The sequence below is a fragment of the Mytilus californianus genome, unplaced genomic scaffold (genome assembly GCF_021869535.1).
Source record: "Mytilus californianus isolate M0D057914Y unplaced genomic scaffold, xbMytCali1.0.p SCAF_2, whole genome shotgun sequence".
Lineage (NCBI taxonomy): Eukaryota > Metazoa > Mollusca > Bivalvia > Mytilida > Mytilidae > Mytilus > Mytilus californianus.
This window is the reverse complement of record NW_026262668.1, coordinates 108429885-108542585: the sequence shown is the minus strand read 5'-3', so window position 1 is coordinate 108542585 and position 112701 is coordinate 108429885. Positions and strand designations below refer to the sequence as shown.

The following is a 112701-nucleotide window of genomic DNA, read 5'->3' as shown; positions in this document are numbered from 1 at the left end:
ACCGAACTGAAAATGTTATTTTGTGCGACAAAGTCACAGAGAGTTCATATTTTGTAGGTTTAACATGTGCGTTTGAATGGATCTCTGTAATTATCTCGTACTTATGACGTCCACCTATCCCAACATTTAACATTTTAGGCGGGTTTAACCAAGAAATATACACCGAACGCATCAACATTTTACTTTTTTCTTTGATTCTATCTAACCAGATTATTTTATATAAAGTTAAAAACGGACTCAATAACTCTTAATCATAAGTTAGTAATAATATCATATACCTTTTGAAAGCATATCGTATGTACTATCTTTTTGACAATGTCAAATATCCATCCGGTGCAATTTCTGACAAATCAAAGTAAAAGGTTAATGAATAGACAATTCAATTTGTAAAATAACATATCCTGCTTTTTCTAAATACACAATTCCTCTAATTAAACGTTTTTCAAAATATCAATGACGCATTTTTACACAAAAATGTTTTTTTTAGGAATTGCAGTAAAGTGGTCTAAATTAACTGCGGACCAAAATATTTCTTTATGGATTAATTGTTAATCACTTAGAATTATTCAAACGATATACTTCAAATACTACTTTTCGTTCTCTCTTTACTCCATTTACAAACATTGGCAATTCTCTTTGAGTAAGATTTAATAAATAGTTTTGTCAATCACAATATACATTGATTGCAGTTTAAAACCACGATAAACATTTGCATACGCTAAAATTTATTACTTTGGGATACCATACGGCATATTTTGTTAATAGTGAACAAAAAGGTAAAACATGCTACACAGAGATCAGTATGCTGGAGTTTCTGATTGACAACATATTTGTTGAATTTGGAGGTAGACTTTTTCAACAAGTTGTCGGCATTCCTATGAGAACGAACTTTGTGTCTCTCCTTGCCGACCTCTCCTTATTTTCCTATGATTCGGAGTTCCTTCAGACACTTGTCAAAACAAGAAGACCAAAGAAGCTAGATCATTTAATTTCACATTCAGATATATTGATGATGTTCTTTCCATTAACAGTCCAAACGTTTCTGATTGGATTCCATTAATATATCCTCCAGAACTAGAAATTAAAGAAACAACAGACACGGCTTCGTCCGCCTCATTTGTAGACTTATACCTCGAATTGGACATAAGCGGTCATCCCAGTACCAGAATCTATGACAAAAAAGACGATTTTAATTTTGAATTTCCCCAACCTTAGTAGCAATATACCAACTTCACCTGCATATAGAATATACATTTCCCAACTCATTCGGTATTCAAGAGCTTGCAGGTGCTAGTCATACTTTATAAAACGTCACCAGTGTCTGAGCAGAAAGATGATGAATTAGGGTTATGTCAAAGAACGTCTCGTCCTTTTTCTAAAAGTTCATCGGAAGATATCAAGACCTTGTTGATAGATATTCCGTATCTACTTCACAAATGATACATGATGGTCTTGAAGTATAGATTCAAGATGTTGAAGTTGTTTATCATCTTAATTTACGTGTTATAGTGTTCTTTTATTTGTCTTTGTAAATTATTAACTTTTACTGTTTAGTCCATTTTTGGTAATATCCTTTTAGCGTGGCTCGGTACTTATACATTCCGCCATTGTGTTATTGTGCTCTGGTCATTTTTTGTATTCTTGTCTTTCAATTTTGCTTTTGTGCTTTGTCTATATGCCATTTTTTTTCTTGGTTGACATTTTTATAGTGAATAAGATTATAACACAATGTTAACTGCTGTACCCCTATTTTTGACATTTTTACCTATTATGTCTGTTTGTTTTGTTCACACATTGTTGTCAATATAATGGAATTTTATGCGACTGTCCTACATGTGAGAGGTTTAGCTAGCTATAAAACCAGGTTTAAGGAAATGCCTGCATCAAGTCAGGAATATGACAGTTGTTTTCCATTCGTTTGATGTGTTTGAGCTTTTGATTTTGCCATCTGATAAGGGACTTTCCGATTTGAATTTTCATTGGAGTTCGGTATTTTTTGTTATTTTACTTTTTGCTTGACTTTAAATTGAAAGAAATGTTTGGCAATATCATTATTTTACTGAAAATTCCATTATTGACCACTTGATGTACGTTTGATAAGGAATTGTTGTATCCTTTTCAAAGTTCGTGTTTTATATATATATTTGTTTGCATCATACAAGAACTATTTTGTGTCTTGTAAAACTAATGACTTTTGACTTTGTTGAATCGGAATTACGTCATAGGATATCTGACGACCGGGCAAAACAGAAAGCTTTCGAACGGTAAATGATATAACTGCGCTGGATGCATAACGGCTCCTTACTTAACGTCTTTTGAACAATTCACTACTAAATACGAACATTGTACGTAGAAACTATATATTTTCATTGATGGTGGATTGGTGGATAAGCGCGACTATCACTAAGGTAGCTTTTTTTTGAAAATCTATTTTTATTAAATGGAGATTTTTCTTTTTATATAAGTCTTTAATGTGTGGTTTATTTCAAATCCATTTGATGAATACCTTTGTAGACCTAACTCATAGGCCTTATGAACAAGTGTTATGTAGAAAACATTCTTGCAAGAAAAATAAAATAAGATACGAGTCGATGAGGAATTTAGAATTTTGTTGTTTGTCTTAATGACCATGAAAAGTGGCAAACCAGCATTGCCATATACATGTATATGTATTTGGAGTTATTATAGGTTCAACAAAGTACATAGTAGTTTTCTTGGGCCTGTTTAACGTAGCTGTTCTAAAACCTATCCTAAGACATATCTTGGGATCTACATAACGTTAATATTGGAACCGACTTATGCCATATCTGAACATCCACATCGAAACTATCTTAGAAGTATCTTAGCTTGGATATCATAACCATTGTCACAAAATCAGTGAATAAATTTTGAAGATTGTAAACAAAAAGTGACTTCTATGGTGAATCACTTGTGTTTTCACGGACACGCGAATGGACAGTCTTAAAAAAACCCTTTAAATGGCCCTTTTTATGATTCTTGATATTGGGTGCTATTTAAGGAAAAGGCGAATTGCTATTCACGAAAAGACACAAAACTATAGATATGGAAGGTTTTCTGAGAACAATATTTAATTTTCTTTCAATGGAAGGCTTTAAACACCTTATAGGCATTTTCAAATTTAAAAAGTAATAAACGACCACAGGCATTATGTACACATTTGGTCTATATCTGTTTCAATAACATAAAGTTTAGCAATGTCAGATTTTTCTGGTTCCGCCTTACATCCTATCCACAATTTTACATATGACTCCAATGATAAACTCCATGGATACTTTATCCCAAGTTTTACAGTATTAATATGGCATATAATATCACCATCATGGTCAAGGATGTGCAAAGTATGATTGCCACAGTCTGATATAATAACACGACCCAAGCTATCACAGACAACATCTCTTGGATCGAAGATCGGTTTTTGATCCACAGATGAGGTCCCATTGTATGTGAACCTCAAACTTCCAGACTGATCTAGTATTACCAGACGGCCAGTAAACGCGCCAGACTTGTCAACAACGCATACATCTGAGTTTGTGTTTTCACAGAGTTTGTACGGATACGTAAAAAGTCTTTTTGTTCCTGCAAATTGATATTCAGATTTTATATTCTTATCTGATGAATATCGAACTACTTTTCTTTGACTGTCGACTTTGAAACTATAACGATGTCCCTCAACCATGGACACCAAAATGTCCTTGTTTCCATTGATGTGAATTCCAGTTGGGTATAGAGGAGACACATCCAGAAAAGTTTGCGATGAACCATCAATGGTTGACACTGTTTGAATTATAGGGTCATCTGGACAAGTGACGAGAATGCTGTCAGCTGCTAAATGTGCCATGTCATCTGCAGTAACATTCAATTCGCTTACCTTCTGTAAATCATCGTTATGATGAACAAGCATTATAGTTTCACCACTAGAGCTTCCAGTCCAAGAATATCCACCACTAAGCTGACACACAGAGGAAATAAACCGAAAATCCGTATCCAAGACACCAGCTACTGATGTTTCCACCTTAACACCATTAGTGGTTTCGCTAACAGTATCTCCACCATTCGTATTTAATGAAAATGAAACGACACCTAGACAGATGTCTGCGTCAAGGTCACTCTTCTCAAAAGATGGCGATTCAATTGCAGGGACTCCTTTTGAGACATCTATCTTATCCAGTTTCTCTTTTGTTGAGTTGGCGGATCGAATAACTCCAATTCTTTCACAAGAAGAAAGAGATTTGTAAATAATCTGCTGACAGTCTTTAAATTCCGTTTTAATTAGATTCAGATCCATTTCTGTTTTATTAAGTATTTTTTCAGAAGTATTGAAATGATCGTCTAAGTCATTCAAGAGACAGTCTCTTCTCTTTTCTAACACTTTCTTTTGTACTTCGGTTAGTTGAATAATTCTCTCTTTCAAAAATTCAATTTCGGATTTCTTATGTCTTTTTTTAAACTTGGTTCGTTTAATGTGTAATGAAATTTCTTTTAGTGAATCGTTTTCTATTCCTGCAAGTCTCATTTCTAGTTCTTCTACCTTAACGTTATAAACAGAGTCTATCTGTTGAAACAAATGTCCAGAATGGGTAACGGCAATGCATTCCGAACAAACTAAATTTTCACAGTTTTTGCAATACATAATAACATCGCTTTTTTCATGATCCGTACATTTAATGAACTTAGTAAATGGCAGAACATCTCGATTACCATAGATTTGGATAATTATATGTGACTTCGTAGCTTTTCCTTTCGAGTGAACTTTCCGACAATTTTCACATAGAAATTCTTGACATTCAAGACATCGAGAATGTACACTGACACTTGTTTCGCATAGACTGCATACTGGCGGACTTTCTATCAAAGATGAAATGCACCTGTTCGACTTTGCCATCGTTCAATTTTTAATGAATGATTGTGAAAAGTGAAAACAGGGAAGATATTTTTGAAAATATATATGAAGGGTGTTGATTTCCTGTGGTAAGTAATAAGTTCATGTTAAAACATACAGAGTAATACTTCCTTATTCCTTTTAAATTATTGGATCACCAAAGTGATTATGACAATACTGATACGTCACATTGATATTTTGTAAATTTGAGTTTGTATTTGAAGAATTTCCCATATGGATTTTCCTTTGTATTCTTTAATGCAAATTCATCACACTTTGATTGATAACGTTTTAATTTGTCAGTTTTTATGGACCTCCCCCTTTTTAACTTTGAGTTCTGTAAACTTTTTGTATATTTTGTAAAGAAAGGGCAACGAGGCAGCTTCTCTAAAATTACTTTGTCGTTTATTGACTGTGCAAGGTGTTTTCGCAAAAGAAATATGAATAAATAATTGGCCCAAATTCCCATACTCCTTGGAGTGTGTGTGTGGTTTTTTTTTTTTATTGTTAAATGTGGTAACAATGGCAATTTTACAAATGGTACAAAAAAATTCTAGTTCTTTCCTGTTACCAAAGTGAATCAATTTTAAAAAGTTTCTAATGGGAATAAGGAATAAGTTTAAGATACTATTTGTGGTTTAGTATATCCTGCAATAGTTTATCAAATGCAAATTATTTATTTTAGCATTTGCAATACAAAAGGTTAAGAAATATACTAAAATATAGTCCGATATGTCGGTAACATGAAAGAATCTTGAGTAACAGGACAAGTAACAGGACAGAGTTGGTAACAGGAAGGAATTGGTTTTTTTTTAAAAACAATTGCTTTATTTCATAGTTTAAGAAAAATACATCATTTCAGATTGGTCACAATTGGAAGATAACAGCAACAATTTCATTTATCTTTTGAAACTGTATGTGCAAGATGAAAAATCTGCCCAGTTAATGAAAAATTCTAAAATAAATTCCTTTCTGTTACCATCTACTATACTAGAATTGCACAATTACCTCTGCTGTTATCAAAAGTAAAAAAAAACCTGTCTTTTCATTCAATATACTGTATATTATGTTGAGATTTATTTAATATGCTGATCATAACTTATATTAAATGAAATGTTTGACATATAGTAGATTAACTTTGTGATTCATCAGTGAAATTGTCTTTAACATCCTTCCTGTTACTGATTATGGTTATGCTGTTACTTTTTATCAGGTAACATGACAGAATGTAACAGAAAGGAATTACACGGTACTTTTTGTCCTTTTATTCGAATTGTGTAGAAGTTTACCTCCATCTACATATCAATTTAATAAGATACTATAAAAACACATTTACTGTTATAGTGCTGACCATGAAATATTCTCAGAAGGTACACAAAAAGGCTGTAACAGGAGAGAACAACAAAATTATTTTTCTCTAAATTCTGATCTTTTGGGAGTTCGGATTTTTCAAACTGGCTGCCATTCACCTGTACATATGGAGTCATACATTCAGGAAATGATGCTCTTCTCATTGCATTACAAGAAATAAAATCTTGGTCTTTCAAACGTTTCCACCGGTGAAAAAACCCAGTGGTAACAGGAGGGAAATTACCCCTTGGGACAAAATTTAAAAGACCCTTAAAAATGCAAAATTTCATCACATGCTTTAGTTATAACAAAATCAGACCATTAAGGGACAAGTTTTCTATAGAATCTATCATATTTGTGAAAATCGGAAGCCTGTTTACTTAATTTAGATATTCTTTAAATGATTTAGTTGTCAGAAAATAACACCGGACAACATGATTTTTTGGGGGGTTGAACATTTAAATTATAATATTTTATTAGAAGAAATATAAGAAAGAGTGTTTAATTGACAATAGTTGGTGCATAATATACTCTAGTTAATACTGAAACTTAAAATTTTCCAAAAAGATGCCTGAATAAAAATATAATTGCTGGTGAAAGATGGAACATGGAAATTATACTTTTTCAGATATTGTCTCAAATACATACCAAAGAGCGAGAATAGAAACATACCATCATAAAGGTAAGACATTCAATTATACAAATACATACCAAAGGGCGAGAATAGAAACACATCATCAGGTCACCGTACGGTTATCACGAATGGACATTTATATGATGCTATTTTTAAAACGAAAACATTTCAAAACGTTGAACATAACAACTCATCAGACAAAAGACAGCATTTTCAATCGATACATATGCATTAAGAAATCTTAAGATTTCAGTGTTGACAAATTACCAACAATAGAAGTGCAATCTGTTGTTTTTATGTGTTGCATTTTACTAGAAACATTCGAAAAGTTAACTATAATCAAAGGATCATTATAACAGATTTTGTCATGTTCCTGGCAGCAAGACGTGATGTTGGAAGCAGTTACAGGAGTTACCTACTCTCTCATCAATTAAATAAATGATTATTTCTCCTTTAGGTTAACTTTCAATTCAAAATATAATAGGAATTTGTAAAATGGTACATACAACAGTAGAAATGTGTGACTTCCATTTCCATTTTACAAGCAAAATTTATCCAGGTATGCGTAGAAATTTAAATCGTATCGAAATATCTTTAATTCAATAATTAAAATTCAACTGAATAGACGTTAACAGTGTAAATTGAAATATAAATAAACAATTTTTACATTTGTGAATGTTCACGAATATCGTGAACGAAAAGTAATATCATTGAACATTTTCACTCTCTGGGCACGTACTTCTACATCTTATTTTATATTCAGAGCGTCTGTGTATGAACCTTTATATCTGATATCATTTTCAGAGCGTCTTTGCGGGTACTGCTATCATATCTTATTTTATATTTTTGGAGCGTCTGTGCACGAAATTCTATATTTTATTTTATAATCGGAGCGTCTGTGGACGCACCGCTATATCTGATATTATATTCGGAGCGTCTTTGCAGGTACTTTTATTAATTCATATTCGGAGCGTATGTGCACGTACTTCTATATCTTATTTCATATTCGAAGCATTTGTGCATGTGATTCTGTATCTTATTTTATATTCCGAGCGTCTGTGCACGTAGTTCTTTATCTAATTTTATAATCGGAGCGTCTGTGGACGTATTTATCTGTCACATTTTGTATTCGGATCATCTGTACACGTATTTCTTTATCACATTTTATGTTCGGGGCGTCCAGAATTTGGCGATAAATAGGGATGTCATTTGGTTACCAATTCAGTCTTGCGTCCTTTCAAAAAACAAAACACGTGATAATTTCTTACAATTTTCTAGTAAAATGTGCCTTTCCTTTCATTGAAAGAATAAGGGTCCACGTAAAGTAGACGAGAACATAGATACTTGATTTGAATCTAAATAATTGTATTGATCCTTCTTACAGCTAACATCAAAATTTACATCCTCAAGTATTGTCACTATATCATATCTGCAATGCAAAAATATAAATGAATAAGTACATGAAATTAATTTTATGAAACACATTTTTAAGGATTTTTTTTTTCAAATTTGCGTGTCCCTTTGTCAAAATAAAAGATGGTTATTTAGTGTAGGTAAGGAACTTTTTGTAAATAAGCTACTTCCGGGCGCGGGATTTTCTAGCTGTGTTGAAAACCCATTGGTGGCCTTGTGCTGATTTTTGCTCTTTGGTATGGTTGTTGTCTCTTTGACACATTCCCTGTTTCCATTCTCAATTTTACTTGTAAAAAAAAACTTAAATGAGGAGACAGGGCATAACATATGTGCCAGAGACTTCTTTTTACTAAAGGAGGAGTTAACATAGTTGTGTGAGTATAAGTTTCGAAGAACTTGTATTCATATGAGATATTCTCTAACGAATAATCCATTTACTGTTAAATACACACACACAAAGCTTGCCCCAACCCCAAATAAACAATTATTAAGAATTGAATGCTTCTTTTTATAATTTAATTGGGGTGAAAAAGAGTTGACCGAAGGACATTTTGTATGAAGCGCTTCATATTAAAAATGTGCCAACGATCAACGCTTTAACAACCCTATAAAATTATAATAAGAAGCATTCAATTCTTAAAATAACATTTTGATGCTACAACCATGAAATTAACAGCTATATCAAGCTTTTCGTGGTTTTTTTTTCAATCGTTATTCAACATTGTCACGGAAAGCACGTGCAGTCATAGCTGACGTATTTTATATAGAAATAAATTATAACACTTCTCCATGAGGTAACGTGACACCACTTACTGTTTAGAGTTTTCTTTAAGGTTTTCGTATAATGCATTGAGATACCAAGAGCCTGTCTGTTCATGTCTGTAACTCAAGTATCCAGGCAATGTCGAGTAGCCAACCAGAAAATCCACGTCGTTTATCAGAAATCTTGATTTCTCCAATTCTCCTGGTTTTGGTTTGGCATCTGTAGGTACAATACTTTCAGATGTAAAATTCTGATCTGGAAAAACAAACGTAAAATATGGATTTCCATGAAATGACATTTTGTGACCTATGAACCCACTCGAAGTAAGAATTGTATATACTTGTCAGAATATATCTCAATTAATCTGAATGTATGTATATAATTTTAATTCTTGCAAGTTATAATTATCTTTAGTTTATTTTAACATGTATCTGTGTCTCTCTCTTTTTTTTATGAAATTGAGTTAAGGGAAACATTGTATATATTCTTTTATTGAGCTTGAGAAACATTGTTTATAATTTTGAAAACATTGTATATGATTTTGTTATCTTTGCACCTTGACTGTTGCATGTTTTTCGGACTAATTATTAGTAATGATACATTATACGTAAATATTACTTTATAGCCATTTCAATTCAACACATCATGCAACAGTCAAATGAATGTGTTCTATAGACAATAACTGTTAATTGTCTTTAAACATCAGCTGTATTTGTACTCGGCTCGACACAGGAGTAATAGCTCGCTGAAACTTGCATTACACCTGTTTCTTAGCCTCGTACAATACAGCTGATATTTAAAGACATTAAACAGTTATTGTCTTTATCCTGCAATTAATTTTGTACATTGCTTTTGCTTTGAAAGACAGAAAAACTCACATTTATTGCATATTATTTAAAATATATTAGTTTTGTTTATTTTACCTTTGAGGCCCGCGTAGTAATATTTAAAAAAAATCACACAATCACTGACGACCGATACGCCGAAAAGAATCTCGTCCGAGTCGCATGGTTAACAATAATACATCGCTGAAAGTTAATAATTATTTATCATAACATAACAACTAATTTCAACAGTAAAAAGACTGAATAACAAAACATTGTCCGATTTAAGACAAAAGTGTATGATTTGTCCTACGCTTCAGAATTTCGAACTGACCGTGACATTCACTGATTATTGACATTGTTGCATGGTTGATTTTGCGTGTAGCGCATGTACACATTCAAGTTTTGAACTTGAAGATTGGCGCCGTAGAAAATTGTGTTAATCCTGCTGTTTACGAAGACAAAATATTTTCATTTTTATTTCATATTGCTCTAAAGAAATGCTTGAAAACAAACAGAGCGTAATTCAATCTATAGTTCACATAAGGTCAAGCAATACGTCATTGGAATGCGACTGCAATACACATTCTAAGGTCACGAAAGTTCATACAACACTCGTCAACAGCGATACACAAAAGTAGTCAGACAGTGGGCGGAGCTTTAAAGCGATATCTGTATAGTATACAAATACAGGCTAGCGATATCTGTTGGGATGTTACTGTATGATAAGACACCCAAATTGCAGGATAAATTCCAATGTTTGTAAAATGTTCAGTTAATGTCTTACAACTTACCGTCTTCCTCTGCCTGACACGACTGCATGAAAAATAGTTTTGGTTTTCCTGTTAAACTTGGACACTTTTCACTTCGAAACCGACGTATTTGCTTGTTAAGTATCACCCGCAGACCGTCACACCCGTATACTTGATTGACATTACCATGACTGGATATAATACAAATAAAACTGTCAAATTTCCTGTGGTCAGTTTCAGTCATTAATTTCATTTCCCACTCCATTTCCCAATGTTTGAGATTATCTCTTCTTGTAACTAAGTACCCCCATTTCTATTAACAATTTCTCCATTTTATCTGCAATGTATACACATACATAAATAGAAAAACAAAGGATATGGGGTATCCATTCATTAGTCTAGTTCTACTTTTAAGGAAATCATGTGTTCTAAAGCTATATAAAATTGTATTATATCTCATGCAAAAGATTCCAACTTTTCACCCACATTTTTAAAAACACAACTAATGCTACTCTCTTGTTCGTTGTAAAGTTACGATTTGGTCAATGTTATATTTCTGGGTAGATGACCACCCGGTCAGTAAAATACCATGCCATGGCACTCAGCGCCATGCCTTATGTGTTATATTATATCTAATCTGTAAACGAATTCTAACAAAGCAGATAGAATAGTTGTAATTTTTAGGTTATTCCGAAATATATTTGTAAATAGATTTGTGTACCAATGTTTTATTCAAATGACAAAAACACTTCAAAAACTTACAAGATGGCGCAACTCCTACATATATTCAACATGAAATGATCAATACTAGATTCTTAAATTCATTTGCGAAATAAAATACTGAATAACTTGAAAAAGACATTGTAGAGATGAGCCAAGAAACCATAATATTTCGCCTTTACGGGAAACTTCGTTCAAATTTGAAAGAAACATTATACGGGTAAACTCTTCATTCAACTTAAATTTACACTAAAGGTTTATACAACAGGTTGTTAAATTTTGCCTTTTCCGGTGACTGCATGACTGAAAATGGCTGATTCTTGTGTGCGGAACCCCTTCTACTGTCCTAAAACATTAAAAATTCGTGAGAAATCAACGAATATGATGGAACATTCTAAAAGTCTGCTGAATTCCTGCCAAAGATGGAATTGCTCACTCACTCTGATTTTGTCGAAACATTGTTTTTATACCTAATAAAACATAGGGAAACACGCTTCTAGTTTTCCAGTACAAGCAAATGTAGAAATTTATACTTAGTTTAACTATGTGTAAAACATATAAAAATATGTTTGCACCGATCTCTATCCGGTAACAACCTCTTCATACATGTTATTAAACATTTGATTTAAAATCTTAACATAAGCTGAATTGTGACCCAGGGTAAATATCACTCCTGATTGTTTTTGGCCCGAAACTCCTTAGTTTTTTACTTTGTTTTTACGCTAGTCATGACGACTCCTGATGCTTTATTCACATTCCCGAAATCATCTCGTGATTACCATTATACCTGCATCAATTTCTGCTCCTGGTCTATCCTTGAAATCATAGCTCCATGGATCTCCGGGAACTTGATAAAACTCATAGTTTGTCAAAATAAGGGCATGACCTAAAATATTTTGCAACAAATGATACAACAATTTTAAAAGTGCAATGGATACAAACAATTTAAACACTTTGAAATCGTACAGTTGCTTTCTTTTTGTCCTTGATTTGTATTGTATTCTAAAGCTTGGTTATTGAAAATTTTACTTTTAGTAGGCTTGAAAAATAAGAATTTTCTTTATGTTGGGTTTAGAGCGAATAACAGGTGTAACTATGTACGACAAAGTTACATAAAAGCATTACGAGGTAACCACAAATACAAGAACCGTTTAGTATTACTGAATTTTTCTCTACTGATTTATTTATGTTAGTCTCGACATGTGTAATTCTATCTTGAAAAAGAACGGTATTTGATAAACATAATTAAACAAGCAGATGTTAAATACAGACAACTTTTACCTCTGGATTTTGAATCCATTCGATACTGAAATCCCTCGTTGTAATCCTGAAATTGTCTTACAAATAGTTCTATCTCCGTTCTAGAGTAGTTTCCAGTTTCCAGATTTTGTACTTTTTGCAGCAACTGTGATAAAAATTCTACCAGTGCACTGTAATTCCGATCACCTCTCATTACCTCTATTTCGTCTAACAGTACCTGGAGTTCAGGTAGAGCTATTGTTGTTACTCCTGCAGGGTATTCAATTATCTGAGGACGTACCGGATTATTCCGTCTTTCAAGCTGTTTCTTTTTCTTTTTATCCTTGTCTATAACAATGCAAGATTGAAACTAAATGTGTTAGTTGGCCTTTTGAATCCGAAAATAAAAAAATTATCCTAAATACATCGAAAACATCCTCCACAATTTAACCAGACTTTGGCCTATAAGATATCAGCATTTATATTATTTCATATGGTCTTACATATTGCTTTATGGTTCCTGTAAATTATACAATGCCAAAAACTGTCAAAAAAGCATAATAATGAGATCTTTTCATTATTATTTAGTTGGCAATACAAAAAAAAAAAGAAACTTGCTTTTAGATGTCTCATGCAAATATGTACCGGAGGGTAGCTTATTTCTTTTTGGATAAGGCCTTGAGTCATATCTAGTTTAACAAAAAATATATGTAAAATTGAAATTTTAGGTCAATATATCAATGTCAAAATGTTTATGACGCCGTAGTGAAATCACAACTGACATTTTTGTCCAGTCTGAGATTATATCATCCAATTCATTATCAATAGAACGAACATAATAATGATAAGGTTTGAACAGAATTACTACATGTATTTGTTTTATTACCAAGTGCTAGATGATGGCTCTTATCATACTACCTCCTACTTTGATTGGGACTACAAATTTACAACTCAGTGCAAAAATCTATATCAATACGTTAATGTATGGAAATATTTAAATTGCAGATATTTTACTGTAAAATTTAAGCTAAACAATACAACAGATAATAGCGATAAACTGGCATTCCTTTCATATATGGTTATTTCCGAGTATTTCATTGTTGTCTCGTGTGCATCAAACCCACATTCTTTCTTTTCCAAGCTACACCATTTCCTCTCCTATGAGTCCATGGGCCATCTTCTCTTCAATTGATATTCATTTTAAAAAAGATTATAAATGGCATACATTACCTCCCGGTCCTCTCGTCATTTTTCCGGTGTTTTGAGGTTTCCCCGTATTCCCAGCAATTTGACTGGACCTTCCTGTATTACTAGTAGTTTTGTCAGGTTTCTCCGATATCCCTGCATTTTGACTTGACTTTTTTGTATTTTTAGCAGGTTTTCCCGCATCAACAGCATTTTGATTAGACCTTCCGATGTTTCCATAATTTTGAATAGATTTTCCGGAATTTGCAGGTTTCAGCGGATTCATTCCTTTTTTTATATCATTTTGTTGTTTACCAGAATTTTGTCCAATTTCCATGGATTTTTTCACCATATCTGCCGGGTTTCCTTTGATTTGCCCATTCGGTTGCGATTTATTTGCCCTATTGGCTGGTTTCGGCGTATCGGTTTGCGTTTTCTGTAAATTAGTTGCTTGATTTCCCTGTTTCTGCTGTCTAAGTTGAACTTTTTGTGAATTATTTTGCTGGTTTCCAGTTTTTTCAGCATTTTGAGTTACGTTTGGGAAAGAATGTGACTGCTTTGCCAGAATCTGCGAATTTTGTTGCACCCTGTTTTGTTGATTGACTGATTTCTGTGTATTTGGTTGTGATGTCATCTTATTGCTTACCAGATTTCCAGCCTTATCCTGGGTTTGCTGACCTTTATTTACAGTGTTTTGCAGTTTGAAAGATTGAAGACTTTTTTGGTTGGACGTTTGAGAATTGTTTGGGAGATTGCGTTGGTATTTTGGGGCGTCATCTGATTTCTGTCTGACTTGAACAGATTTTTGCAGGTTGAAAGGGTGCATACCATTTGTTTGTCCTTGTGTTTGAATCGACTCTGTTTTTGTAGTAGATCTTTGTGCTGTCTGATTTTTTGAAACTTGTCCATCCGGTTGTGGTCTATTTAAGCTTTTCTGTTGAGATTTTTTGTCAAGATCCTGGCGTCCTTTTACGTTATTCAGCTGTGCAACCGGCATTGATTTTACGAGGTTATTTGTTGTTGTATCCATTTGTTTGTTCTTAGGTGGAACTATCTGAGACTTCGACAAATTATTTTTTATTTTTGATGTCTGTCCAGGCGGAACGACATTTTGAAGTCCTTGTATACTCTTCAGCTGGCCAGTCGGCATAGATTTTGAAATATTATTAGTTGCTTTTCCGTCCCTTCCGTCCCTTTTAGAGGAAATTACTTGAAACTTTGACATAGTGTTTGGCATTGTCGACGTCTGTCCATTATTTTGTCTTTGTCCAGGTTTCTGTTTTTCATCACCTGTTCCATGGTTGCTATTTTGCATACTTCCATATTTCCCAAGTTTCTGAACAGATTTTGAAGGGTCATTTTTATTTATTCTTTGTTGTGATTTCGATAAGTGAGGTTCATTTTTACTTGGCGTAGGCTTTATCTGATAAATAAAAATTAATGATAAAACACACAAGCAACTTTGCATGCATTTTAATATTTGTTACAAGATTGAACTGGACACCAAACAATCAGTTGAAACTTTTATATTCGTGCACATCTTTTCAAGGTAACTCAACTACAATATTGGTTTGAAAAATATATTCTTATATTGGGTCCTATTACGGAATGATTTCTGAATCTATTTTTATTCTAATGACCTTATGAATAGCAAATATTCAAAATAGTTTTGTATAATATATAAATAAATGATCTTTAAGCCGACATAAACATAGTATGTCTTAATTTCAAAATACGATTTGTTTTTATATTTTCTTTCAAATATGGTCATTTACCAACCTTTCTAAATGTTTCTTATCTATCGGACATTTACAATAATGCTTTATTAGCTAAAAATCTTTTTACAAATTACTATTTTAATACAGCCAGCCCACCCTTTATTCCTGTATTAGACTTGTGGTATTTAAATAATTTGCAAATATGAATCGATCTTAGGACCAAGTTTTTCATCCGAGAGGAACCGAATTAGATTATTTTTGTAGAAAGTCTTCCCATTCATCATTCTTTTAAAGTCTTGATTAAATTGGATATTTGGTTATAGAGAATAAGAATTAAATGTAAAAAGGTTTAAGGATGATGCACGATTAGTAAAAACACTAGCTCAAATGGCCCTAAAGACCGGGTGTTCTAAAATGAGATTGCAAATTCCCCATGCATTGAAATTGTATAGTTTGTTTCGCCTGTTAATGAACTTATGGGTTTGTGCTCTTTGGATTTTTATGTATTTTGTCTCCCAAACTTTTGGTCTCCAGCGAACTTGAAAAATTTGTTTTAACCAGAAATACTTATTGATCGTTCTCACTAATATCGATATCCTCCGAGTTTATTACTATTTAATGAACTCTGACGATATATATTATGAGTCCGCCCCCCCCCCCCCCCCCCCCCCCCAAATGTATGCTACAATTGAATAATTATATATTATAATTTTGGAGATAAACATTTTGATATTGCTAAAATCTAAGCTAAAATCATAAGGTAGCAAGGCGATAAATGATTGCAGTTAAGGCTGGTGTGTTTGTTGTTGCCTAGTTTTCCATGAAATGTTTTACATGTGTACGTCCACCCCATATTTTCACAATAACCCGGCTTAAGATATTTATCTACAAATCGTCAATTTCTCGACCACTCCAATGAATCATTGACACTCATTAATAAATCCCATAAAATTCTTACCATTGCCGTCGTTTTTTGTATATTAAACTTTGATGCCATTTCTTCATTCTATATTATTCTAGCGACCTGAAAATAGAGTAACCTACATTTGTATATATATACTGTGTCTATACACTGTGCACCTAACGACACGACGAAGAACAACTGAAATCGGCACTACACAAATTTAATGGTCACCATTAGATTTCACGTGATCTTGTTATAATTCCCTTTGTTTAGATATTCAAAATGTATTTACGAGTTTTATGTTTGCCATACAGTTTGATATTTACTTTTGCTTTATGTTTAAAATTGTCGCCTTGACAGCCAACAACAGAAATTGTAGGTACAATGTAGTATAAAGCAGAAAATCTTTTACTTATTCCCATGAAACCAATCATTACTGTAGAAATTTACTTATTCCCATGCAACCAATATTCATTACTGTAGAAATTTGTACTTATTCCCATGCAACCGTTAATCATTACTGTAGAAATTTGTACTTATTCCCATGCAGCCTATCATTACTGTAGAAATTTGTACTTTTTCCCATGCAACCAATCATTACTGTAGAAATTTGTACTTATTCCCATGTAACCAATCATTACTGAAGAAATTTGTACTTATTCCCATGCAACCAATCATTACTGTAGAAATTTGTACTTATTCCCATGCAACCAATCATTACTGTAGAAATTTGTAGCTGCCTGTAACTTGAATCATAGCCTTAGAAATAGGATAAATCAAACATCAGAGTTTTATCTAAGTAGTGTTATCTAAGTAGTGTTAAATAAATAAATATTGACCAAACATTGCATGAAGTTTAAATGTCTTTGTTTTTTTCCATTTCGAAAGAAAGTCCGCTTATTCAACAACGATGGAAAATCTTGTAGAATACACGTACAGAGTGGGTTAAATGTTAATGAGACAGCAACCCAGTGACATAATAATTAAAAGACATATAGAGGTCATCATACAGCCTTCAACAAGGACCGTACCTTGAAAAGTATTCTTAATGGTCAGAGTTTCGAAAAGTAGTGAACATTCATTTTACGATGCAGAAAATTACTTTCTCTGAACTATTAGAGAAGTGGCGGAAAAGAAAAAAAGATATTCATGACACAAATTCCTACACACACTTGACAAAACAATGCCAAAGGAAAAGCGCTTGGCGGCTCTCAACGCTGGTTTGTGCTGTATGTTTCGCTAGATGTCGATCACGCTGCATCTGTGCTTAATAAAAATGTCACGAATAGACTTTTATCATCATTCAAGTATAAATATCTTTGTCTGTTTGTGCGTGGTATTGTCTGTGTTTGAATTGCCTCTTTTGATAGTTTCTTATTTACAAACATATCATATCTTGAACTTAAAGGTTTTTTTTTTGGAAACTTGATTATGATTCGTCCCTTTTCCAGGAACTGCTAGGCATAGACTGTTAACTTTTCAGTGCCTTTCCAAGATTAGAATATAAACTTAATATTTCTTAAACTTTTGCACTTAAATTTTGTAAAAATGAGTAGGTGCGATGAAGCTGCAATATGTTCCTTATTTTAAGTTTACATTTCAAATTTGGATTTAATTACCAATATCACAATGTATCACAAAGAAAACAATGACTAGATAGGAAATATGCCTTCAATTTCAATTTACGTATCATTTTATGACGTCAAAATTAGGATAAATTATAATTTTCAACACCATTCAATGAAAACAAACCATTTTAATACTTGGATGTATGACCGGAAATCATATAGCGCATTCGTCGACCAAAAGATAGCGTGAATATTAAATTTTTCGAACCTTGCGCTCTATGTTTCCTAAGTTGAAATCAAGAAAGATGTGTCAACTTTCGTCAAGAACAAACTGTAAAAATGAGTTGGAAAGGGCTCGGCTCATGAATCGGCACGAAGCTTACTTTCAGTAAATGTGATAATTCTTTGATACGGTATTGTTAATCATTGGTTGCTTGTACTTTTGTTTTTTTTTTTTTTTATCTATCATCCTGTTATGTAAGAGTTATTTAATGTTCATTTATTTGTTTTATTTTCACTTATACAAAAGTTTAACCCCGCCATGTGTTCCCATGCCTATCAGGAAATTCGTCAGTGTTTGTATTGTTATATCTTGTTATATATGTTTATTTGGGGGATGTTTTTGTCTTTCAGGAAATTCGGTGTTGATTTCATATTTTTTTTTATAGTCTCTATTAAGTTTAATTGTTTAGATCAGGGACGATTTAGAGACAATGTTTATATACACGTGTCGATAGTTGAAACTCAGTTGTTGACCTCTAGATGTATTTTTTTTTGTGTCATTTGTTGCTATCTCTTTGACTTTTACCCCATAATCTCCTTATCCATGGTTAAATCAAAAATTATAACTATAAGATATAAAAATGACAATTTTTTGGAACATGTTTCTTTTTTAACATATTTTTCAGTCAGAATTTGGAAATAAACTAATAGCAGTGTCTCGATTAAACAGATAGTTGTATCCGGTGTTACATATGTTACGGCTTTTAGTATACCGCAGTATTTGTTTATCAAATTCTAATTTAATGTGTAAGAAGTTGAATATTTTGCTTTTCAATGCTTTTCTATTCTTTTTTGATTCGCGAAGTATGTTTTAATTATTGTTTATGAATAAGGAAGAAATAAACTTACATGAAATTATTTAGTATCCATTAATATCTAACAATCCATGTGCGTAAAACCAAACACATATTTCAATTATCAAATTTATCATTTAACTTTTTTAAAATCGATTAGGCATGAAAACTATTTCAGAGATATGCTATTTACTTTTATTTTTGACTAATTACCGTGAATGCAAACAAATACAAATTTTCCATGTGTGAAAAAAAACCTTTATCTGATCTTAAAATCTGTTTATATTACACTAATACTTCGACTGTCTTTTATTGTTAACTTTCAGACTTATATTATAAAAAAGTAAATGTTTTACTAGCTATAAAACCAGGTTTAATCCACCATTTTCTACATAAAGAAATGCCTGTACCAAGTCAGGAATATAACAGTTGTTTTCCATACGATAGATGTGTTTGAGCTTTTGATTTTGCCATTTTATAAAGGACTTTCCGTTTTGATTTTCTCTTGCAGTTCGGTATTTTTGTTATTTTACTTTTTTTAATAGAAATTTGAATAGGTATATATAGTACATATACAATGTATACATAAATTGCCCAACAATATAAATTTATAAACTATTTAGTATGAAATATTAGAATGTTAAAAATATTTACAATGCGACAAAAAATAAACGAAATATTTCGCTAGACAAACTAGCTTCATCGAGCGTGCATTAATCCAGGTGAAATCGGATTCAGATAAGAAACTTTTGAACCTAATTGTACAGTGAATTTCTGCTGTTTAACAAATAAATTCAAAATTTGAATGAAGTGCGAGATTATTTATTGTTGTAGTAAGGTAAGTTTGCAACGTCCATTGGCCAATAATACAGAGATATTAAGGACGATGCTACATAATTAATTATTCTTTCCATTGGGTAATAATTATGCACCACTAATTTCAACTTTTTTGTATTCAAATGAAGCAAAATTCATACAAAACCTTCTCAAAGACAAATTGGAAAAGCGTCTATTCAAGTCCTTTAATTTCACTTTCGGATATAGTGATGATGCACAGTCCCCCAATAATCCGCATTTTAGCGAGCATTTGCATCCAAGTGAACTTTACACTAATGATACTGCTGAAACATGAAGGTCTATCTAATACCTGGATCTTTTTTTTTAATGGCACAGATGGATGTTAGGTAAGACGTGGTTTCACAATATTAGATTTATTAAAACCCTTACCGTAAGGAGGCCGTAATATTACGGCCTCTGTCCAACATACTGTTTTTTTTTGCTCCAACGGCTCTCTATACTTTTAGAGGTCAACTGTATGATATGCATTCCGAAATAGATGCATGTTCCCTCAATCTAACGCTATTATTTTCATGTTTCTTATGTTTAAGTGCAGTTTGAGCAAAAATACGAGCTTCAAAAACATAAATCGAATAAATCAGCTTTTTGTGGAGGGGAGGGCTTCCCTTCGGTTTCTGGCGCACGCAGGTACAGATACCTGAATCTTCCAAATGAGTGTAAACCCGCGGTAATATAGCTAAAGATCGTGTTTATTATTGAAGTAGATAGTGGAACGACTACTTAACAGTTTTTCCCCAAATTGCACCGATTGTAAGCTTGTTTTTGCGTAAACTCCTGAGGGTTTACGCAGTATATATTGGACGACCTCCGTAGTCTTTCGGAACACCGGAAGTCTTTTCGGAATACATCTGTTCTTTTCTATGACCACCTGCGTAATAGGGAGTTAATTTATATAAATAAATATTCATAACCGTTATACGGTTGTTAAAGAGATAAGTGTTTATCGAGACTATATATATTTTTGATATCCTCTGGGACTATTATACTAATATATTTCGTCCTAGATATCCTACATCAGTTAATAGAAGTTGATGTGTGACTGAGTTTTCTGAAGCACAAGCTGTGCTCCAATATGGGATAAGATTTTGAGTGAAAAAAGTGAATGTCAGTGAATAGATAGGGCGTTTTTATGATTTTAAAATTTAACCATTTTAGCGAAATAAAAAAAAAGAGCGCAGTCCATTTAAGCAGCTTTTAAATTCTTAACAGAAAAAAGTACGGCCATACGGTTGCCAGTAATTGCTCACCTCCACCTCATTTGAATTCTAGTGGATAGTTGTCTCTTTGGTAATCATACCGTCGCATTTGTCCATATTTTTTTTATCAATGTTATATGAAAAAAACAATGCCAGTTAATCCTGGAAATTAAGACGAAATTCAAACGGCACCTTTTGTGTTAAATCAGTGAAATAGTATAAGTGTCTGGCCAATTAAATGCAAAATTATGTCATATCAATACAGTTGATTGATGAAAACGCGTTAGACCTTAAAATTATTCTATAGATCTATATAAAACGATTCAAGAACACTGACTTCCTAATTCTTTAAAACTTATGGTCATTGCAATAAACAAAAATGTGATTTGATATATTCCTCGATGTTTGCCATCGAAAACTATTGTAAATAACTACCGGTATGTGGTTTTCGAGAAAAGATTAGCAATATTGTTTACGTACTTATTCAGTGATGATTATCTTATCAAGTCAGAGATCCGTTTGTCTTCTCTTTTGTTGTGGGGAGGGGGGGGGGGGGGGCAGTGGTGGTGAGTTTTCAAAGGGACACTGACCTGTGTCGACTACCCTCTCCAAACAATATAGTTACAAATGGAAAAATCCATTCTTGTGTTTTTGTCATGTGAAACCCCTCCCCAAATAAACCTAGTTAAAACATAATGTAGCAGGTGCTCAGCTTTGTGTCTTATAAGTCTTATAGATGAAGTTTTGGGAATCCCGTCAATTCATTTACAAGGATCGGCCGGAGTTGCGGCAATCTGTATTCATAAGTCAAGTTAGAGGGTCTAGTTGACACAGGCCAAAGGCATGCTTGGCGAAAAAATAGAACGGAATGTTATAAGCAAAATAAAAACACACATAAAAAACCCAGCTCAGTACAAATTATTTATCTTAAAATGAAAATCAATATCCTTATTCAAAGGACAGGCGGTTGCAAAAATAACATTTTTTTTTAAATTGCGTACTGGACATGAACTACATGTATACTGCATTGGCCTTTTCATTCCTGCTTCCTTCTCAGTTTCTATCACACAGCCGTTTAAAACAACAAAGCTACAGCATCTTTTTATTTGGGCTTATTTACAAAAGGACAAGATAGAAATAAAAAAGTGAGATTTGTTTGAAAAAGTATAAAGTTCCGGTTTCATACTGTTTCACTCCAAAAACTTGGTTTGAGTTTGTTGCCCGTGCATGGTATTTATAAATTGATCAAAAATATCCTGAATATGATAGCCAATGACCAAACAACAAAACAACACCAATATTAAAAAAAGAAAACATTAAATGTAATTATCTATAAGTATTTCGGCGAGGAATATGGCATGGTATTGGTTGCAAAAATTTGATATTTTTCATTTAAATGCAATATTTCTTATTTAATTGGTATATATCTTCATTTAAATGCAATATTTTTTTATTTGAATGGTATATTTTTTCATTTAAATGCAATATTTTTTATTCAGATGGTATAATTTTTCATTCAAATGGTATAATTTTTCATTCAAATGGTATAATTTTCGTTCAAATGCAATATTTTTTATTCAGATGGTATAATTTTTCATTCAAATGGTATAATTTTTCATTCAGATGGTATAATTTTTCATTCAAATGGTATATTTTTTCATTCAAATGGTATAATTTTCGTTCAAATGCAATATTTTTTATTCAGATGGTATAATTTTTCATTCAAATGGTATAATTTTTCATTCAAATGGTATAATTTTCGTTCAAATGCAATATTTTTTATTCAGATGGTATAATTTTTCATTCAAATGGTATAATTTTTCATTTAGATGGTATAATTTTTCATTCAAATGGTATAATTTTTCATTCAAATGGTATAATTTTTCATTCAAATGGTATAATTTTCGTTCAAATGCAATATTTTTTATTCAATTGGTATAAAATGTCATTTGAATGCAATATTTTTTGTTCAATTGGTATAGTAGTTTTTTATTTATATGAAATAATTGCATTATGGGAAATTCTTTGACGTCATACGGTCAAATTTGCGACAACGTTTGTGATTGGTCGGTAATTGTTTGGATCTCCCCTTTCTTTCTAAACTTGAGTGACCAAGAATTAAAAAACGCGTCAGAATATCGCCCCTCTAACTAAATTTGGCGTTCGTGCGAGTTTGTGCACTGGCTGTTAATGCCAATAATGGCCAGGACGAGCAAAAAATGCGAGTGACAAGTACTAATAATTAATTTGACACACAACTTGTTCATGGATAGAAACAGATGCCTGCGTGCATGGCAAACACACCTCCAACGAAAACCTTTTCTGAAGAAACTCTCCTACAGTCTACACATTGAAATAAAAAAAAAATACATAGCTAGCCCCCCTCCCCCTTCTAAGTCCAGATACATGTAATCATGACGTTTTTTAGTACTATATCATTTTTTACTTTTCTTGATCCTCAGAAACGTTGCAGGAAGGCACACATGAAAAAAGAATAAAAAGCATCCAGGACGTTACAATTATTTGGACTAAGCCCACTCTTTTTTACTACATGTAGAAAAAAATCACCTAATTACGACAGCAGAACCAGAAACCCACAAGTAGAGACATAAGCTGTTATACTCCGGAACTAATTCTTTAATAAAGACAATTCAGGATAAATTGGAACCAGTTACTAACCCATGTTACAACAATAGTCCTATGACATAGGACCTCACTATATGAGGCGTGAACTTCATATTTAATACTATCTATAATATATGCTCTCATGTCTTATGCTGCAAATCATTTTACATTTAGAATTCGTTGCTGAGCTTTTTTTTACTGTTCTCGTCTCCGAATCCCTTACATAGATTTTTTTCAAGCCCCCGGCACAGTAGTTCAATAATTACTATATGTCTTTGCATAAATAAGTATGCAGGGCATATTTCAAAACATATTTTATCTTCAGGACTTTTAAATGATTTACTTTTCAATATTGCATTGGGAAGGGGGGTATACAAGTTTATTTTGTGACACATTATATAATATAATTAGGTATCCAACAAATTATATGATTGTACGTTTAGCTATTATCTAGACCCGTACAAAATGTATATAATTAGGCACATTTAACAGGGGCGGACCCAAAACCTCGGTGTCTAGAGGGAGGGGGGAGTAGGTTCAAATTTAGATATTTGTATAGAGATGTATATATGCGAGTATTGGCAGTAATGGTTATGGTGTGTGTGTGAGGGTAGGGGTTTCAGATCAAAGATCGTTTCTATAATTCTATATCTTTTAGTTTTTACCATTTCACTCTATTCTTTATCCTTTGATCTCTATTATATTTGTCCTAAACATGCGTGACATATTTGCCACTGGACATAAGGCAACCAAAAGTCAATCAGCGTATTCTGTATATTTCATCATTTCTTTATTATGTTATCTATAGGTTTGGTCCCGCCCCTTATCTATTTTTTTTGCACATTAGGGACGACATCATAAGTTCAATGTAGGATTAAAAAAAACTTAATTCATATAGTTTTTTTCACTGACCCCCTTGCTTGTTCAGGAAAACACGAGTTAAGAAGTCACGTATATAATATAAAAATGAAGAGATGGAATATGATTGCTAATAAGGCAACTATCCACCGGAGTTCAAATATGAAGTGGATGTAAGCAATTATATATAAGATAAGATAAGATAAGAAAAAATTATTTTAATTCGGGTTACATGAAATACTACAAACATAAGCTCTGTAGAGCTTTTTGCCGTCATGTAGACAAATGCTTTTTGTAGACAATCGTAAGGCCTTCAACAATGACAAAAACCTGATACTGTAAAGTCGTCTATAAAAGGCCCGACATGAAAAGTGTGAACAATTCAAACGAACAAAGTAACAGCCTAATTATACATAACAAAACAATTTACAAAATATCAAATATGAGTCGAGACAGGAACCAACGACAACCACTAAACTTCAGGCTCCATCCCTGGGACAGGCAAATAAAGAATATGGCAGGGTGGATATAAAAACGAAGATGTGGTATGATTGCAAATGAGACAACTCTCCACAAGAGATCAAATGACACAGAAATCAACAGCTATAAGTCACCGTACGGCCTTCGAAAATAAGCAAAGCCTACACCGCATTGTCAGCTATAAAAGGCCCCGAAATCAAAAATGTAAAACAATTCAATCGAGAAAACTAACGGCCGAATTAATGTACAAAAAAATGAACGAAACACAAATATGTATAACAAAGCAACAAACGGCAACCACTGAATTACAGGCTCCTGACTTGGGACAAGCACATACATACAGAATGTGGCGGGGTTAAACATGTTAGCGGGATCCCAATCCTCCCCCTAATCTGGAACAGCGGTGTATCAGTACAACAACATGTTTGTGATCAACCCAACAGTACAATAAAATAACAACCTGCACAAATCAGCAAATTAACTCAAAAGATCGGTACGAGACACATAAAAAAACTAACATTAAGACAATAGACACAAAGCACCGACATAAGATCATTTGCAATTACTGGAAGTTTGCTCAAACCTAATTACAACTGGTACTGAAATAAATCTTGTTCTCCCAGACTGAGTTATCAATCAGTACACAACGCGCGGCAAAGGATTTATTAAAAAAAAAGAAAACAGTCTGAGAAACGTCTGGTTTACGTTGTATATAGATATAAGAAGATGTGGTATGAGTGCCGATGAGACAACTCTCTATCCAAGTCATAATTTGTAAATGTAAACCATTAAAGGTCAACGTACGGTCTTCAACACGGAGCCTTGGCTCAAACCGAACAGCAAGCTATAAAGGGCCCCCAAAAAATTAGTAGTGTAAAACCATTCAAACGGGAAAACCAACGGTGTCTAATCTATTTAAAAAAACCGATATACTTGCATATAAATCCATATACAATGAAACGGTTTTTGAAAAGTGGACCGAACGTTTTGACCATCGAAATTTTGCAATAGAAATACTAGTTATGATCACAAGATTTAAACAGCCAGTGCATGACTCGCACGAACGTTAGATTTAGTAAGAGGGGCGATATTCTGACGCGTTTTTTAATTCTTGGTCACTCATGTTTAGAAAGAAAGGGGAGAAATCCAAACAATTTCCGACCAATCACAAACGTTGTTGCAAATTTGACCTTATGACGTCAAAGAATTTCCCATAATGCAATTATTGCATATAAATAAAAAACTACTATACCAATTGAATAAAAAATATTGCATTCAAATGACATTTTATACCAATTGAATAAAAACTATTGCATTTGAATGAAAATTATACCATTTGAATGAAAAATTATACCATTTGAATGAAAAATTATACCATTTGAATGAAAAATTATACCATTTGAATGAAAAATTATACCATTTGAATAAAAAATATTGCATTTAAATGAAAAAATATACCATTCAAATAAAAAAATATTGCATTTAAATGAAGAAATATACCAATTACATAAGAAATATTGCATTTAAATGAAAAATATCAAATTTTTGCAACCAATACCATGCCATAGAGGAAAAAACTAAAATTTGCTTCCGCAATTTGCAGATTTAACATTGTTGTTATGATATTTAGAGTAGTTATATGTATATAAATCATTTTATATATATATATATAAACAAGTTTGATACGTTTAAAAAAAAATGGTTTAAGTTTGGGATTATCAAAAAAGTGAGCAGCTTAGAATTTTTAACTATTTTCAAACTGGTTACAAAAACAAATAATCATGATTAATTGATTAAATTTCTTCACATTTGCATTTGAACTTTAGCCTGAAAACTAACTCTTTTCTAAAAAAAACCCAGCACCTTAGAATGGAACATCCAGTGGGTGACTTAGCATGTTGTCTTTAGGGAGAGAGGAGATAAAAAAAATGATTCCTTTAACAAGAATATTTCACTCCACATTGAACAATAGTTACATTAAGTAAACAATCAATGTCAGTTTCTAGTTCTTATCAAACAAAAATAATATAAAACAATACATCTTTATTAAACAATTATCTGATATTTAATGCCAAACAAGCATTTGGGTTTACGATTGCATTTCTTTTTTTAAAGAAAGCAACGTGTTACTTCTTTTAATTGCTCTAAACACTGTTAATATAACTTAACAGAAAACGAACTGCAGTTTGTTTTAGAGTGCCTGCCCTCTTTATAATTTACCAAGATAAGAATTTTTAGAAAATTTATTTCAAAAGTTTCCAAATCTGAGAAACATTAGTAGTATACATATGTAAATGCTCTTTTGTTCCGACGTTGGAAAGTTCCGGGCGGAAAGAACTAACTAGCCGAAAAGTTCCGGAGGAACTTATTAACTAGTTACTTTGTTCTTCCTCTGGTTTAAAAGTTCCACCGGAACAAAGTGACTAGTTGAAATGTTCCAACGGAACATATCAACTAGTTGGAAAGGTCCTTTTTGCCAAATTAGTCAAAACCGGAACTAACAAACTAGCCCAAAAGTTCCAACGGAACTTATCAACCAGGCAGAAAGTTCCATTTGGAAAATTGATGCAAAGTAAAAGCGCAACATATTATATTTGAAGCTTTCAAAGGGAAACCAAGATACTGATTACAAAAGTCAAAAGGAACTTATCAACTAGCCACAAAGTTCCTCTTTGGCAAATAAGTCAAAACCGGAACTAACAAACTAGCCCAAAAGTTCCAACGGAATTATCAACCAGTCACAAAGTTCCATTTGGAGAATTGATGCAAAGAACCACATGAGGAGGGGGGTATTCTTCCCTCTCTTGAGGGTACTATGAATACTAAATTTGCATGATAATGCAATTTATTCCGTTTTATGTGAGCTATGAAATACAACTTAAATTGTGCATATTTGTCCCCAAAGAAACCCCTTTCAGTGCGTTGGGTATTCTTGTAAATTAATGATTTGCTCTTATATATACTGATACTCATTCTTCCCCCTCTTTCTACAAAAAGGACGAAATATGGTATATTCGGAACGATGTAACTAGTTGTTCTGTTCCGCCAGAACTATTCAACTAGCTACATTGTTCCGGGACTTTTCAACTAGCTACATTTTTTCCCGGAACTTTTCGACTGCACTCGGAATAAAACAACTAGTTGGAAAGTTCCATCGGAACGAAATTACTAGTTGAAAAGTTCCGCCGGAACAAAGTAACTGACGGAACATAGTGGCTGTTATATATAACAGTTCTTTAGGCCCCAACACCCCCATATGTGGGGGTTATAAAATTTTCTTTTGTGTTTTTTTTCCTAAATAGATTTGGGGGTTATAACATTCTTTTAATTTGTTCTTAAATAGGTTTGGGGGTTATACAATTCCTATGTTATTTTTCTCAAATAGGTTTGGGGGTCTACCTGTACTATTTTAAACATAGATATATCGAGGGGTGGTATATATCACCTTGTCTCAAGAATAAGTCGATCTGATGAACTTTAATTTAAGGGAATCTTACAAATCATTTTCAAGTTATATTTCTAATCAATCAGACTGACTTCAAATTACGAAGAAAAAAACAAATCATATAATTGCCTTTGTTATTTTCATAAATAGGTTTGGGACACCTGTTCTATTTTAAAAATAAACCCTTCAAAACATGTGAATTAGTGATAATGATCAAGTGTAAAATCAACAGATTAATGACAGAAAAATGAAAAAAATAGAAAAATTCACGTTCTTTGTATTTATAATGCCCTCCTTAAGTTCCGAACATTCATTGATATCATGGCTATCAATAGATTTGGATTTGTAATCGAAATGATTTGTATTAACACGTTAGTATATTGCCTCGATTAAATATATTTCAAATATGTGTGTTTGAGTGATTATAATTATCATTTGAAGATTTATTTTGATAACGATAGATCTATATGTTGTTTTTATTTATAAACATACGCAATGTATATAAAGAACTAAATACTGCTTATTTTATATATTTAATTTATAAAACAAATATAAAAAGTGAATACTGTGAAATTATAAGTCATTTTAATACATAACATAGGCCGTGTTCACATTAAGCTTAACTCAGTGTGGTGTATAATGATAATAATAAAAATAATAATAATAATAATAATAATAAATTCTTTATTTTCAGAAGGTAACACAGATAACAAAACAGTTAATCCACCCCATGGCCTTCTACATCTACATGATATATTTATACATACACAAAGATAAACAAAACAAAATGCTATTACACTACATGTGTACAAGATCACATATATAGTACAGATAGACCAATACCACTGACACGAAAAAAGTATGACTACAGTAAAGTTAAAGCATTTTAACTACAAAAAGTTCTCTTCTTGTATCTTTAAGAGATAAGATTGACTGTTTGCTTAAAAAATATTTACACTTTTACTTTCTTTCAAATTTAAAGGCAAAGAATTCCACAACAAGGTTCCAGAATACTTAAAAGTTCTTATACCATAATTAGTTCCATATCGTTGAACGAATATATTATTTTGGGTAGATGATCTTAATGCATATTTATTAACAGTTGAACAGCTTGAAAATAGTTCAGATAAATATCCAGGTGCTAGATTATTCATACACTTTTATATTATCACTGCCATAAAATATTTAATTCTATTATAAATACCATGTATAGCATTTTAAAGTGCATGGAAAGCCATGTACTATGAAAATTAGAAGGGAAAAAAATGACTTTTCATTGGACGAGAAGGGGTGAGTGTGTTCTAATGTGAAACCAGTGTTCATTACATGAAACTAATTGTAAACAGGTTTACAGTACGCAACGTTTGGTGTGAACACAGCCTTAGTCTTCAATGGCACTGGCTTGTATGGCCGATTTAACCTATTAATATATATTTATTTGAATATTGTTTATTTTGATTGCTCTGTGTTTGTTTTTAACACTTTTTCAATTTTGCAGAATTTATTGTCTTCGATTTGTATTTTTGGAGTTCAAATTAGTAGAACAATCCACTTATTCCTTTTCCGTGGTAATCTCTGGTGAGACAAAATTAAGATGTCATATATCCTCCAAAATCTTCCCGATATCGTTAATACCTCACCATATAAAAATAAGAAGTGCACTTTTTGTCATATTTACGCGGACCAAAATTACTCAAATATGCAAGTCTTACTTGATTTCCAATTTAGTACGTATAGCTTAAATGTTGTTTTTGTTTTTACTTTTTAGAATATGTCTTGACCTCCGAGATATTTACTTCCATTCGCGACATGTTATTGGCAGAGCTATGCACTGTTTATTTGCACGATGTATATAAAGAACAATACGCTGCTTATTCTATATTTTTATTGATAAAATATATATAAAAGTGAATAATGTACAATTATGAGTCATTATAAAACATGTATAGTCTTCAGTGTCATGTTGTTTGAGGTACGAATAAACGGAATTGTACGGTAACCGTATCCATTTGTAACCGTTTGAAATTCGTCTATATAGATATGTACGAACATTAGCGATACGTTTTTCCGTTATGGGTTTTATAACACGCTTGGGCAACGATGCCTTTACCTCATTTAAGGCATAAAATTGAGTTATTTCTTGCTCTCTAAAAACTGATTGAACCGGATTGCCTTGAACTCCGATCTCGTATCCGTTCTTATTCTATTATGGAACTCTTCCAGCTTTGAATATGTCTTAAAATGCACTTCCCAGGGATTCGCCTTTTTTATCTTTTAAATTACGTAGCCATAGGTACTTTGAAAACACATCAATGGTTACCAATACGTATCTTTATTCTTTCTTTTTTGTATTTTGTAAATTTAACATTATCCATGAGATCGTTTGACCACTGGTATCTATATACTGGCAACTATAATTTCCGTTCTATTCCATAGTCTTCTTTATGGTCGTTGTAAACTGTAATGCCCCAGCTTTGTAATCATTTTCGTATTCTATATTTACTAAGTTTGTATTTCCCTTCTTTTAGTACGTAATTATGAAAATTTACATAGTCCAGACAAGCTAACAGGATTTGACGGATTAAAGTAAATGTCCTTTAGATATTTCTCCCATACAGACACGTTGACAGCACAAGTGTGTATGTTGGTATGATGAAGTCTTTTGCGTACATTAATCTTCTTCCTCCTCCTCAGTTTCGTCACTATCACTTTCCTAGTCATCGTCGTCGTTATCATCATTTTCACTATTCATTTTAAAGTAATCCTCATCGAATAACTCATTAAATTGATCCCGATTTTTCCTTGGAATTCGCTGGATTGCAGTTTTGTAATTTTTATCGTCCTCAAATACATCCTGGATTTGTCGTACAATGTCAGAGTGTACATTACCTTCCTTCAGGGGTACGACTAGTTTTAACAAATCAGTATATATAACGTTTAAAAAACTGACTTTGAACAAGAGGGGTTATTTTACTATATATATATTGCATTGCTCAACGGCGTCGTCCTCATTCATATACTTGTCATATTTCTTTTCCCAATATCTTTTGTCGTACCAATAGCTGTATTTAATATGGTTTTGTATCCTTCGTTTTCGTCTCTATTGCCGTCTTCAATTTCACTACTATCATTAGAGTCACTATCATATTCATCCCATTTAGGGTTTGACTTTTAAGAAGGATTTTTCGTCATATAGGTTTTCGTCGTCTCTTTTCCTCTTCAAAGATTCGTTTTCAGGACAACATTGCTTGATATGTCTTTGTAGATCGTGCATGCTGTCAAGCACTACTCCGCAATCGTCACAAGATGGCATATTTTTTTTTACATCTGCTTACTATGATCGTCCACGTAGGAATACGGTATGGCTAAATGCTGGTCTATTTTAATAACATTTGAAGCAGGAATGACGTAATTGCTTTTTGGGGTTTGTTGCTGTAATACGTTAGAAAGAAGTCGATTCGATTCTGATATAGTTGGATTTAATCCAGAAGAAGATATCCAAATGGTTTACTAGTTGATTCTTCAAATTTTTCTAAAAAGTATTGTTTCTTTTCCCGGATACATTTGTCTGCTTAACGTCATTATCAGTGTTTATCTACAGGGTTGTTAAATAAAACCAAGTAATGACAATTACTTCTCTGTGTAGGTTCTTTACTGAAGTAAAGATTTTGATTCAATACTACAACTGATAGATTTCTATGGTGGCTTCCTTCTGTAAACAAGTCAGTGATTCTAGGATCTTTAGCTGATGTCGATATCAAATCGTCCGAAACTATTATATGTCTTACACTTGGATCAATACAGCTATCTTTCTCTAAATCAACTGGTATCCCTTGTATACATTCAACATGTGGTTTAACAGTCCTTTGTATTTCGTCGTAGAGTGTCTGCCAACGTCTGTATAGCCATATTATTCTCTGTACAGTGGGCTAAATAAATCGTGAATTCTGAAGGAGTTGTTTCACGAATATGTTTTTCCACAAGATGTATGTCCACTCACTGGTGTCATGCCAAAAAATGACTTACATGTCCCCGTCTTTCCACCAACAATACGGTAAGGTCGACGTTTAATGGTCGCACATTTTCCTTAAATTCTGAAACTGATATAAATTGAAAAACTAACAGTATTATCTATTTACTTACATGATATGCACACATATGAAACAAACATTTAGCTTAATTGGGTAAACAGCTAGGAAATTACGAGGGTCAATTTCAAGTTTGTATTGCTACTTTATACTTTGATTGTAACAATGGAATACTTACCCATAAATCAAAACGTTTTTAACCTATTTTAGCTGTTTTATTTATAAAGGATGTTAATTTGGAACCATATCTGACAAATGTGTATATTTATAAAAAAAAAAACTAACCTTTTTTTTCTTAGTTTGCTCAAGTAAACAACAAACTAGGATGCGGTATTCAGTACTTAGGTGAAACCGGACGCTATTTATCTAAACGCACGCAAGAACACCTTTGTCGTTTTAGAAGACCCCATAAATTTAAAAGTATCATTTGTCAACACCTTTAGAAGTAGTAAATAAGCAGCCTGGGGAATCGCATCCAAAATTTGTACGATCACGGAAAATAATTGAATTAAATTGGATTAAAAAATTACAGACAGTCTATGTGTCTTTTTGTTTTTGGGATGCACAAGTACCTGTCCACGTCCATGCACTTTGTGTTTTTGTTAGATGTATTTCTTTGTGTTTTTGTTAGATGTATTTCTATTTGTATCCAACTGATGAGTTAAGCCTTTTTCAACTGATTTTTATAGTTTGTTCTTATATTGTACTGTTACACCACTGTCCCAGGTTAGGGGGGGGGGGGTTGAGCGCTCACAAACATGTTTAATCTCCCGCCACATTCTTTATGTGCCTGTCCCAAGTCAGGAGCCAGTAGTTCAGTGGTTGTTGTTGGTTCATGTCTGTCATATTTATTTTTCGTAAACTGTTTTATTATAAATTAGGTCGTTAGTTTTCTCAATTGAATTGTTTCATATTTTTCATGTCGGGGCCTTTTATAGCCGACCACGCGGTATGGGTTTTTCTCATTGCTGAAGGCCGTACGGTTTCCTATAATTGCTTACATCCACTTCATTTGAATTTTGGTGGATAGTTGTCTCATTGGCAATCATACCACATCTCCTTATTTTTATATCCTCTCTGTCTTAATGATGATATCATGGGAATTGGTAATATATCAAGAACCGATTCTGTTAACATTTTTGGATATAGTTTCTAAAACTGTTCGTAAAATCGCAATCAGAGAAAATTTCAAAAAACTTTAAGAACCATTTCAAATAGTAATATGGAACGATATTTTTAAGAGAAAAGTAGTGTATGCATCAAAATATAAAAAAAAAAATCATGTTTGTTTACATTTTCATTTCTTTGAAATTTCGATGAACAATCTGCCTTTTGTAGTTTTGTAAAAACCTGTGTAGTTTATAATTTGATTTTTCTCGGATAGTCATACTGATCATAATGTTGAACCATTTTGACAGACAGTACTTAGCCACCGTTACTTATTCTTTCACGATCATTTTTCTCGATATACCGAATGACAGCCGTGTTAGATGCCAGAGATAATACGGTAAACATAGGCAAGTTTATAAAACTGACGTTGCTCAAGACCACCTGAACATATTGGGGGTTTCACTATTCTATCAATCCATAAGGGAAAACTTGATGACCGAGCAAAGAATAATAGCGTGTACATACATTGAAAAACACATAATGTCCGGTTTGTAAGCATGTCGTTCAGCATGATTAAGCTCAGAAACGATTTCCTTTTAGATTTGTCACTGTTATATAAAGATAATTTATCTCCGCATAGCTGATTTTTACACATCACTTGATATTTGTTATACTTCACCTTATATGTATTCTTTGTCAATTTTCATCAAGTCACCTTACCTGTCAGTCATTCATTCTTTTGATTTTATTACAGATTTGAATAGTCAACTGATATGTTTTATACACTATTGTGAATTATTGACAACAGATATGGATATTTTACAATTATTGGATTGTTCCAAACGTGTTTTAGTCATTGGTGACGTCATATTGGATAGATATATCAACGGGAGATGTGACCGTGTAGCTCCTGATATCGCTGTTCCAGTTTTAACCACATTAAACAAGGATTATGAACTAGGTGGAGCTGGAAATGTCGTTTGCAATTTGATAGAGATGTGTTTTTCTGTTGAGTTTGTCACAATTATCGGTGAGAAAGATGAAGCTATAATCAATTTACTAAAGGATAAAGGCATACGTGAAGACGGTATTTTAAGATGTCCAAATTACCGTGTTAAGGTTGTCTCAAGATACTTTGCCAATCGACATCAATTTTTGCGAGTAGACAAGCATGTTGATAGTAAAGTAAAAGACCTAACTGAAAACAGACTTCGAGACCTCATAAAGAACAAGATGACTACTGTAAAGTACGATGCTATTGTTTTGTCTGATTACAGAAAGGGAGTTTTTTCTGAAAAGACAACAAAAGAGATAATTTCTGGAGCAAGTGTTCTAGGAATTCCCACCATTGTTGATCCGAAAAGAGGAAACTATCAACGATTTCAAGGGGCAACCTATATAAAACCAAACAAAGAAGATGTAAGTTACTTTATGGACAATTGTGTTGTTACAGAGAGCAACATACCCATGATATGTAAATTATTTTGCGAACGTTTCAATATAGAATATTGTATCTTAACACTAGCCGAAGATGGAATAGCCTTCTACAAGAAAGATGAGAGCGATGGCCTCATCTTTGGTGTTCTCCCTACAATAAAAAATGTGGATGTAGTTGATGTATGCGGTGCTGGGGATACATGTCTAGCTGCTATCGTATTCGGAGTATGTCATCAATGGCCATTAGACAAGACATGTAACTTTGCAAACATTTGTGCAGCTAACGTTATAGAAAAATATGGGACAATACCTGTTAGGATGCTAGATATAATTCATAGAGTAGTGTACAGCCAAAAGGAACTTGTTAACATAAGGCGTCTTATTCCAAAAGAATCAACCATTGTCTTAACTACAGGGTGTTTTGATTTATTACATGAAGGTCATATAGAATCTCTTCGACAAGCAAAAGACCTTGGTGGTCTTTTATTTGTGGCCTTAAATTCGGATATATCCGTGAAGAAAAACAAGGGAGACAAAAGACCAATCATACCTGAAAAAGATCGCTTAACTATGATTATGGCTACAAAGTATGTAGATTTTGTTGTCATGTTTGATGAGGAAGTTCCGTTTTGGATTGTAGACACCCTAGACCCAGATATTTTTGTGAAGGGTCCTGATCGTACAGAGGCCGATCTACGAAAGCGTTTTCCAGACATTAAACAACTACACATTACAGACAGTAAAGGTATATCAACTTCCGGTATTATAGAGAAAATAAGAAAATTATGACCATTTGTTAACCACTTTCCGCAAAGGTGTCATGCAAAGGTGTATGCGTGTAACTGTTGAAGAGCTATATGACAAAAAAGCACCTAAAAATAATAGCTAAATCCATCTAAGGTCAACTTTGCCTGAGGGAGTTGAGACCTTAGTTTCTTGATAATTTATAAATTAATAAACGGAAATTTTAGAAATGTATGTTATCAATCATGACAGTATGTTATCAATCATGACAGTATGTTATAACTCATGTCAGTACAGTTGAACATGTGACTCCGTATATGTAATGACCACTGAGGTGATGGGAACTAATAGTCCACCAGCAGCGGTATCGACCCAGTATTGTTAAATATAACTAATTTGATTTGTTCAGGGAGAGTCACATGTTCAACTGTATTTTAGAGGTAGACCGAAAACGGCAAATAGAAAAGTGATATAGGACAGTTATATTTTTAAAATATAAACTCAATACTTTGTGATGCAATCATTACAACCAATCAAATGAATGTTTGCCCTATTTCCAGCGTATTAATTATAATAACATAACAATTGAAGTCTTTGTTTGAGGTCAATAAGAGTATATATCGACCAAAGGAAGAATATCAACCTCGGACTTTGTCCTCTGTCTATATACTTCTTTCATGTCGATTTATCCTCGAATCGACCACATTCAAAGGCCCTATTATAAACTGTATAATATATCTTTTTGAGTTTTTGGAGTTCTGGAATTTGTGTTTTGTTAGCTTGCTACTCAGGAGTTTCTGATTTTCTTGAGACAAACTCTTATCAGTCAGTGTTATCTTCAGCGTGATCTTAAATGATTTATAAAGGTCGCTATCAATAACTAGTCGATTCTTATCAGAAGTCTGTGTCAGAGAGAAACCGTAAATATATTTCCCTGATATTTTACATTCTTTCAATTTTAACTCTCATCATCTGCCTTTATCGTTGGGTATAAAAAATGTATTATAACAGCCTTTCAAATAGTTGATTCTATATTTAGAGAAGTACATGAACGCAAAATCTCAAACAGTTAACATTTGAATGGAATGGAACTTGGTAGTCTACCTTTATTCCAGGCAACGTACTATGTTTTAGGGATACATTTTCGATATCTAACTTACTAATTTTCTCCATTTTGTGGTGTCTGGATAGTAGTTTCAATGAAGTTTGCATGTTCGATGGTCTTCACCACTAAAATGTCAATATTTAAAAATTCTCCATGATTTTATGTAGTACCTTTTATATATTAACATAATTTTTTAATTCATCTAAAAACTAAGGTTGCAAACCCCAGAATGAAAGACCACTATTAATGTGTTATACCTTATTTCGCTATGTTGCTCATTATGTATTATGAATAGCTGTCCATCCTGTATGCTCTGAGTTTTCCGGATGAAAGTAAAACAGAATTTATAATTGTAGAAAGTAACTACATGATTAATGGATTCATGTGTTGTTTTCGCTGCGTTGAGTTGAAAACTACAGTAAAAATTGAAGTATTACGACATTTGGCAAAATCACCTGATAGAGTTTGTTGCTGTGAATTCTTATATACTTAGCAGATAAGTCGTGGTTTCCAATGAGAGAATATAAAATGTATTAATACTTTCCATTGTTTCTTGTAGTAAATGTCCTTTAAAACTACGAAAGTAGAAAGGAGACATTTGTTATTATTGCCAGAAAAAAATATTACACATGTCATTATAGGAAATTGATGTTATTTATAAATTCCATATGAGATTTGGATTATATTTAAATGATTTAATAATCGTACGGTTTATCCTAGTATATTTGTCCTTAAATCTGAATCATGAAAACTTATTTTCGTTTTAACTCGATACTTTCTAAAACTACAAATTGCAAACACCGAAGAAATTATCATGATTCTGCGCAATAACCTTTCAACGACACTATGTGAATACTAACGACAAAGGTCAAAGTAAAGGCGGACTGGAACGTTATTCCAAAAATTAAATGTATTTTGAAAAGATCATTTATCCTTTCAAGCATCCTCAAATCATTAAAATAAGTGTTGAAATGTGTATTCAAAGACAACTTAAATTTTTTTGTTCACATAAACCACACACAGAGATACCACATAAAACAGCCTCAATGAACAAATCAAAATGTAGGCGTTTGGGAAGTTTTAAATGATGAAAGATTATATTTGTTTAACGAATTACACGACTGTAATTAAAGAATTGCCATAGTCAAGAAGGGATTTAACTGTCGAAAATGGAATTTTACTGGACTCTTTTAACTGTCTCCACACTGACATATTTAATCATAAAACTACACAACAAATTACAGTTGTATATTGAGTTCACTTAAGAAAAAGAGAATACATTGATCAGTGTTATGTTACTTTTAAAAAAAGTATGATACAAATAGCAGTTACAGCAGTTTACCCAACTTATTGGTAACTATGTCTATAAAAAAAAACAAGAAATGGTAATGAAATAATCTTCTAATACTCTTGTATTGGTTTTATATGGTGTTTTGAAAGGGGTCACAGCTAGATAAAACAAGGTCGGCTTGACACTTTAACGTACATCTTGAATTCAACAGTAAAGTCGCTTGAGAACTAAACAATACGTCAAAATAGCATATTCAGAACGAGAGCATGATAATATGATTTGTAAAAGACCGACACGCTGAGCCGGATATGAACATGCTAAAGCACACGGCCACAGTCCACAGAAAGACATGTCAGCGGTCCCGGCCACATTATTCTGAATCCGAGCCGAACAGTCTTTGATCTTCCTCCTAAATGCCGTGCGCTTAGCTTAGAAGCAGCAAATATACCAACTTTATGTCTTTGTTTTGGCCCGTATGAAGAGCCATTCGGATCATAATGCAGTTGTTGACACGTTCTCTAAAGAAACGTGTTGCAGTTGGTTCGCGTGTCCTAGAGCAATGCGTTGTTGGTGGTTCGCGTACCCTAGAGCAATGCGTTGTTGTTGGTTCGTGTACCCTACCACAACACGTACCAGTTAGTTCGCGTAGCCTAGAGTAACACAGAACAGGTCCTTCGCGTTACTTAGAGCAGCGCTTTGTTGGTGGTTCACGTACCCTACATCAACACGTATACCAGTTAGTTCGCGTAGCCTATAGTAACGTAGAACAGTTCCTTCGCGTTACTTAGAGCAACGCGTTGTTGGTTTTTCGCGTACCCTAGAGCAACGCGTTGTTGGTGGTTCGCGTACCCTAGAGCAATGCGTTGCTGTTGGTTCGTGTACCCTACACCAACACGCACGAGTTAGTTCGCGTAGCCTAGAGTAACGCAGAACAGTTCCTTCGCGTTACTTAGAGCAACACGTTGCACCTATTGCACGTTTGATTTGTTAACTAACTGTTACGCGTTGCTCTAGGGTACGCGAACAAAATGAAACGCGTTTCTCCGGCGAACGTTTAAAAAGTTGCATTGTGACCAGAATGGCCCTTCATAGACCAGGCGGCGGTTTGAACCCACGAGACCACCGATGACAGAATAACCATGAGCAAATATTAAGTTTTCGTTATCTGTATTGCATGGTTTTGTCTGTTTTTCAAACTTTTGTATAAATTTCATCAGGTGATTCATTAAAACACCCCAATTTGAACGTGATGCGTCATGATGATGGACACGACGGCATCTTCGACGAAGAGCATTATTGAAAATATCAATCGTATTAACCGAGCTTCAAAGGGGGCTTGATAAAATAGCCGAACCCTTAATTTTGTGATGACAGCCATAAGATACAGTTCCCAGTTGTGGGATCCAGAAGTCATCATTTTGGCTACTGTAACGACGGTTAGTTCCGTTTGATTTTTTTGTGTCAGTAGGATTAATGGTGAATTTAGTTTTCACTATCTAAATGTAAGAGATAAATTAGAACTGGTAACATGTGTCCTGGTGGACACATATTACTAGTATAAAAAGTCCATGGTTACAGAATTTACTAGTATTTTTAGTCCTAGGTCAGTAATTTATGTAACCTGACTAATTTTCGTAGGAATTCAGGTCCTTCTCATCAGGTTAACACGTCCATGTCCCTTATTTCACTTGAAAGAGATCATTTGCATGTAAACAATGCGATTTTCAATTGCTATGTTTTAATATTGTATAACAGTTGTGCACTAATCTTTTAATAAAATTTATGTCCCAGACAAACTTTCCTAGGAATTTCCATGTCATTAATATTCCTATTACGTCCTTTATTTTACTAGGCAAATTTGTAAGGAAAGAAATCATGCAAACAATGGAATTTTTCATTGTTATGTTTTAATAATTGGTTAAACAGTTGTGCATTAATCTTTTAATAAAACTTACGTACCCAGACTAATTTTCCTAGGAATTTATGTCCATGTTATTATTATTCCTAGGCAAAAACGACCATTTCCTTGATTATCCTGAAAATAAGTGCCAGACATATTTTACTAGTTATTGACTTATTTTCCTAGGAAAATTTATCCTGGGACTTACATTCCTAGGAAAATTTATCCTGGGACTTACATTCCTAGGAAAATTATGGTCATGGACTTGATTACCTAGTAAAAATGGTCCAGGGGACAAATTTTACTGCCGGACCGGATTTACTGTTACATACACACGATCGTGTTTGAAAGTAATAGTTTGTTGTGTGAATAATGACATGAATAAGAGAGAAAAATGTTACTGGATACAAACATACATACATCTATAATACTAAAATAGCGAGGTCCAATTTGTTAGCCGTCATGACGTAAACACGACTAATCAAAGAATTCAACTTTATATATAACTAATATAGGACAATGGTGTTGATTCCAGGTCCTTTTGTTTTCCACATAATTAATAATGCCAATAATTAACAAGTTCCGGGTCGAATCCGATACCGATACCAATAGTATATGTCTCATGTATGTATGTTCTGTATCTTCCTCCTGTAATAAGAGCACTACCATGGGTCATGGTGTAAAGGAGGACATTTAATACACTGTATAGGTTCAGATTTAGTATGAGCTTTTGCCTACCCAGTTTCACAGCCTTGATGTGACGGGTCTTACTACCAGAATGTTAACCTTCCTCAAAACAATATGTTCAATGCAATAAAACCAATTATATACAAAATGAGGGACAAGGTCCCCCGGGTGCCGCACAAATGCCATGGCAACGAACAGAAAACCGGTAAGGACATACTTAGATTCCTGAAACAAATCTGACAAAGCTATTTCAAAGATGTTGAAGAATTCTCTCTGCAAATATGTCCACGTCCGCTCTCAATGGCATGAACCAAGCATTCGCGGTTGTAGTAAGAAAACCAGGATGGGTATAAACAGAAAGATTTTGAAAACAGAGAAAACTGTGCACCTTACAATCAACATGACTTTATCAGATGGCAAATACGAATACTAAAAAATCAGGCTAAAAAGGGGCTACAATTCAGTCACTTACCCGCGATGTCGCAGGTGTGTTCTAGTAGTTACTATTTTTCAAAGATGTTTACCAGATTGAACATATTGTTAAAGCTCACTGCTTGTTTCATATAAAAAAAGGAGATGTTGTATGATTGCAATGAGACAACTATCCACCAAATACCAAAAAGGAACAAGAGCTAAACAATACAGGTTATCGCACGATTCTCATCAATGAACAAACCCGTAATAGTAAGAAATACTAGGCCCCAGGATACTAAAATAGCTCCTCTTTGTAAATATGTTTGTACATGTATGCACTGTATTAATCATTCTGTCCTTTTGTCATGTGTCCGTTTGTTCGTAAATGACAATATACACGGAAGTTTTTAAACAGAAATCTTCCAATTACCTGATGTTCAGTCATTTGTTATTAATTTGTAACAATACTAGTATCCGATATAGCCTTATTTTCCAGTGGAACCTAAATTGTCATCCCTTCATCCTAAACGACTCCTTATATGCAGGATCTACCTTTTGTAATTATTGTCGCTGTCGTTCTGAACATGCATGCAATATTTGTAGCTGGGCGTAAAGCAAACAACAATCAGGCAATCCCACTACCATAAATATCTTAATGCCCCAGTTTCTAGATGAGTACACTTAATTCGGAAGACAATTGCAAATGAATAGAGTGTATGATGATGATTGCGTTGAGTCTGAAAATAGGTAAGTAAGGCTTTTAGTCGTTTTTATTATAACTGGGCAATAATTTGAGTTTTTGACAAATAAACTGGTATATAGCTTTTTTCATAATATCATTATAATAATTTTTATTCATTGATGTTTCTTCCTTAGTGTTCGTTATGAAATTCGCTTTCTGCTGATGGAATTGCGAACAAGTTTAATATACCTTGGCCTGAATTGACGTTAATTCTTGTTTAGTTGCATTGTTTGTACTTTTTTTTATACCTGGAGCTTGATGAATGGCGTTTTGTGATCTCAATGCACTTGTCACAATATATCATATTTACATTTGAAGCAAGGAATGTTCATAAAACAGCTGGCCAGAGAAACAATAGTGAACGCATGCATTTAGTCTAAAGTTTATTGGAAGTCTAAATTCCAGAAGTTATCGGAGTTATTCCAAGCTAGGTTCAAACTTGGACATTTATTTTAGAGATTAAGATCAACATGTGTTAAAAAATTAATTTTGATTGTTTTTATTTACGTTTTCAAAATTCCAGTTCACTGAAAAAATAAATGACCTCTGAGACAATCAACAAACATTGTTACGGATCCTAAATCATTAGGTCTAAGTTCTGACTTCTTTTCTGCCAATTCTCTATTCATGTCCTCAAGAATTGCAACCAAATCGCACCTACAATATATGATATAATTCAACAACAAGGATATACATATAACAATTTTACACAACATCTGGTTTTATTCACACAAACATATACACACAAACCTCAAATTTTTAAATTTCTTATTTATCAGCCATTCATTGTCAAACAAAGTTCTCTCTGCTTGTATACCAATGATAAGCAATAGAGACTTAACACCATAAAAACTTCTTTACATTCGCCAGTCATTAAAACACCAGGCAGTTTACCAAAAAAAAAAGGCCATACCAACAATATAAAAGTAAATACGAGAAATTCACAAAAATATCCAATACTGAGCAGTCATTATTCCTCATTCAAAATATTACGATTCCCCTTTATATAACATAAACACATGTTTAGAATATCTTGTGCATCTAAGTTAAACTTTATTTCATAGATATTTTTTGTTGATATTTTCTGAAATATGTGTATTAATGACCACGTAAGGCCGAGTTATCCACCAGCGATCGTAATCAGTTTTGTGATAGTTATACAATATTAATAACTTCCATCGCTCACCTTTCCTAACTTCTTTTGACTACATATCTCCGTCGCCTTCGTGTTTTCCTACCTTTTTCCTTAACCCTTTGTGTTTAGAGTATCACGGTACTCTAAACACAAAGCTTCCTTTGATGGTGATAAGTTTACATTTTCCAGTAGTACATACAATTTGAAATGTCTTAAACGCAAAACATTACAGAACAGTTTGCGCGACCTGACAATAAGAAATCTCTAGACAGCAAGAGGGTTTGACATCATAGAAGATCAGAAGCCAAGTATTTCCATTTTTTTTGTCTGGGAAACATTACTTTCGGTTGGCATTTGGGTAAGGATCACGCCTTTCCATTATAAAAAATCAATCTTAAAATTACAGGATAATTTGATAACTCCTGATTTTATAATTTATATTTTATAAGTTGCATTTCTTTTAGTATTTCGTAAACTTTATGATATTTTTTCTGAACGTATCGGACTTAAGCAACGTTTGAACAGACATCTTTCAAGTTTAACTTTGGTCAGATTACTCATAATGGACTTAACTGTTTCTAATCCTTTCCACACACCGCTATACGAACTCTGAACATTTTATAAACGTTCCAATTCGTTGAACATTACGTGTTAGTTACTAGGTTAGTTATCATTAACTTACGCTTTGTATTTATCACTGAGATGTTTATATAGTGAGTAGAGGTAATATGATCCAGTCTTTTCCCCGTCTTTTGGGTTGTATGCTAGATGGCCCGGCAGTGTCGAAAAACCATACAGAAAGTCCGTCTCATTTATAAGGGGCTGCAATGTTTTTTGCATCTTATCTGAAATATCAACAGATTAGTCATATTGTATTGTAAGTAAGGGAAATACCCCTATGCACTTAGAGGTGTGGTAAACAAATAGATTTAAAGACTGGATGTTAAACGTGATATCAAAATGTCGGAAAAAAACTTAAAAGACAAAAACTAGCGCACTATTAATACATAAAAATTTGCATATGGAAACGGGAGTCAGTTCATTGAGAACCGTCAATAGTCACCAGGTGTGACATAAAGTACGTATAGCCTTCTATGTATTAGACACTAATCGTAGGTATGGTCCAGTGATCTAAGCCGGTAACGAGCCATATTTCAGATGAGAACCAGGAATAAATAAAGAAAATATGTGGAGGACTCTTATGTAATGGTTTATTCAGCTTGTGATGGCGACTATAAAACTATGATTTTTATCCGACATAGGTAGTTCTGTCAAACCCTTGCAGTTGACGCTAGCTTTTCATTAGCGAATTGATTGAATGTAAACACTTTCACGTAGAGTGTTAGGAATATTATTGCACATAACAGAAAAAGTCACTTTTTTGGAAACGGAAATATTGTTTGTAATACGTTTTTCTTTTTCTTCTTAACTTCATTTTCTATCAAATTCAAACAGACTTAGTTGTATAATTGAGAGGCCATTTGGATTGAAAGAATGATTGATTGATTGATTGTTGGTTGCTTAACGTCCAGTGGCAAATATTTCATGCATATTCAGGACGATTGAAAGAATGAAGGTAATCTGTTATCATTATTAGTTATTTTAAGAGACAATTTATCATCCACATAGCGGAAGCTGAAATTTAAGTCTTTTCCACAGTTTTGTATTCATTTGCTTCATAGGAATACACAAATAAAGAAAGAATTGACGCACAATACGTGAAAATATGTTGAAGGACCCCTAGTAGGCTAACAAATTATCAATTAATCAAAGTACTGAAGTACTGAACATCGGATGACCGCAAGTTCTGGTGGATGGTCACAAGCACTTGTCTCAGAAAAAAAAATCACATCTCTATACCTGAAAGTTAGGTTAAGGAACATAGATATATTTTTTTCGGAGACAAGTTCCTGTGTGGATGATGAATAAATGACAAGGAATTGAACCTCACCGTTATAACTATTATATTGTAGTGATATTATCATTTGTTATCAGTATACTCTGGTTTGTTGTTATATATTATATTAATATTTGTATAACAGTTATATATAATTTTCATCCATTTGTATATCATTCTATTCTACTATTCTAATGATAGTGCAGTGCAAGTGCATTGTGGACACTCATCTGTAATAATTCGATTTTCTAATAGATTGGATTTGAGAAGGCATTCATATTTTCCCGCGTTTGTTACAAAACGTTCTTGAGATATTCTTCCGCATGCGTTAACAAAAATTTTCGGTATTCTTGATTTGTTATTGATATATATATTTCTCACGATAAAACATTTTCATATCATTTATCTATGTTCTTAAAAATTATTTTCATGAATATTTATTGATGAAATTAATATAATATAACAAGCGATAAGGAATGTTACTTTGCACTCGATAATATCCGCGTAATTATACGAAATACGTTCGGTTATAAATCAGTCAAAAACGCAAGTCACGTGGGTAGAAATGTCTGCGGCAACATACTGACTACGGAATGCCCTCACGGTCATCCGCTGTTAAAAAAAAGTACAATATACTCAAATATCTTTACTGTAGAGGTTATCAATATGCTGCACACAGTAAACAATTATTATCACACAAAAACGTAAATAGCGTAGTGAAGTACCTTCCGTTTCTATGTTGCACGCCTGAAACAAAAATATTTTCGGTTTTCCTTGAAGGTCTGGACACGTATCCACACTGAATCTTTTTAACTGGGGACCTAACATGAGATCATATCCGTCACTGCCGTAAACTTTGTTGGCTGTCCCGTGACTTGAAATAATACAAACAAAACAGTCGAATTTCTTCTGATCAGCTTCTGCCATAGCTTTCATTTCACGCTCAATCTCCCATTTCTTCAGATTATCCTTTCTAATTACTTTATAACCAATCGTTGACATAAGTCCCTCTAGTCGCTCTGAAATACAAATAATGTTTTGTGTACTGCCTATCTGAAGGGGTTATCATTTTTATATGATTTCGTTTTGATCATTAGTTAGTGATATAATTATGGCCGGGGGTTCAGATGTTAAAATTTAGTGGACAGTTCTCTGGTAACCAGTTCAGATTTTTAGATAGTATATTTCTTAAATAAGCATAATTTGGAATTTATAAACAGATGTATTAAGAATCTTCACGCACCATAACGACAAGACGGATCTAAAATAATATTAACTCTATAAAGATAATAATTCAACAAGATTTCTACGCCGTAGCGAAAGTATAAATTAGAAATATGTCACAATGTGTCAGTACGGTACAATAGTCAAAATGTGGTAAAAGTCTTATAACACCCATAGAAATCGTCAAATCAAATTAACGGTATCAATATGGTCAACAAAACATGATGGCAAACAAACCTACCTAGTGAGCTTCTGTCAAATGGCGTCTGAGATGTTGCGTTCACAAAAAGTAAATATAGTCAAATTCCCATAACTCCCGTAAAATGGTCAAATAAAAATAACGGCATAATAAGGTCAACTACACATGACCCTGCAAGTTATGAACCTTTCTGCTTAACGGTCTCAGAAAATTTGCGTTCAAAGTCCCTAACTCCCGTAGAAATGGTCAATTGTCATGACGGTATAATATAGGCAACAAACAAGATTGCAAACAATCTCACCAAGTATGAGAGCTCTTTGTCATAAGGTATCAGAGGAGTTGCGTTCACAAGGTGTAATTGTAACAATGCTAAAAAATAGTCAAAGTCTCCATATCTTCCATAAAAATGTTCGGATCAAAATGACGATATATATTGGTCATTTACGCACGAAAGGTCTGAGAGGAGTTGCCTTTAAAAGTGTGTCATTGTTACAATATTAAAAAAAAAGTGACAGTCCCATTGCAGACGTGAAAAACGGCAAATCAAAATGGTGGTATAATTTTGTACTATTATGAGAGCTTTCTGTCAAATGGTCTCACTGAGAGGTGTTGCCTTCACAAGGTGTTATTGTCACAATACTCCAAAAATTATCAAAGTCTCATAAATTAAGGAAAAATTGGAAAATCAAACTGACGCTACAACGGGGTCAAGAGAATATGACGACAAATAATCCTACATAGTATGAAAGTTTTTTTCAAAACGGTCTTAGATAAAATTGAGAAAGGAAACTGGCAATGTGTCAAAGAGACAACAACCCGACCAAAGAGCAGAAAACAGCCGTACTAGTTCAGCGAAAATGGACGTTACACTAAACTCCAAAACATATAAATGAGCCAAAATAAAAAAAAAAACATACAAGACTAACATAAGAGTATTGATGTGTTTCAGACGGACGGACGGAGACCATTAACATATCCCAAAAAATGAAGATGAGCAAAATGATGTTGTGTTTACGATTTTCAACTTAACAATGTTTTAGGTTCTTGGGCTTTTGAAGTATTTTTTTTTTAATTTTGCATATAAAATCATTTAGATAGTTCTACAGTCGTATAGATGAAAGTAAGAAAGATTCATGGATCAATGAGAGTCTACGAAAAGGTAATATTATATCATTCCCATTACGTAAGGGTAAACAGCTGTACTTTGGATTGTTGGTGGAATTACATTATTATTATTATATATTATTATACATTATATACATAATTATGTTGAATTTTATAAAATAATTGTAACTTCCTCCTTTCTCTTCGTTCAGCTAGAGTTTCCCAACCAATTTCATTATAAATAATTCTACCTCTAGTAAAAATAAGAAGACCTGTTACAATTCTGGCAACCTCAAGCTGCAATTGCTCTAATTTGTTACAATAACCGACACCCATACTTTCCCAAAATTTACATTCAAGTAAAATATCGGTTTAACAAAAGTCAAGTACAGCCTTTCTAAGTTCTTTCTATACTTTAATTTATAAGTACATTCAAATGTTTCGATACATTTTTAAGATATCTTGGACAATGATATACTCGTCGGCTTAACACGTAATGTTAAAAGAAATATGTTTGATAGTGATCATCAAACGATTTCAATGTATGCAATTACTATAAGTAGTTTACTTGTTTAATTGTACTCCATGAGAAGCGTACATACTTACTGGCATCGCCTTCCACACCTGGTCTGTTAGGCATTTTTTTACTGATTGGGCATCCCGGAACTTGATAAAATTCACTATTCGTTATCAATAAACAGTAACCTAAAATAAACTAAATTTATGAAATTTATTTTTCTATTGGAACCTTCGTAATTTAGCACTTTTTTACAAACACTATTGGAACCATCATTTTCAGATATTTTTTTAAACTAAAACCATTAAAACCGTTATCATTAGGCAGTGTTTTGAATAATACATTAGGACGCATAATATCAGGCAGTGTTTTGACAAATATCATTGAAACTGTCATTATCAGGCACTGTGTTGACAAATATTAATGGAACCATCATTACCGGGCAGTGTTTTGACAATTATCATAGTACTAGCATTATCAGTCAGTTTTTGACAAATGCCCTTAAAACTATCATTATCAGGCAGAGTTTTGACAAATACAATTGGAACTATCATTTTCAGGCAGTGTTTGACAAATACCATAGGAAACATCATTATCAGGCAGTATTTTAACGTATACCATTGGAACTAAAATTATCAGGCAGTGTTTTGACAAATACCATAGGAACCATTATTATCAGGCAGTGTTTTGATACATGATGCCATAGGCACCATTAATGTCAGACATTGTTTTGACAAATACTAAAAATATAAGAACCTTCATTTTCAGGCAGTGTTTTGACACATGTCATTGTAACCATCGTTACATGTCACTGCTTGACAAACACTATTGGAAATATCATTTTCTGGCAGTGTTTGGACAATTTTTTTTTAGATACCTCATTAATTTGCACTGTTTTGACATATATCGTTGGAACCATCTTTATCAGGCAGAAATTTGAAAAATGCCAAGGAAACCAACATTTTGACAAATATCATTTGTAACCATCATTATCTGTTAATGTTTTCACACATATCGTTGAAACCATCATTATATGTTACATATACCATCAGTACCAATGTTATACCAGTATTGCACTGTTTTGGCAAAATATATTTTTTACAAGTACAATTTAACCGTCGTTATCGGACATTTTTTAACAAATATCATAAGAGCCATTATTATGGGGCACTGCTTTGGCATATATCATTTGAACCATCATTTTCAAGCACTGTTTTGACAAAAACCATTAGAACCAGCATTGTAAAGCTTCATTTTGACACATATTGCCGTCGTCATTAACATGCACTGTTTTGACAGATAAATTCTATAAAGTATTAATTTAGTTACTCCATTGTTTATACTAGTCGACTGTATTTGTTTTAATACCTCTTATACACGACTTCAATATATATATATTTTATAGACAAAATAACACCTTTATTTTCAACGAAAAATTAGTAGAATATATTTCAGAAAATATATCTATAATAATTAATCATCACACTAGAGTAATTTGAACTTTCGTATAAATCGTGTTTGATTAATCTTGTCAATGATTTCATACATAAAACAAATGTTCTCATTGTGTTAGGGAGCAACCATTTAACTTCAAGGGGGGGGGGGGGGGGTTATGGTTTTGTCTGAGTCAGAAAATTTTCAAAACTTAACACTATAAGGTATGAGGAAAATCTGGATTCAGAATTTTTTTTTTGTCATCTGCTTGACCACAATATTTTTTTTCATCAAATTGGGGATCAGAATATTTTTTTAGGAAAAAAACATAACCCCCCTTGAAGTTAAATGGTCGTTCCCTTATACTAGCATTTTATACCATACAAGTTACGATGATACAAAGATCATATTAACGTCAGAATAACTGAAATATTTATAGTTGAAAATTTACTGGATGCAGATAAAGAATTTCAGAAGGGATGATGAAGTGTGTTTATCTACATACTATTCTTCAGTAGAAGTTGCAAGTATAAACGTACTCAAAGTTTTTTATCTTGGTTTTGAGTATTTCAGTGTAGTACTTACATCAACAACTTTCTTTTTGTGTCATATATAGCCGCGCTTTATATCTGTTTTGTAGCATATATTCTTAAATCCGCTAGTATGATCCTAATACTGACTTACCCACTGGTTTTACAGTAAGTCTGTATTGAAATCCATCGGTATAGTCTTGGTATTGTCTAACTGTCATGTCAATCTCTATTCTGGAGAATTGTCCATCTTCCAACGTATTCAACTTCCGGAACAAATCTGACAAAAAACCCAGTGTGGCGGAATATTTCTGGTCGGTTTTCAACTGTTCTATCAGACTTAATACAGCACGAGCATCTTTAAGTGGTAGCACTGTTGTTCCTAAATGGAGTTCTACGACCTGTGCAGCTTTTGTATCCTTTTTCTTGTTTTTACCTGGATATATGAGTTATTCGATTGGACAAAAAAGGTGTCATAAAAATTATAATTATTTTCAACTACTAGTATGAGAAGAAAAGTAATATGTAAAACCAAGGATTTGTATAGTAAGACGATACAAATCCTTGGTAAAACTAACAACAAATGTTTACAACGAACGTTATTTTTGGTGATCGTAATTAAAGATGTTCCTTCGTCCTTTTATAAAAATTTGGAAGTCTGATAAAAATCACTAGTTTCTTATTTGAAGAAACGCATGGATATAATTTAGAAATGAATTTAAAGGTTAACAACAATACGTTCATTTATAGGATAAGAAATATACTTAAAGTACTTTGACAACGTTTTGTGTTCGTACCGAAAAATTTATAATTTCACGGGCGTTTCTAAGAATGAAATTATAAATTTTTCTACATTCAAGGTCGTGCGCTCCACGGATAGTCAAATAGTAGACACTTATATCATAACCACATCTCAGTTTAAGGCCTTTTCTAAACATTCAGTAGTCTCTACTATGTCTTGGGTACATAAAATACGCAAAAAATGCCCCGGTCAAATATCGTTTCATCTATGCTTCTACATAGTATTCTATAACTAATCGTTCCGTCCTTTTAACTAGTTCCCTGGCTAATATCAAAGGAACTTATTTTTATTACTTTAATGAAGCATATGCATACAATGGAATTTTTTTTTTTGAGTGTGAAGAAATACGTGCTTTTAATGGTTCCTTTTCGGTAGACAGTTTTGTCTTTTCGATCATTTAAACTACACTCCCACACAATCTTATCAAATAGAAGCTTTCTTATTTATTCAAATGGACCTTTGATTGCAAATGTATTCGCTGCAACTCATATTCAGCCTTTTATTATAAAATAGAAAAGATAAATATGGTAGATATATTTACTTGAACTGTGATAAAATGATAACAGCTATTAGTATTCTCCTTGACAATATTAATGTATGTTTCGGCAATATATTTTATCGATAGGTTGTAGGTATTCCTATGAGCACTAGTTGTGCCCCTTTAATAGCAGACTTGTACATGTGTTGTCATGGATCACAGTGTATTGTGAAACTCTACGAAGATCCGTTTAATAGAAAATTTAATAACACTTAACTTTTTCTTGGTTATATCTTGCTTTTAACAATCAAGAATTTTCTAAACTGCGGAAATTTACTCCAGGGGAACTTACTTAAAAAAAATCTAACATGAACAGCAATGATTGTAAGTTTCTTGATTTGGATATTTAAGTTTTACACGGGAAACTCTATACTCTATGACTATTATTTTGGCATAAAACAAACACGTTGGAGGTGTAATAATTGATTATTTAGTCTGGTAAAACATGGTTTATCTATTAGTTAAAATTTGGGCATTGAACTAGCTTTCAGTAACAGCGAGTATTCTTAGATCGGTACTTTGTGTTTTTATGTCTTTTTGTTAGGCGTTTTTGTATTTACTGCCAATATAACGAGTCGTGTTTTTTCCAACTGAATTTAAAAATTTGTACATATGTTGTGTTGCTATTCCACTGCCCAAGGTCAGGGGAGGGCTGAAAGCTTACAACTATGTTTAACACGGCCTACTAACTATGCGGTGTTGTTTTTGTTCATTGTTGAAGGCCGTACGGTGACCTGTAGTTGTTCACATAATTGTCCTTTGATTTTTTTGTGGATAGTTGTGTCAATGGCAATAATACATGATCTCCTTATTTTCATAGTTTAATTTTCAGCATTCAATATAAATGTTTAAGATTTTTTATTTGTCAACATAACATTTAAAAAAAAAACCCTGTTTTTTGCTTAATTTTTAAATTTGAAAAAGAGAGATCACACCAAACAAACAAGTGAACAACAAACATCCAAATGAAAGATGAGAACTATAAATGATCGAATATTTTTCGCTTATAACTTATTATACATATAAACAAAATTGAAGCTGTTTTATACGACAATCATTTGCAGACTTCAGATTGATGAGAATAGCAGACAATGTTTTTTTAAATAGGAAAACATGAAGCACCCATTATGCAACACCACAAGTGATCCACAAATATTTAACAATACATGTATAATAAAATAACAACATTGCACAAGAACAAATATAACATCAAAATACATGTATAAAATAAAAATAAAAAACTTGTTTTTTTTGTTGATGTTAAGATATACCTTAATTTATATAGGCTTAACTATCATTTCCAAATCTTCTTATGGAAAGATCATTGCTTCATACTGAATCATATAGCAGGCACAGAAACATTGTTGTCTGAGGTCGTTCTTGATCAACATTGTTAATTTTTCAAATTTTGTTTCTTCCGAAGCCTTACTTTTCCCAAAGAAATACTAAATATTTTCAAACTTCATAGTCATGATGATTTGAAAATTTTCTATAAATAATCCTCTTTTCGTACTTTTCCTGTCGAATACAGGACGGTCATGATGAAACATAGTTTTAATTTAACTTTTTGCGAAATCTCATTTCAGCTTGTGTTGTGAAACTAATGAGTATACACGACCGATTCGAACCAAACTTGTCAGAATATATCGAAGATCATTCATGACAGTAACTCATTTTATTTTGATTATGTAAAACATTTCCCTATGTATTGCCACCAGAGTCGATTCTTTATTCGGAATGGTCAATTTTCAAATTTCTTCACAGAGGATACTATAAGACCAAAGCATATAAGGCTTCATAGAGTTGATGACTGGAAGACACTCTACAAAGACTTTTTTTTTTTCTTAAATCACATTTCATGTTTTTGTGAAACTACATTGGTAGTCCGGAATAAATAAATAATTGATTTTGAAGAAAAGAATATTTGGGTGAACGTCAATGAGACAGCACATCAATGACACAAAACACATCTAGAGGTCAATATACGATAATAAACACTAGACAAGCGTCTGTAAAATAACACAAATTCTAAATCACACGAGACTAGAAATGTGGGTATCATATATGTCAGCAATGTGCCATACAACTTAAATTAACATACATATACAGTTTTATAAGAAATCTCAGAAACTTATTCTTGCAAGTGTTAAAGGATGAGGTCTTTTATAAGCATTCCTCTTTCATTCAAAAATTGGGCTGAAAACCGGGCGCTTTACGCATAGCCAGAAAAAAATAATTAATTCTGAATTATTCTAAATTAAATGGAAATTTTTCTTAAGAATCCTATAAAACTAAAAGGCCGGTTTAATAATTACCGAGAATCTAAATGTTTTATTATGGTTTAGACAGTGGCCATTATATCAAAGTAAACGGTACAGGCTTTTAAAAGATTCTAGTTACTTTAAGTGGTTGCATGCAGTAAAAGGATAGCAACACTATCGACAGTCGAGACATTTGGTTATGGAGAACGAGCATTCCAATTTCTTACGGATTTAAGGGAATTCTTCGCATCCCCTTATCATAAACTTATCAATTCGGCTAATTCGAAAACATCTTAATTTTTTGTCCTTTAGTAAGAATTCTTTGCATCTTTTTAAGCATAAACGAGCGTAACACGATTCTTACTTAACACGTTTTAATGTAAGTCTGTCTTCCCACCCCTAAGCTACTCTTTGAACGAAAATGGCGCTTGTTTTATAATGGAGGTAAAACGGGGGAAAACTTTTCTTTTCTAAATGAAATTTTTCTTTTCTTCAAAACAAACAAATAGTTCAAATTAAACGATTACAGATATTCAAATATCCCCTAATTTGAAATCGGGGGGGGGGGGGGGGGGGGGGGTAAATGAGATAACCATAAGTCATATATGCTCGCTCTGTCGATGTTTCTTGATAATTTGTTGTTTCTTGATAATTTGTCCATGCATCTGTCACAAAATCAAGAGGATTTCAGTGGTCATGGAATAAACGTCTTGTGATAACATTAAAGGTACCAATTTTTCTGCACCAGATGCGGATTTGGACAATAAATGTCTCTTCAGTGATGATTCATTGAGGCCAAAATATTTGAAAATCCAAAGCTTATTAAAAATATGAAGAGCTTATAAACCAAAAATGACAAAAGAGTATAGCCAAAGTCGGGCAAGGAATCAGAGCTTTGTGTGAGGGAGATATATTCCTTAATTTAGAATAATTTCCAAAAGTTTGTAACAGTAAATTTTAAAAACACAAAATCCGTATGTTCATGCCAGTAAAGCGATCTTGCTTTCTTCACCTGTTAATTATTCATCATATTTAAAACAAGCGCCATTTTCATTCAAAGAGTAGTTTAGGGGTGAGTAGAACCACACTTACATTAAAACGAGTTAAGTAAGAATCGTGTTACGCTCGTAAATGCTTAAGTTGATGCAAAGAGTTCTTACTAAAAGACAAGAAAATTAAGATCTTTTTGAGTTACCCGAATTGATAAGTTTATGATAAGGGAAGGCAAAGAATTCCCTTAAATCCGTAAGAAATTCGAAAGTCTTAAGGGCTGTCAATCATTCTAAGATTAATATAAGATTGCTTTTTGTTAGACTCTTAGTCACTAAGACAGTCTTATTAATAACTTTAAAGGTGATCTTAAGTGTTAAGAGAGCTTCTTGTTACCGGCCCCAGGGGCCAGTATCATGAAATCCTATCTTAAGCTTCATTAAAGAGGAAACTTACGAACGCTTTACGAGAAAGTTACGATGGTGCTAAGAGCGCATCTCCAATCCCCTCGTGGGATACTCTCAACAATTTACCGGCTATCTTAGTATACACTTACGACTGCGAGTTAAGATAGTACTCTTATCGACTTTTCCGAAGTGACCGTCTTTGATTTTTTAGGAGAATATTAGAATTCACGGCAAAAGTCATCTGTGCGTTTAATAGAACGCTCGAAAAACATACTTTTATATTCAATACTTGTTTCTATTGTTTGTTCTTATGTTGAACTGTTACATCACTGTCACATGTTAGGGGAGGGTTGGCGCCTACAAACATGTTTAACCCCGTCACATTCTATATTATCCTATATGTGCCTGTCCAAAGCTCGGTCCAAAGTCTGTTATTGAGTGGTTGTCGTTTTTTGCTCCTATGGTTGTCGTTGGTACATGTCTCATATATGATTTTTCGTAAATTGTTTTGTTATGAATTAGGCCGTTAGTTCTCTCAATTGAATAGTTTCATATTGTTCATGTCTGGGCCTTGTATAGCCAATTAAACGGTATGGGTTTTTCTCAATGAAGGCCGTACGCTTGCCTATAATTGTTTACATCCACTCCAATGGATTTGTTCGATCTCTAAAGATCCTTCTGGATATCCTATTTTGTTCTCTTGAACGCACATGCAAGAACATTGCAAGCGCAATTTTATCAACTAAGAGAGAGATAGGGGTGCCCCTGACCACTCTTAGAAATTTCTGTTAAGTTTTCAGTGAAAAAAGATTGCTGATACACTTAAAATGTGCTAAGAGTAATCAAAGACGATCTTAAGTTGGTTATCGACGTTTGAGATACCCAGTCGTTAAGATTAAAACTAAGAGAGTGTTCCGAGAGGGATAAAGAGTACTCTTAGGGTTAAGAGTGCAACATGAATTTTAAGGGCTGTCAATCATTCTAAGATTACTTCAAGATACACTCTTAGTAGATAAGATGATCTTAAGATGATCTTAAGCAGTAAGATTGCTTCATGATACTGGCCCCAGGTCCGTATATAACGTATTGACTGAGTGAAAGTCCTTAGTTTATATATTACATACTTAAATAGTGTATTACGGAAATGGACGTCAATGTTCTTTCTGTGTATTTTACATTGTATTTTGCGAGATATTTAATATTGATCGTCAATATATATTTAAATAGAAACATAGCGTCCATACACTTGAAAATAGAAACAAGGCTGCAGGTACATGGAATACCCTTTGAATTACGTGATCATAATAACCATTGAAAAAAGAAGAATGCTACACCATATGTAATATATAATTATATAAACCCTGTTCCCGTCTGTTTATTAAGGTATACCATCAACAACAAACAAGTTTCTTGTCATTAACCATACCGAATAGAATGGAATCATATACTCCCACTAGAAACTCTGATGGAAAGAAAGCACAAAAGTTACTCAGATATAATAAATATAGAGTCTATTACTTCATTCTATAATTTACAGTGGTGAACTCGGTAATCGAGAGAGTAGCTTTATTGCAAATGACAAAACACATCCATCTTTAAGCAGAATGTAATGGTTCGTGATTTTATGAGTTTATTGCTATGTTTGATAAAGATTGAAAACGATAGATTCGAAGAACATTCTGAAGTACATCATTTTAATGCTTTATACAAAGTAAAATACAATAATGCTTTTCTTTACCACCTAGCAAAACATGACAGTTATACGCTTTTTTGCGCCTTGCAGCAGAAATAAGAAACTGAGATATGTGCTAAATATGTGATATTGATAAAAAGCTTAACTAAAGTGCTTAACTTCAATATAATTATGTTCTAAAAAATCAATGTCGGTATATGTATCTATATATATGAGTGGGAACTCCGGCAAAAATTACACAGTATTAATAGCAAGAACGAAACTGTTGACATAAGAACAAAAATGTTAAAAAAAAAATTGTGTGGTATAAAAATAAACTTTCTATGAAAAGACAATTGAGTTTGTCCGAAAAAATGGTTAGAGAAGATAATGTGAATATATATTAACACTTAAAGGCGTTGCTGGCTACTCGTTATATCATGATCACAGCCTATAACAATCTCAGCCTATGACAAACTCTGATCATAACAGACTCGGACTATAATCATAAGGTATTTAGACCTTTCTGTGGAAAGACATTTTGATGTTGTTGTAATTATCATTAGGTTATTCCACTTTTCCGTGGAAAGACCTAAAAGTATTTGTTCAAGCTGTTTAATATGTTTTTTTTTTCTTCCACCATTTTTTGTTCTTGCGGTTTGTTTTGTTTAGCAAGCTGTCGATGAGATATTTAAATTTGCTGGGAATACTACACTAGCATTAATTTAGTCCTAGGTACATTCATTCGAACAGTTGATTTATAAATATATTATATTTCAAATTAGGCACACATAATTGGCGAAAACGTTCTTTAATTTGTCATAAAATCATAAACCTGCAATTTCCACTTCATAAGATGTTTGTTGATAAATAAATTTCTGTTTAATAGTTAGAAAAGAATGATAGGGTCAGAGACCTCGTTTTTGATATATAAACCAATCTGTTACAGTTTGGTAGTTGGTAGTGAAAAACGTCAAAAATCGACGTTTTGCAGCTAACATTGTACAACACGATGACGTTACGGTTACTTCGACGTTCTGTGGTATTTTTTCACCTGGAATACCTCTTTGACTGATGCAAATCGTTAAAACGGAAATTCAAGTTCAGCCAAACCTGCCATCATAAGATCATTAATTTTAGATCCGTATGTAGTGCATTTCATATTGATTGAAAATGTATTAAAAGACCTCCTGTCCTATGAGACCACTTTTTTTCCTCTCCCTTTTATAAGTGGTCTCTGAAAACAGCATATCATTTTTTTTTAGAAAAATCTATGCATTGGTAATTGGAGATTTGATGATTTTAAGACAAATTTAAGAACGTTTTTCGTCGATTTTATAAGCTTTCTTTACAAAGGTACATCTATTTTGAATGAACTTCCATAATATTTCAGAATATTAAACAGATAAAAGAGATAAATGCATTTCCAGTTACAGTTATAGTTCAACTTGCCAAAGTTGTATGCAAAATTTGTGAAACAGCCAGTTTACCGTACATTGACCTTAAATGTGTATATAAAGTAGTTGTTTAAACTATATAGGATTTTTTGGGTTAAACATTTATCGAAAAGAAAATATATAACCAACAGAGAAAACAAGAACAAAGAAATAAAGGCTGGCTTTTGTATACTTCGTATCTATATATAAATAATGATAATCCGAGTCCCTAATGGTCAGAATTTGGGTCATAGATCGAGCTTATTGTATATCTTTTTTTGTAATTTAATTTACATTAATAAATAAAACAATCGAATACGCAATTCCTGCATATGATACGGGTATCTGTATTTTTGGTACACTCGATTTTAAAAGTAAAACAAAAAACAAACAAAAAACACATATACAAATATGAAAATCACTGATACCTTAACTTGAAAATTAAATTTGATGTCGATTGTCCCAGATCAAGCTTTAGTTAACTTCCAAACTTTAAATGGACAATACTATGAACTAGTGTTCGTTTCAAATTTTCAAATTAAATAAACAAAACCGGCTCGAAAAGTAAAAAGGGGACAGTATACGACGTTTTCGAAGAAATAAATGAAAGAAAATCACGAGAAAACAACTGGATTGTCTTTTGGATTCCAGAAATGGATGAAGAGAGCAAAGAAGCAAAAAAATCTTGCATATGATAAAGAGAATTTGTAAAATAGAATACATACCTATCTGGTTGGCAGATGGGTTGGTTATTTTTTTCCGTCTCTGGTCCGACTTTACATTGGTATCCTACATATGTAACTACTGAATTATCATTTATAAAAAAAAACCAATCAAGTATATGTTTATTATGCTTTATCATAATTAATTTTGACATCCCATAGCTGACGACAAGAAGTCATCTCAGTTTAACGTGCTGAAATGCGGAACTAAAAAGAAAAGTAAATTGCTAAGATGAAAAGTAAATGATAAAATGTATATGTTTCCTTATTATAAAACAATTTCCAGCTTCATATAAAAATAAGGAGATGTGGTATGATTGCCAATGAGACTACTATTCACCAAAGTTCAAATGAAGTGTATGTAAGCAATTATAGGCAACCGTACAACCTTCAACAATGAGAAAAACCCATGCCATATAGTCGGCTGTAAAAGGCCCCAACATGAAAAATATGAAACAATTCAATTGAGAAAGCTAACGGCCTAATTTATAACAAAACAATTTACGAAAAAAACAAATATGCCGGACGTGAACCAACGACAACCACTTAACTACAGGCTCCTGGCTTGGGACAGGCACACAAAGAATGTGGCGGTGTTAGAAATGTTTGTGAGCGCACAACCCCTCCCCCCCCCCCCCCCCCCCCCAACCAACCTGGGACAGTGGTGTTACAACACAACATAAGAACAAACTATATAAATCAGTTGAAAAGGGCTTAACTCATCAGATCGATACTAAGCAGAAAAAGCATCTAACAAAAACACAGACTAGACGTTGAAGGGTATTTATACTGCCTTAAGTGACATAACATTAGTTTGAAATTCATAGGCTATATTTCTACAAAGCAAATATATCAGCAGCTTAAGTAAATGATAATTTTACACATAACCAATGCTACTCCTAAGAAAGAGTAAGTCGTATTCAGTTTAAAATTTATATTCATTTAAAGCGTAATTCCATGAAAAAATCTCATTGATATTTTACATTATATTACCGTAATCTATTATCATTAATTTGCCATATCTCTACTTCAGAGAAATTCGTAATTGTCATTATCACTGAAACGAAGCATAATCAGGATACAAATTTGCGTAGTCTTATTCTAACCAGAACTGCTACTTAAATGGCAGTTGATAACAATTCCCCTATAATACACTTGCATTGTCTTGGTATATCGGTACTTTGTAATGTAATCATGCTTGTCTCTGTTGTCTCTGTAAAGTCTTATATGCAGGTTTGATATACCCGGTACTATATTTTATAGCTACCACTCACCCTCCGGGTTCGTAGTTTCTTTTTAACGAACCAACTTTTATCCATTGTAAAATTGAGAATGGAAATGGGGAATGTGTCAAAGAGACAACAACCCGACCATAGAGTAGACAACATTGTATCTAGACATTATATGAAATGACTGTAAGAAGGCAGATTTTTGTCGGTCATTCACAAACTGCTTCGTTTGTATTTATGATCGATTGTTTCTGCCAGTTTCAGGTCTGACAAAAATTCAGAAAATTTTTAAGTGTACCAAATATGAGCCATGACGATGTGAGGAAAAACAAACAATACATTTTGAATAACTTACAAATAGAAAAGCATTGCTTATTAGTTAACTTCTTTAATTTAGTACAGCCAGGAACATTCAAACAATTGATCATTTAAATTATAGATTTCATTTCTGTTTTATTTGTTCTAACTGTCTCATTTATCATATAAAACCTCCATAGTATAATAAGTCAGAAATATGAAAGACTTACCGCTTTGGTAGAATCATTTTTCTGTTGCGACGGTTTCATCTTGTTTTTCGAAAGTTTAATCCAAGTCTGTGTGCATTAACTTGCTTAATGAAAAATGCATTAGTCGCCAAAGAATATAATTAACAAACGAGTTTATCGTTGTCATGTTAAGTTTGAAATATTTGCTTTTGTCTATTTAGCTTATACATAATTAACTTAAGAGTTAATTGATAAGTAATATTCCCGTGGACTACACAGACTGATTTTATTTGTAAAACTTAATATTGTATGAAATCTTCAAGGCGGGACGTTGATTATATTGGTCCCAAGTGTGCAACTGTAAGCGTTTTAAAAATACCCTTTGACATTAAAATTTAGATTTTTCAATACAAAAATTGAACATATTATTAAATGTGTACTACTTGTAGAAATGCAATGTCAGCGTATTACGGACATAGCAAAGTTATCATAGTTAAATAAAAATGTAATTATAAACATGATATATTTCTTACATTATTTTTATAGTGGGGGATATCAGAGTACTCCAAACTTGTTCTTCTCTCGCATGTTATAAAACTTATTCAAATTTTTCTTAGTTTAGATTGATTATTTAAAGATTTCAACTTGCTTTTTACGTGTACGTGTAAGACAAAAAGGGGGTTTGAGGAACGTCAATGAGATAATAACCCAACACGATAATCAAATAAAAAGGCATCTAGAGACCTTTTTAAATACTTTTTTTTGTTCAATGTGACACGCTTCGATAACTTGGGATAAAATAAATTTCTGTTATTACTTAAGTTTATCTGATACGATCTTGTTTTAATGATTCGAAGTTATTAATTTTTTAACAGATACTCCTTTCGCCACAAGTAATTTCTATATTTGTAAATAATTTATAAGCCAAAAACAAATTAAAAGCAAAACCATGTCGTTCATCCATCTTTTTTTAATCAATATATTAGTCGCGGAAGACTAGGTGACATGACAATGATAACATCAAAATATTGTTTGTAAGAAGGAGAAAGGTCAGCTATTCGAGAATATTGAGTACAGAAATTTTATATTCGGTTGATGCTTGTTTATCAGAAGTGTGTTACATAAAAGCTTTATTAAAGATACTAAGTAGAATGAATCAAATTTGTCAACAGATTTTTAATCGTTCTAAAACGTATTTATAGTTTTTATGATGCCAGTAGTGGTATTATCTGAAAACATTATAATAAAACACTAAGAATTAAAATAATATTGATTAATATACTGCTTCTTTCCAAGAACAAGTAAACATAGGATAACCAACAAATATATTTTGAAAATAAAAGAAAAGGTTTTAATGTATCTGTCTCATTTGGACAAACAATAAAAGTTTACAAAATTATATTAATTTGAGGTAACATTATTGAATAGTATGTCAAAGGTCTTTAAAACTTGAAAATCACTAAAATAATTGAAAGATTCACTGAAATCTTTAAAGTCAAAAGAAAACAGACGAATAGAAAAATTCAATCTACAAAAAAATACACAGAAAACTATAGATTGAGCAACAAAAACCCGCTAGAGACCCGAGGTGGATTCAGGTGCTCCTTAAGAGGGTTGGCTGTTAGAGATATTGATTTTAAATCTCGAATGATCTCTCTGCAAGAAGATACTGAACCTACTTAGTCAAAAAAGGAAAATCAGGCATCAGCAGTCCAAATAAACAGTTCAAGCAATGAATCAAAATTAACACGATATGTGCACATAGGAAACAAAAATATGTATACGAACAGAAAATATAAAATTCCTCGGACACTTCTAATTCTCATAAAAAAAAGAGTGCTTCAGAAGGGTCATATATTTTTTTTTCGCTCCAAGACAATTATAGCATATTGATCATTGGTTAATATCAGTAATGAGCTAACTATAATTCAATAAGTGTCGAAATCGGTAATGAAAGATACACAATACTAGTATATGGACATTTTCACATTCATCGGATACAAATAGGCCAAATTGTGATGGTGACCGGAAAACTTTACAGTAATAACTTTGGTTTAGGCTAAATAAAACTCGGACTGTAACATTGACCGTTCGTTTTTTAAAGACGACTTTTAATGTATGAAAAAGAGGTCACTTTCGATAAAGTAAAACACTATTTCCCCATCAGTATAATTTTTTGCTTTAGTCTATCTATTTGTTTTTTTTAATCAATCAGTAGTAATGTTACAGTGCCATAACAGTAACATATAAAACTAATAAATAATCAGACTAAATAATCACCGGTCCAGTAATTTTATTCCAAAGGAAGAAACTGTCCAATCACGAGACACCTCTTACGAACAGGACATTCTTTTGAAAATAACACCTTTCAAATAATAGAGGCTAACCATAATTTGGACACACAAGGTAGAAAACAGAGGGGTAGGGCATGATTTCGAATGTACCAGCTAAATTCTTTTAACTTGATAGATTCGATAAAATAGACGAAAACCGTTTCATCATAAACCAAAGGAATTAATCTTGAACATCATACAATTTACATATGATGATGGGAGTTTTTAACGACCTTGACTGGCTATACAGCCCTCGCACGGTCGGTAATTTACATAGCTAAATATTGCGTGAATCTGTAAATTGTAACAACTATTTTTTATTACACTCATTGTTGACGTTACATTCTCAAGTTTTTATATAATTCAATTTAGTAACTGAATCAGATTATTTTCAAGCTGATCCACGCCAAGACAGATTGAATGTTGATTCTTGATTTTTAGACCCTATATTTATATACATGTATCAATCAAATTCGAAATATTAACTTGAAGACTGATATTTATTAAGAAAAAGTCCTTGCCTAACCCTTTTAAATTGTTTGAAATGTATCAAAGATAAGATGATTGGTAAAAAACATACAAATTACAAGCATATTTGTCAGTAAATCTATCAGAAAATCAACCATAAAAACCCTGCCTCTAGTGCCATTAGTGGCTCAAGATCTGCTTACCGTTCTGGAGCACCTGAGATCACCAGTTTTTATTGGGGTTCGTGTTGCTCAGTTTTTAGTTTTCTATGCAGTGTTTTGTGGACGTGTTTGCCTTTTCGTCGTCTGTCGTTTTGCCATGGCATTGTCAGTTTCTCTTCGACTTATGAGTTTTTAATGTCCCTTATATATCATATCTTCCGCCTCTTGTTTTCCTAGAAATTTTTGCTTCGTACCCATTTTATTCAAAATGTTCCTAGTATGCTGTCTGATTTTAATAATTATTGTTTGTAAGTTTATTAGCATACAGCAACAAATAGGTCATGAATGATAATGATCTATTTAACTATATATTATTTCACAGAATCTCAAAACAATATTAACCTGTAGGAGATTGCTAATTAATATTATGGTCAATCGTAAAAAAATATTGAGTAAAGTCAGTAATCAACCTTAAAACAGGTCACTTGCGACGTTACCTTTCTTTAGTATGTTTAGTCTTCTTTGTAATATATTTAGTTCCCCACTATTATATTAATTGAAGCAACAGAGGACCGTTAATCATGTTTGGTAGTAAATACAATCATTCATAATCATGTGTGGCATTAAAGCAAACGTGTAATTAAATTGTATTTTGACAATCTTTTGTACATAGATATTATTGGAAAAATATTGGTCCTCGTAGACATGACACAAAAGTTGATACAGCATTAACATCGCCAGCTCTGTACTTAGCTTTCTTAGCAGTGAGTTCACGGTTAACATCTTCCAAAATAGTAACAAGATCATACCTAAAATAAATCAGTCAGATTTTGAATTACCACTTATACAATGGTATATTACAGAAAACAGAATTAGTTAAGAATATGTTTGGCTATCTTAGATTTCTAACAAATGTCACATTTCTCTTGTGTATGAATAAGCGGATGTGGTATGAGGTATAATGAGGTAAATAATATGTGTCTTAGTACTCAGTTAAATAGTTGTGTTTCAATACGTTTAATTATCCTATAAAGTCAACGTAAAAGATCAAATCTGATATTTCTTTTTCAGAAAATTTATCTAATAATTGTAATACAATTGACAGTTACAGCTATCATGATGACAACACTTCTACTTACGCCTCGCCTTTGTCTTTGAGATTTTTGTAGAGTGAGTTGAGGTAAAATGATGAGGATTGTTCGGAACGGTAACTAACAGATCCAGGTAGAGAAGAGTATCCCACCAGAAAATCAACGTCGTTAATCAAAAACTTGGGTTTCTCGTCGGAAATATTCTTTTTCCCTTTATTTGTTCCTTCCATTGCCAGAGCTGCTGTGTCTGCAACTACAAGTACTATGAGGGCATATTTTGATTAAATGTTACCTTTCGTAGACACTGTTATTTTTTTATTCAAGTACAAATTATTTTTGCAGAAGGAATTTCGATTTGTTGAAATATATAATTACCATAACTGTTTAGCCAACAGCACTTAAAGTTAAATTTCTCCATGTGGATCGGGAATTATGAACAGACTTGAAAGAGATATAGCTTAATAATAAAGTATGTTGATAATATTACCGTATAAATGCAATAATATTTAACTATTTACAGGATAGACTTGATATAAAACCTACCATCTTCTTCGCCAACAGGACAGGCCTGAAAGAAACACAGTTTTGGTTTGCCTTTCAGGTCTTTGCACGCTTCTGTTTTAAACAACTTTAACTGCTGACTCATCATAACTTGTTGCCCGTCACTACCATATAATTTCCCTAAATTTCCATGGCTGGACAAAATAAGTAGAAAACAGTCAAAGGCTTTATGATCAGCACGAGCGATGGTCTTTATTTCATGTTCCATTTCCCATTTTTTCAGGTTATCTTTCCTTACTACACGGAATCCTAGTCCAGTTAAAACTGTTTCCAAGTTTTCTGAGAATACAGTATGAACAACAATTAAAATTTTACGGTGTCAGAAAGCAAATTTTAGAACAAGATTATGTAAATGTATAAAATTAGGGATTACAATTTTGTAAGTTTAGTCCCATTACCTTATCTATAATGACATGAAAATAAAACCTATTATACTTGTTAAAATGCACTTTACGACTTTCTGAAGTACTTTTCATTAGTCAACTTGGAACTGAGAAGTGTAAACTTGGAAAAAAAAAAATCATGTACTTAAAAATGTCAACTTGATACTAAAAAATGTCAAATTAAAACTAAAAAATGTTAACTTAGAACTAAAAAATGTCAACTTAGAACTAAAAAATGTCAACTTGGAACTGAGAAATGTCAACTTGGAACTGAGAAATGTCAACTTGGAACGAAGAAATATCATGTACTGAGAAATGTCAACATGGAACTTTGAAACGTTATCTACTCAGAAATGTCAGCTTAGCGGGCCTGGCAATGGCATGTCAACTTGGAACTGAGAAATGTCGAGCACTGAAAAATGTTAACTAGGCACTGAAAATGTCAAGTACTGATGAGGAATGTCATGTACCGAGAAATGTCAATTCGGAATTGAGAAATGTCGAAGTCCTGAGAAATTACAACTTGGAGGTGAGAAATTTCAATTTGGAACTGCGAAGTATTTTGACTACAAAATGTCACTACTGGTCTGTTTAAATTTATATATATTTATACAAAACTATTTTTGTATAATTATATATCGAAATAAATGGCACCAGAGCAATACAACCCAAGTTAGACAAAAATAAAGTGGACATATTTTATGTATAATATGAACTACTTTTCCATTTGTAACTCCCATTTATAGATTCAACAATTTTTAGCCTTAAAAAAAATTGGGGATAGTGTTTATACTTTTTTGTTATCATCGTAGCTTATTTTCTTCCCAGTTCTTCCACTTAGATTCATATTTAACAGAAAACTTTGAACTGACTATAATGACAGATTGTATAAAAATAAGAAGATGTGGTATGATTTCCAATGAAACAACTCTCCACCAAAAACCAAATGACATAGAAGTTAACAACTATAGGTAACCGTACGGCCTTCAACAATGAGCAAAACCCATACCACATAGACAGCTATAAAAGGACTCGAAATGACAAATGTAAAACAATTCAAACGACAAAACTAACGGCCTGATTTATGTACAAAACAATGAACGAAAAACAAATATGATATACAGCAACATACGACAACCACTGAATTACAGGCTCCTGACTTGGGACAGGCACATACAGAATTTGGCGGGGTTAAACATGTTTACGAGCGCCCAACCCTCCCCCTCCCCTAACCTGGAACGCGGGTTAAACATGTTTGCGGACGCCCACCCCCCCCCCCCCCTTTTCCCCTAACCTGGAACAGTGGTTTGTTTTCGACCATACAAATTGAACATAAGAATAGTCTCCCTTTTTAATAATGATTATGTTCACTTTTAATTTCAGACCCTATAGTCCTGTCAAAAGTTAGAATTTAAATATGTTATCATATTAAAAATGCGATGAAAACATATTTTATTATTGTTCCTAACTGTAAGGCACAAGAACTTGTCTCTGTACAAACATATACCTTATACCTTTAGTTAAGTTTTACAGAGACAAGTGCATGTGCTTTAAAGCTGCACTTTACATACAGAAATCTAACAGGTATACGGAAAGGTTTTTATAATTCTGTATTTATCGTCAACCTTGATTTCAAAGAAATTTGGTAGTAAGTTCACAGAAAGTAATATATCTTTAAGGAAGACATGGGTTTTATTTCTTTATACTACTGCTTAATACCATAGAAACAAAAATACTTCATAAATATATATTACAAATTATACAACAAAATTATACAACATAAAAGAGGAACTATTTTGAGATCAATATGGATTTACCAGACGTAATTTGCATTCGTTATAAGTTACTCAAAGTAGTAGAACATGCCTGAATATGCAGACGACAAAAAAATATATAAAATAAGTACATGTAGATGTGGTATGATTGCCAACGAGACAATTATCCAACGGAGTCCAAATGACGTAGATTATAACAGTTTTTGGTGGGGTTCGTGTTGCTCTGGCTTTGGTTTTCTATGTTGTGTTTTGTGTACTGTTGCTTGTCTGTTTTCTTTTTTAGCCATGGCGTTGTCAGTTTATTTTCGAGTTATGAGTTGGTATCCTTCGGCTTTCTCTTTAACTTATAGAAAACATATCGAAACAAATGGAAAAAGAACATGGACCGAAAATTGTACCCGATGCATCACTTTATATCTAACAACTTTACTGATGAAAATCCTTTCTTTAAAAGAGTAAACAGTTATAAATTGTCAATTTTTTTTGTTATTTTTTTACTTTTTGCGAGGTAAAGATTTCTAGAATTCCAGGTAAAGACTTTCGTTACATAACAAATATCTTATAGAATCTTCGACTTGTCGTTTTTTGCTTGCCACCTTGTGATAATCTAATCCCTTTTGAAAAGATTTAGCATAGTAAAAAGATCATCACTGCTGTATTGAATGTGAAACGGTATATTGGAGTGACTATTTGCAGAAAAATCCAACACCTATATTCAGACTTTTAACTAAATAAAACTTTACCTGCATCAGTGTCTGCTCCTGGTCTTTTCGGTAGTTCTCTACTTAAAGGGTCTCCGGGAATCTGGTAAAATGTTCCATTACTAATAATTAATGCATAACCTGTCCAAACAGGCAAAACAAATTTAGGCATACATATAAAATGTCAGTATATGTAATCATATTAAAGTAAATTGATTTGATTATTTTAGATTTGTTTTTATCTAATACTAATACATATTGCCACAAGTGAACAAAAAGGGTGCATTGAAAACTCTGTATTATTGACTGCAAGACCATTTAATCAATATTTAATAAAGAAAAATAAACACCTCTTGGTTTAGCATCCATCTTGTATTTAAATCCTTCACTGTAATCCTGGAACTGCCTCACTGTCATGTCCACTTCTAATCTAGTAGACTGACCCTTCTCTAATGGTTGCAACTTCCGGAAAAGCTCGGTAAGAAAACCTGATGTGTTTACAAACCTATCGTCTGTTTTTAACTTTTTGTACTGGTCCAAAACAAGCTGGGCGTCTTCCAGAGGCAATTCGGTAGTTCCTAGCTTAAGTTCTATACTTTCAGTTTTGCCCGATTTGCCTTTCGTTATCTTCTGTGGTGCTTCATCTGTAATGTTTATTTTAACAATTTTACTTGACTCAAATCTAGAAGTTGACAATAAGGATCGGATGAGAACAAAACACTACGACAACTGAGATGATTTCAGCTTACCAATTATGAAATTTCCAGGCCATTTCTATTTGAAGCAACATTCCTGCTAGAGATAATACGATATTCCAGAGCTTTCGTTTCCTATCATGATTTCCTTGATAGAGGATTGCTGCTAACAGGGAAGCTATTAAACCAATGGTTCCAAGTGGTGAAGTTGAAATCATACCACCAATAAATTTACGGACGCCATCACGAGTTGGTTGATCGTTATTGAATATCTGTTTCACAGATGACGACGAATATGTTCCAATTGCCGTTACCACAACGTCCATTAGATCTTTTCATCGAATGTAAGATCACCAAAAGAAATGTATCGCTAATTTGTACTGACATTAGCAACACGAAGGACAAAAGTATGTAGCGACATCATTACAACAAACGTAAAAATAATCCAATCAGAAAACATGATCAGATAGGAGTTATTTTTTTAATTATTTCTGCTTTTAACCAAATTAAAGCGAAGTGTCTTTTGAAAATTACTTTAATATATTAAGATTTAAGTTTTGCGACCTGTATTTAAATGGTCAATTTTTCTGTATTCTTTTCTATTTGAAAAGTTGGAAACTTCTTCTGTTGTCCTCAAGTATAAACATCTGTGATATTTAAGTAATTAATTAACATTGATATTAAGTTAACAATATAATCAAAAAACATAATGGTAGAATACATTCCTTACAACATTTCTGTTATTTCTTTTTTAGAGAAAACACAGAGATGTATACTTCGAAATATAAAAAACCTGACCCAGAAGAACAGCCAACCTTCGCAAACTTTGTAAATCCATCTGGTATTCAGAAATATCAATTAAATGGCCCAAAGCAAAACAAAGCTATATATTCACTTTTCGGGTACATTGCTAGAAGTGATTTACTCCCATTATCAACAGTTGAAAGTCAAAAGTTTAAGAACTTTATAGAAAATCCTAACCCTAAATTTCAAATTCTAAGCCGGAAACATCTCTCATCTAAATTAATACAGACTAAGGCCAAGGTTGTATGTCAAAAATTGTATGATAACCTTCAGGAAGGTGATCACAATTGTTTGACTGCTGTCATTTGGTCTAATAGGGCAACGAAAGGATTTTTATAATACATTTTTAATAGTTACAAAGATTGCAGCATGAAATGCTGTATATATGTTTCTTTTGATAATACAATTTATAAAATGTAATGTGTAATATAATGCATTACTTTGGTAAAGTAATTGTAATTTAATGCATTACTTTCCAAAATACTTGTAATTGTAATTGTAATATAATGCTCGTTTTGTCCAAGTAATTATAATGAAAAGCATTACATTGCAATGTAATTCGCCCCATGCCTGCTTGCCATGCCGAAACTACAATCTTTACCTTCCCGTGGACCACCATTTAAACCTTGAATAATATATTTCTTGTCTTTTTTAAGTTTTCCGTCCTCTTTTACTTGACCTTTATTTGTCTTGTTTGTTGCGGCCATACTGCTACCCTTTTAAATAGAAAAAAATCAATAAAATAAAAAAAATGATAAGTTTGGAACTTTTAAAATCGTGATCACGCAGTATACACATTTATTTGGTAAATAATTATCGATATTTTCTCCCAAAAACTTTCTTTTGCTTTACATTCTTCTTTCGATTAATAATAATAATAGTAATTATTAGTACTAACATTTATTATTATTATTATTATTATTATTATTAATGACAACAACAATCATAATTTATTAAAGTTTATTTCTAATATTTTTGTTTTTCTTTTCTTTTGGTTTGAAGCATACTGTGTAATTAAAGTATTGTACAAATAAAAATTGAAATCTTATTATCTTAGTTAATGCGGGGACTATTATACTATTTTATGTCCCACATTAATGTAATGAGGTTATGTTATAGGACGACGAAACATGTCATAAATTTGTGCAACTGAGATACATACAATTTAATACATGGCCTTTTCCATATCGGCCCGGGTATCATTCCGAGACGTTAACCTAGGGCTGATATGGGTCGAAGGATGATATCCGGGCCGATATGGAAAATGACATGTATTAATCTTTTTATCATAAATGTTCGAATGCACCCAGGCTGATAACCCCATATCAGCCCGACCACATGACGTCACATAGGGTGTGAATGTATGTTCAGTAGTATATAATGGCTAGTTTACTTCCGCTCGTAACACATATTCAAAAACTATCATATTAATGTTAGGTATATGATAAATCATTATAAATAATTTTCATGTAAAGATAAGGATATGTGATACGATTACAAATGAAACAACTATCCACCAGATACCTAAGGATGCGAATTAAGCAAATACATCTTCAGTGGAAATCCTTAATGCAGTTACTGCTGTGTAAACGTGTTAACTGGGTGCTCGGTATTTACGGCAGGTAAAGTAGGATAAAATCCTGTGGTTTATATTGATTGCTATATAGTCTCCGTAGGTGCTCTTTGAAGCTCTCCAGGGATGAAGCTTAGATCGCGCCAGGCAGACTGTTCCAATCGGTGATGGTTAGTGGTATATAACTGTTCTTGTAGGCATCTGTGAAGGTTTCCTAAGGATGAGAATTAAGCAACTACATCTTCAGTGGAAATCCTTAATGCAGTCACTGCTGTGTAAACGTGTTAACTGGGTGTTCGGTATTTACGGCAGGTAAAATAGGATAAAATCTGGTGGTTTATATTGATTGCTATAGTCTCCGTAGGTGCTCTTTGAAGTTCTCCAGGGATGTAGCTTAGATCGCGTCAGGCAGACTGTTCCAATCGGTGATGGTCAGTGGTATATAACTGTTCTTGTAGGCATCTGTTAAGGTACTCATCTTGATAAATTTCTCTGGATGGTATTGTCTTGTTGATGTGGATGGTCTTCTCAAATGTGATGGTATGTTTACTACCGTTTCATCATGTGTTGCTTTTTAGAACATGGTTTTCCACCTTGACCCTAGAGTCTGCCATCCAAGGGTTTGCATGTCCCTGGTTGTCGGCTTTATTTTGAGATTGCAAATTTAGCAGCTCGTCTATAGCTCACCGACTGGCCGTCAACAATGAGCAAAAATCAATCCATATAATATGCTATTAAAACCCTGCTACGCACTCAAAAAACCCACACATACACAAAGAGTAGTTTTGTATGAATATTTACCTTTTTCATGAAAGATTTGTGTCATTCTTGCAAAACTAAATAAGTATATACACGTGACTTGCATAAGCATAAATAAGCATGAGCAGTTGAGATCAATGGTCCGATCGACGAGTTTCCTTTGATTAGTTCAATTTTAAAAAACATATATAATTAGACTAATCCTAATCTGTTATAATTTGATTATAACAAAATGGATATTTTCTAAATGTCTTTTTGTTTTTGTTTTATTATTACTGGTCCGTTTCTTCGTTTAAGTTTAATCATCTCGAATAGGAGATTTAAGAATAAAAAAAAATACATGCATGCACAATTTAGATACATAAAGATGTATACAAACGAATGTGTCTCAATAAAAACAGGAATGTTGAAAATCCATCCTAGACATGACCGAAACAACACATAAAGGACAATTAGTTTGCAGATCACACGAGGTAAACAGCGAGCTGATACTAAAACTTAATGGCAATCCAGACCTAGAAATATGAAGTGATCATATACAAAGTTAAAATTAGCAACAATATTTCAAGTTTGAAGGCACATGTCCTTCTGTTTGAATATCTTAATTGAATATATAACATTTTTCGAACATAGGTCTGCTAAAAATACCCCCCCCCTTAAAAAAAAAAAAATAAAACCAAAAAACCAAAAAAGCCCTTCCTTACAGAGTTCTTCTATAACATTATAGTACTTTGTATATTCGGAATGTGTACTATATTTCTATATTTAACTGTTACAAAAGAAAAAAATACAATATTTGACATTTTTATACGAGTCTTTCAAACTAATTGTTCCACTGTTGAACACTCTATTGACAACAGATTGTGTTACAATACAAACTTTTAACATATCAAGATAACAGGAAACTTTAAATTAAGTAAGTAATTGTTAAAATCATTTACATGTTTTTTTTTTGTCTTCGATAAACATTTTCTACATAATTTATTAAAAATTTTAAACTTCTTGTCGAGAATTACTTTAGTAACCCTTATAACTGTTATATTACATTTCTATATCTAATGTTTAAAGTAACTGCACTTTTATTAATTTTCAGTATGTAAAAGTATAAACAGGGATGTCATCAATAGGGGATAAATGGAAGGAAATGGTAAGGCCTGTTATCTAACAAATGTATTAAATTAATAAGCACTGTGCAAAACGTGTTTGCTGACCGAGGTTTAAACTTGCTAAAAATTCCATCCTTTGTACTAAAGACGTTTTTGTTAAAATCCTATATTACATATTTTTAATTGAAACTTTAAGCATTCTACATGCAGGATTCTTCAGAAAGGTGCTTCCAAAGAGGACTGATTAGGATATACGCACGGGAAAATGTCCTACGTACAGTCATTAATATTGACTCTTAGATGTCACAGTAGTCATTCCATGTTTTGATCCCAAAACAAAACAATCAAATTAATACGATAAATAGTAAATAATTTTTTCTTAAATAGAATTCTTAAAAACCAGCCGCTCGACACAATATAACCTTTTAGGGTCTTGGAGTGTGCTCAATCAAAAAAGGTTTATATCGTAACTCGTTGGCGATATTTTTTACAATTTCTTAATTTTAAAAACCTCATACTGTAGACGTCAAATGCAGAAAACGTCCACAAAATTTGTTACTGCTTACTGGCTCTTATCTAGTGTTCGTCTGCAGTATTTAAAATTGAATGTACAAATCTACCATCTATATACTGAAATGTACTGTTGAGGCAATCATAACTTGGAATAGCACTGTGTTGTAGAGCATTTTGGATAACCCAGTGCCACATTACAGAAATGTTCACGTAGTGAAGAAGAAAACTCGTCGAAATATTGGACCAGGTAATATTTATTATATATTATGTATTGTGCTTCATCATTCGCTCGAATCTTTAAAAAAGTATACCATACTATTTACTTCATATTTGTCAAGTTTTGTGACGTGGTTTTCGATTGAGGCTAAAGTAATCAAATGATATATAAAAAAGTATAGAACGCTATTTTTCCAGATCGAAAGCATTAATATCAGGTTTTTTTCCCTGATATTTGTCTTTTAAAATTGAATATAACTATCATTCTATTTGATGCTTTTATTCATGAATTTTAATCGCCAACATTTTATGTATGATATATTTTTCAAATTGTAACAATGGCGAAAATTGTTCTATTAAAAGAAACGACTTCTTCTGTCGTATTATTTGAATACATTTAAAATCTAAACTGAATCTGTAACATACCAATAATTGCTTGTGTTCGTGACAATTTCTAGATTTAAAGAGTGCCCTCAGACAGAAAAGAGCCGGAGTTTTTATATACCATTGACCTTGGTAACATCAAACTGCTTGTCCACATGTCTACTCTTATTCAGTCTATATTCCTGGTACGACCCTAACCAGTAATTTGTTGAATACAACTTATCTGATCTTACTACTTAGTGGGAAAAGAAAATACCTATTTCACTACAGACATTCTGCCCCCCCCCCCCCCATAAACTTTATTTAGCCCTTCCGCCCATTTAGAAATGATAGATCAACCAATGGGTTTTATAAAGATATGAAAGTTATAACTGCATTGCAGAAACCAAACACACCTCCAAGTTTTCAAGTAAGGTTATTTGACAGATCTTGTTTCATTCCATAAGATATGTGAGATTGCTTGACGTTATAATATGTATTTAAGTTACATTAGTTATTGCTACATCATTTTTTGTAGGATTTAAGTCTGCTCCAGCGTATGGAAAGAAATGGGTTCATCACAAGAAAATATCAGACAACGAATCTTTAAGTAAGTATAAAGACTTTGACAAAACAAGCTTTGAACTAGCTTTCAGGAGCCTGTTGTTCTGTGGTTGTCGTTTGTTGGTGTGGTTCATAAGTGTTTCTCGTTTCTTATATAGATTAGACCGTTGGTTTTCCTGTTTGAATTGTTTCAAAATAGTCTTTTGGGGGCCATAATATAATTTGCTGTTCGGTGTGAGCCAAAGCTCCGTGTTGAAGGCCGTACTTTGACCTATAACTGTTTACTTTTTACACATTGTGACTTGGATGGATAGTTGTCTTATTGGCACTCATACAACATCTTCTTATTTATATTCAGTAAGTGCGAGAACTTTTAGATCGGCACTTTGTGTCTTTTGTCTTTATTTCAGTTGTTTTTTGTTTTTGTATTTCGTGCCAATCTGATGAGTCAAGCCATTCCCAGATTTTTACAGTTTGTTCATATGCTGTTCTGTTACACAACTGTTCCAGATTAGGGGACCTACAGTTGCTTTAGTCCACTTCATTTGGACTCTGTTTGGACGTCGTCAAACTTATATGAATATAAGTATTAGATAATGATTTTAAATCTTGTTGATATTTTATTCTCTAATATATACACTATATGAACAAAGCCTCGTACAAATATTTTCTATATTTTCTACACTTTAAAAATATTGTATATCAAATCTTTTGAATCTAGAGTATTTACCAGTCATTTTGTGGCAAATTGTACAGCAATCGCCTTTTTCTTCCTTTTGTTAATTTTCCGTTTCTTCATGGCGAAGATTCGATTTGATTAATTTTTATTGCACCTTGGTTTCTCCTTAGTCCGTTTGTCTCTTCTTGTGGAGTGTACATTTCTTAGTTGGTTCGATATGCCGGTGTTTGCACTTAGGTCTCAATTAGACAATAGACGTAATATTTGTATTATTGAAAACGTTTACAATAAACACACCAAAAACGATTTTTGCAGTTAATCATTTTGCTCCATAAAACATTCATGAAAGTACCAAATAACAATAAGAAGATGCAGATAGAATGATCGACCACGATACAGCTATCGACTAGATACCAATTACGTAGATGTAAGCATTTATAGGTCACCTTATGACCTTCAACAATGAGCAAAACTACATACCCATGGTTATCAGGCATGATTTTATATCTACACTGTACAGATGGAATGTTTTAAATTAGCTTTCAGAGTTTGTCGTCTGTTAATGATTTCAATCCTTTTAGGAATTGGTATTGACATCAGATTTTTAGGGGCCGGTTTATTTGACAAATAAATTTAGAAGTTGTCTAAGACTTATATCGATTAGTTTCATTAACGTACACACACAAGTACTATTTTATTCAAATAATTATAGTTCAGAAATATTGTGGGATAATTCTATTCTTATCGTGTTCAGTTATTAACAACATGATGTATTATAGTACATGATCTATTTCAGTATCATCTGCCTCCGGGTTTCTGTCATATCGATCTTGGACCAAAACAAGTCATGCTTCTTCTTTGACAGGGAAACTAAGTGAGTTGTTCTAGATTGTAAATAAGAGGCCCTGAATGATTTAAAGACCAAGTTAACAAATATTAGTAACCGCAAGTATATGTACTATTAAATCATGTTTAAATAGGTAAACTGCTTAATAGATACATATTTCTGGTATGTTATTTTAATGTTTTAAACAGTATGTAAAAAAATAAATAAAAGTAATTACATTCATACAAGTTGTGGATCTGCTTTGATAGACTGTCTGTAGACTCGAGAGAAAAAAAAAATTCCAACGTCATCTTATAGCTACTGCATGTAAGATTGACGCAAAATCCTCTAATCGCTTTTCTCGTGTACGCTCAAAATAAAACCTTGAACAAAACGTTTTACAAATATTAAAACATTCAGAGCATAAAAATCCAAAATTAAAATCTAAATCTGACAATCGAAGAGGATGCTTATCTGTATATTCAATATAATCAGACACACCTGGCAGTGAAAATAGTAGGAATCGCATCTAATGTAAACAAGTAAAAGTTATAAAGTTACATTATAAAAAACTGAGGAAAAAAATAAAATAAACAGGCGCATTAAAAGCTAAGCAGGGAGTTAAACATGGTTTAAATATATTATAAATGCTAATTAGATCTTGACTTAATTGTCAGTTTGAAGATTAAAACAAATCAAAACTAAGTCTGCAACACCAGCAGGCAAAGTTAACCGTAGACGGTAGTGGATGAACTGTTTTGGATGATTGATTGGTTAAGATGGCCACAAAAGCTTTATATATGATAATTCCTAAATCGTTGATCTGGGGCATACTTTTCTCCCATCTTGAGCAATTAAATTGGTATAGCCCCTATAATCTGGACAATTGCCGGTAAGAAATGTAGGGGTCAAATGCACATTGACAAATTAATGAGATCATTTATATTTTTCATTTCTTATATAAGACTTTTAACACGAGTCGAAACTTTTCTACGTTGTAAAAAAAAATTGCATTTTTTCCTGAATTATGAACGCAAAAGGTCGCGAAACAGTGAAAAGACGTCTCTAGGTGTCTTTGGGTATTCTGGGTGAAATACAAATCATTAAATAGGAGATTAAAATCACATTGTTATGGTTCTATGAGACATTATTACTGTATCAGCAGAAGAACTTGTATTATATATGTTGAAGACAGGTAGCTACAATGTATGACCTTTTCAATTTTATGTATTTCAGGAATATTTAACCCAGAGAACGTTGTTGTCCGTCTTATCTCTCCTACGTCAATTAGGGTGTCATGGCGGCCTCCAGAAAATTATGGAAGTGAAATCTCGCGATATGTTATCGATGTTATGACTGAGGATGGAGAAAAAATAGGACAGCACATAACTGAAGTCGACAACCCAGTGAAAAACCATTACACATATGAAATAGAAAATCTGCCTTCTGAGGCGAAATTGAGTGTTAACATAAAAGCTAAAAGAAAGGGATACTATAGTGATTCTGTACAGAGAGAAGTATCAACTTATGAAGAAAGTAGGTTTAAAAATAAAGTCATCCAAGAATGCTTACCATATAAATGAAACCATTACAAATAAGTAATTGAAAATCTACCTTCTCGGGCGACGATTTATGTTACAATGAAAGCTGTAAGGAAGACTGAAAATACAACTTTCAATATGTAAAAAAAATGTATAATCATTGTCATTAAGATTTTATCGAGAACTTGACAATAATTCAAACAATTGAACATTTATGGTCGATTTTTTCACAAATAATTAATTTCAGATATAGCAGACCGTAATCATATGAGAAGAAAAATAGAGACATCAGATGGCGAGCGCGGAATTATATCCCCCATGCCATATCACATGGGAGACAAAACTAGAGGTAAAGAATTACTATGAGTTTTTCATATCTTCATTGTACTTATATTTTATGCAGTATTGTTTTATGTACCTGTAATCTAAAAAACGAATTATTTAGGTTGTAACTTTTATATCAATGTAGCAGTTTTACTATAGCGAAAACTTTATATAGTGAATAATTTCAAACCGTGCTACGTTATTGGAATTAAGTATTAAGATGGAGTACAGGATCTGACTATAAATCAATTTAAGGGTATGTGCTCCGTAACCAATTCTTTGTTTGTTCTTTTTCTAAAAAATCCAATAATTTTTGCGTGTTAGTTAGAGCTCCAGTTTGGTATGCTTCTTAAATGCTTTAGCAACAAGCTTTCTTTAAAATGAAAATAAAACTTTATACAATTGAAACAAGGATGTATTAATACAGCTATATAACCGTAACGGACATGAAAAGAAAGACCAAATCCATTAAAGGTCAACTTTGCGTGAAGGAACTAGAACCTTAGTTTCTTAAAATAATTTTAAATGTATCAACATTGAATTTAAGAAAGGTATTAAAAGAAAAAAAAATGTCAGAACCGAAGCACATTTTATGATACTATCGGGATTACCAATCGGTGGTATGGACCCAGTTTTAGAAAATGAAAATTTGGAAATTTGGTAGGTCCGAAGGGATTTCTAGATTTACCTCGTCAGGAACGCTTAAACCCCCAAAATTTGAAAGCAAATGATATATGAAAACTTTAATATTTGAGAAGCTATATGACCTAAAAAGAATAGACAAAATCCATCTTAGTTCAATGCATACTTAGTTTCTGTATAATTTCTAAATCTGTCAACGGAGAATTCAAGAAAGCAGATGATGCATGTAATAAATCATATCAGTACCGACTTCTGAGCTGTAAATTAACTAGGTCAAGATGCGCAATACATTTCATGTAGGCGACAAGGTAGGCGACAATGTTAGCCTTTTCTACCATTCCTCTGTCCATATCGTTTTCACAGATGTGGTTAAATTTTCCGGAGGTACAAAGTGCGATTAAATTTTTCACAAATTGGGAAACCCCGAAAGGCTCCATGTGATCACAGTTCAGTTATTGAAAAGTCCTTATTTTCACAAAGTTAAATTCTCTGGAAATTCAGTTCTTTATGTAATAGTTATACACTGAGGGATAGGTGTGTCTGGATAAGAAACCCCGACTGCCGGAGGCCGGAGGGGTTTTTCTATCCAGACACGCCGTATCCCGAAGTGTATACCTAACTTACACCCGATACTAAATTTGTTTACATTGAATATCAAATGAAAAAGAATGGATAGCATTTTGATTGACAATATCAAACCATAACTAATAAGAAAAGGCATATTTTTTAGATGAAACCCCACTAGTAACCTTACTTTGACGATCTTCATTCAAACTTTGACAAGTGAGTAGATTTTACAAATGTCAAAGTTGCCGTTGCAACCCCCATTTTTAAAAATGGCTGGATCCGCCCCTGGGCAAAAGTTTTTTGCATGTATGTTCTTTAAGACATTGCCATATGGGATCAAATTTTAGCTTCGAGCAAAGGAGTAATTAAATGATTTTTTTTTTAATTCAAAATAGATGCTAAATATTTTTTTCGCTATTGGAATTTCCTGAAATATGTTTTTTTTTAATTTTTTAATATGTCTTGAAACAACTTGTAGTGAAACTATTAGTAATCTCTTCTGTTTATGCTATTAAAACACAATTTCTACTGTTATGAATAACAATGGAATGTGTTTCGGGGTGTAGAAGCAGGGGTTTCCAGAAACCCCGCTCGTCACACCCTGTGGACAAAATCCATTGTTATTTGTAACAATAGATGTATTCAATTTACACTTGTTTCAGAAATAGAAACTATGAGGTACAACAATAGAACTAGGGTGTAAAAGTATAACTCCAATGTAAGTTCCAAGTGGACGAAGTATTCTGTAAATTCTGTAATATTATTTACACTAGAATAAAGGATATGGAATATTTGTTCCAACAGGAACATATATTATGTCTTTGTTAATAACAAAGTTACCAGGGGAACTTCTGTTATGCAGAACAAATATACGTTGACACAATATCATTACATACAGATTTTTTTTAAATTTGTTTTTATATATATAGTTCCTCAATTTGAGGCGCATTAGGGATATTGACCTAACTGTACATGAATATAAATTATATAAAGCTCCTACGAGGTATTGTAAGTTCACAAACAAAATCACATGTTCAACATAAACATTTATTTGTAGAGTAATAAATATGTGCTGCCTTTTTTTCAAATACATATTTTGATATAACGGGTTTAATAAATGAAAGTTTCTTCTTTAAAATGTTTGTGTTGAGCGTTCCTGATGAAGGTAAATCCAGAAAAGTGCTTTGGATGTACGAAATTGATAAAGTGTTATTTTCATTCTTCATTCATCTATCCTGTCGATTTTATACCCAATCAAAATTCAACTTCAAATTTTGTATCTAAAATGACTAACATCGATCTGAATTAATTGAGGATAACATATAGGTACAAAGCACATCAAAGACCTATTTAAAAATAATTTATTCGATTTTACAAATTTCGTAATTCGTTATTACAACTTTTATTGTTAAAATAAGTGTGTGCTGTGCTTATAACTAGTTGTTTTATTCGTTATAACGGATTTGGAAATTTTAACAAGTATCCCAAAACATAGAGAATCTGTTATCCTGTTAAATGACGAAGAGAGTTCATTGTAACCTTTCATGTAATCTAAAATAATATCCGTAATAACAAATTTATTGTTTAGAAAGGTCAATTGGCTACCGTCAGCAATAAACTCATCCTAGATACCAGGCTTAAAAATTTGTTCGCCAGTCGCGTGTTTCGTCTACAATAGACTCATTAGTGACGCTCAAATAAAAAAAAGTTCGAAAGGCCAAATAAAGTACTAAGTTGAAGAGCATTGAGGAGCCAACATTCCGAAAGATTTTGCCAAATACAGTTAGGGTAATCTGTTCCTGGGGTAGAGAATCCTTAGTATTTCGAAGAATTCAAAGTTTTGTAAAGACCTGTCTTTTATATTCAAAGTGTTTTATTTGCAGGTTTCGCTTTAATCATAGTAAACCTTAATAACCCGGCAGGTGAAGAAGATGCAGGTATGTTCTGGTTAGTTTTTTGTAAGACCTGTAAAATGTATTTTTTTTTATTTGACTGGACCTCGATATGTGGTATCTAAACAAATATCAGCACAGACTAACTTAGATCTCTTTTTATGGTGTTTATAAAATGAAAATGGAGATATGCGGTGTATGCCAATGAAACAACAATTGAAATAAAACTAGATAAAAAAGAAAACAACACTATATACATTTCATGAGTCCGAGTAGCTTTTCTGGATTTAACTACACCAAGAACACTCAAAGCCTAATATTTGAAAGACGAAAGAAACGTACAGTTGAAGAGCTATATGACCAAAAAGGACGTAGATATAATAGGCAAATCCATCTTAGGTCAACTTTGCCTGATGGAGTTGAAACCTTAGTTTCTTAATACATGGTTGATTTATAAACGGACAAGTTTAGAAAGGTTTGTTATAAATTATGTCAGTACCGAAGTACTGACTACTGAGCTGATGATACTTTCGGGGACGGACAGTCCTCCAGCAGAGGTTTCGACCCGGTGCTTTAAAAAATAAAAACAACAATTGATAACTTTCCTGCGTTCGAAGCGCTTTTCTTGATATACTTCATCAGGAACGCTCAAAGCCGTATATTGAAAGCCAAGGATATGTAAGAACCGAAACAGTTGAAGAGCTATATGAAAAAAGACCTTAGTATGATAGCCAAATCTACCTAAGGTCAACTTTGTCTAAGGGAGTTGACACCTTAGTTGCTTAATAATTTGTTAATTTATAAACGGACAATTTAAGAAAGGTTTGTTATAAATCACGTCAGTATCAATTAAATACTAAAAATTAAAACAACACTTTATAAATTGCATGCGTCTAAAGCGCTTTTCTGGATTTACCTTCAACGTTGTTTTAACGTAATGCGGGTAAAGTGCGTATGGAGTTGAGCAGAGTTAACGAAGATCTTGTTCTTCATCTTTGGTTGAAATAGCAATGAACATAAAATAAAATGATTGTTTTTATGCCCCACCTACGATAGTAGTAGGGGCATTATGTTTTCTGGTCTGTGCGTCCGTCCGTTCGTTCGTTCGTTCGTTCGTCCGTCCGTCCGTCCGTCCGTCTGTCCCGCTTCAGGTTAACGTTTTTGGTCAAGGTAGTTTTTGATGAAGTTGAAGTCCAATCAACTTGAAACTTAGTACACATGGACCCAATGATATGATATTTCTAATTTTAGTGCCAAATTAGAGTTTTGACACCAATTTCACGGTCCACTGAACATAGAAAATGATACTGCGAGTGGGGCATCCGTGTACTATGGGCACATTCTTGTTGTTCATGTTTTCATCTTTAGTACGTGTATTTTGGGGATGTTATCCATAATATGTCACCGTTCTGCCTTCCAACAAGTAGTAAAACACATACCGCATATCATAATACCGTACAAGCAATTCGTATTTTTTTTTATTTACAAACAAAAGTGACATTGCTTCGTCTGTTGCCTTGTGTCCAGTCATGTGAACACTCGTTTTATTTTATCATAATGTTTGACTAATATTTTCTATTAGATTCAGAGACTGAAACAGATATTAATGTTGAAAAATGCTTCCCCATAGTGAACATGACTGTGATATACAAAGTAGTACACGATGAACATTCTCTGAAATTATATATAACCATGTTTATTTTTTTATTCGTCAAATTCGAGCAAAACTAGTCGACTTGATTTGATTCATGAATGTGAAAATCAGGTAATGCTAGCGTAAATATAATTTTTTTTAAATTTGGCTTAGCACAGCTTTATATATTTATATAGAACTTTACTGTCACATTTTATATAAATTTATTTTAGATTACATGAAAAGTCTTTTCAAGGATCACCTAAATTTCAAAGTTGCTACTCACCTGAACTTAGAGGCAGCAAAAATGAAATCAGCAGTTCAACACTATGCCGAACAAGAGTCCTACCATGATATATTTGTCTGTGTGTTTGCTTGTTCAGGAAATCTGGGAGTGTTGTATGGCTCTGATGGAAAACGAAGTGTAACAATAGAGGATTTGCTACGACCTCTTAGTGAAAGTAGAGGTTTACAAGATAAACCTAAAATTGTCTTAATAGATGCTTGTCAAGGAGTGGAAGAACATTGTAAGTAACCTATATTTCTAACACAGTTTGAATGCATGTAAAATAATGGTTTACTTTTATAAATTTTGACTTGGATGGAGAGTTGTCTCATTGGCACTCATACCACATCTTCTTATATCTAAAACGTGTTTCCTCTTACAACTATAAGGGTTAAAAATCATGACCAAAACACTAATGATTTTCTGGATTAATTTGATTTGTATTTTTATTTTTAGTTGAAATCCATGCAACACCTTTAGCTCCACATTCTATTAAATTATCTTGGTCTCAGCACAAAGTTGGTGAGGGAGATGAAGTAAGATATATTGTTTACTATAGAGTATCCGGAGGAGGAGAACGGTTCGAAGAAATCACAGAGCATAATTCTCTGATACTTAGAGACCTACAGGACAATACAGCATATAGAATAATTGTTGTTCCACTTTGGAAGTTTCGATCACTTTCGGGAAAATGGAAAGAGGTCAAAGGTGCACCATCTCAAGAAATTGAGTGCTCTACATTTGAAAAAGGTATATAATTCCATAAATATCCAACATCTGCAAGGGATATTTAAGCAACATAAAATTGTTACTAATTACTTACTTTGATATGTCAATACCTCATTTATTGTTTTTTTTAGTCCAAATTGCTTCTTGTGATCTTAACGAATTTACGCAATTAAGAACTAACTTCAGTACTTGTGGTTTGAGCTGAAATGCAAAAACTTAATATGCATTTGTTTCATAAACTACTGTAGAGCTAAAAATAAATCAAGATAGAACAACATATTTATGAAAAACAAAAACCAGTGTTCCAGTGTTCATATCGTGCTTTGTGAGTGACTCTTGTTGTAAATGGCAAGTAATAATTCACAACCAGTCATGGATTAGCCTGATTTGAAAACATGCAACATTTGGGTCAAAATATCTTCGATTATTAGAGAAATAATCAATAAGATAGTAACAGCCTGAGAGTTGACGCAAGGTTTCTTTAACAGGTCAGGTACACTATCTATACGGGTAGGCATGATTTAGGATACTAATGTTCCCGCCAATGTATTTTTTTTAACACTTATTTTGTTTACCTGGGTCAAAGAGTAGCCACTAATATTATGGATAATTACACAAAGTCATTCTTGAAGACAGCAACCAAACGACACAAAAACTACAGAAGATGAGTAGTTGTACTGGCTTTCAGATTTCGAAAACAAGAGGGACCTGTAATTTTAAGTTATCTCGTAAAATAGGGAATGCGATTGTAAAATATCCGTTAAATGCGGACAATTTTTTTTTCTGGATTTTGTTATTAAACTCATCATAGATACTAGGATTAACCTACTTCTGTAATTGCAAAAGTCAATAAAATTCAGTACAGGGTAATTGTCCATAAAAACTATAGCTAAAGACTGCACGCCCTCAGATATTATGACAAAATGTGTCGTAGTGTTACCACATGCACTGCACATTGCACTATCACTGTTCTATTGTAAAAACTTATTGTCTTTGAAATTGTGTAAATTAGTTTATGAGAATATAATTTCTTTCATTCATTCACTATTTCTGTTTTTCCACTCCTAGTTTTACAGGACAACATAAAGTCTTCAACAATAGACAGGTGTCTCAGTCTATATTTATAAAATAATATTGTAAATACTGTATGAGACCAATTTTAATATCATGTCAAGACAAAAAGTCAACGAAACCAGAGAAGATCAGTTTAGTGTTTGCCTTTAAAACCATTGTACTTTGCAGCATGTAATGGTTGATATCATGTATGATTTTTGAGCCGTATCCTCCATGCTTTTTGAAAGAGTATTATTTTTAGAAAGACATAGCAATATTTTAAACGAAAATTCCTAGAGCATACAATTCACGTAACTCAATCCTTTAAATTGTTTTACCTAGTTTTAAAGAGTTCGAAGGACTGAACATTGGACACTTCGTTATTAATTCCATGTCAAATGAATGCACAGATACAGTGCATACCAACACACAAAACCTGTTTTTAACTACTTTGACAAGACGAAAAAAAAACGTCGAATGCTGAAACTCGTGAACAATGTTTTTTTTTAAAGCTGACTGGCATGCAAATATTAGATTGCGTTATATACATTAAAATTATAACATTAGATGAACAAGATATTAAGATGAGATTCCGAGATATAATTAAAAAAATACACTTTTTGACGTATTTTAAGTGATAGTAAACTCGTAGTAACCCATAATGCTTTGTAGTTTATTGTGTCGATTGGTCAGTTTCTCAGGGTATGTATTTAGGAAATTACTATGCAAATGATTTCTGATGTCAGAATTCTAGCGGTCTCGAACCGTTTAACTGTTTAGACCCTCTTCCTGCACGAACAACTTGTTTTAACGTTCTCGTTCCGATCGGTCGTTGATGCGAATTCATACATTCTGGACTACAAATGGACGATCTACATTGGAACCACACTGCCTGATGGCAGAAGTTCGCTAAAGACTATATTTGAATGACCCGGTCAAATAATGGGGTTTAAATGTATTTCACATAAGAAGTCTAAATGAAAATCTTGCAACATGTAAAATTCACTTAATAACGTAAGTTGCAAATAAACAAAACTAAACAAAAAAACAACCGAAAAAGAACTGCATTGGACACAGAACTAATAACCAAATATTGAATAAATCCGGTTTTCCATAACCCAACGTTGTGCAAATCTAATGAAATTAGAAACGAAAGAACCGCCATATTAAAGTAAGAAGATGTGGTATGAATGAGCCAACCCTCCACCATAGTTCAAATGACGTAGAAGTAGTCAACTGTAGGTCACCGTACGACCTTCAATAATGAGGGAAAAAATCCATACCGCAAAGCAAGCATAGCAAAATGTAAAACAATTCAAACGAGAAAACTAATGGTCTGATTTATGTACAAAACAATAAATAAAAACCAAATATGATATATACCAACAAACGACATCCAATGAATTACAGGCTCCTGACTTGCGACAGGCATATATAGAATGTGACGGGGTAAAACATGTTTGCGCGAGCCCAACCCTCCCCGAACCTTGGACAGTGTTGGGACCATACTTATTTAGTCTAAATTATGTATTAGTTTTTTTTAATAGTTATCATAAACAAAAAATTCCTTTTATTGATGGCACATATATTTTTTTTAGATTCATTTCAGCCAAGGCATATTAATGCTGTTTCAATGAATCCATATAGCATTGATGTGTCATGGATTGGACCTAAATACTTTGAAAATATCAAAAATTATATCATATTTTTTCGTGGATCACGGATAACAGTCAGTCCGTCGCCAGATACACTGAACTATTTTACACAACTTCATCACTTGCTGCCAGACACTGAATACAAATTAAAAGTAGTAGCTGTCTTAAAGAATGGACAGCGAGATGAAGTGGAATTGTTTGCTCACACGAAAAAGAAAGGTATGTTATGCAAAATGCAATACGACATGTCTCGAAATACTATATCATACAGCTCTTAGACTCATGGTCAAATTATTGAACCCTTGCCCAACAACTGCACTCCATGGTACAGCCTACAAAATCAAAGACCGTATATATAAAAAGTTATTACAAAACCGATGCTGTATATGACAGAATAATGCTAGCTTCATAGTGAGAGAGTCATTAAACAATGCATTTGTATCAAAAGTTTTAATATGTATTTGAATGTTCTTTTCAGTGTTCATTATGTATTACATGAGCATATGTGTTTAGTCAAATTCTTATTCTATAAACGACAGTATTGATTTTGCTAAACTTTACTTCTATCTGAAACATCCTGTTGGTCGAAGGTTGCACGGTAAATCTTATTTTAAATGTAGAGTTTATTTTAGTAGTAAACTGTTAATTTATTATTTTGTACTCTTTTGAAATGAAAAGAAGTATACATTTTAAAGATATTTTGTATATCAAAGATCATTTATCATGTAAAATATATCTATATCTTGTTGACATCTATACAATAACAGTTTTTCGCTATAAGGTTGTAGAATCCTTTTTGTTTACTCTATACTAATTATAGAATCCTAATTTCATCCATTTGGCTGTGGTTTACCTTTCAGTGGCAGTAATATATAAACTTTCTCAGGAATATTTTTCAGCTACTTATTACGAGGATTAACACAAAGTTATTTATCTAGCTCCCTCTATTAAAACCCCTAACATAACAAAACAAACATTAATCTAACTCCCTCTAAACCCCTTACATAACATAACAAACATTAATATAACTCCCTCTAAACCCCTAACATAACAAAACAACAAAAACAGGTTTGTCTCTAAATTATTCAAACTCGGGTTTTGATCGATCAATTTCTTTGCCGTTGTGAACTTTCCTTTTCTGTAAGCAGCGCCTGCATATGTTGTATATATATATATCCAAGTTGATAAGATAGTCCAGGGGCTCTATTCACAAAAAAATCTTACGAGTAAAAAAAGTCGTAAGTCATGAACATTTCAGTATAACTTACGTTAAATTTTAATCGTAAGATTTTTTGTGAAAAGAGTCGCAGGGCTATACAATTTCTTTGAAAGAGTATTACTGCTTACTATTTCATCAAAGGTTCCAGATGGTAAAGTTGAAGTCATGTCATCGAAAGTTTTACGTACGCCAACATGTTTGGTTGATCGTTATGGAATATATGTGTCACTGATGACTATGTTTATGTTTTATTTGTCGTAATCACAAACCTGTCCTCTTTTCCTCAAACGATAGTAGACAAAACTAGATGTTATGAATTACATACAATTTTGCAAATTTCAGAGAACATGCAACCAAAGCAAATCGATTGTTTTGTGATATCACCAACACAAGTGTGCGTGAGATGGAAACCACCAGACGGAAAACACAAACATTTATTAACAAAATACAAAGTTCGATGGGGTGAAAGTGCAAGACACTATAAAGAGATTGACACTGAATACGCTTCGTGTATTTTACGGGACTTGAATGTAAATACAGAATATACAATACAAGTTAATGTTGTTACAAAGAAAGGGAAGTTTGATATACCAATAGAAGTGAAAGAGCCTGCAAGAACAACAATCCGAACGTCTACACGTAAGTTTATACTAGCTTCATTTATCTTTATTATCTTTATTTCTAAAACATCGAGCAAATACTTTTTTTACAAACGCCTTCACTTGCGTTTATAACATTTCAGAATTTACATACAAGAACTCAATTTGACAACATAATAAACTGTATTTTTTATGTCGTAAAAAAAGCACGATTACTTCATTTTTAAAGCGTTTAAAAAGGGCTACTTTTGCATATTCTATTTTAAAAGTATTTCATTTTTTTGGGTTTTTTTTTTGTTTTGTCATATAATAGTGCCTTTTCCATGTTTAAATCGTGACATGTTAGTAGAATAGTTTTGCAAGAAAATTTCATGTCCTTTTTGTTATATTTTGGAAATTATAAGCACTTATAAGCACGATATAGAACTCATGATTTTGTCGGTCTCTCTTCGAGTTTCATTCTCTCAATCGTATGTTTTGTCTCTTTTTTTGTTTAATGTTTGAGCACACAATCAAATTTCTCTAACTCAATGATGCAAAACTAACAAAAATCCTTCTTTTTTTACAGCTGGATCCACATATATTCCGAAAGAACCAGATTTCTTAATTGGCATATCTACGATACCACGGTTTGGGAGTTACTTGGATCAAGAAAAAGGATCCAAGTATTTATCGGCAATCAAACATCACTTTGAAGACAATCCAAGGTATGTTCTTCTAGAACTCTATTGAACTAAATATTTTAAAATTACAACAACTGTATGAAATATCTGGTATGTTATATATTTTTGAGGTGATGTTGTCAAATTATATCCAGCTGATGTAAGATTTTAGATGGTGTTAACTTTCTATGGCTAGCAACATATTTTGATCAATGTCTACCAAACCATTTGTTATTGGCAGGAAGAGCATATTTTTTATATAAGTTGTATATCTATAGTTGTATATACTTTTAGGGATGTTAGATCCTGTAATCATATTATAGAAATGATAGTGAAGTTCCTTTTGCTAACTTTTCTAAAAATCAGTTTAAGAAAAAAATATTGTAAATTACAAGCTCTGTGAGATGTTTTAAGTCTCAATTGTTATTACAGGCTTGTAAGGAGGGATATAACAACTGTTCTTCAAGAAGCTAATACCATGGTTAACACAGATGATAACACCACAGTCAGACAGGTGGCTTTGTTATACTCTACACTGACAGGACCTATCTATTTCAATTCCTGAAATGCATTAATAGAAACAACGCAACGTATAAACTTTTTAGATTCCTGATTAAAATGTTGAAATACCTGAATTCTTATATACCGAAAACATACAAAGCAAGGATCGAAAATCGTGTTAGTCAAAGCACTATAATTGAATATGGTTTGATTAACGTTTGGCTTATCGTATGGAAAGGAAATTATTTTTACAAGTTGACCATATTCTCCCTACCAAAACATGGAGGTATTATAAGAACCATTAATTGGCCACTGAAATCGCAAAAATCTTTCAAACTTCCAAACTTAAGTTAATCTTATTGAAAAACAAATAAGACATGATCTGTACACTTTAGTGCAGAAATGCCAATTATGATCTAAAACATGTCGAAAGTGCTTGTTCTAAAATGACCATTTTACACTTAGATTTGGAAAATTGAATATCAATCAAAGACTTAACCAAAAAGATCATTTTTTCCAACATCAAATCTTTGAATTACACATCTTGTAGAAAATATCTTTTTTTGTAAGGCTGTGTCTGATTTTTAGATCAAAATGACACCGTCTCAACATTACAGTTTTTACAGCCAGATTTGGACGAACGGTTTGGAATTCATGGGTTTCAAGGCTCTTCAGCATCATTATGGATTTGGCCTTGCAACTATTATATATAAATATATATAGAAGTCTATAAAAAGGACCAACCATCAAATTTAATACGTACCGGATCGTATGAAATAGGCGATACTGCGCAGAAAAGGAAAAAAAAATATAAAAGTCTTAAGATTTGCGCAACGGTACTAATATAAGATGGTAATATACAAAGATGCTGTTTTAAAATCGTGTTGACACAATACCATTCCAGTGAATGTTCTGTTCAATCACTAGGACGTTAATGCAGTAACAGTCATCAAGATTATGATCCGACTGTCTGAAATGCTGGCCAACTTAGGGGTGGCTTCTTAGAGATATCACTTCTATGGCCATTGAGGGTTTTGTGGAAAGGCTGCTTCGACTCATCAATTATTGGAGGCCACAAACAAAACATTCTAGAATGTAAATAACATTAATTTTTGCAGGTCACATAGCAAAATATCCTACGGTTATTATCGTTGGCCCTTCTGTGGAATGTTGATGAGTGATGCATCTGTAGGCAGCATTTGCAGCGTTTGTTACCGCGCGCTTTCAGAAAATTCTCTCTCTCTCTCTCGATGTCAATCTCGATCTATCAATCTATTAATTGATCTATCTCTCTCTCTATCTATCTATCTATCGATCGAGCATTATAATTTTATTATAACGTAAATTTTGAATGTTTCTATTATTCAATATCATTAAGATAAGTTCTGGTGCGATATTGTTTGGGATTTGTTGTTGGTTTTTGCTACAATCATTAACATTTGTTGAGAACAAATAAGAAGAGTCAAACAAGGTTACCTTTTTTATTTTCTTTAATATGACAAGCGTTTATGTATACATAAATGAACTGTCACTACATGATTCCCGTATATTAAGTCTTCATGATATAAAGATAGCGTTTACTTTATATATATATTCCATTTTAACCATTTTATCGTTATAAACTTTAGACCTTTCCTAGAAATACGGGATAACGCAATGTCGTTACAGATTGTGGAATTTCATAATTGTCCAATGAACATATTATTTCCTTCTTGACATCTTCTAATATACTTCGTATATCTTTCCTACAACAAAAAGGCAAAACAAAAGTCTTAAAAACAAATGCAGAATAATTATAAGCCTGGTCTCTGAAGAGTTTTTACAAACATTCGGTCGATGCCACTGCTGGTGAGCGTTTCGCCAGTCCTGCAGCCATGAATTCTGTGCCGGCTTAATATATCATTAATACGGTTATTTTCTGTACAATTACAGCTCATGAAATATTAAAATTTGTCGAAACACTTTTTCAATCCTAAGGCTAAGATAGCCTGAGCTAGATCTTACACATCTTTTTTTTTTAATTTTGTTTTTAATTTTAAGATTCTGTTCAACTTTAATTCAATTGGCCTTCCAACTGTTTTAATTCGAGTGCCATTTGAGTGTCTCGTGTAGACTAAAAGGGCGTAATAAACATTGTTTCTGTAATAAGTTTTACTGAGACAAAACCATTGGTAAGCTAAAACAATTTAAAAATAAGAGATATCAAAGTGTTTCATTGAGACATTTCGTGTATATATGTTGTAAACTGTTTAAAAGAGGGACGAAAGATACCAGATGGACAGTCAAACTCGTAGATCGAAAACAAACTGACAACGCCATGGCCAAAAATAAAAAGACAAACATTCAAATAATAGTACAGATGACACAACATAGAAAACTAAAGACTAAGCAACAAATACGTGTTCACAACATTAAAGTTTGAATGGACGATTGGAAAAAGTGTCAAGACATTTGATTTATCTTTTGGTGGTCATTTATTTTAAAGTACGAAATATCCCCTGTTCTGAATGGGAAATATAATTTATACTTTTGTAAACTTTCTTAATATTATATTTTTTCTTTTTTCTTATCTTTCCGATCCCAGATTTTTAACTTGGAATAACTTCTCCTTATTAGTTAAAAGAAGCAAACATACTTTTCGTACTTTTCCGCTAGATGTCTCTTCAAAGTATTAAGAAACGATGACGTTGAAGACTTGTATACAGTAGTTGCAGTTGCAGATGCAATGAAAAAGTCTGGCTCTTCTAATATATACTGAACTGTTGATCCTGTAATAAATAACAAACAATCGTAACATACTTTATATATACAAAGCACGTGGCATACCTTATATATGCAAAACAAAACACCATAAAATACTTTTTTTTACACAGAAAAGTTTTGACCGTTTTCATTTAATATCCAATCCGCGAAATTATTACACTTTACACTAATATTCATCGGCATATAAATTAGAGGCAATAGTAGATTACCAATGTTCAAATCTCTTAAATCCATGTAAATAACAAATCAAGGTAGAAACAAAACCATAGGGAAAAGTTTAAGCTATTCATATATATTTATAAAACTGAAAACGTGTGAAGTGTAATTGCTTACCTGACATCATTGAAGGTGTTCCTAAAAGTAAATATTGTTAAAGATTATAAATAGTGAGATACATGCAAATATGAAAATCCCATACTATACATATACTATCCAAAGGTTGTTTGTGTGTGTGTGTGTTGTTCGGGACTTTCATCATTTAATGTTCCAAGATATTTTAACAATTACTGAAAAGACATCAACTGCCAACATGCACATTTGTTACATTAAATTTGTATTTACTAGGATTATATGACACTATTTTGATGGTGTATGATGACTATTGACACATTTCTTGCACTAGCATTTTATCCGCAATAAATTAATAATCATAAATACAATTATAAACATTCTGTTTCCTTTGGTTATAGAATACTTGAGACAATTTTTACATAATGATGTAAAATCAGCATGACTCTATCGTTTTTTCGTTGATATTATAATTCTTATTCATTTTCACAACTTACGATCTGCAAGTGTAGTTATATCAATATATACTGGCATACTTTCTTCGTCTCTGACTTCAGTTTCAATGTCAATTACTTTCCCCTTTACAATCGTTGTCACAGATATATTATACTCTGTGCCTTCCTTTAGATCGTTAAACACAATACATGTATAAGTTGTAATCTTTTGACTATACTCTTCGTGTGTTTGATCCCTGATTGACACTTTATAACCCATTACTGCCCGGGACTCGGGTTTTGGTGGTATCCAGTAGACATAGATTTGAGAAGACGATACTGCTTCTACTGAAAGTTTTCTAGGCTGCATAAATTCTGAAAAAAAGGAGTGAAGACTTATACAGATCGTTCAACCTTACCTTGATTTGATTTTGATTTTTGGTGTTTTAACGCCACTTTTAAGCACCGCTTTTGGGCTATTTCGTGGCGGCCAGTTTTTATTGGTGGAGGAAGCCGGAGTGCCCGGAGAAAACCACCGACCTTCGATAGGAAAACTGACAATCCTAGTCAATTAAGATTTGAGTCGAGTGCACCCGCACGAGCGGGGTTTGAACTCATAACCTCAGTGTTGACTGGCTAGTGATTACAGTAGTAACTACTTAGACCACTCGGCCACCGAGGCCCCAACCTTACCTTGACATACTTGACAAACTGTATTGTTATGAATCGCATTTATTACCTAACTCAGTAAAATTTGTGTAAATTCCATTTAATTGATAATTAATATACTTATCGCTACCTTGATGAAAATCTTGATTTAAATAATCAAGAATTCCCTAATAAGTCTGTGGAAATCTACACAAGAGAATTTTATTTAAATAAATCTGATATCAACAGCAAGACTTATCCTTTTGCTAGATTAGGATATTTCAGTTTCAAACAGTAAAATCAAAACAAATATTTAGGCAATAGGGAGGATATTTCGTTCCCTATTGGTAATTTTCCTTTTTTGTACTAGATATTTCTTTGACCCTTTATTTATCGTGTGCATTCATCCTCGATTGCTATGTTCGTGTCTGTTATGATGTTTTATATTTCAATGAACACAATCTATGTATAACTGGTAAATATCAAGTCAGGGATTTATTTACCATAAATTTCTTAAAAAACTTTTTCTAAATTCTAAACACTGATACAATGATATTGCCCATTTTTAAAGACCTTACGGGATTTTTATTTGCTCTTATCCACGTCATTATAGATAGTTTTCACATTGGTAATCGTACCACATCTCCTTACTTTATATTGTGATTTTATCCTGTATTTATGAAGTGCGACAAACACACTTTTTTATCACAATGAAAATGTAAGTCGGTAATATTACTCAGTTATACTATTAAAAGTTTCTCTACCGCTTCTATTCATAGTTTGACCTATAGACAATGCATTTAACTTACGTGGTTGAAACGTTGTCAATGTGGCTTTCACTGGCTTTCCAGAACAGCCGTCTTCAAAATCAGCAGAAATTTCTAAGTTATATTCTGTATTAGAATTTAGTTTATCGAATTTGCAGAAATAACTATCTTTTTGTTGATTAAAAGGTACATGTTTTATTTGTGATGTAAATGTATTGTGTAGCAATAATTTAAAGTCCTTTAATTTCCTTTTGGTAAGTTTTGGCCTTTTCCAAGAAGCTTCTAAAACTGTCTTTGACGTCGATCGAAATTGAACTGCTCTTGGTTGTAACGAGTCTGAAAAAAATCACAGAATTGAATGATAAAAGTAAGATTCACGGCTACTGCTTGAATACAGCTGCGTAATCAAACAAAAATTAGACAAAGTCTCAAATGGCCAGGTTGCAAAATGTATGACTAATCAATGTAGAATGTTTACAATTACATGAAGGGGAAGAAGAAATATGAAAAAATCTTCTTTCAACTTACTCTATAATACTAGTTGCACAATTTAAACTTTTGTGCAATCTTCTTGTGAAGTTTCAGGGATTTGGGTTTGAAACTATAGGAGCTAAAAATTTGTTTCCTCTTTTTTAAAATCTTTTGAAAAAAGTTTCAAAGTAAATAAAATCACAATTTCACAAGAGGCTGAGCATTTACACAACTTCAACATATATACAATCGTCCTGTGAAGTCTGTTATCTGGATTGAACACTGTATAGGAGGAGTTGATTACACAAAACGTGTACCCTCTTTCGTCACTTTTGCTGAAAAAAAACTAAGTTCCCAAGTCTGGATGCCTGCCCGACCATCCGCCCGACATCATATTACTAAAAGACGGTGATGGACTTCGTCTAACTCCGCCAAAAATCAAACAACACTAAAAACAGGTTTCTCTAAAGTCTCGTCATGACATTAAATTGAAATTGACAGAACTTGTGACAGGTAAATTAGTATCTTAAATCGTCACACCATCGTCCGAAAAAAACCATGTCTACTAAATCAGTTAGCATATTTCGACTGGAAGAATGTTCCCGAGTTTATCATTTCTAATATATTAGTTCCATTTACGGCATTACAATAGAAGGTAGAAGTCCGATTTATTAAATTATTTCTCTTCAATTTTGTTTCGGCAAAGTAATGGGGCAACCCCCTTTAAATACGTAAACACTGTATACGTTGTTGGGAATAGCAGTTATGGGGTAGATTTTCCAAGACAATATTGCAAGTAACTATTTTAGATGTTATTTAACAGTGATTTACTCCTTATCAACTATAATTTTTAGACATCACGTTACATAAAAATTAGTACGATATAAATTTCACAATCTTACCATCCAATTCTTCGATGACATGCTCGCGTACTTTAAATGCATCGACAAATAAAAGTTTAACTTTGCCTTCTCCAATCTCACATTTGTCTAGTTCCTTTTTATCGGCAACTCGTAGTGGTTCAAACACTTTATTCAATAAAACTGGTGTTCCATCTATTCCATAAATATAACCATTATACATGTACCCAGTGACAACACATAAAAAGCAGTCTATGTGCTGTTGCTCTAGACGGGATGAATATTTTTCCACTGCCTGGATTATTTCAAGTCCAGTTATATTTTCTTCGATCAAAACTTCAAACCCGAAATCTTCTAATTGCTCTTTAAAGCTCACTTAAAAGAAATTAAACTAAGATAACATAGAACTACAATATAAATCCGAATTCGGGGAAAGCCAATTACAAATTGCATATCGTTTGTGTGTTAATTTTTTAACGTTTAGTGATAAATGTTTCATGTACATGTATATTCAGGACGAGGATGATAATCTTTGAATTGAGTTTTACAAAAGGGATTAAGTATGAACGATGGGGCAGATGGTGTGTTACTGCTGAGAAATCGGAAGTTTACATTTGGAACGTTGAAATTAAAACGTGTCTCAAACATTCTAGTTTAAAGTCGTTTATCTGTGTTAATATCAAGGAAAAGATCAAGACAAGTAGTAGACCTTCTAGGTTCGTTAGTATCCTTAATTCCAGGAAATAGGAGGTGCATGCACTTACTGAAATGGGGTTATTAAGTGACAGGATGTCTTCAATATATTTGAAAGAGAAATTATAGAACTTTGCAAGATGCTTTTTCTTCTTGTCTTGTAGAAGGTTTTGTATGAATTCTGCTTCATATCAATACAAAACAAGTCGGTCAGTAGAGTTGCAAAATTAGAACCTATTACAGACTGTTTGTTGAAATATCAAACCATCAAACTCAACAAATATGTTATCGATCAAAATGTCTAGCATATTGATTATGTCATTTCAGTGTATTTGTTTTTGGAATCAGTATGTTTCTTCACAAAGTAAGATTTTTTATGACCTAAAACAAGGAATTGTATCTGCGATTCATTTTTTTGTAGGAAAAGCATTGCTTAAGGAGAAGATGTAGTCGATAGTTTAATTGGGCGTTGGGGATGGTAGGGTTGATCGTAGAAAAATAAAAAAAATTGATAATACTGCAAAATTCTAATAATTAACATACATATTTCTTTTTGGAATTATATCAATTTACTTACATATATCTGTTTGAATACCATCTAGATTCGTAAGATGAGACAATCGGAAATCCGAATGGTTTGCTATGATTAACGCAAATCCATTTACTACAAAGCAAATAATTCCATGTTATCAGTATATACTTGTTTGGAAAAAAAATTTAAACGTTGATAGACCCTTTTTGCATTGATGCTGATCATTACTTATAATATTCATTTTCGCAAATTCCAGGTCGACATTTTTAATTTAGAAAAATAATACGTGTATTTACGTTCAATTTTAAAGCAAACAACTTTAAACCTCGCCACATTCTGTATGTTCTTGTTCCAAGTCGATTTTTCGAAAAACTAAGGATTTTCTTATCCCAGGAATAGATTACCTTAGCCGTATTTGGCACAACTTTTTTGGAATTTGGTTCCTCAATGCTCTTCAACTTTGTATTTGTTTAGCTTTATAACTATTTTGATCTGAGCGTCACTGATGAGTCTTATGTAGACGAAACGCGCGTCGGGCGTATTAAATTATAATCCTGGTACCTTTGATAACTATCAGGAACCTGAAATTAAGTGGTTGTCGTTTGTTGCTGTATATCAAATTTGTTTATCGTTTGTTGTTTTGTACATAAATCAGGCCGTTGTTTTTCACGTTCCCCGATGATAGTGAATTGAATAAATTAGCTACAAAATGTTATGGTGCTACACTTTGTTTCTTGTGAGATTGAAACGATCAAAGTATTTTGTAATTAAATAAGAACATAAGTAAGATTCATAAAAAAATTAAACAAAATTGTTTCTAAAATTAATATTTTCTATTGTTAATAATATAGTTCACAAAACAATTCTTTACTGCAAATGTCATTTTTAATGAAGTGGGATGAAACCTGCTTTTTGTTTTGTAACTTTAATTTATTTAAGACACACGATTTTCTACATACCCGGTTTGGATGTTGTTGTTTCGGAAGATTCAGTAGTTATTCGATATCCTTCATTTGCAAGGCCCTCTAATTTCACATCGTATATTGTACCTGGTTTAAGATCTTCTATTACATAAGACGTCATAGACACATCTGGGTGTACTGCATGGAACACGGTTGTATCATCTGTTTGTTTTCTGTAGAATAGAGTATAAGCCTTCAAGTCTGTATAGTCTGCTGGATCCCAGTAAACATCTATTTCAGAGGGTGACAAAGCATATGCCTTGAGACGATCACTGGAAATTACTGAATAGAGAAATGGCAGTTGATTAAGGGAGCTACCATTTGATTTTTATGGAGGGGGCTAGGATGAAATTTGAAAAAAGGCAGGACAGGAGCTTTGAGCAAAAAAAAAAAAGGCAGGATGAGCAACTTTGCAAAAAAAAAAAGGCAGGATGACAATTTATGTAAAAAAAGTCAGGATAAATTTATAAAAAAAAGGCAAGACCGAATAGTGTGAAAAATAAAAAGGCAGGACAGAGATTACAACTAAAAATTCATCCTAGTTCGTGTTGCTCATTCTTTAGTTTTCTATGCAGTGCTTTGAAGACTTGTTTGTGTATCTATCGATTTTGTTTGCCGTAGTTTCGTCGGTTTCATTCGAATTATGAATTTGATTGTACCTTTGGTATCTTCAGCCTTGTTTTAATGAATAAGATATTTCAGCAATTCCGGCCATGAAGATGTTTAATAAACAATTTTCATATCACCGACTTTTGACTCTGGAGTATACAATTTTCCGACAGGATAATAATTCTGTGGTGGGACAATATAGTACTCGGTCCAGTAAAAACAACTGAAAGAAGCAAAATCAAGCTTACAATCGGTGAAATTTTGGGGAAAATTACTGTTTTCCACACAGAAGGTAACCTGCCGAAAAATGATATACCTCAAAATTTGGTAGTATGAAAATAGTATATTTTCATATATTCCTTGATATATTGCATACAAGATATTGCCTTACACCAATGTATGTATCGCTGAAAAGGTTTTTAGTCTGGTATTTGATACACAAGATCAAATATCAGTTCAGTATGAAACTTGCGTTAAGTGTTGTTGAAAAATAAAAATTACACTTTACAAATTTCGTGTGTCCGAAGCACTTTTCTAGATTGAACTTCTCCGGGAACGCTTAAACCCAAACATTTCAAAAACAAGGGTGTAGAAATCCGTAGAAACATAAGTAGCGATTGCATAAAGATTTGGCATTAAAAATTTACGTTAAGCAGATTTAGGATATAGAAAGAAAAAAAATAACAAGTACTTACTTTTATCCTCTATAGTTTTAACATTTTCCTTCATTGCTGACACCTGTGTATGTAAATCTTGTATCAAAGATATTACCTGCGCCTTTTGTCGAAATTTGGATAACAACTCCTTCCTGTGTTTAAGCTCTTGGACTTTAGTATGCAATTCTTCTGTAGTAAGAGATGACAAGTCTTCCGCCTTTTTCCTTTCTTCCACATATTTACTTGTCTGTTCTATCTTCTCATTTAATTCTTGCAGTTGCATATCAAATTTGGACCGGGCTGAAATATCGGTTGCCATAGGGGCTACACCTTGGATAAAATGAAAATATAAAGCTAACAATATTACTGTGATTACACTCATAATCTGGTACCTTTTTAAAATATCCGGCATCTATAACAATTTATGTAATATTTTAATCACTTTTCTGTAATGAGTTAAATAACTAAATGTACGTTTAACACCAAGGATTCCGACCGTTGATCTCTAACCCCAAACAACAATTACCAAATTACTATATCCCTATCATAACTTTAAGATAATCCTTTGAATCACTTAGATTTATTACCATATTTTGCAAGAAAGATTTGTACATTTGTTGAAATATGTTATAGTTTCGTATCAATACATAATGGTGTACATACTGTTGGAAACATTTGGTACGTCATTTCTTCCAAATGAATCAGTTTTCAAATCTTCTTGAACGTTTGTTTGTACTTCTGATTGTAATGATTGTATTTCTTTTATAAGTTGTTTTTGTCTTAGAGCTTTCTTCTGAATTTCAAGTTGTTCTATCTTCTGAATAAGTTCGTCTCTCGTGGATGTTGCTTCATTGCTTTGTTTTGTACTTTCGTTAATTATCACATTCCCAATTGCCCTAGTTCTTTCACCGTCTGGAATGCTTGCTAATGTATTTGTAGTTGGTTCAATCTTTAGTTTATGCTGGTGGTCCTCTTCCTCTTTGTAGTTTCGTTTCTCTGTTAATAATGTTTCTGTTGATATATTTGTTTCAGTCTTCCTTAGATTTTCGTCATCGTCCTCTTTTTTATGGTCATTAGATGTTGCTTTTTCGTTTTCCATTTTTAATACTATCAGTAGTATACCTAATAAAGACGTTTATTAAAAGTTTGTAATTATATCTTAGTCTTTGTCACGCTTTTATCGCGTTTTGCTTTGTATATTTACCCAATAACCAAAAACAAAACAAAAATATTTTTATTGAACTTTACTTTAACTAGGCATTGATTTGGAACGATTCGATTTCGTTAATTAATTGTGTTAGCATACTTTCAGTATAACGGATTTAGTTTCATATTTAAACACAATATTATACATCAGCTAAATCTCACCAAAGATATAAGGCTTACAATTTGGTACACCATAGAGCGTTGGAAGTCCAAATAAAATGCAGTGATAAAGAGCATAAAAAAAACAAAAAACAAAAAAATATGCCAAAATCATTATTGTTTTATACTTTATTTTAAGATAATGATTGACCTTACTTAAAAGTACCAATACCAAATAATATAGAGGATTATCCAGGATATAGTCAAAGTTATTTGTATAATATGTTCCAGGTCATTCGTATATATATTTGTATAAGAAAGTTTGGTATTGTTTAACCAAATGCCGACAATTTTTCTTTGTTACATCGACGAGTCCGCTGAAGAAAGTTTACAGATCAAATATTGAATAGAAACTAACTTTTAACATTTTAATAATGATATCCCGTCCCCTTTTTCCTGAAAGTGACCTACCGAGTTAGACTTACCAACGAGTTATTACTTACATGAGCAACATGACGGGTGCCACATGTGGAGCAGGATCTGCTTATCCTTCCGGAGCACTTGAGATCCCCCTAGTTTTTGGTGGGGTTCGTGTTGCTCAGTCTTTAGTTTGTTGTGATATGTGTACTGTTGTTTGTCTTTTTTTAGCTATAGCGTTGTCAGTTTATTTTCGACTTATGAGTTTGAATGTCTCTTTTGTATCTTTCGCTTCTCTTTGTTATATAACAAATTTACAACATTAATAAATTAAGAAAGGTCGGGTTTTACTCAAATTTGTTTGTAAATTAAATGGACAAATAAAATTTTGGAATTGTAAATTTTGGACAGGGGCAACCTTTAGTTTGAAGAATCAGAATTCAAATTTGCCTTTGGAGATATGTTTAATTTAACTCAAACGAAGTGAAGATTCTTTTTTAAAAAGCATATCGCTCATAAATGGAACTTTCATACATTGTAGTTTTTTCTAAGTTCTTTCTTCTGGAGATCTTATACAAATATTCGGCTTTGAGCTTTTCTGATGAAGGTAAATCCAGAAAATCGCTTAGGAGGCATGACATTTATGACGAGTTGTTTTCAATTCTTGTATACTGCAGCATTGCCGTCATGAAGTTTTGCCAGAAGTTTAAAGTTTCAGACAGTTGTAAAGTTTAACACTGATCATGCGTTATCAAGTATTGACTATTGTAATTGCATTATACCGCCAAATGAACACTTAAATTTAACAATACCTCACAGGAAGAGTGCAGAAACGGATAAGATAAAAGGATAATATGAGAGAGGAGATAGACTATGACAACCGCAGTGCAAAGCAATATGTCATACTGGCTATTTGATGAAAATGACACTTTATGAATGACTTGCGTCTGCATCCAGGTTAAAATAACTGACAGAAAAACTAAAAAAAATCGTGTTTTTCATTAAGGTTCAGTTCAAAAGTCTACGTTTGCACAAGCACATATGAATTTAAGATTACAAGGGTTTCTTATTTTAACCTCTTGCTGATTAATGATATTGGGATATATATGAATTTCTAGACACATTACGGTGGTATTGAGAATAAAGATTCGATATATTGAACTATAAGACTAAGACACCAGTCATTATTGACACAATATCAATTGTGTAATAGGAATTGGAAGTTTCTCCTTTTCTTACTTCAAAATTGTAGATGGCGACTTTTTAATGATTCATGTCACTCCCTCACGCTCTCGAGTTTTAACATTTATGACATCCGTCCCAGGATAAACGGTTCCTATATTAAGCATATAATTTTCAACTTGCAATAAGGGGAAAATAGCCGTTGGTTTGCGTTATATCGCACAATTTTTATATGTACTTAATGAGAGGGCATTAATTGTAATGCAATCTTCCATCGATTTCATTACAATTAAATCATACTAACGACAAGCCCTGCAATTGTATCTTATTTTATCGGTGTATATCAAACGTGTTTCAGTTCTCGCTGACAAGTTTTCCTTATTGTCAGAAAAGGGATTTTTGAAGGATACAAGGAGAGGAAATAGTAACCTCTTTTTTAATTCTATTCCAGATAAATAGAACATGTTACCATTTTGTAAAACTGTATACTGAGTACATCTTGGAGATCTCAAAATTATGAATATGATTGAAACGTTACTAGGGCAACAACCTTCTGTTTCTCCTACTTGAAATTGCATCAAACATTGAGGGTAAGTACTTGAAATATTCTAAACATTTTATGCACAGTTTTCTAATCACATTGTATCAGAGCGACCACACCAGGCAAGAAAAGAGTGAACTGTAGATGTTGCTACCTTATATATTTATTTCATTGGAGGTATCTTCTAATTATACGTTCATTTACATTAAACGTGATGGGAAAAAGGCAAATGGCGAGAACATACATGAGACAACGTTCAAAAATATAATGGTATATAACTTTACTTCAAAGTAATATTAACCTGGAAATTGTCGCTCCGTCTATATTCGCGATTTGTCGACTGAATTAAAATTAGCTTCGCTTTATATTCGCGATTTCATTATGGTATTTATTGAAAAAATTTCTGTTTTAGGAGCAGCGCTGTCATTGCTGCTCTTTATCTTAAAATTACCGGACCTGGTTCGGTGGTGATATTAATAACTCCCACCTTTCAAACAACAAAACAAGACCAAAAATTGAAAATGGAAATGGGGAATGTGTCAAAGAGACAACAACCCGAGCAAAGAGCAGAAAACAGCAGAATGCCACCAATGGGCTAAATATATATGTAAACCTTATATTGATGACAATCGAAACAATTATCAGAGAGACGATGTAAAATACAATTTTAACACTGATTCCCATTTGCAGATTGGAAAATGATCGTTTTAATACTCCACAAACTTTAGATCAAACATGTATCTATGCTGGTGTTCCGAGGACGTAAGTACATAAAATTCTAACATTAACACACTTCTGCATATACATTTTTCAAACTTTATTTCTCAAATAAACTTCGTCATGGAAATAATAATAATAAAAAAGGAAAAATTTAACAATCACTGACATAGAATTCAATTCAATTCATTCCTTTTCGATGTCATTTTTATCTTCTAGTTTCGAAGATTATGCTGATAATAATATTTATTGGTTACAGGAGTCAATACATGAATATAAAATCATGGTTCAAACCTGATATTTTTTAAAGTAAATATGAACTTGTAAACTAGATACAATTCCATAAAAGGTCTATCATATAATTATGTCTTAAAAACTTAGTTTCCTTCATCTTGTTTATCATTATCAGGTTTCATCTTTGGAGAACCTCCAAGAAATAATGTTTTGTTCAGTGTCGATGATAATATCGGCATTTCATATCTATCTGACGTATAAACCAGCTCATTTCTTACATCTTGTATTATGGACGTTATGTCAAACCTGAAATATGACGAAATCATCATACAGTTAGCCAGTTTGCAAACAGACAAAAATTATGTCAAGTTATAACATAATTTGGATTGAAATTAGTTTTTACCAAAAAAAAAAAGCTTATCAAGCTAAAACAAAACATACAGCTGACATAACAAACAGGGATTCATACCTCGACATTTATTAATCAACTATTAGATCGAGACTATCCCGGTTTTTGGTGGGGTTCGTGGTGCTCAGTCTTTAGTTTTTCTATGTTGTGTTTTGTGTACTGTTGTTTTTCCTTTTAGTCATTTTTCGTTTTTTGCCATGTCATTGTCAGTTAGTTTTCGATATATGAGTTTAAATATTCCATGGTATCTTTTGCCTCTCTTTTGCATCCACAATTGAAAACTATACAGTGATTATTTATCCATTCATAAATTTCCCAATTCTTAATCTCAACAAACTACTACTGTTTACACTGTTTACATTTTACAATTAGTTAGTCATTCAAGTGTTTTTGTCGAATTAAGTCATTTCTTACTGTAGTTTAAAAAAGCTGCTCGGTAAAAGCCATGATAAACAAAGGTTGGTTTCGTCACATTTTATTGTTGTCACGTCTCCCAGTTTCCAAAGATGTATTGTCTTAAAGTGTTCTGTTATTGTTATTTCATAGTTTTACAGACCAATACCACAATTATAGCATACGAAACCTAAAGCATCTGATACCACCCTTAGTTTTTATTCTCCACTTGAAGCTTCAGTTTAAAATGTTAATTGTTATTTTTCATAGTTTTGTTCTTGTCTGCTCTTTGGTCGGGTTGTTGTCTCTTTGACATATTCCTCATTTCCATTCTCAATTTTATTGTGTCAATAATTGAGCACTAAACCTATGTTTTGGTTGTCGCATTCCTGTAATGTCCTGTGAATTTACGCATTCACTTCAATTTTCTCTTAAAGTTCTTATTGTTTTTTTATAAGATCATAACTTAGAAATAAAAGCTAGTAACGCTATCGAAAATCCCAGCATTATAATACTGTGATAAATCATACCTGTTATGCTTTTTGAGTAGATGTTTTGCGAAACAGCCAAGAAACGATGGTGCCTCCTCAGAGACAAATGGACCATTGGCAGTTGCTATCATAAAATGTGGTTCACCCAGAATATGTGTTGTTGACGAGTCTACAAAATTGCATGTACAATGTATATTATTATCCGACAGAGAAGTACACACTCATATTACAAGTTTGTTTGTCTGTTGGTCGTTTTATTTTTTGCCATGGCATTGTCAGTTTGTTTTCGACTTCTTAGTCTGACTGTCCCTTTGATATCTTTCTCCTCTCTTCTTTCCGATATTTGATATCTGAATCTCGCTGCATCATTTGTATTTGTATTCATTTAGAAAAGAGATCTAATTAGGTGTATACTTTAGCATAAGCGAAAAAATAAAACATGCTATTTTTTCCTGTCATCATTTATACACCTTTAATGGATTTCAAGCAAGTAATTGTAACTTTAAGCTTACCTGCCATAATTATTGGTGTACCTACAAAAAATGCATGCCTATATATTTAATCTACAAACGACATTTTAAAGAAGATGATACTTAAGATTAACCGTCAAGTGTATAGGAAAATAATTTCGTACTTTATTTGGCCTTTTTAACATTTTTTGTATTGGAAAGTCACTGATGAGTCTTTTGTAGACGCGCGTCTGGAGTACACAATTTCAATCCTGGTATCTATGATGAGTTTATCTTTAATATGATAATATTGGCATCAAGTGAAGATTTTTTTTTATACATTTTCGAATTTTCGAATGCGTCTTTCATAAACACAACATGCATCAACACAACACAAATTTCGAAATGTTTACAACTTCTTTCTATTAATGGTTAGCTTTTATTTTATAAAACGCGGTAAAGAAACAGTACTTGCAACACTTGAGGTTTAAAAAAATAGATAGATAAACCAACCATCTTTAGGTGTTGTTATCGACACTTCAGCTGGGTCACTATATTCAACATTGTTTTTGTCCCTCTTTACTGAAGAGATTTTGATCGTATACATAGTATTTTGTTTCAAATTATCAAATACATGACATGGATAAGATACAGTTGTTCCTTCGAATTCTTCTTGGTACATTGATTTGTGGGATATATGATAAAATAAATTGTCAGAGTTATCTGTGGAAGATGGTTTCCAGAAGGCATAGATCTGTGACTGAGATATCAACTCCAGTCCAAATGCCACAGGACAATTAGATTCTGGAAAATAATATGTTACTTAGTTATTATATCGGAGGTAATGAATGAAATAGTTGATTATTTTCTTTCTGTTTTATGGTTTTTGATGTTATTTTGCATTGATTCGATCTGTTCTCTAACCTTTCATGCCTTTAAAGACAGTGTCATGGTACATGTATATGTGCATAAATGTCAAATTCTTTCCCGTATAAATATATATGTATATACTTTATTTACAACTTGAAATAATGTATTTATATAACAATTTCATGACAAAGATCGAAATACGCGTATCTATTTACAAAAATATTAATATACTTTCTTTGTATGAATATTTCATATTTGTAACGCTGGATACCAATAAAATTTTCCAATTCAACAATTATTATCTGGTTATTATTCTGGTAGCATTTACCTTTGTTACTAGTTTTAATTATTCCATTGACTGCTTGGCCATTGTGTTCTGGATAAGCTGTAAACACTTCAAATTTATATTCTGTATTACTTTTCAGTTTATTGAGTTCGCATATGTAGGTTTCTTTTGTATGCTCTGCTTTTACATTCTTCATTTTTGTCTTTTCACCATCATTTAAAGCAACTACGAAGCGACTGACTTGTAACTCTGATAGTTTTGGGGGTTGAAAGGAAAATTCAACACTAGTTGAATCGATGTATCGAACTTTGACATTTCTTGGTTGGTTTGAGTCTGTAAGATAATGATACAGTTTTCATATTATTGAAACATGACAATTTCCATACAACAATGTTTTTGTAGAAATTCATTCAACATTTCAGATAGGACATGTACATGTTTTGTTATTGCCCAAGATATATATGCATATATTTTGATAAATTCTAAACTGATGTTTGTAAATTTTACAAACACTATGGAAATAGACTGTAGATTGTTTTTAACAACTTATTGCGATTTTCAATTTTTATAACTGTTTCAGCTTCGATACCACATATACAGGTCTGCTTCATATCTTGACTCACATCTAGAAATTGAAAAAAAAATGTCGGATGACAACAAAACTTTGCTAACAAAAGAGATGATTTCAGTATCTAATTATGAACTTTCCATTTTTATGAAGCAACATCCTAGCTGTGAGTGCATATGGAGTATATATCTCCAATTATTACGACATTCCATAGCTTGAGTTTCTTATCATTTTTTTCTTGAAATAGGGTTTCTGCTTACAAGGAGGCTATTAAAACAAGGGTACCAAGTGGTAAAGCTGAAGTCAACCATTCGAAAATTTTACAGACGCCATCACGAGTTGATTGACCGTTATGGAATCATCTGTTTCACAGATTATGATGGATAGGTTCCAATTGTCGTGAACAGAATCCCGTACGTCATCTTTTCCTCCATTTTTGTACTTACAGGTACCAAATGTGGAGCATTACCCTTCCAATGCACAAGAGACCAAGGTGCAGTTAGTGTTTGTGTTTTTCTCAGTCTTTTGTTTTCTATGTTGTGTTTTGTAGACTGTTGCTTGTCTTTTCGTTCTTTTTTTCTTTTTTGCCATGGCGTTGCCAGTTTGTCTTCGACTTATGAGTTTGAATATTTCTTTGGTATCTTCTGCGTCTCTTTTTCAGAAAAATTCAATTTCAGTGTGCAACACACATATTTTCTGAATAACCTTCATCAGTGAAGTGTGACGTTACGAAATCCAAATACATCAAAGAGTTGTAAGCAAAAAATTCAAAAATGTCGAAACAGAACAGTCAAATCCTTCTTCATTCAGCTTTGCGTAGAGCTAATTGAGAAACGGGCATTGCACGCATGAAAAACGTGTCACGTTTTACTTTAATTTGCAATTTCTAATAATTGTATGTACTGGAATATATACCATCTAGTTCCTGTATTGTTTCTTCCTTGATTTTGGCAGTATCTATCAACACAATTCTTTGTTTCCCCTGAGCATCAGTGGAGTCAGTGTTAATATCATATTTTAAACAATCTATAAATCTGCTTATTAGTACACCTCCATCAATCCCAAATATGTAGCCATGGTATTTGTAACTGGCTAGTACCAGAATAAAGCAGTCTATTCCAATTTGGTCCAACCATTGTCTGTGACTTTGGATCGACTCGATCATTTTTACCCCTGTTAAATTTTCCTCTAACTTGACTTCAAAATGTAAATTTTCAAAGGTTGATTTCAATGACTCTGTAAGAGATTTATATAGGAGGAAGTATACTCTAATTGAAATAAAGAATCTCCTTATTTGCATATTGGAATGGTTAATTCGATTTTCTCGTTTCGTTTGATCTCAGATGTATTTCTTTTAAAACGCCGTTTCTGTAAAAACCATAAAGTTTAATGAATGGTGTATGTGTTGTAAGGAATAAAAACCTTTTAAAGCGTAATGTAAAAGACGCAAATCGTTGCATCTTTGATTTCTCAACAGATTACAAAATCTGAATGTCATGTTGTATTTTTATCAACATTATGATTTTCGATTCTCCTAATCGGAATTCAATCAATCTAAAAAAAAAAAACATCAGACTTCGATTGCATTGAAACTTTGTTAATCTTTTTCAATATGAAATCATTCTAAAATAAATTTTGTATGTAGTGATATAGGAAAAATAGTTTTTAATAACTGTGAACATCTAAAATGCTATGTTGTTTAAATAATATATGTATAATTGGAAGTAGACTTCAGTGTTCTGAATATTGTTATAAAAAATTACTAGATACCGAAGCTAATTTGATAATATGCGCTTTTTTCTCATCAGCGGTGGTCTAAGTTGCTGGATTGTTTAATGCCTTAAACGCATAAATTGGACTGGTTATACGTTAGTGTGTTTTATTTGTTTTTGAAATTATTTTTTTTTAATTACTTTTCCTGTTAACACTTGTTACATTTTACTGACCTGCTTAGATAAGGAAAAATATTGTTAAAGTATCATGGTTATTTCTCAAACTAGGATTGTTGTACTTTTTACACACTCATCACCTTATTTAGGAAGTTTTGCGTACATCAAACAAACTCTCTGTCTAACTATCCATCTGTTAATGGATCTTCTATGCATAACTCGTCGGGTGAATTAAAGAATAAGATAAATATGAAGATGTGCATCAACAAAATATTTTTTGAGCAAATATTTCGAAATATAGAAACATTTAACATATCACATGGGGCAGGTTATCAATCTGTGAGATCGTAAAATATCTCAAGTTCAAATTTGCTCGCGGAGTATCCTATATGGTATTGGTATCAACTCATTATTGAAAGTAATGAAAGCAATTCATGTGCTGTGCATATTTCGAATGCCTATTATTATTTTTCATTGCTGTATATTTTCCATCCTGTGTAACTATGCAATTGTATATTATATAAGAGTAAGGACTTACCAACATGTGCTAGTGTTCCTTCTATATTAGACAACGCTTTAAGCTGGAAATCTTGGTAATTTGCCAAGATAAGAACAAATCCCGACACTAAAATAAACAGTTTATGTTTATAATGACAATCCAACAAATGAAATATGTATATAAAAACAGTGAGAAATTATATCATCAAAAGAGTACATTATGTAAAAGTTGTGATATTGAATTTGTGCATTGAGATAAAGTAAGAAAAAACAAACAAACAAATATGAAGAAGTGTATAAAATGTTTGATTAATTAAGCACTACTTGAACAAATGGCATTTCATATTGCATTCAGTACATAGTAACCTGATTTGAACGTAGTCACTTCAACAGTATCTGTTTTAATTTCTGATTTGTCTGAACCTTCAGCTTCCATCCTAATGTGATATGTGGTATTTCCTTCGAGTTCCGATATGATACAGGAAGCAACAGTTCCGTCTAGCGGTATTGACACATACACATTATCGTCTCCCGTAACAGGTTTGTGGAACACTGTGTAAGATTGGACTTCGCCAAACTGTAAACTATCCCATCGTACCTCTATTTCAGTTGGAGATAAAGCATAAACTGCCACTGCATCTCTTGCTATGACTGCAAAGCATTGAATTTTCACAAATGAGTAAATTAGTTAAATTAAAATAAAAAAGAATCATAACACAATGCATCATTCGCATTAAAATACAGATCTTTTTCAACATTTCCCTTACGAAAGTCGAAAACCGCCCTCCATACGTTCAGTTTGATATTTTTTATGCCAACCAATAAAATTTCGGCCAACAAATGTGTAAGTGTACGTATCAGTACAACAAATTCTTAAGATACCGAAAGGTCTTCATAAAAATGTAATACAATGTTGTTAAACCCTAGAGAATATATGTTTTTCGTATCATTTTATATTATTTTTAGTGTCTATGATTGTGCTTTGATGGACATGCATAGTGCATCATCTCCTCTGAATTTGTTCCTCGTCTTCATTATATCAAATAAATACAAAACTTGTAAAAATAAATTGGCGCCAGGGGTCTGGTTAGCGGGTGGTCGACGAAGTTTATCTGCGGTGATCTCTAGCCTGTCAACACTAAGGTACGAACCCCGATCGTGACAAAGTGCTTTCGATGCCGATTTTATTTAGCTATAATAGTCAATTTACCTCCCGAACTAGTGTCGATGGTTCTCTCCGATAACTCTTGCTTCCTTGAACAATACAAACCGGCCGTCATGATATAACAAAGTGTGGTAAAAGTAGTCTTAAACTTCAACAATCAATCAATCAATCAAATTGGCACTATAAATATATCACTAAATTTCAAACGTAGGTATTTTTTAGAATGATCTTACTTCTAGTTTCTCTGTAATCTGTGTCACTTTGAAGTCGTTGTATGTCATTCTGAAGAGCATCTATCTCTTCTAACAATTTTTTATTTGAGAAATCGTCTCTTTGTATCTTTAACTCCTCTAATCTTTCAGATAATTCATCGATGGTCAAATCGTCTATTAGTTCTTGGTCTGTTAAATCTGTCTCGCTTCTAGGTTCATCGCCTAGACTTTTGGTGCCGTGACCGGGAGAAATTTAAAAAAAGACCGTGTTTCATTTTTATAATTTCAGGAGATATTTTTGTTCAATTTTCAAAGCTTCTTATCACAAAGGTAATTGTGCTATATACGAAAATTAAATTGCCAATGTTTCGGCTTTAATAGTTCTTTGTTTTTAAACATACCGTTACACATTGTGTCTTATCAAAATCATAGCAGTATCAAGAATGATACTGTTTATTAAAGTATTTTTATATATAAAGCATATTTATGATTATTTTTTGTTTTTACATTTAATTCACGATATTAAACTGCTTACTTAATACTCTCTTCTTTTGTTTTTCATGGATCTTTATCTCATTTTGAAGTTTATTTATTTCTTTAAGTAATTGCTGCTGTGCCAACAGTTCTTTGTCTTGTTCCAACTTTTGTAGTGTTTTTAGTAACTCATCATCTGTAAAATTTTCAAGATCACTAATGTCAATCGTGTCTGACGTCTCCTCTTTGGTAATAGTATTTATTATCGGTGTTGACATTATGTTTCATCAGAGAAAATCTGAAAAAAATGTTAACAAACATTATCTGCTTAATACAAGTCAATCAATCGTAAAATTTATCTTATTGCGGGTCGTGCCTATTTTATCAAAACCTTTTTCTAACTAAGATTGAAGCGTATAGAATGTTGTATTATTTACGTTAACAATAATAACATTCGCTGATGTTTCAAATGTCCAATATTAAAACCTTTTCAGTTCTTTGCATTAAACGTTATGAATTTTTACTTATGTTCTAACATTATAGATTTTAATTACCTCTTTTTGTTAATATACACTTCCGTTCGACATGTTGTTTGAACAATTAAAGTATTGAGTCGCTGAATTAAATGTTCCAACTGAGTGCATGTAACTTTATACTCAGCTTATTATAACTATCTAATACTGAATTTATGATACCTTTGGAAAGAAAAATGTATAAGGGTAGACTGGGAAAGAAAAAAAAATTGTAATTTTTTTGTAGTTCCCCAATTTTCTACATTCTATTTTTTATCTTCTTTTCGAGTTGATTTTGTTTTCCATTTTGTTAATACATGTATATTTTAGCTTAGATTAAAATTGTCCAAAAATCGGCGACAGATGTTGAAAGTTCAACAATGAACTTGAATTGTTCAATTAAACCACATTTTTTTTTATTTCATTTTTTTATTTTTTACCGGTGCTGAAATGATAAAGTTTCCTTTTTTCCTTTTTTATAATTTATCATTTGAGTTTCTGTTTTGTATTCAAAATGTTATATAATGGTATTGTACTGGATTGCCATTTCAGGCAATGCAATCAGACATATATACCATTCAAATTACCTGATTTATCATAGGGGGATGCACGTTTGCGTTAATTGGTGTAACATTTGGGCTACACATATGTTACGTTTGGGCCAAAGATAAGTTGGCATTTGAACTATAAGTTTTAGAGTTGGCATTTGGGCCTATCCTCCCATGTACCGGTAAATTGTATGTAAAATACTGTTATGACAATTATTCATTAACATTCTATGTATAACATGTTCTTGCTTTATATACCCCTTCCAATAGCCCGGCAAACCGCTCACCAAGAGGAGAAAGTTATAGCACTAAATATTGTTTAAAACTAGGCACAACGTGAAGGTGTAAAACAGCTATAGGTCTAAGGACAAGATAT

The 112701-nt window shown here is 32.6% G+C and overlaps 7 protein-coding genes across 10 annotated transcripts; 1 reads left to right on the top strand and 6 right to left on the bottom strand.

Moving 5' to 3' along the window:
- Positions 1-3062: 3062 nt before the first annotated feature.
- On the bottom strand, positions 3063-5357 carry LOC127730719 (protein wech-like). Its single transcript, XM_052239232.1, has one exon. It carries the CDS (start codon positions 4901-4903, stop codon positions 3167-3169), a length of 1737 nt encoding a protein of 578 aa, XP_052095192.1. The 5' UTR covers positions 4904-5357; the 3' UTR covers positions 3063-3166.
- Positions 5358-10917: 5560 nt separating this feature from the next.
- Positions 10918-19167, bottom strand: LOC127727751 (uncharacterized). Its single transcript, XM_052234866.1, has 6 exons — positions 19102-19167; positions 16457-16522; positions 13826-15203; positions 12638-12943; positions 12144-12242; positions 10918-10973 (listed from the first exon to the last, which is right to left on the bottom strand). Exons 2-6 carry the CDS (start codon positions 16493-16495, stop codon positions 10918-10920), a joined length of 1878 nt encoding a protein of 625 aa, XP_052090826.1. The 5' UTR covers positions 16496-16522; positions 19102-19167.
- A 23342-nt stretch (positions 19168-42509) lies between these two features.
- LOC127730715 (caspase-3-like) lies at positions 42510-59529 on the bottom strand. Its single transcript, XM_052239228.1, has 6 exons — positions 58898-59529; positions 50221-50502; positions 48192-48290; positions 45784-46077; positions 43844-44006; positions 42510-42683 (listed from the first exon to the last, which is right to left on the bottom strand). The coding sequence occupies exons 2-6, from the start codon at positions 50285-50287 to the stop codon at positions 42551-42553; spliced, it is 756 nt and encodes a 251-aa protein (XP_052095188.1). The 5' UTR covers positions 50288-50502; positions 58898-59529; the 3' UTR covers positions 42510-42550.
- Positions 59530-63909: 4380 nt separating this feature from the next.
- On the bottom strand, positions 63910-72023 carry LOC127730714 (caspase-3-like). 2 transcript variants are annotated; one of them, XM_052239226.1, is made up of 7 exons: positions 71955-72023; positions 70182-70296; positions 68432-68725; positions 68124-68222; positions 65205-65501; positions 64710-64923; positions 63910-64379 (listed from the first exon to the last, which is right to left on the bottom strand). In XM_052239226.1, the coding sequence occupies exons 1-7, from the start codon at positions 71961-71963 to the stop codon at positions 64247-64249; spliced, it is 1161 nt and encodes a 386-aa protein (XP_052095186.1). In that variant the 5' UTR covers positions 71964-72023; the 3' UTR covers positions 63910-64246. The 2 variants fall into 2 exon arrangements, with proteins under 2 accessions (XP_052095186.1, XP_052095187.1); XM_052239227.1 differs by having other exon boundaries at positions 64710-64914.
- A 751-nt stretch (positions 72024-72774) lies between these two features.
- Positions 72775-89616, top strand: LOC127730712 (uncharacterized). Its single transcript, XM_052239223.1, has 14 exons — positions 72775-72828; positions 73006-73059; positions 73700-73778; positions 74649-74720; positions 76150-76227; positions 77416-77715; positions 77968-78069; positions 81137-81190; positions 83012-83305; positions 83521-83814; positions 86445-86720; positions 88063-88359; positions 88888-89026; positions 89414-89616. The coding sequence occupies exons 2-14, from the start codon at positions 73027-73029 to the stop codon at positions 89544-89546; spliced, it is 2151 nt and encodes a 716-aa protein (XP_052095183.1). The 5' UTR covers positions 72775-72828; positions 73006-73026; the 3' UTR covers positions 89547-89616.
- Positions 89617-90933: 1317 nt separating this feature from the next.
- LOC127730711 (uncharacterized) lies at positions 90934-100296 on the bottom strand. 2 transcript variants are annotated; one of them, XM_052239220.1, is made up of 10 exons: positions 99829-100296; positions 99205-99495; positions 97898-98182; positions 96984-97070; positions 95756-96088; positions 94425-94718; positions 93031-93342; positions 92579-92599; positions 92118-92250; positions 90934-91227 (listed from the first exon to the last, which is right to left on the bottom strand). In XM_052239220.1, the coding sequence occupies exons 1-10, from the start codon at positions 100262-100264 to the stop codon at positions 91107-91109; spliced, it is 2313 nt and encodes a 770-aa protein (XP_052095180.1). In that variant the 5' UTR covers positions 100265-100296; the 3' UTR covers positions 90934-91106. The 2 variants fall into 2 exon arrangements, with proteins under 2 accessions (XP_052095180.1, XP_052095182.1); XM_052239222.1 differs by having other exon boundaries at positions 97898-98131.
- A 3116-nt stretch (positions 100297-103412) lies between these two features.
- On the bottom strand, positions 103413-111878 carry LOC127730713 (uncharacterized). Of its 2 annotated transcripts, none has more exons than XM_052239225.1 (10): positions 111820-111878; positions 110813-111563; positions 109781-110065; positions 108974-109541; positions 107943-108263; positions 106502-106792; positions 105817-106107; positions 105367-105387; positions 104894-105023; positions 103413-103867 (listed from the first exon to the last, which is right to left on the bottom strand). In XM_052239225.1, the coding sequence occupies exons 5-10, from the start codon at positions 108190-108192 to the stop codon at positions 103705-103707; spliced, it is 1146 nt and encodes a 381-aa protein (XP_052095185.1). In that variant the 5' UTR covers positions 108193-108263; positions 108974-109541; positions 109781-110065; positions 110813-111563; positions 111820-111878; the 3' UTR covers positions 103413-103704. The 2 variants fall into 2 exon arrangements, with proteins under 2 accessions (XP_052095185.1, XP_052095184.1); XM_052239224.1 differs by having other exon boundaries at positions 109455-109541.
- Between the last annotated feature and the right edge of the window lie 823 nt (positions 111879-112701).

Bases quoted from the DNA above. Each gene is read 5' to 3' on its own strand.
- LOC127730719 (XM_052239232.1), bottom strand. From the start codon at position 4,903: ATGGCAAAGTCGAACAGGTGCATTTCATCTTTGATAGAAAGTCCGCCA.
- LOC127727751 (XM_052234866.1), bottom strand. From the start codon at position 16,495: ATGGCATCAAAGTTTAATATACAAAAAACGACGGCAATG. The intron at 12,944-13,825 runs GTAATGTATGCC...GCATTGTTATAG, and splicing joins AATGACGAGAGGACCGGGAG to ACAAGGATAAAAAGAAAAAG. The intron at 10,974-12,143 runs GTATAATGGTAA...TATACATTGCAG, and splicing joins AGGAGCAGAAATTGATGCAG to ATAAAATGGAGAAATTGTTA.
- LOC127730715 (XM_052239228.1), bottom strand. From the start codon at position 50,287: ATGACAGTTAGACAATACCAAGACTATACCGATGGATTTCAATACAGA. The intron at 44,007-45,783 runs GTACTTCACTAC...TTGATATTTCAG, and splicing joins GTGCAACATAGAAACGGAAG to ATAAGATGCAAAAAACATTG. The intron at 42,684-43,843 runs GTAAGTTAATGA...CATATATTGTAG, and splicing joins CTCAGTGATAAATACAAAGC to GTGCGATTTGGTTGCAATTC.
- LOC127730714 (XM_052239226.1), bottom strand. The intron at 68,223-68,431 runs GTGTTTATTTTT...CTGTTTGGACAG, and splicing joins GATGGATGCTAAACCAAGAG to GTTATGCATTAATTATTAGT. The intron at 64,380-64,709 runs GTAAGTAGAAGT...GATTTATTTTAG, and splicing joins CTCAAAGACAAAGGCGAGGC to GTATGATCTTGTTACTATTT.
- LOC127730712 (XM_052239223.1), top strand. From the start codon at position 73,027: ATGTCATCAATAGGGGATAAATGGAAGGAAATG. The intron at 78,070-81,136 runs GTAAAGAATTAC...TTTTATTTGCAG, and splicing joins CATGGGAGACAAAACTAGAG to GTTTCGCTTTAATCATAGTA. The intron at 86,721-88,062 runs GTATGTTATGCA...TGCAAATTTCAG, and splicing joins TGCTCACACGAAAAAGAAAG to AGAACATGCAACCAAAGCAA.
- LOC127730711 (XM_052239220.1), bottom strand. From the start codon at position 100,264: ATGGAAAACGAAAAAGCAACATCTAATGACCATAAAAAAGAGGACGAT. The intron at 92,600-93,030 runs GTAAGTTGTGAA...ATTTACTTTTAG, and splicing joins TATAACTACACTTGCAGATC to GAACACCTTCAATGATGTCA. The intron at 91,228-92,117 runs GTATGTTTGCTT...TTTTTGTTGTAG, and splicing joins CTAGCGGAAAAGTACGAAAA to GAAAGATATACGAAGTATAT.
- LOC127730713 (XM_052239224.1), bottom strand. From the start codon at position 109,850: ATGGAAGCTGAAGGTTCAGACAAATCAGAAATTAAAACAGATACTGTT. The intron at 109,542-109,780 runs GTTACTATGTAC...TGTTTATTTTAG, and splicing joins AGTGACTACGTTCAAATCAG to TGTCGGGATTTGTTCTTATC. The intron at 106,793-107,942 runs GTATATATTCCA...ATTATCTTACAG, and splicing joins AACAATACAGGAACTAGATG to ACTCAAACCAACCAAGAAAT.